This window comes from Callithrix jacchus, chromosome 3 (genome assembly GCF_049354715.1).
Source record: "Callithrix jacchus isolate 240 chromosome 3, calJac240_pri, whole genome shotgun sequence".
Lineage (NCBI taxonomy): Eukaryota > Metazoa > Chordata > Mammalia > Primates > Cebidae > Callithrix > Callithrix jacchus.
In genome coordinates this window covers 177614458-177736353 of record NC_133504.1, presented here as the reverse complement: position 1 = coordinate 177736353, position 121896 = coordinate 177614458, and the positions used below count along the sequence as shown (strand labels likewise).

Sequence of the window (121896 nt, the reverse complement as noted above, 5' to 3'; positions counted from 1 at the left end):
AGGGTTGAAATCCTGGCCCTGTTACTCCCTAGCTGGGTGACTTTGTTGAGAAAAGAACCTCCCAAGCCTCAGTTTCCACATCTGTAAAATGAGGACCTTTCAGGGACATTGTGAAAATTAAATAAGGTAACGAATTTAAAGGGCCTTGTATGATGCTTTGTAGTATATGTTTAATAAGTAGTGGTTTTAGGCCAGGCTCAGTGGCTCACACCTGTAATCCCAGCACTTTGGGAGGCCGAAGCAAGTGGATCACTTGAGGTCAAGCATTCAAGACCAGCCTGGCCAACATGGTGAAACCCTGTCTCTACTAAAAATACAAAAATTAGCTGGGCATAGTGGCATGCACCTATAGTCCCAGCTACTCAGCAGGCTGAGGCAGGAGAATTGCTTGAACTCGGGACGGGGAGGTTGCAGTGAACTGAGATTGTGCCACAGTACTCTGGCCTGGATGACAGAGAGAGATTTCTAAAAAAAAAAAAAAAAAAACTATTGGTTTTAAAATTATTAATACTACAGCACTTATTTCAAGACGAAATTATTCGGTAATGTCTCAGGAGTACAGGACAACCGAGTCCTGGAATGGGGTCAGATGCTTTGTTAGAGCTGCTTTAATGCTGCAATTCCATCATCCTAGGGCCTAAGTCATCTTTGAAAGAGAAATGAGCAGTGCATTTATATCCATAATAACTTCAAGGGAAAGTCAACTTCTTTTCTACTGTGTTTTTAAATAAAGATGGATAAAATCTGAACTTTAAAACAATTTCATCTCGTCAACACCTTCCAGTTTCCAGTTCTCAGTGCAGTTCCCTCAGTGGGGAGAGAGGAACTGTTTCCTGCCGCTGGGCAGGGGGCTCACAGAAGCTTCTCTCTGTTTCTCCCTGGGCATCATTTCAGAGAGGGGCAGAACTGGCAGCCATTCATCACCATGATCATCTAGTGAGAAACACAATTAGATCGAAGTTGACTTTGCCTACTAGGTGGCGTCAGCGCTGAAGCAACAAATGGGCAAAGCTAGGTTCAGAATCCTCTGTCCTGCGTCTCTGTCGCCAAAGGAGGTGTTAAGTTTCCTGCAAGAGGCTGCTGCTGCTTTGCCCTTGTGAGGTGGAAACAGAGCCAGGGCAGGCTGGGAGCTCTCGGCCCTGCCCTGGCATGACTCCAGGCCTTCCTGAGTCCTTCCTTAGCCTCTCTGATTTTATGCTAGTTGCCCGGCAACCTGTTCTTCGGACAGCAGAAGGCAGTAATATCCTAACCCCTTATCTGGTCCTTGGACCAGCAATGTCCTAACTCCTTCGGTCCTGGGGCTTGGATGACCTGGACTTCCACCCCCATCCCATTTCAAGCTGCAACATATCCCCACCCCCATGTCCTCATTCCCCCAGCCCTGATGAACTTCTTTCTGTTCCTAGGATGCACTCTGTTCCCTCTCACTTCGGCAGCTTTGAATTTGAAGGCTTCTGCCGGATGACATTCCTTCCCTTAGTTCAGGTCTCCGTTTGCATGTCGCCTTTCCTTGCTACCTCTATCACCTTACCTTGCTACCTCTATAGCACAGGTCACCCTCTGAAATGCCCCATTCACATTTTTATGATCTGTTTTCTCTACTGGAATATAAGCTTCTAAAGACAGGGGCCGTGCCTGCCTCGCTGGCTGTACCAGCAACTCCTAGATGAGAGGAGCTGCTCCGTGGAAAGAGACTGAATCTCCCACAAAGTGCTTTGGTGCTGAATCACACCACTTAGTGGATTGTATATCCTTTCTCCCTTTCCCAACTCTTGGTGATTCAAGTTTTGGTATCTTGAGTGCTCTACAATTTCTGCAGGACTCGTCTGAAAGGTATTGTTGCCAGGAGATAGGGATGGAGCCCTGAGGATGCAGCAGAAGGAGCGCAGGGGGTTCAGGAACATCTAGAAGCCCCTAGTTGGTCCTAGACTGCTCTGCCTCTGTCTAGCAGCTTGGCCTCGTGTGAGTGACAGCAATCATGGATTTTAAACAGAAAGTAGGCATATGCTGGAGAACTTCTGGCCCCCAAATCCTGTTTTGGTCTCTCCAATATTTACTATGGAAAAAGTAGAGAAAGGTGAGTTTTTGGACCCATCACCCTGAGGTCCAGATCCTAGAGGATGATTTTCCAGGGTTTTCACACTTTAGTGGGCAGACTCGCCTGGGGGCCTGACTCACCTGGGAGCCTGTTAAAACAGATTGTCCTGGCCGGGTGCAGTGCCTCACACCTGTAATCCCAGCACTTTGAGAAGTCTAGGTGGGTGGATCACTTGAGGTCAGGGGTTCAAGACCAGCCTGGCCAACATGGTAAAACCCTGTCTCTACTAAAAATACAAAAATAAGACTGGCATGGTGGTGCACACCTGTAATTCCAGCTGCTTGGGAGGCTGAGGAAGGAAAATCCCTTGAACCTGGGAGGCAGAGGTTGCAGTGAGCCAAGATTTCGCCACTGAACTCTAGCCTGGGTGACACAGGGAGACTCCATCTCAAAAAACAATGACTCCATCTAAACAAACAAACAAAACAGATTGTCCATCTCCACCCCTGAAGTTTCTAATTCAGCTCTGGGCAGGGCCCAAGGATCTGCATTTCTGGTCTGTTCCCAGGTGATGTGAAGCCACTGGCCCGGAGACCACACCGTGGGGATCACTGATATGGGCTGAGTTAGTGTAGCTTAAACATGTGTGTTGCCTTCACAAACAGTTTCTGATGCATTATCTGATTTGCTCTTCACAAGCCTGAGAAGTGGCTATTCTGATCGCTGATTTGCAGATGAGGAGACTGAGGTTTGTTGTGTTGCATAGAGCAAGGTCTTGACTCCAACATCACATGGCAGTCTTAGCTCTCCACAGCATCTCAGAGGGGCAAATATCCCAGAGCACAGTACATCCTACATCCCTGCAGCCCCACAGGCACCTCCCTAAGGGGTTTCCTTGCCTGGCTTCTCCCTTCTCCGTAAATAGCAGAAGGCAGGGAGCTTGAGAGTGCAGGTTTTCCAGTTCAGGAAAGGGGTTTTACTTTCTGCTATGCTCCTTGCTCCCTGTGTGACCCTGAACAAGTTACTTCACCTTTCTAAGCCACAGTTTTCTACTTATAAAATGGGGTAACAGTGTCTACTTTAGAGAGACATAAAGGTTCAATGAGAAGAATGTAGAAAATGAGCTTAGCCCTGCTTTCACATGAACACAACAAAAGCGATTATACAATAATCCTTCACAAGGCCGCCAGCCTGACTTTTCTAAAACATTGATCTGATCATAGCATTTCATAGTTTACAAAGTAGTTTCTTTTTCATTTCTCTTCTCATTTGATAATTACAACAACTTAAAATTCTGCTTAAACTCCTCGACCCTTTGTCTATAGGATTAACAGTCTAAGATTCTTAGCAAGGCATTAAGAGCTGAGATTGAGCCCCTGCCTCCATCCGCCGTCTCTTTTCCCTCTCGTGTTCCCAGCATGACCGCTGGCATTTAACAGGCCCTGATGTTTAACCAGGGAAAGGAAACCTTCACTGCAGTTCTGCTGTGCTCTTTCCTCTTTTGTTCATTCATACCTTATCCTTCTTCTCTCTTCTTATCCATCTGATTTCTACTTTTTCCAAGGTGGCCCAAGTGCACACCTTCTACAATGGCTCCTATGTTTTCTTCATCCAACAGTAAATGTTTATTGCCAGGAACAAGGTGCGAGGGCTACAGTGGTGAATGTGGTTGAAGGTTCTGCTGCAGCCAGAGCCTTGCTTTATGGTAGTACTTTATCACACAGGGCTGTAATTGCCGGGTCAGTTTAACCGTCAGCCCCCCAATCTTTAATGCCTTGCTAAGAATCTTGGACTTTTCACTGTCAGACTACAGATAAGCCCCGTGAGCAGAAAGCATAGCTCCTGCATTTCTGTGCCTTGCCCAGTGACTGTGCAATTAGTATTTGTGAAAGTAAGTCTAACAAGCTTTTTATGCCTTTTCCTTGTTACACGTTTCACTTACCTGGTTAAACTTGACATCATGGCTATTTCTAACCTTCCCAGTATTTACATTCTTATGTTGGCGTATTAAAAACGGAATGAGAGTGTGCTTATTGAAAATAATTGCGGTTTCAAAATTAACTATCCACTTTGCAGGTTATTCACCCTGCAAGAGCCTATTAGTTCCTGAGCTAATACCTTTAAAAAGATGCCAAATGTGCCCTCAAGACCTCCCTTGGTTTCCTTACAAACCAAAAAAAAAAAAAAAAAAAAAAATCATGTATTGTATTGGTACCTACACCTGCCTTCTTTTTCACTACTTTAAATATCAGAAAACCTCAAATACAACTTTACTACACTATGTGTAACTGTGCCTTTTGCCAACTTGCCAATATGTTCATTCTCTTTTCTTAATGAAATTTAGCAGAGCAATGCCTTGTTTGGTCAGCAATGCTAAGCATTAGTTCTTCCTTATAAGCAAACTTTTCAGATCATTCAGGCTCCCTTAGAATACCATTTTTTTTCTGAACAACTTCCCCTCTCAATTGTACAAACCTTAATTTGTATTAAACAAACACAATCTTTAATTGTATGTAATGAACACCACCTAAATCATCCTAGATCTCAGGCACTGAATGCATACCACACATCACACTGAACTGTAATACAGGTTTATCAGTGATCACGTGCATGGCATCATTGACCTCGGATATATTTTTATTGCTCTCTTGATTAAATCCTTTTGCTTCTACTTCTTCTTGCTGTTCAGCTGTACTTACAATTTATTCTTTTACTATATATAGTTTCCTGAGATAAAGGGCAAGAAAGGTCTATTTTGATAGAATATATGGACAAATAGAACTTTGCCACTTATGAGCAAGTTTAATGTTCAGTTCAAGACAGCCAAGGGTGCTGAGAGTCTGACCTGTGAAAAAGTGGGGTGGAGTAATCTTTATCTGTTTCCAGATAAATAATGAGTATCCAGAGAATTTTCCGAATAACGTGTTTTAGCCAGATGGGGTAACAACTTGCTCATTTTATGTAACGATCTCTAAATAGTCCCTCTCAGATTTCCAAGTGTACTAACTAATGTGGGCTTAACTTCATGAACAGAACCTCCAGGTTCGGTGGCTTAGAAACAATGGCATTTCGAAAGTTTTCTCTTATGTATAGTCAAGCGGAATTTTCCAAGTTGACCAGCAACCCTGCTCTACAGTGGCATTCAGGGACCCAGGTTCCTTCTCTCTCATGGCTCTGCCATGATGGGCACTGACTGGGACAAAATCACTACCTTCTCTAGGTTCCATCTGTGGGAAGGGGACAGAACAGAGGTGGTGAGGGGGACTCACCCGCAGTCTTGAGTCCTAGCCCAATAATGGGACATACCCCTTCAACTTACATGCCCTGGGGAGAATGAGTCACTTGGCCACAGGTAACAGCAAGAGGGGCTGAGAAATGCAGTCCCCAGCGGGCAGCACGTACCCAGCTACAGCTCTACACGATGGATTCTGCTGGACAACTAGCAGTCTTCAAGGAAAAGATATTTTCTTATTTCTATTTTATAGAAGCACTGTGAAATTGCTATCAATTATCTTACTTCAACCAAATCCAACAGGAGAAAAATCTGACTTAGATAAAAATTTTACAGAACTATATTTTACAGCTGAAATAAGCCTGAGAGATCATTGGTCAGTGGACACCCTGTGACCAACAGACACTGTTTCATTGACTTGTTCCCATCAGTCTTCTACAGAAGAATGGGGACTTATCTTGCTGATTGCTGATCTCACCACTTAAAACAGTTCCTGACACATAGGAAGTGATTAACAAATCTTTGAGGGTTTTTTGTTGTTTGAGACAGAGTCTCACCCTGTCACCCAGGCTGGAGTGCAGTGGTGCGATCTTGGCTCACTGCAACCTCCACCTCCTCGGTTCAAGTGATTCTCCTGCCTCAGCCTCCCATTAAATTTGAGTATGTTTTGTTTCTTTTTTTTGTATTTTTAGTAGAGACGGGGTTTCACCATGTTGGTCAGGCTGGTCTGGGACTCCCACCCTCACATGATCCACCCGCCTCGGCCTCCCAAAGTGTTGGGATTACAGGTGTGAGCCACCTTGCCCAGCCTAACAAATCTTTGTTGATAAAATATAGTTAAAATGGAGACATATAACAATGTAGAGATACTAAATTATTTTGTGAATTTATCTCTTCCTCTGGTGAGTTACGAGGAGTGGCAGGATATATTTTGATGACCTATTCATAGCAACTTTCTATCACTTTATGTATAATGAATATAAAGTCTAAATACTGGCCAAAGTCCACAAGAAAATCTGGACAAGCGCATCAATGACACTTGGTCTTTACACTTATTCTAAAGGAAAACCTAAGAAGGGTCTGACCTATGCTGTGCCTTAATTAGATTTTTTTAAAAACCAAAACACCATCTTGAACTTGACTCCCAGAGGTGAAAAATATTTTGTGTGACATTTAAAACACTTGTAAAATGCAAATACCATCATTTGCTGAGAAATATTAAATGGTCTATAATCAAGGCCCAACCTATTTTTTCCAAAGACAAAATTAAACATTTTGTCACCATTAAGACCAAAACAATAATTCAAATTAAGATAGTGCTAACACTTATGAATTATAAATAAATTCCTACTACAGAGTAGGAAATCCACTCCACCAAATAGTAAGTATTAAAATAAATTCAGTGACCTTTTTAAAAAAGATTACAAAATTGAATTTATTGAGTTTCACACAAGATGCACTTATAAAATTAGTATTGAATGCCATTATAAGAGAAGAAATGAACATAATCCAGAACTCCCAACAGCATCTGCAAAGGAATGGAAATTTTCCGAAAATGACAGCACAGTAAGAGAATTCAAGTGGAACTGAAGATCTATTCAAACCATATTCCTGCTCTGAAATCAGGGCTGTGTTTAGCAAAGCTTTCCCCAAACTATTCCATTCACTGTGGCGTTGTTCCTTTTATTGGTAAAGGGAGATGGAAAAAATAATAATTCTAAAATGGGGCTCCACTAAAACACACACAAAGCAATTAAAAGCTTTTTTCATTTTTAACATAAAATAGTTCCTGGTTTCACAAAGGCATGTCCATACAATTTCAACTTTCATCTTCAGATTTCTTTAGTTAATGCAAAACATCAAAATTCACTTACTTGTTTTGTATTTCAAATGAACAAGTCAGAACATTAAAGCTTGCTTTATATTTCATCCAAGAAACAAATCACCTAAAATTTGCCTTCTGTATATACATGCCTGAAACATTGGCATGAGAGCTAAACTTTAAAATCAAAACATCAAAGGAAGTAACAGTTAACAGTACCATCTTCTGGACAGTTCTGAAATCAGAAGTTGTAGAAGTTTTACAGAAATGCAAACAGGATTCTCAGGATAAAATGGGATGGGAAATAACCTGACCTATGATGTAGGCCACAAAATAGTAATCAAGTGGAAACAGAATCTTATCTCAAACAAAACCAAAAACACCTTTTGGTTGCTGTTCCCAACAGCCATACACAGATGTCTCCCCACACTGACAGCCACCTATACGCCTCAAATATCCAATTTACCTTCACATAAAATCCTCTCCAGACCGGGGCCTACTCCACCCCCCAGCACAGGCCCACCCTGACAGTAACATCCTCACAGACACCCTCCCACAGAACACACACCCTGCCCCAGCACCGGCACACCCGCTGTTGACTGTCAACGCAAACAGAAGAACTGATGCATTTGACAAGCCCAAGCAACACGATGCTGCCTAATACACTGGGAGCATTTACTTTACAGTTGACAGTTTTGAATTTTGTACATTGACAATTTTTCAGCCTGTTCAACACCAAATCCTTTTAGCTGTAATAATTAATGAAGCAATTAGTTTTAAAGCGAAACCATTAAGTATACCTTAAAGTTAACACTGCTCTGCTTCCTTGGTATAAAAAGTGCCCTTTTGTAAGGAAATTTGTATTTTATCCACTGCAATTCAATGACATACAGTTCACATTTTGCTTTAAAGAATAAATTGAAACATTATGAAGGATTTTTCCCAGTAATGCATAGCCTTCATTAATTATTTTAAAATAAATGAACTGGTTTAACTTTTTTTTTTTTAATCCTACAAAGTGCTACTATTCACCATGTCTTATTAAGGAAGCCTTTTATTCTGAATAATTAAGATACATCTTTAAGGATTATTCTGGTGGTAAAAACATTTATCCTGACTTATGTTTAATATTTTTTTTAATGCTTTGGCAGATGAAGTAAAGTTTGAAAACTGTTTGTGAAATAGTATCAGACTGGAAAGATAACATCATGGTAAAAGCCTCACAGTTTTCCAGGTATTTCCCTATACTGAAGAGGCCTTGAGGCAAATTCAACATTCTGGAAGCCCAGATTGACAAAGCAAAACAGATTTTGATGTTGCCTTGGTTAGGTCCCGGAAGTGACACTGCTGCCTGGCCAAGCAGGAGGAAGTTTTATAATCCATCAAGTTTCCCAGAAAGTCGAGGCCGGGGAGGTTGATCCTGTCCTGTGATCTGACCCTCAGCCAGACCACATTACTGGAAGAAAGATACTAAGATTTGCTTGCCAATAATAATTTAAGTTTTTAAATAAATATTTAAGTGCCACGTTTAGCATCTGTCCATCCTGGCAACACAGCACTTGCTGCCCCAGGACCCAGCTTCTTCAGCACACGGAGCCACAGATTCAGTCAATTCGGTTTCCGCAAATTGTGAACCTGTCTATCTCTAACAAATCTTTCTTTGAGGATCTGTGTTTTAATTCAGAATTGTCCTGCGTTATGTCCTTCTCGTCACCATCTGGAGTTGTCAAAAACTGATCTGAATTGCTTGTAACAAGTAATGGTATGACATTTTCCTTTTGATGAACAGGCTGGTTGGTGACAGAGGCAGACAGGTTTTCTTCTGTGGAAAGGCCTGTGATAAAATAGATCCATTAAATTAGAGAAAATATTTTCCCCAATTCATAATAAATACAAACTTACTAATACAGTGGTGCTGAAAAGAGTGCCCATTATCTATGCTTTTAGATAATGCAAATGATAACCAAACAGCATGTTGTATAAGCAGCCATCTTTTATAATAAAACTTAGAGGCTAATCATCTGTTTAGTTTTACGGAAGGGTATATTACATTGCTTGTATCACACAAATGATGCCATCACCCAACTGTGGAAAGATCACAACTCCTATATCACAGCTCCTCTCTATATAATCAACACCTAACATGACTGTTGCCAGTCCTGAAAAATTAACGTTTGCTCCTATTGAGAACATCAGGGAGTGGGCCAAGAAGACTCTACTACATTCCACTTGTTATCTATAGTCACTTAAGCTACCGTTGGATTAGCATAATTATCTCTGGGGAGTCCAAACCAGAGGTAAAAACAAACAAATAAACAAAACCCCCAATGTTTATTTTAGGCCAGAGATCCTGGAGCCTGGTTTTGGGGACAGCTGGGCTGGGGCCTGGAGTAACTCATCTGAATCACACATTCAATCCTTGTAAGAACAGCTTCTCTGAGGCAAAAAAAGACAGACCATCAGCTGTTCACATTTAAAATGTGTAATCTGATGAGTTCCGACCTCTGCATACACCTGGTCACACCACTACCATGATGGAGGTAATGACACATCCAGCTCTCCTGCAGTAATCTCTCTCTCCTGCATCCAAGCCCAGGACTGCTATCTTTTGTCTCTTTTACATGACAAATCTGATGCAGCCTTGAGAGACAGCCCCTTCCCTCTCTTCAGCTTGACTTCAACACCCTCCTGAATGGTTTCTAGTCTGTGTTCTCCTGACCTCCAAGACATTCTGTGCAAACACTCAGACCCTCGTCCTGAATGCGATTCTCATAACACGTACCCTGAGTCAATGGCCTGGCCCTGCAGTACGTGCTTAAGGCTTTTATCCCCATTAGACTGGATCCTCCTTGAAAGCAAGTCTGATGCTTATTAACCTCTTCTTATATTTTTTGTAGAGACAGGACTCACTAGGTTTCCCAGGCTGGTCTCAAACTCAAGGGCTCAAGCACTGCTTCTGCTTCAGCCTCCCAAAGTACTGATATTATTAAAAGTGGGTGCTACTGTGCGTGGCCTAATTTCTTAACTAACAGAACCCGAACAGGCCCCACTGTGAATTACCTAGTTGGTTGAAAAAAATGCAATCCTTATTACTAATAGTCCTTTTATGTTCTCATAATGAAAATAATTACTTCCCAGTGATTACACACATTGTTTACTTTATTTTTGCTTCCTATTAAGTATACATGATGAGCACAGTCTCCCTTTCAGGTAGGACTCCAGTCCAACTCTCTTCTCCCTCTTTCTGAAGCACACTCCACACCTGCAATATTGAGCTGCTAGTTCTCTAGATGCGTTTCCAGGCCTCCATGATCTAACTTGTGCTGGCCCTTCTGGACTGTCCTTTCTACCAGCCTGCTTTGGGCCAGTTTCATTCTTCAAGCTTTAGTTTAGAAGAGCCCTCTCCTGTCCCTCCAAACCCTCTACTCACCTATGTGGACCCCTATAGTTACATGAAACCTTGAAGAGCATCCTTTACTTATCTTTCTATCTTTAGCATCTCCTCTATTGCCTGGCATGCAGTTGTTCCACACATTTAAAAATAAGCCATTTAAACTAAAAGTCATATGAACAAATACCTTTGTCAACAGGAAACTGTTATCTAACAATAAAAATTAATCAGTGTCCCAGGTCTTCCTCCAAATTTTCCAACCCAGAAACCTTGGAATCATCCTGAACTCCCCTCTTCCTCTCACACTGCATAACTTCCTCATCAACAAACAGTTAATGCAAACCTCCCAGGTCTATTCAGAACCTGGCCAGGACTCCCTGCTCACACCACCTACCTTGCTCCTGGCCAGGCAGCTGTCTCTCTGGCCCCTGCCTCTGGGTCCACCCCTCTGGAGTTTATTTTCCGAAAAGGTTAAGAATAATCCTTTTAAAATGTAAGCTGCACCATGCCACCACTCCGCTCAAAGCCCTGCAACAGCTCCCTTCCCACGTGGATTCAAAGTCAAGGTCCTCATAACAGCCTGCAGCCCTCCATGGCCCCCAAAAACCCTATTCAAGATCTTTTCCCTGGGACTGGGCCACTGCAGCCACCTGGCTTTTACTGTCTTTTGATGTACCAAGCACCTTCCGGCCTTGGTGCCTTCGCTGGGTGTGCTGGGCCTCTGCCTGGAAGTGCTCCTGAGAGGCTGGCTTCGCTATTCTCAGGCTCCAGGACTCTGAGCAGTGCCATCTCCTCACACTTGGGGGAGCATCCAACTCACTGTTGTACTTCCCTTTCCCCGTCCTGCTTTTGTTTTCTCTACAGTACCCCCTGCCACCTGACATAGTGCATATTGACTTCTCTCCACCCTTCTTCCCGACAATCTAAAACAAGCTCCATGGGAGCAGAGAATTGCCTTTCCATCCTACTGCTGTATCCACTGGAGCCGGCATGTCACAGGTGCTTAATAGTGAACAGCGAAATGAGTAAACGGAAAACTCAGGGCACTGGGCCAGGTATATATGGGATGGGATCTAAAAGGCAACCATTAAAAGACCTGAACACTTATGCAAAGTGAAACCAATCTTTAAAGCGTTGCTTAACATTGACCAAAGATTTAACTCTTTGAAAATCATTCAGGGAAGTGAAGAAAGAGACTAAACTTACCTTGAGAGTGTTTACATTTGCTTTGTGATTTACTGGACGGCTTGCCTGGAGTGCTGTTTGGGGGAGGATTTGACAGCTTCTCTTCCATTTTGGCTTCCTTCACATACTGGCACGATTTCCCCAACAGCACGATGCTATTAAGTACTTTCAGGGATATCAACCTAAAAACAGAAACAAAACAAACCACATCCACAGGAATCCATCTAAATCCCTGTGAACGCCATATACTACCACGGCAAAGGAGAAGGCGGGGGGCATGGGACGGGACAGGTCAGGGGTTAGAGGACCTTACGCCAATCTTGAGTTTTCTGAGGCTTCTTTGCCACAAAGAAAAACTTTGGAATTCCTTAGTTCTCTTATAAGAAATTATATCACTTAGAAGTTTTTCCTGGTATTAAATATTTTAACATTTATCCTTTTATTACACAACAAATACATTTAGCACATGCAGATGAACAAAAAAGAAAATAAGAAAATGACATGATTCCACATCCTTATGATAATCACTGTGACATTTAGTATGTTATCTTTCAGTCGCTTTCTCTGAGTACACCTCTATTTCTACTTTTTTGCTTTATAGAAACAGGGTCTGTTTTTTTTTCTTTTTTTTTTTTACTTTATTTTTCTCGGGGAGCCGAAACGGGGTTATTTTACAAGGCAGTAGGCAAGTAGAGTCAGGAGGCAGAGCATGGACCCTGGAGTGAAGTGTGTCTGTGTGCGTCCTGAGTCTGCTGCTTAGAACCTGTGTGCACCTAGGCAAGTTACTCAACCAGCTAATATGGAAAGGAAAGCAGTGAGGCAAGGTGCTTAGAGCAGTGCTTGGCACATAGAACTGGCAAGCAATTTTGTTACTATTGTTGTTATTTATATAACAATGTATCATGAATATTTTTTCTGTATCAGTTAATGTTTCTTAGTGACACTGCTTTAAATGACCTTATAACATTTCACTGTATGGGTTATGAAATAACAAAGCCCCAAAAGACTCCTATTTCTGGATATTTAGATTATTTTCAATATTTTGCTTCTTCTAAAAAGTTTCTGATTAAGAAAACATGTTAAATCTCTATTTCCTTAGGATAAATTCCTAGATACCTATAAGTACAGAAATAAAACTTCCGGGTCAAAGAATATCAATATTTTAAGGGATTAAATATAAAACTGAAAAAAAATTATGGGAAGAAAAAGTCTCACATTAACCTCAATGCCAGTTTTATAGCCAGTGAATAAGTTGTTTTGTTTTGTTTTCAAGAGAGAGTCTTACACTGTTGCCTAGCTGTGGTGCAGAGGCATGATCATGACCCACTGCAGCCTTGAACTCCTGGACTTAAGCAATCTCCCACCTAAGCCTCCTGCATAGCTGGGACCACAGGCTTATGCTACCACACCTAGCTAATTTTCTTTTTTGTAGAGATGGGGTCTTGCTATGTTGTCCAGGCTGGTCTCAAACTCTTGGGCTCAATTACCCACTCCAGCCTCCCATAGAGCTGGGGCTACAGGCATGAGCCACCATGCTATCTTCTGCTCAGCTCCTCTTGTGCTGTCCCTTCCCCAGGCCCTCCTCCTCCACAGCTGCTCATGGACTACTGCAGCTGCCTGAAACCTGCTATTCTTCCATCAGGACTGTGTCCCTGTGCCCTTCTGCTGAGCTTATGCTCTTCCTAGGCGCTGCACAGCTCCCTTCCTTTCTGAAACACCAGCTCACCGGAGAGGCCTAACCTGCCCACCCTCTCTAAGGCTGCTGTGTCTGCCTCTGCCGTTTATCTCCTCACACTGTTATGCTTTTCTTCCTGATTCCTACCAACTGTCAATTTAGAGTGACTTTTCTAGTTGTTGTCTGGGATTTCTGTGACTGACATCAAGGCAGGGCACTTGTCTGGCTTCTTTTTGGACAAGCCCCAGACCAGCCCAGGCCCTGATGCTGAATAGTCGCTCCCTGAGGAGCACTGGACAGAGCAGTAATGGCAGAGGCTGGCAAGTCCTCCCACCTTAGCTGGCAAGAGTGAGTCTGGAGGGAAAGAGAAGCAACTTGGTGTGGGGAAAAAGCTCAGCATTTTATATCAGGAGGTTCAACTGAATTCTATTTTTTTTTTTTTTAACTGAAGACAGGTTCCTTGGTGGAGTTAATTGATAAAGGCATGGAAAAGGTGGTTTTGAGAAAGCTTCTGAAGGAGAAGAGGATAATTTAGCAATCATCCTGAGATGAGTGTTAGAGTAGATGAATGAAGTAGAAAGGTGAATAAGCAGATCTGTCTGGCTATGCTATCTAAGTGGAGAAGTGGAGCAACATGGGAAGGGAGGTGACTCGAGGCTGGGGGGACAGGTCCCCTGAATTCTAAGTAACTCAGATTAAAGCATATCCCCTTTGGTGAACTATGTACAGGCAACTGTAACTAAACAAAGGTTTTCACATATAGCATACACATGCTTCACTTCCTGATTATTACGTAAAAACTACTAGAATAATTAGATTGCCAAACAACTATTCTCATTGCGATTACTGCAACACCCCTTGATAAACACAGCACAATGTTAAGAACTTTGAGGGGCAATGTGACAACCTATATTAGAAAAGGAAGGTCTTAATGTTTTTTAATGTCAAAAAATGGAAAGAGTTACCTTAGTTTAGTAGACCATTTATATACTCATTCAAACAAAAAATAGGCAATGCTGTGCAGAGTGATCAGAACCTTATCCTGCTGTGTGTAACACTGAAATTGGCAGCATGACCTACACACAGCTTTGCAGGTCAAGGGCCTGAGTCAGGCACTGCAGGCGCTGGGAAGCAGGCTCACGACTCAGGATACTTAGTGGAGAGGTGGGAACTGCAGACAGTAAGTGACTATTTCCATGCTACTTCAACAGAAGCTTCCTGAGCATGTGCCTGATGGTATGCTAAGCCCCGGGCAGAAAATGATGTGGTGGAAAACACACTAAGAATAACCACATAACTGGAACACCATGGATGTCTCTGGAAACCAGACCTTGTCCTGGGGGAACACTAAGCAAATCCACTGCTCAAGTTGTGACTGCTATGCTTACCCTCCACCCGTTTTCATCTGGAAGTATTCAAGTCCGACCCCTCTCAGGTCACCCTTCCCTGAGTGAAGCTCCTGACACATCCACCTAAGTGAGGGTGGAACATGTTTCCTGTTTCATTTTTTTTCTTTTTCTTTCTTTTTTTTTTTTGAGACAGAGTTTTACTCTTGTTACACAGGCTGGAGTGCAATGGCACAATCTTGGCTCACCGCAACCTCCGCCTCCTGGGTTCAGGCAATTCTCCTGTCTCAGCCTCCTGAGTAGCTGGTATTACAGGCACGCACCACCATGCCCAGCTAATATTTTGTATTTTTAGTAGAGATGGGGTTTCACCATGTTAACCAGGATGGTCTCGATCTCTTGACCTGGTGATCCACCCGCCTTGGCCTTCCAAAGTGCTGGGATTACAGGCATGAGCCACTGCGCCCGGCCTCATTTTTTCAGTAAGTTAATTGAAAGCCAGATATGGTTACTTTATCATCATTTCACTTCTTGAGAAAAGTAACAAAGGCAAAATCATCATTTTATATTGTTATTTTCTTCATACCATGTATTTTAATTCAGTTAATTTACTGTTTGTCTCCCCCCAACCAGAATATAAGCTCATGAGACCAACAAACCTGCAGATAGATTCAGCTGGCCACAGATAGAAAACCTACACTTGCACATTACCTTTGAGTTTACGTGATGCAGGCTTACAGTGTGCTGAACAATTCAATGTGGCAAATATATTAGAGGGTTAAAAATGTTTCTAAATATGAAAACATGTCTGCAATGGCACACTTTTATTCATCTAAGAAAATGCGAGTGAAACTTAAGTCTCAAGCAAACAGGGCTTTAAGATTTTGCTAAAAATTAAAATAAACTCCAAAGTATTATTAATACTACTACCAAATAGCAGTGTAGTTAATCTAACTGAGTCATAAATACACTTGGAGGTATAGCTGTTGAAAGGAAGCTCCTGGCATAGATTCTGAGTAGTATGATTGGAATGCTATTAACTTCTATTATATCTTGCATTTATGCTTTACTGTATAACCAAAAATATATTCAATAATAATCTTACCCAAAATAGAAGAGTATGACACAGGCATAAGACAGGATTCCTTGCACTTTAATTGAGCTTGTTACAACTCTGATGAGCTAGCCAGAAATAAACCAAAACAACAAAAACACACAAACAGAACACACAACCACAGAGTTATTAGTTAATACTTAAAGATTTCTCCATGCTGACCTTAACATTTTAGGCATACATCTCTGGCCTCTGTCTAAAAATCCAAAAAGGCAGATTTGATGATTTGTATCAAAGTCTGCCTGCTCCTGAAACCTTCTGTGGTACATCTGGGTTTGTTCAGGCAAATATGGGATGCCTGTGGCTAAGGCAACAGTTTGACTCTTGTTGACTCTCAGAGGTTGGCCCTTTATCAAGGTCATGAATGACACATGTACTTGTACCTTATAGATATGCAAATCAGCTGATTTTTATATTATTCTTTAAAGTACCAATGATTTCATCTTGCTATATGCGTTCACACCAGAGCCAGAATCATTTGGTGGGCATTTCCTTATTCCTGTTTCTTCCCCCACCCCATCCTTTTTTCGTTGATTCTTTTAAGAACCCCCAGTAATTCACAGGGAACACAGAGAAAACGAAACCTTAAAAGGTTTGTATTTAGAAAAACGAAACACTATTAAAAAGTTAAACATTGAAGCGTTTCTCTCTTATGGATAGTTACAGTTAAATATCCATTTTCTTACTTCTTTCACAGAAATAAAGGAGTAACAGCATTATCCTTAGAAGTCTGCTGAATAAGTCTGAATTGTTCCTCAGTTAAGGAAAAATTTCCTCACATTACAAGTGCAGCTGTCCCCATATGTTAAAAGAGAAAGAGAATTAGGGAGAAGTGGCCTTATCCAGTAATGTCAAGTTATCAAATGTCTATTAAGGTATCTTAAATAAACATCACAGTAAATTTTAAAATGCTTTACAGTTGGGAGGAGGTGGGGCAATGGATTGTCATATGTTCAATAAACTCTCACTATGAGAAAAGTGAGAATAAAAGCCCTCAACTGTGTCACAGTCTCTAACAGGGACATGTCTACTGTATAGGCATTTGTGACTGAAGTTAACATGACTCTAGGATTTTGTTCATTATGAAAGGCAAACCAATGATCACATTTAAGCCTTAAATAACTTCACTTCTATCTAGCACATCAGGTAACTTTTACCCAAAGTCTAATTTCGATGAGACTTTAATACACAATTTCTCTTCCTTTTTTTGGATTTAAATCATTTTAGGAATGCAACACTAAGAAGAAAAAATTGCCATCCTTGTGCCTTGATTAAAGAATTAACTTGGGCCGGGCACGCTGGCTCACGCCTGTAATTCCAGCACTTTGGGAGGCTGAGGCAGGTGGATCACGAGGCCAAGAGATTAAGACCATCCTGGTCAACATGGTGAAACCCCGTCCCTACTAAAAGTACAAAAAATTAGCTGGGCATGGTGGTGCATGCCTGTAATCCCAGCTACTCATGAGGCTGAGGCAGGAGAATTGCCTGATCCCAGGAGGTGGAGGTTGCAGTGAGCCGAGATCACGCCATTGCACTCCAGCCTGGGTAACAAGAGCGAAACTCTGTCTCAAAAAAAAAAAAAAATTAACTTGTCACAGAGGCCTCGGTATATTTGTCAAGGCTCCTGGATGCCTGCCAGAGCTCTGTGAGCAAAGTGCTGTGGAAGGAACAAACTATATAACCCCCATTTCAGCACATTGGAGGTGTTCCAAAAGTGTTTTGCCAATTATTAATCATTCATAAATCTTTTGGTATAACGGCCATCAAAACTCATTTAAAGAATAAAAGAATAAAGAAAAATTTTTAAATACTAAATCATAAAAGTTCATACTAAGTAGGAGTTTTCTGACAAGTTACTAGACAAATAAGTCTATTATTTGGCAAAGCAGGATCATATTTAAATCCAACCATTTAACCAATCTTTGAAGAAAAAAATCAGCCAATCTAGGTTTATCCTTACACTTGTATGTTTCTGGTTATAATAAACAAATGCAGAAATATTTAATATTCTATTTTATCAATCTCTTAAGCCTTTAAGAAATAATTTTATTATTTAGAAGCCTCCATTTTTCCAAAATTCTAGGAGTTCCTTTTCCCAAGCAAAAGAAAGCTATATTATGATATAATAAGCAAGCTATTAACACATAATTAAAAATGTTTAGGAATGTAGTTATCTGGAAAGTCATACTGAAATTTAAATGGCATTAAGCCTCTTAATCATCTGTCATCTAAAAAAAGTCAAGGAAGCTGGTCTAAAATATCGCTGGTATGAACTTCATTTTCTTTATACATTTCTTAGTTGAGTTGCATGAGACTGCAGCTATAGAAGAAAAGCAGATATCCTTTGGCAAAAAAGCCAGTTGCATTTGTTTTTCCTTTTCATTATTATTATTTTTTCTTTGAGAAGGAGTCTTGCTCTTTTTGCTTAGGCTACAGTGCAGTGGCGTGATCTCAGCTCACTGCAACCTCCCTCTCCCAGGTTCAAGTGATTCTCCTACCACAGCCTCTCATGTAGCTGGAATTAACCACCACGCCCAGCTAATTTTTGTATTTTTAGTAGAGATGGGGTTTCACCATGTTAGCCAGGCTGGTTCTTGAACTCCTGACCTCAGGTAATCTGTCCACCTCAGGTGATCTGTCTGCCTCAGCCTTCAAGTGCTGGAATTACAGGCGTGAGCCACCCCGCCCAGCTGGTTGCATTTGTTTTGATGTTAGAATAGGTAGTCAAGAAGGAACATAATCAAATACAAGTGCAGCCAGCAACTTTTTTTTTTTTTTTTTTGGCCTCAGCCTCCTGAGTAGTTAGGATTACAGGTCCACAACACCACGTCAGGCTAAACAAATCCTCTTAATTAACATTATTATAGTCTAATGTGGCTAGAAACTATTTGCAAGCCTATTCTGAGCAATTCATTAAAATATTCAAAGTTGATGACTTGTTGAGGGTTGATTTAGTAAGTTTTAGTAGTATTTTTTTTTTAAATACATATTTCTTGAATATAAAAGCAGAGATTTTCCTTGCAAAAAGTTTGGACAATTTTTTAAAAGTATTAATTACAATTGATAGAGACTATATCTTCATTTGGGCATACCATAATTTATTTAACCTATTTCTTTTTTTTTCCTAAATTTGTATTACAAATGTCACTGAAATGCATACCCTTGGCCATAAATCACTGTGTGTCTTTTATAACTATCTTCTTAGGGTAATTCCTAGAAATGAAATGACTAAAAGCATGATGTTCTCACATTGCCCTGTAGAAATACTGGATTAATCTATACTTCCACCAATATGTGTTACAGTGGCCACGTTAATGCCCATGCTCAGATATTTCCATTAAAAAAAATTTTTGCTAAGTGAATAATCAAAAAAGAGTATTCTCATTGTTAGAAAGCCATTTACATAAAAGCAGCTTAGCATTACTTATCTATTGGATGGCTCAACCAACAGATATTTGGATATATGATACTGCTATAATTTAAAAAATAATTTTCTTCCAAGTTATTTACCCTTAATTTTTATATCAAGTCCTTTTGAAACAATCTTAATAATCCATTTATGAATATTCTATAATAATGACTACTTCATTACAACAACTATTAAAAAGTATGCACTTACTAAAACAGCCAGTGGGAGAGGAATAAAGCCCATCCTCCGTGCTACAGAGTCGCTGTAATCGGTATATGCCTGAACAGAAAAACAAGCAAAAGATTCAGATTTATGGGATTTAAATAGCACTTTAAAAGTACTACTCACTTATTACCAGCAAATGTTCTAAACAGGTGGGGCTATGGAGCAAGAACAGAACCTGGGACCTATAAAATGATGTAGAAATCTAATTGTTCATAAGTCTTAAAGAAAAAGTTGAATAACTTAAAATGCAGCAAAAATCATACACTAGGTAATGTCTTTTTTTTTTATTTCTTAATTTGTAAATGTTTAGTGTGGAGAACAGAGATAAGTAGGAAGTTTATGTAGCTTTCCTTTAGCCAATATTTCATGCTAAATTAAACATTACTCAGTTAATTACAGACTATGCCTTTGTTAATTTCAGACTATGCCCTTGATAAATGCTCACATTTTTCTGTCGGCTGCTAACAAGGTCAAAAGCAAGACTGGCTCTATATTCACTGTAGACCTAAAGACAAATAAGAATGAAATATTAAGTAACATAGTACAAATATATCGTGTGGAAAGACTTAAGACCTTATAAATAAAAACATTTAATAATTAACCAGGAACAAGTGCTAATAACCAAACAGTCACCTAGCTATAATTTCTCTATTTGTTTTCCTACAGTAAAGGTAGAACATAACCTCAATTCCTCTGAACTGTTAACCTTCATAGATCTTTTAAAGATTTCTTTTTAAAAGAGTAATAAATATCCAATAATTATGATTTGAGAATTTAGAATTTGGAAAAGAGTGACTAGTTTAAGTAGTGTAATGTCTATAAAATAATTTTGACATTTTAAATTAGTTTAAAATATTATTACTATTTATCTAACCATAATAAAGCCTTCTTAGACAAATGAATGCCAAAAAAGATATAAAGCTAAGTTAGGGAACATAGTAAATATGAAGGCACTTGTCACTTGTCATTTCTGCTAAAAATTGCACAAGTGTTTTAATCAAGCCTATTAATTTTGACTTCAGCTGCTAAATAAATGATCCTATGAAAAGAGAGTCATGCTGCATTGAGAAAGTTGATAAAGTAAATGGTGAAATTACTTTATCAGTGTTTTACATAAATAAAAGTGCAAAACTGCATTTAAGTATATTAAAACATTCAAAAACTCATAATCAAATCATAGCTGATGCAACTGTATTTTATTTTAAATAACTGCCTTTTGAAATAAAACAAATATTCGAGTGAGACTGTCATAAGTACCACCCAGTAGAATCTAGAAAACCGCCAAACTACTATTTATTTTGGGACTAAGGTAGGAAAGAGGAATACATTAGGAAACTTTCTTATGCTTTACATGCAAGAAAACTATAGCCACATATCTATTTTGAGAAATTCTCCAGAATACCTGGTTAGAGCATAAAAATTTCTCAAAGTTTCAGCAAACACTTTCACCAGAAAAATATAAGGCTCTTCTCTTCTAAAACTTAGCAGGAACCTATTTGTTATCACGGAAAAATATCAATTAAAAAAAATTTTTAAACCTAGCCAGAAAACAAACAAACAAAAAAACCTAGCCTGAGAGAAAAGTTTTGATGGTCTAAGTTTTAAAATAGAAACAATGTGATTTTAAAGCCTTTAAACAGATTATGACAGTGTTAACTGATAAGAATAATTTTGAGTTAGTGACCTCAGCTATAGGCTGGCCTATACTTCTACCCCAAGATATGGAATGAGCATCGCCTAATATAAAAGAGAATACTTTCAGTAGTGTAATAATTTTTAGAAACTTAAAATTACAATTCTGACTTTAAAGTATTAACAAATCCCTATTATTCTACAACTTTTTAAAATTAAGCAGCAGAAGCAAACTTTAAACATTTAAGTCCATGTCAAAATACATACATCTGCAGTAATGTCATTGAATTTGGTGATAAAGGCATGTTTTACAATATCCACAGCAATTTCTGATGCAATTACCATACAGACATCTGGAAACAACACCCAGAGATGATCTACAAACAGAAAACAGAAAAACAATAAAATATTTTCAGTAAATTTGATATTTTCAGTAAATGATGAACTAGCATTCAATTATAACTTTTATCAAAAGAGCTATACTGTATCAAGTTAAAGGATACTTAATTCAACAAATATTTATGCAGGCCTGTCATTCAATTATAACCTTTATCAAAAGAGCTATACTGTATCAAGTTAAAGGATTCTTCATTCAACAAATATTTATTCAGGCCCAGCATGGTGGCTCACGCCTGTAATCCCAGCATTTTGGATCACCTGAGGTCAGGAGTTTGAGACCAGCCTGGCCAACATGGCAAAACTCCGTCTCTAGTAAAAATACAAAAAAATTAGCTGGGCATGGTGGAGCATGCCCATAATCCCAGCTACTCGGGAGGCTGAGGCAGGAGAATTGCCTGAACCCAGGAGGCGGAGGTTGCCGTGAGCTGAGATCACGCCATTGCACTCCAGCCTGGCTAACAAGAGCAAAACTCTCTCAAAAAATAAAAAAAAAAATACAAAAATTAGCTGGGCATAGAGGTGTGCACTTGTAGTCCCAGCTACTCAGGAGGCTGAGGTAGGAGAACTGCTTGAACCCAGGAGGTGGAGGCTGCAGTGAGCCAAGATCACACCACTGCACTCCAGCCTGGGTGACAGAGTGAGACTCCATCTCAAACAACAACAACAACAAACTCAAATATTTACTCAGTACTTTCTACGTGCCAAGCACTGCTTTACATGCAGGTTCTGGTGGTTTGGCAGAGAGCCTCTGCCTTCATGAAGGCTATGTGCTGACATGCTGATGGGATGATTAGATTAAGCAGATTCCTTCGAAAATTCTTTAATTCCATAGATGCCTCGATGTGACAGAAAATAACTAGCAAAGATGTGCTGTAGTCAACTGAGCAATCTCCTTCTTTGATCAATACAAATTAAAGATATTGATTAATCCTTTGTTTCGCTGTCATACAGATGTTAACCTGTTAAATTTGCTCACCATCATGCCATTTATTAAAATGTCTATTCAAATAAGACCTAGTGTTAGACAGATAAGCAGAGTAACTGTAGTTTACAATAATCTACTGTGTATTTCAAAATAGGAAGAAGAGAAGAATTTGACTGGTTCTAACAAAAAGAAAAGACAAATATTTAAGGTGCTGGATATCCCAATACACTGATTTGATCTTCACAAATTAAATGAATGCATTACATTATCACTTGCACACCCAAACTATGTATGTCTATTATATATCAATAAAAAAAATTTTTTTTAAATGCCAGTTCAGTACCAGATACCTGATAAAACAGATCCACAGACAATCTCCTAAGAACTTGGAAAAGAATATAAGAGTGGGACACAGCAAGAAAAAAACAGGGAGAAATGTTGACAAGGACCCACAGCAACACAAGACCCAGGTAGCCAGAGGGTGGGATGTAGACCACATAGCTGGGCTAACCTTGCTGACAGTACAGACAGCTTCTTTGAGTCTGGCATCGTACTAGGTTTTAGAAATCAAGTGACCTCTTCCACCAATAAGCTCTGCTACTAATGGTATATGACCTTGGGCAAGTTTTTTTTTTTTTTAATCTACATCACTGTCAAAGGGCAAGTTTCTTAATTAGCTAAATTCCAGCTTCCTCAACCACAAGGTAAAGGATAGTAAGTGCCCACACTTAATTATTATGAGAACTAAATGAGACATAATGGTGCACAACAATGTGCCTGGAATACAATATGGTCTAGTACTGTTTATGTTCCTAATTACCCTGAGAACTTAGAGCAAGCTTCCATAAATGGCATTTTGCTTTTTTAAAGAAATTTTAATAAACCTAAAAAAGGGGTGAAAATGGTGAATTTATCATTAAAAGCTAGTGCTCCTTTTATCATACTATCTGCCATAGTACTAATAAAGGAAACAAGATAATGTATTAAAAGTCACAGTATAAATGAAAATATGACTTCAAATATCCAGGTGTCCAGGATATTGGCTTTGGGAATTGCTGATCCTACGTGCACTCCACTGGAACCAGTGACATGTACCCACTCTGTCCTTCATGGACACCGTTAGGTGACTTAGTTATAAAGAAATATAGCACCATGTACTAAAGAAATATGGTACACAAAGAATCTAGCTGTGTGTGGAGGAAGAGGCTTTTCTACCATAGCCAGGGAGCCTTTGGATTAAAACTCAAGCTGCTGTCAGATCTTACTTTTCTCTACGAAAAAGACTTTTGAAAATGTATCTCCAAGAGCATATACCTCATTTTGTATGTTTCTGATTTTTCACAGGTAGTTAAAAATTACCAATGAATTAAAATAAATTAATAAGAAATTTAAAAAATGCTTATAACATATATAATATTGGGAGTAAATGAAATGCAAACATGGTCTCATCCCTTAAGAATGAAATTCCAACAAAAACATCAGACAAATAAAAACTCTATAAATTACTTGAGATACCTGAGAAACTGATCATTTCCCCCCAACTCACTTCAGCATTATAATTACCCATTTTCCCTATTAGCCTGTAAGTTCTACAAATGTCTTATTTTTTTATTCACATTTGTCACAGTACCTGCACTTGTGCCTAGAAACTAGCATATGCTCAGTGAATGTCTGCTAACTGAATGGATGATGAAAATTCATGGAATCTTGACAATTTCCTGTCAGCCTGACTTTAGAGATGCACCTAAGTAGCAAAATTTCCACTTTGTTTTATGTTTAATTTATCCCTATTTAAAATGCGAATTGATGAGTAAAAGATAAACAATAGGGAAGAGCAAAGGTTCTTCTGGTCAATCCCTAAGATGAAAATGATCTTTTTGGATTTAGGTAACTAAAGCACACTAAGGTTAAAAACAGAGAGGCTCAGAGCTGCCAGGCTTAGCAGAGCATACTCACCTACTGAGTATACAGCAACAGAGTCAATGTGAGTTTAAGGGAAACGACAGCATCTCACCACACCACAGAAAACATACTCAATCTATTCTACTGAAACAGTACAGTCATGTGTCGCTCAGCAACAGATACATTCTGAGAAATGTGTTGTTAGGGAATTCTGGCATTGTGTGAACATCGTAGAAGGTACTTACACAAACCTAGATGGTATAACTACATACCCAGACTATATGGCACAAACTATTGCTCCAAGGCTACAAACCTGTACAACATGTTACATACTGAATACTGTAGGCAACTGTAACACAATGGTAAGTGTATCTAAACATGTCTTAACACAGAAAAGAACACTAGGAGATTAGGTGACAGGAATTTTTCAGGTCCATTAGAATTTTATGGGAAGACCGTTGTGTATGTGGTCTGTTGTTGACTGAAAGGTCATTATGTGGCAGACGATTATTTCTCTAACACCCAATCAGTAAAACAGCCAGTCTTTTGGTCTTTTGAAGTTTTCTGCAATATTCATTTTATTCCAGGTAAAGGAATGATTTTGGCTTAGAAGTAAAATTACAAGACACTGTTTTGTTAGGGGTGAATTACCTGGATTCCAAGAAAACTGTTCCATGTTTCTTAGACACACTATCAGTAAAAGCACATAATTTGTGAATCGTTCCTTAATATCTAAAAGAAAAAAAAATCAACATTAAGTACTATAGTGTATGTAAACAACATAATAAAATACATATATCTAACAATTCTTTTAGCCAGAACATGATGAAATTGTTAGATGTATAAATGTCTATAAAATATACGACTTTATATATATATGTGTGTGTGTGTGTGTGTGTGTATATATATATGTGTGTATACATATAGGCAGGTGCTACCTTGGTAAGCCATTGACTTCTTTTGCCAACATAATTCTAGTATGGAAATTCCAGTTTTCTAAACTTCAAAAAGTATTCAAACCATCAAACTGCTCAGACTGGGTCATTAGATTCCTCCAATGGTCTCTGGAGACATATGACAACTGTTTCCATTTTACAGAAGAAAAAAGAGAAGCAAAGAGTAAACTACAAGACTTTGGGTAACAAAATCCCTGTATAAAATCCCAGACTATTTCCAATCTGCTAAATAGTAAGTACACAATTACTGAACTGATGAGTCCTTTAGCTGAGAGAATCCTGCTACTACAATAGCATTTCTTAGGGTGTATGTAGAACTTGAGGGAAAATAACTCCAAATTGGGCTTCATAGTATTTCCCATAAACTAATAACTATGTGCTGAGATTAGGTGGAATGAATTTAATAAAAGCAAATCACTGAATTCCTGCTAAAGGCCAGTGTACACATTTCACTTTTTAAGCTGTTGACTTTCTCACAGTCTAAGATACTGTGTAATCAAGAAAGGGGACACAGTAAATCTGCCTGCAGTAAGAGTGGCACACCCATGTATGTGTCTCTTTGTAATGGTGGTGGGGGGGCTGTGACTAGAAACAATCACTCATATAACAACCCATCTCAAAAGCCTTTTTACACTCTGCTGTCATTTTCCTACTTTCCCACCACCTCAGTAATTGCTTCAAGCCTCACCCATATCCTTCAGCCATGGTACACCTCCTATAAGTGCTCTGAATTTCAGTTTCATCCTGATGTACTTCATGGGACCTTCTTTGCTTCTCTTTTTTTACTTCCACCTTTCCCCATTATTCTCTAGCATGTGATATTAACTTTCATTCCATGGCAAAACCTCCTTTTCTATAAGTGAGTTGGCCTTTATTCTCTGTACTTTCCCTACATCTTTAAGCTCTTCCAGTCAGCTGCTGATACCTTCTTTCCCAGGGTAGCTCAGCTCCTTATTACTGATGGGTTTGAGCTGTGTCTTCACTCCCTCAAAGCCCAGTGGGCACTACTTGCTTCTTATTTACAAAGCTGAAGCACCATTCATTATGCAGTACTGTGTTTTAGAGTGTGAGCTCAGGGCACAGTGAGTCTCAAGGTGCCAAGCACTGAGATGCCTCCTTAGGAGGCCGGGCACATCTGGAGCAAGTCCATGTGAAGTTTTTAGGTGCACCTGTTTTGACTCATTCTAGATCACATTTAATTTATTCTGTGACTTCAAAAGAGGATACAGGTTAAAGGAAATAAGAAAAGTTTGCCCTAGAATAAGTTCCATCAAAGTCTGACCCAAGATATATTATTTGTTACTATAGCTAACTGTGGATCTTAATTCATGGGGTATAAATTTGTTGCCAGTAATTGGAACTCTGTAGAATTATTCACAAAGCTATACCTGTATGTGTGCTAAGTCCTTTCTCATTTCCATAAATGAATTTAACAAAGAAATGTATTTATTTTTTGATGCTTCCCAAATATGAATATATAATATGGACTTGCTTCGTTACAGAATTATCTGAAAATAAATGGCCTTGAGAAATTTAAAACACTATTTGAAATGAGCCAAAGTAACTTTTTTGGTAAACTCTAATATAATAAAGCAAAACCAACGCAGAATTTAAATTGATTATATTTGATTTTTGGACACATGGCAGCTCCAAGTACAGGGAAAATCTGAAATCATTTCATTTCTAAGGATACTGATGAAAGGGGAAAAACCTATTTTATTAAAGGTAATATTTATGGCTAAATATGTTTATTTTATTTTTTATTATTTTGAGACAAGAGTCTTGATCTGTATCCCAGGCTGGAGTGCAGTGGTGCAATCTCAGCTCACTGAAACCGCTACCTCCCGGTTCAAGCAAGTCTCCTGCCTCAGCTTCTGGAGTAGCTAGGATTACAGGGATGCACCACCATGCCAGCTAGTTTTTGTATTTTTAGTAGAGACAGGATTTCACCATGTTGGCCAGGCTGGTCTCTGTGGGAGTTCAGTCAGGGTGGTGTCAAAATTAAAAAAAAAAAAAATTAGAGATAGCTTTAAAGAATAATCACAAACCTTCTTGGAAGGCTGAGAGGTTTTTGCATAGTTTCAGTAGAAGTTTCGGCTGAAGGCAGCCTAAATCCCCTTTACAGTTAGTTAATAAGAAAAGCAAACAGCTAGGATATGTGGGGGAGTTTATCTGAATAACTTGTTTACTAATACGGTCTTAAAACTAACCCTTGATCTGGATGGCCTTCTTGCGGGTAGGTCAATCAGGGAGATTACCTATAATGGTATTTGCTTTGGGCTTGGAACCTGGCCTTTAATCTTTTCCCTTGTTGATTTAGAGCCTCTGTTTTCAAATCTATACTGAATAAATGTGGAGAGAGCCAAGTAGTGTCATATAGCTGCGATCTTTCTCTGTGAGTGGCTCATGGCCCCCTAGCCCATTAGTTCACTGGAAATTTGTGTTTGAGTGCATTTATTCATCTGTTGCGCAGCTGGGGTCTGTGGGAAAGACCCTGGCAGTCTTGAACTCCTGATCTCAGGTGATATGCCTGCCTTGGCCTCCCAAAGTGCTGGGATTACAGGTGTGAGAGACTAAACCTGGTCCAAAACAGATCTTAGAAAAGCGGACTATTTCAAAATATGATAGAGATGAATAGAAATTGATAAACATGGTAAATAAATACAATTTTATAAGATGAAAGATGTGAAGGATGGTAAGCTTAAAGATTAAAAAGTGATACCATAAAAATAACTATATCTTTATTTGATAAGATAAAGCTATAAAACTATATCTAACTATAAAAATGAGGCTGTTATATGAAGACGTTTTAAAAAGTTTTATTCTTACACTTTCACAACTTTTACATTTAAATGTTTTATATAGACATTATAAAATCAAGATTTGACTTTTAAAATTTGAGCTAAAAAATACCCAAATTTTAAGCTTCTCCAAAATAAGATACAAAAAGAAATAAAAGTCTGATACTGATAATCTAACATATATTAAAAAATGCAATCAGCAACATATGTATACCATATCTCATCTTTAGAATAGTCAAAGTTCTGATTAAAACATTAATAAAAGAATTAAAATTTCTAAGAAAATGGGAACATTTTCTCCTAACCGTTTATTAAGAAGCTTAATAACATTGGTATTAATGCTTTTAAAATGTTTCTGATATTCAGATTATTAAGCTTTTTCCTTGCTATATTACCATTAAAAGGGATATACTTTAACGTATTTGCAGTCACATTTTAAACATAAAATTAGTGACTATTTCCAAGAAACATCCACATTTATTGCAGGTATGCTGGCTTCTAAGAGTGTTAAGTGAGCAAGAAGCTTACTTCAGATAACTCAGCTCCTGAAGGACCTTTCTAAATGCACAGTTCACATTACCAATGGGTAAAAAAACTACCTAAAATTCTTCATCTCAAGAATGCAAACCAGAATGGGTGAGGTTCCACACTCAGCTGGTGCTTATGTTAAAATGAAGTGAAGAAAAGGGTAAGTTGTTAAAAGCCTGATTTTATTAACTACATTACTTTTCACATTGCCTCAGGCAATTACTCTAAAGAAAATACACAGCGAGCTGCCACTGAAAGGGGTAAAATTACTCTCAGATTTCTCTATGAAGTCTTCCATATTAAACCAGCATGAAGGATTGAACCTTACACTATGTATCTGGTAACTCAACTTTTGTTGGAGAAAAAATTCCTAGGAAAATTTATGAGAAAAAAATAGCTGATATGAGTATCCCTGCTGACTGGCTCTCATTAAGTAGCTACAACTAAAGCATATGAAGGAGGCAACATATTCTTATCAAGAGTAAAAAGCAGCTCTTGGTGACTTCTGATCTTTCCCTTTTAATAGCTGAATGTTATGTGCAATGTTAGCAAGATTGCCTAGATTTTTTTTTTTTCTTACTTAGGAAGGGTTTTAAAATCTACCTTAGGGTAAAGCTAATTTCTTATAATACTCTTAAAGGATACAGTGCAGACCACCTTGCATTGTAACATGAGCTATTTTGCTTACAGCAAAAAGTAATACTTTTTTTGGTGCTAAGTACTAACCATTTTAAGCCAAAATAAAGTCCTGAATTTCTTGTGAACTGATATACATACTTGATCATATCATTTTTTTTTTTGCAGTGTTCTCTAAAAATTCAACAATTGAATCCCAATCTTTCTAAGCTAAGAGGTTGGAATTCTGGAGGATCCATTTATAGAAATGAAAAGGGGTATTAATTACATTAACACGCTGGCCATTATGTGAAAAATCATTTACAACTTCCTCCTCATAATTTTGAGGTGTTAATAAACAAGAATTGAAAACTCTTAAACTTAAGATCTGCATGTCTAGTTTAAGGCTCTATAAAGAGCACTTACCCCAAGGAGGCTAGTAATATGAATTAATTAAAAAAAAAACATGGTTTCTACAACAAATGAAATTGTTACAGTTGAGTCAATTTACTCTATGGTTAACTACTGAAGCAAAGTATTCTATAATTTAGTCCCTTCCCTCCTTCCTCTTTCATTTCAACTTCAGGACACTTGGCAGTCTGCACTTGAATGGTGAGAAACATTAATAAGCAGCAAGAATATGAACTGCCCTCGGAGCTTTGAGATTCAGGTCCAGCATGGCCTCATACAATCATCTAGGCTTTATGTTCAAGTTTTCCATTTGTCCCCTTGTTCTTTTTGTTCCTTGTTAGTTTTCAAATCTCCTATAATTTGTTTTAATATATTCCTTGTCTAATATACAGGTAAAATTTACATACAGTGAAACGCGCAGATCTTAAGTATATGATGCGATGAGTTCTGATCAATGTATAATTTGTGACACCAAGCCCTTAATTAAAATATAGAAGTTCCGTCATCCAGAAAGCTCCTTTGAATCCCCCTAGTAAATCCACATCCCCAATAAGCAACCTCTCTTATTTCGGTCATTATAAACGAATTTTGTCTGATCATAAACCTCGAGTAAATGAAATCATACATTATGTACATTTTTGTTTCTGGCTTTTCTGCTAAATATAATGCTTTTGAGATCCGCATAGTTGAATATATTAGGAATTCATTCTTTTATCTTTAATTGCTGAGTGGTATTCTATGGTATAGATATCCAATTTGCTTATTTTCCTAATGATAGATTTTGGGTTGTTTCCAGTTTTTGGCTAGTATGAACAAAGCTGCCATAATAATTCTTGCACAAGTTCTACTGAGAAATATGTTCTCAGAGCTGAAACACAGGGCAGGTGAACAGTTAACTGTATAAGAAATGGCCAAAAACTTTTCCAGAGCAGTTGTAATACTTTACACAGACACCAGCGATGCATGAGAGTGCCAGTTACTCCATATCTTCACTAACTTGTGGGACTATCAGGCTACATGAGCAGTCATTCTGGAGGGTGAGCAGTGCTATCTCATTATGGGCTTTACTTTGTATTTCTCCAGTGACATTTTCCCTAATAATGCTGAACAGCTTTTCTTTCTTTTTTTTGACAGAGTTTCGCTCTTGTTACCCAGGCTGGAGTGCAATGGCGCGATCTCGGCTCATCACAACCTCCGCCTCCTGGGTTCAGGCAATTCTCCTGCCTCAGCCTCCTGAGTAGCTGGGTACTCAGGCACGCGCCACTATGCCCAGCTAATTTTTTGTATTTTTAGTTGAGACGGGGTTTCACCATGTTGACCAGGATGGTCTCGATCTCTTGACCTCGTGATCCACCCGCCTCGGCCTCCCAAAGTGCTGGGATTACAGGCTTGAGCCACCGTGCCCGGCCGCTGAACAGCTTTTCATGAGCTTACTGGACATTTACAGATTTTTCTTTTGTGAAATGACTGTTCAAGTCTTTTCCCCATTTAAAACTGGATTATCCTTTCATTACTTATTGGTAGAATTTGTTATATATTCAGAAAAAAAAATCCCTTGTCAAATATATGCACCTCAAATCTTTTCTCTTAGTACTGTGGCTTGCCTTTTCACTTTTTAAATTTTATGAACATACGTTTTAATTTTGAAGAAGTCCAGTTTCTCTCTCTTGTTTTATAGTTAGTACTTTTTGGGTGGTCTCTAAATATGTTTGCCTAGACCCAGATTGTGAATAAATTATCTTGTATTTTGTTCTAGCAGTTTTATAATTTTAGCATTTATGTTTAGGCCTAGGAACCACTATGAATTAATTTTCTCGGGCAGGGGAGGACCCAAAGTTCGTTCTTTTAATCTTTACTCAACTGTTCCAGCATTAGTTGTTGAAAAACTCTGCTCACTAAATTTTAATTTGTTTTAGAAAATATCTTTTTTTATTGAAATGTTATTTTTGTAAGCATGTAGTATTGTTATTAAAACTTCTCAGTTTTAATTTTGAATATGGTGAATAGCAAGAGACATAACCCATACAAATAAACTCCTCTGAGATCATCACTACTTTCTTTTCTTTGTTTTTTTTTTTTAGACATAAATTCACTCTTGTCACTGGCTGGAGTGACAAGAGCGAAATTCTTATCACTATGGTACAATCTCAACTCACTGCAACCTCTGCCTCCCAGGTTCAAGCAATTTTCCTGCCTGTCTCCTGAGTAGCTGGGATTACAGGTGTCCACCACCACATCTGACTAATTTTGGTATTTTTAGTACAGAAGAGGTTTTACCATGTTGGCCAGGCTGGTCTCGAATTCCTGACTCAGGTGATCCACCCGCCTCGGCCTCCCAAAGTGCTGAGACTGCAAGTGTGAGCCACCACACCCAGTTGATCATCATACTTTTTAAAGCATGCAAAAGGGTCCCAAGACCAAAAAGTCTGACAAGTGCTGCTTTGGAGGAGTTATGTGTGCTCTTATCTATGACCAGCCTGCATACCTCCCCTGTGACATACCTCGCCTTCCTCAAGGATGTCGCCAAGCCAGGTTCCTTTATGGGTCCTCTCTATCCTACATCTGCCTAAATTCATGCTAAAACACCATCATGTTTTCATGACTAGTGCAACAGTCACCATGGCAGAAGAGACAAATAATGTCTTCATATTCTTGTGAAAACACTTTGGACTTGGGGCACTCCCTGGCAGAGCCTCTGGGACTGCTCTTGAGGGCTCCATGATCCACCACACTTTGCTGCTCTGGCTTTCAAAACTATGTAAGACAGCGACTCTAGGCACAAATTTTGTGCCTTCACACTTTGTAGGATTAGAACGAAGGCAGTCAACTTAGCCAAAAAAGCTAAGGACCTACAGACAATCTTAGATTTACAGTCATAATTCTCCTAGAAGCTATGCGATTGTGGGGTAGTCAAATTATTTCCTCGTGTTTCAGTTTTCATACCTATAAAATGAATACCACCACCCATTTCAGAGAAATTTCTAGATTACTAAGAAGCTTCTCGAAGTATGGTATCGTGCTACATGAATGTTTCTAATTTTTTATCTCAAACATCTTGTGACTACAGTAACCAATGATGATAATAAAACCTAATCAAGATGTTGATAGCATAAGAGATGGTAAAATTTAAGTTGAAGAAAGAGTGGCCCAGAGAAATTGTGCCATTAGGATTTTGGAATGAACTGCAAAATAATACTGCACAGGACTGCAAGTAGAATCTAAGTGTACATACCGCTATTTGACATTTGAAAGAGATTGTTCTTTTCAAACTTCTTGAAAACACTTCCTTTAATTTCAACAAACTGAAATAGTAAACAGAAATACCATCTTTATCATTATAACAGTTTAAAAACTGGGCTTGTTACCTATAAAACTTGGTACCTATAAAACTATATGGAGAATAACATATAGAACAAAGAATTTTATCCCACCCAGAGTATTGCAGCTGAAATACCCGTGTAACTTCAAAAATATAAAATAAATCTCATACTTACATTATTAGACATCATGATAGTAAGCAAAGACTTGTTGTGTGAGTTAAAAGCTACATTAAGAGTTGTTGCTTGAACCATTATAAGAATCGCATGCAAAACTAACAGAAGGTCAAGGAAAAACTTAAATTTGCCTTCATATTATTACTGATAAACTGTAACATTTTGAAAGTGAATAACAGAGAAAGAAAATGGTGTTTTCTAAATAATCTTACATAAGTATTTTATTATCTTAATAATTTCCCTATTAGCTATAGTTGATAGAAATTTGACAGGATATGGCAATCCACATGAAACAAACCAAAGTGGAAAGTACCTCTATGCATTCATTTATTTAGATCATGAATCCTTTGGAACAGGGTTGATTTGTTCTTTCTGCATCTCTGGCACTTGGCACAGTGCTCAGGAAACAGGCCCTCAGAAAAGTTTGTTAAGTAAATGGAATAAATTATGGTAAATACTGATAAAAGAGACTTAGAAATACACATTCTGAATTAAGATAATGTGCATTCTAAAAAAGAAAGCACAAAATAAAAGTCTGGAGGTGATTTTCTTTCCTAGTTCTTTGGAAAATGTAGAATGTAAGGCAGTAAGAAATATCTGATAATTAAAATGTCACTCTTACAGAGACAGGAATTTAAGGCAGTAAGAAATACCTGATAATTAAGATTCTTCTTTATATGCCATTTTGAAGATATCCATAAACTGCAGAATTCTATTTCTATTACAGACAGCATAGTTAATTTATATCTAAGAGTGGTAACTGCTTTACTCCATTAACACTGGAACAAGCTTTCACCCTCACAGGCATCTTCCTACTTGGTTCTTTAACTTTCTAAGTATTAACCCAATTTCTTTCAAATGTCACTCTTTTACAGGTAGGGAAAAAAAAATGTGGCACATTCTCATAAATGAGTCCTGACTTCACATGGAACTTAAGAGCAGAAATGTGTGTATAAATATGTATGAGTATACACAAACATGTACACTGCTTATATAGTAAAGCATTTACTCTCTAATAGAAAAACTTTAAGCCAGGGATGAATACACAAACACACAAAACCAGCAAAACTCCTTCCAACCAATTTCACATTTTACTTTTAGATAAATTCTATGCATTTTAAGCCCAAGGTTATAAAAAAGAATTGCCGGATTTAAAGATAACTTCAAGAAAAATTCCAATAAGTATGAAAAAGTTATATAGATCTATGTAAATATAAGGCATGTATCAAAAATGCTGCTTTTTTATTAAAAAATTCTGCCTTATAATCAGTTACAATGAAAACAGAACTGTTTTCCAGCAGCTCAAAGAGTAATGCACACGAGGCTCCTTAAATTAATTACAATTATTATGACAACCAATTTATCAAAAGAACGCAGATGTTTCAAATTAATCTTCAGGATAAACACATTATCTATCTATCTTTAAATCTATGAAATGGCGAACCAAATAAAATAAGGTAGACTATGCATTAACTGTTGGAATTTCCAGCAAGTCTATAAGGATACAGACATAGAGAACAGCCATGAAAAAGTGAGGAATCACCCCAATGTGGGCTCTTTTTCTTTCTTTAGGCTCTGTTGCTGTCCAATAGAGAGCATCTAATATATCTTGTCCAAATGATGAAAAAAGACGATCAGCTACCTAAAAAAAAAATACATATAAATTGGTAAGATGTTTCTTAATATTCCATTTGAATACGTAACTAAAATTGAGATACAGCTCAAATCCTGGAGAGCTGATGTTTTAAATCCTAGTTGAAGGTAACCTAAAGAAGAGTGAGGATCTTTGTTTACTATTCATTAACATTTCTTTTTTTTTTTTTAGAGACAGAGTCTTGCTCTGTTGTCAAGCGCCAGGCTGGAGTGCAGTGGCGTGATCTCAGCTCACTGCAACCTCCGCCTCCTGGGTTCAAGCAATTCTCCTGCCTCAGCCTCCTGAGTAGCTGGGACTACAGGCGCATGCCGCTATGCCCAGCTAATTTTTGTATTTTTAGTAGAGACAGGGTTTCACCATGTTGGCTAGGATGGTCTCAATCTCCTGACCTCATGATCCACCTGCCTCGGCCTCCCAAAGTGCTGGGATGACAGGCGTGAGCCACTGTGCCCGGCCACATTTCTTTATTCTTTAACAAACAGTAAGTGCTCAAATAGAATTTGAATTAGAATGTCTAGTTAGCTATGTTGGTAATAAAGAAAGTCTTAAATAGTGGCAAAAATAGGGGTGGGCAAAAATAAAAGGAATCAAAATCGTGGTTCCTCTGGTTTTAGCACTTTGAATTCAAACTCAGGATTCAAACTTAGGACAAATATATCATTTGACTACTCATGTCTAATATTTGTAAACAATGGTAACTGTATTTTTTTGAAGTTTATTATATGGAATAAAACATGCAGATTTACGTACTAACCACATTTTCAGTTATCAATCTCCTTGAATACAGTATAACAAGTAAAAAGTGACACATAAAAGAGAGAAAAGGAGGGGATGACATTCAGGATGCAGTCTGAATGCCACATCCTACAGAAGCCTTTCCCAGACCATCCATTCTCTTGTGGCTTCTATGTTCTCTACTGTCTTAGTCTGTTCTTTTTCATCAGATGATTTATCATTTCTTAATATCTCCTTGTTTATTGCCTAGCTCTCATCTGTAGAATATAAGCTCCATGAGAATAGGCTGGTTCTCCTGTGAGTCTTCAGGGTCTAAGATGCTTGGCATGCAGGAAGTGTCTACTAAAGATCTGAATGAATAACGGCTACCATTTAGGGAGCTCCTAGCATAGGCCTGATGTTGTGCTAAATCCTTTCTATGTGGCATCTATTTAATCCTCATAATCTCCTTCTATCTCCACTTTACAGATAAGAAACTGAGGATTAGAGATATTCAGCAACAGTAACTATGTCCAGGATAACCAGGTAATAAAGGAAGGAGCTAGGATTTGGTCAGAATGATTTGCCTCTAGACTACAGCCTGGACTCCTATGTGGATAGGAGTTTAATATCTGCTTAAACTCCTATGTTTAAGCCACATCATCAATTACAGTCTACAATGTGAAACGTATATAAATCATTTTAATCAGCAATTCACAGATCCTGCTTCTTGGCCTATTTTTTAGTGACAATAATAATACTAGCTTGACAGGGCTTTGTAAGATGGGGCAGGGAGAAGCCCTTACACTCTCCAATCTCCTAAGATGGAGAGCCTACGAAGGAGAGACTAGTAGGGCAGTGGTGCAAAGAGCGAGGCAGAAAGCAGAGGGGAACAGGGAATGAGGTCTAGGGTCTTTCTATGAGAAGGAAGGGAGAACAAGATGAGCTATTCTGTTTCAGAAGAGTTTTGTCCCCATCCACCTTTAGGCAACCTACTTGGTCGGGCAAAGCAAGTGTATGGGCAGCGAGCCTAGAATCAGGAAGCTGGTTTTAAAACATCTTCGTCTTTAATTTAGGAGGTACTCAGACGGCTAGAGCTCTGTGGCTTCTGTGAAGAGATGGGGAGCCCTTGTCTACCACAGCAATGCAGCTTCAGAGTAGACAGGCCAGCAGCCCCCCGCCCATCTGTCCTCTCACTAGGAGAAATCTCTTCATGCCTAATTAAAAAGATAAATAGACCTTATTTGTATCCTTCCCAAAATAAAACAGAAAAATGCAATTTGGAATTTCTTTCTGTTTTTTAAGATGAAGTCTCGCTCTGTTACCGAGGCAGGAGTGCAGTGGGGCAATTTCGGCTCACTATACCCTCCTCCTCCAGGATTCATGCTATTCTCCTGCCTCATCCTCCTGAGTAGCTGGGATTACAGGCACACACTACCATACCAGGCTAATTTTTGTATTTGTAGTAGAGATGGGATTTCACCATATTGGCCAGTCTAGTCTCGAACTCCTGACCTCAGGTGATCTGCCTGCCTCAGCCTCCCAAAGTGCTGGGATTACAGGGGTAAGCCACCATGTCTGGCTTGCAATTTGAATTTCAAAATTTATTATATAACTTAGGGTAGCTTACTATTTTAAAAAAACTTATGAATATTTGGCTTATAAAGCAAAGCTTTTTTTTTTTTTGGTAAAGTGAATGTATATCAGCTCAACTTTATTGTATAAATGCAGATTTTCATAGGCTGAATGCTTTAAAGAGACATATTGTACTAAAAACATTAAGTACTCACAAAAATTGGGAACTTATGTTTGTCTGCTCTATGTAAAAATTTCAAAGCAATTTAAAACATGTATTTGTTATAGCAACCATATACATAATCATAACATTTTACTTCACAATCTTTAAAGTTCTAGCATGGGTTTCTAATGAATTTATGAAACTAATTTCCTAGCACTTGACAATTCGCATACTCAAGGGTTACTGGTCCTAAAATGTCTGGGCAGCAAGAATGTTTCCAGCCTACATAAGGACACGCCATGCCTGCGGCTGGCCAACCAAGGTGTACCCTGGACCAGCAGCATGAGCCCTACCTCCTTAGAAATGTGGATTCTCCAGACCTAGCTCAGATCTCCTAAATCAGAATCCATGTTTAACAACAGCCCCCAAGTGATGGTAGCACAGTAAAGACCAGAAGTGCCATAACTAGAGTTGGTAGAGCGTTCTTGACTCTCAGGTACCTTCAGAATTGGAAGATTTGAACATGAGTGCCCTGGTCAGGCCAGTGCAGGGTAAGTGAGGTCCTTACCTCTAGCATGTTGTAGATGATGTAGAGCTTGATGACAGACTGCCCCCTTATCAGGTGGTACATCATGGAGTAGTCAACATAGTGCATCATAAAATAGCAGATTACCAAAATGACACCCTTCAAAATGTCACACACCTGGGCAGGCTGAAGCAAACGCCTGTCCCTGAAACATACAAGAAGTAATAAAAATGTAAGTTTTACTTTGTATGTTCTCACAAAAACAATAATCTTTACTGGATATACACTGGCATACAAAGGTAAAAATGAGAATTATGTTGATCTTTTAAAAACTTCAAACAAGGGAAATTAAACTAAGTAACTACTCAACAATGTAAACTTTTCTGCCCAAGTACAGAATATAAAGATTTTTAAGTGATAATTACTATTAGAAGTTGGCAATCTTAACAAATGAGCATGGAGGGCAGATCTACCAATACGGTACTTTTGAGCAACAACAGATTTCTACTGTTATGGCATAAGCCTTTAACCTAATCATGAATCCCTGCATGTAGCCTGCTGGATCAGCCCTTTTCACATAATGCTACATTTTACGCATACTGCTCTGCAACTTGTACTTTATTTAACAGCATAATATTCCATGTAAGTTCATCAGGAGCTCCTTTTCATGAGCACAGTGTTCCACTACGTGGATGAACCACAGTTTATTTAACATACCCCTAACAGATTTCTAGTCTTTTGCAATTATAAGCCACAATGCAATGTACATGCCATGTCTCATAAATGAAAGTATATCTGTAGGACGAATTCCTGAAATTGGAATTTCAAAGTTACATTCACTTGAAATTTTGATAGAAACAGCTGAGCTGCCCTCTGCACAGGGTGCAGTTCATAACTCAACTAGCAATGTCATGACAAAGCCTGTAGCCTGGGGCATTGATACAGTGTTTGATCAACTTTTGGATCTTTGCCAGTCTCATTGGTGAAAAATGGTACACAGCGTAGATTCAACATTAATTTCTATCATTAGGAAACGAAACATCTTTCCACATATTTAACAGTTATTTACATTTCAGGTGAACACTCCCTTCCTATCTTTTTTGTACTGGTTTATAGGACAGTTTTTGTATTACACATTAGTCCCCTGTGACTTCAGTTGAAATATTTTTTTCATAACTAATGTGAGCAGAAGAATCACTCCTTACTTCTGAGGTTAGAGTATAAGGAGCTAAACCTAAATTGTGAAAGGAACCATCTTAACAAGATAGTGCAAAAAATACATTAGAAAAAAAGAAATTTAAGATTTAAAATTCATGTGACAAGAATGGGAAAGATATGTTCTCTCTGCCTATCATAGGCTGATTCCTCAGGACAGAAAATGCTGTCTCTTGTTTTGGCAGCTTTTACACATAGTGCAATCAATACAACAGCCTGAGTATTTTCTTTAGGAGCTGTACGATTTCTTCATTTCTACCAGTTGTGACAATGTTCTAAACAACAATACAGGGGTGAGCTCATTTTCTAACTGGCCACTGGCTGTCTGAGCCACCTATGTATTTGATATTCCTTGGCTACATATTCTCCAGAGTTCTTTCCTAATGCTTTTCCTCCAGTGATCTTTGCAGAGTTTAACAAGGAATTTGTAAGTCTTCCAAATTGTTACCTGAGATACTACTTTATAAGGTCACAATGATGCCATACCAATTCTGTGAGCAGTTGTTACAGAACCTCATTCTTGTTTTCTACAATGTGCACTGTACACTGTTTTCAGCTAGATATGAATTTGGCTGATCTGTTTACAGATAGAATCTAAGATATTGCAGAAGTTCTGAAAACAGACAAATTCTGTGAAGACTGTTGAGAGAGGGCTAAAGGTGGCTGGAAATATATTGGACTAGACCAATGAGCCTAAATGAGAGGGAGGTCAGAATTTGTCTAAGTCAAATCACATGACTTAAGATGGGTATGAAAAGACAAGTAAAATTATTCTTAGCAGTTGAAGTTAGGGCTTTGGGAAAAACTGCATCAAGGAAAAAGTTCATCGATCTCTATTATTATTTCTCTTTCACCATGACTTTCTTTTATCCAGTGCTGTTCCTCTCTCCCCCACAGGAGACCTTTTTCTCCCCAGGGAACAAAGAATGCCCTTCATCTCCTAACTCCCAACCAACCAGCCTAGAGCACAGATCTCTGCGAAGGGCTACTTGAATGTCAAGGTAATTTCCTGCCCCCATCCCTACAAGACTGAAGATGGAAGACCTATTATATCTGCCAAGAATTGGATCTGGGTCACTAAAACATATTTCTCATTCAAACACTGAGAAGAGGAGACATTTTGAACACTTGTGAGCTCCTGGCCTTGGTGTGACTGTCTCTACTTGGGTGGCAGGGAACAACTGGTGAGCCGTGAGCCACCAGCCCCCATTCAGAAGTGTGGCACATCTCAGCATATAATCAAAGTCACACATCACCAATAGTCATGAGCTTTAGTGTTTAAAAACTATAAGTTAGTTATGTTTATGAATTAAATAAACTGATAGGAACTAAAAGTAGGGATAGTATTGATTTATATTAATTACCAAAATTAATTTTGTTAACTAATTAAAATTGAAAACTATATTTAGAGCTTTTGGTACTAGATGGCATCTATTTAGTTGAGTGATCTCCGTCAAAACAATTTTATTTAAGAAACAAAGGCTGCTGGGCACGGTGGCTCAAGCCTGTGATCCCAGCACTTTGGGAGGCCAAGGCGGTTGGATCACGAGGTCAAGAAATCGAGACCATCCTGGTCAACATGGTGAAAACCCCTTCTCTACTAAAAATACAAAAAATTAGCTGGGCATGGTGGCGCGTGCCTGTAATCCCAGCTACTCAGGAGGCTGAGGCAGGAGAATTGCCTGATCCCAGGAGGCAGAGGTTGTGGTGAGCCGAGATCCTGCCATTGCACTCCAGCCTGGGTAAAAAGAGCAAAACTCTGTCTCAAAAAAAAAAAAGAAACAAAGGCTTTTAAGTATATATCCAAATGTGTTTCTTTACACACATATTTCAAAACAAAGAACAGTGCGTTGGTATATCAACTAAGGAATAGTATATTTAATAGAAGCCATAGTTAGAAATTAGACCTGTCAAACATTGGAAAGTCATATCCCAAAATAATCTAATACAACAATTTTTGAACCAAGCTGATAAGTTAACAAAGAAAAGTTGTATAAACACCTAATGCTACAATTCAGTTACTATGTGGCAGTTCTAGACACTCCACATATATTCCTTTTAGTGTTCACAATAATCCCATTTGATCATCTCCGTTTTACAAATGAGCCAAGGGACAGTCAAGAACATGCCGGTGGTTGTACAGACTGAGCTCCCACATGGTGCAGCAGGGATGGAAACCTGGCAATCTGGCTACAGAAGGCATGCTCTTCAGAACCAGCTGCATTCTAGACTTTTTAAAACAGAACTTCTAAACTTACAGGAATCAACATCTCTGAACCTATTATCTTTCCATAAAAGTTAATACTGCATAATTTATCACTGTACTGTGATCTCTTCTGAAAAAAATGCTGCATAAAAAAACAAACCTATCTATCATTTGGTCTTTATTTCTAAATATGAATGCAGAAAAAACAAAAACAAAAACAAAAAAACCCCAAAAAACCAGATTATATATGTATATGATATACACATATTGAATTCACTGCTTTTTGTGCACCGCCTGCTCTGGTGAAAATGTTCCATTGCTAACATCATATTTGGTTGCTGCAGGGATGACTGTGATTTTCAAAACTAAGGAATATTATTCAAATAAATAATACAAGCAGCAGAATCTTTAAAAAACAAGGTCTTGTTTTCATATAAATGTCCTTGTTAATAAAAAAGAAAAGCTGCCAAAGAAAAAAGTGTTTCTAAGGTGGCATCTTAAAAGACAGCTGTATGTATACCACAGCCTCTTACCAAGAGAAGACCTAACCTCATAAACAAGTTTACCTGGTTAAAACAACTTGAACCAATCAGTGTATTTGTTCCTTCTCTGCCAGGATATTTTTAGATGACTATCTGATAAGCACTTTAACCTACCTAAGAAGCTTATCCAAGGCCCTGCCATTCAACCCTGAATTGGCTTTTGAAAAATATTTTCTTGCTAAAGTTCTTCTAAATGGCTAAGCGGTGGTTACTGGCAATTCATCTTGCAAATGATGAAAACCCCACATGAAAGCATAAACAAGTGAAACATACTGTTGGGCAAAGTGAGAAATCCACTAAACTAATTTGCAGGTTTGGGTGTATGTTATCACACAAGTCATATTACATCAAATATTTAACAGAACTTAAACATTTTTCAAAATAATACATTTAACAGAATTATTTTAAAATTTTCTAGTAAAACCACCCTTAGAGAAACCAAATTCTCTACATTTCTAAATTTTATTTTTTCTTCATACAAATATTTCCATTTCCATTGTATTTTTAGCAACTGTACAATTTTATACTGTACAATTTAACAATTAGAGTATCTCTAGTTGTTTTGAAGGGCTCACAGATTTATAGAAACTGAATTATACAGTAGAGAAAGATGATCAAGGGTAAGCTTTTTCTCTGACTCTTTAGTGGAAGATAATATACTAACTATGACTAAAGTAAAATCTGGTAGTGGACAGAAAGATCAAGAAGGAAGACACGGCACCAAAAATGAGCAAGATAAATAGGAAAATCCCTGCACAGTTACTTCAAATCAGTGTGGAAACATGCCAGAGTATTAGCATGAGTCATTTCATTACAAAATACATAGACTAGATCTCTCACTCTCTCACTCGATATTTTCAGCCATTTATGGTGTAATTGAAAGAGTGAAGAAACACAAGCACTGATGAAATAAAAATGTAAAATACTTACTATGGTTTTATTTTTGAAAGTGAAGTCCTTTTATAATTTTAAAGTAAACTGGAATAAAGTAGTGAAATCAAGATGTTTCCCTGAATTAGAAAATTAAGTATTTTCGATCTTAGGTTTGACTGACATGTAACAAAAAATAAATACTTAACATAAATGGAATGATTAAAACTATTTCTTAAACTTTAATTTCAAACTACACTAGAAAATAAATGTTTTTTGTTCATTATTTGTAGTAAAGCAAAATAAAACCTGCTTATACGGAAGGAATTAAGCTCAGCCAATTTCTGTGGCATTGGGGATGAAGTATTTGCTAAGTCTAAGTTAACATGGGTAAAGATCATTTTTGAGCGAATTTTCATGTTAGGTGAAATCACAATCAAATCCTTCAAAAAGAAATGTGGACAAAGCTTTAAGACCAAGTAAAGATGCTACTTTAAAAAGGATAAGGATCAACATTTTCTTCAATGTTTCTATCCCCTAATGGCTATGTCTGCCTATCTTGTTTACTTTTGCATTTAATTAATGTCAATTTGGCCAAGAGTATAGAAGGAAAAATCAGGGTTTACTCACCACAAGGAGTCCCTGTGCCACCACATTCCATTCTATAAAGGAAGTGAAAGTGCTCCTCCCTTCGGTCTGATTTACGAGAAAGAAAGAAAGAGAGAAGGTTGTAATGTTGCTACACTACTTAGAGCTCCATGGTGAGGAAACGGGACAACAAAGACTTTCTAATAATAACAAATATATTGCTTTCAACAAATAAGCCACATAGATCAGCCCTGGTAAAAGGAAGTAAAAGGCAATTTGTTTCCCCACAGAAAATTACCAAGAGCTCTCCCTACATGTGCTACAGTGGTGGCATCAATCACTTAGGCCAAAACCAAGGCTTAATTTTGTTTAAAAAGAGAAAAATCTATTATAACAAATAGATGTAGTTAATTTTGGGTAGAACTATTTCAAAAGAGGTAAGGCATATGAAGGAAACTCAAAAGGTTAAGAAACTCCCAAGCATTTAAAATTCTTAATTCTGGGAGACAGGAGGTCTCCCATGGGATAAACTCTCAAAAGAAAATCATACTGTTGCCTCTTAAACAAGAAAAATAAAAGCCTGTGAAGACTCACATGAGAGGTATACCTAAAGCTGGGGCAAGGGGTCAGCACATTTGCTCACACATATTTTACTTGCTCTAATAGTAAAAAACAAAAACCAAAAAACACTCCGGCATTTATTACTTAAGCCTTTTGAACTCACTAATCAGTTTCTAAAATGTTTCAGTAAAATTTTTTCAATAATAACTCAGTTCTTGGTACCCGACTATATAATTTTTCTCTATAATCTTTAACTTTTAACTCACGTGACTAAGAATTCTAAAGCACAAAATAAAGTCTCAAATTTTAGAATAAAGGGTTCACAAAAATGCCAGGTAAATCAAACTTACATAATTAGCTATTTTTCATTTAATTCTACAAGTAAATTTGGAAAAATGATGTTTGGTACCCCTAACACAATATAGAACAGTCTGCTTTTCTAAAAAACAAAATTCTATCATTCCTCCAAGGAAGAGATACTTCATATAATAAATCAAAACCTAGTTCCGTTTTATATGTCATGAATCATTAAAAAGATTATCCTAGTTCAAGAGGTTTCTCAAATGATTTCTAAAATGACACTACTCTTACCTGGGAAAGAGGGAAGATATACATAATGAATCTGCTTTTAAAGAATTTAGATGCATTTTCCTTTTTTTTTTAAGTCTACAACAAAACATTTTGGGGCAAAGACTTTTCAAGATTGTTAATCCATCAGAAACAATTTCAATGAAGTATTCTTGAGATCACTGAGAACAAACATAAACCTATAGGGAGGCAGTACATCCTTGGCAAACAACACACACAAATATGACTCCAGATAATTTCGCTGCCAACATCTCATAATGAACAGTACTTTATCACAGGGTCAAAGCCAGCAAAACACTCTGCTGGATGAACAATCATGATGAAGGCTGAGTTTACTTAAGGTACTGTAGAACCACCTTTGTTCTCAGCCTTAGTGAAGGGACAGGATCTTTATTTACTTAAGTCAAAAACCATGGCAAGTTTGCAGAAGATCTAGAAATAGGTTCAAATATTAAGCTATGAAGCAGAGAACACGGGGGTCTATCTGTAAAAGCCTCTCACAAATGCTGTACAAGAAGTAAATCTGTAAACAGATGAGGTGAGAACACTGATCTCAAATGTAAAAAGAAGGCAATAATATTACCTTGTTATTTGTGTGATATTGAACCAAACAGTTCTAGAGACTGCAAAGAGTTACTGTTTTCACGTCAGCATCATGATTAATTTGACAAACAGACTGTTTCCTCCCTTTTGCGAAAACAATTTCAAAGAACAAAGAAACTAGGAAGACAGTAAGTTTTTTCTGGAAAGATTGAAATACAGGAGAGTGAAAAACGGAAATATTACTTAATATATTGCAATCAACTTCTTTGTCAGTCTATTTCATTTCTTCTTATTCCTTTGAAAAAAATAAAGTCAGACTGAAGGAAAGAGCACTTTTTCCTTGCTGAAAAGAATGGATCATGACATCATTACAGGCGAGACAAATCAAATAATTTTTAATGGAAGTAGAAAACATTGGAAGAAAAGCTATAAGAAGGCAGAATCAAGCTATTTCTAAATAATCATTTGGTAAACCTAAAAAATATTTTTATTTTCCTAAATTATTTGAAAGGTCTTAGACTTAAAATTAGCAATAGCTTTAATATAACTTTGGCCTTATCAAATATTTCAAGTTTTGTGACTTTAAAAATAATGCTCAAAGAAAATAAAATTGCAACCTATCTTACTATAAGCACAAACTACTCAATTTTAACAAAGTATACTTAAGGCACTAAGACATTAAGGCAGTATTTTCATATTCCGTGTAACTTGGCCTATCCTCAAAGCATTTAAAATTGTTGAAACTCTTGTTTCATTTAAACTCCTATCATGTAAAATTGCTGAAACTGTTATATAATTTTAACTGCATTTCATGTTTTTATACATATAAGTATTCATGATAGCATGAAATTAACTTTTCAGTTAATCCAAAGCAGAAATAGTAAGAACTGTTTGCAGAGGAAAGCCTCAATGGAGTCTTAAAAATAGTGTAACAGGCTGCCCTCTAGTGTCATTTTAGCTATAAAACTTTGAAAAAAGAAAACACCTTATTTTCAAATGCTACTCAAACTAATTTAGATTGAAAGTATTTCAAACTAATGTAAGAAAGCAATCATCTGATACGCTACAAAAAAAAATCTTAAAATATCTGAAAAAGGTTGAAGCTAGGGATCATTAACCATTCATAAAAGTAAATAGTGGCAGAGGATTTAAGATTTCCCAGCTCCCTGCAACATCTTTTAGTTTCCAGAACTAAGACTTTTTTTTTTTTTGAGACAGAGTCTTGCTCTGTCAACCAGGATGGAATGCACTGGTACAATTATAGCTCATGGCGGCCTCAAATTCCTGGGCTCAAGGAATCCTCCCACCTCAGCCTCCCAAGTAGCTGGGACTACATGTGTCTGCTACCACACCTGGCTAATTTTATTTTTTTGTAGAGACAGGGTCTCATGTTGCCCAGGCTAGTATTAACTCCTGGACTCAAGCTACCCACCCACCCGACCTCCCAAAGTTCTGGGATGACAGGTGTGTACCACCGTGCTGGTCTAGAAAAGACTCTTCTAATGCTATTTTATGTGCCCTGTTCCCCTATGTAACAGGAGTTACACAGAAATGAACTGAGTGCAGCAAAATTTTAGATGTCTGTACAATATAACAAGATGGATCTTCAAATAAATGTCCCCAAAGAGAGACCCTTAGGATCACTGGCAAATCACCACTGTTACTTAGTATACCTCATATGTGTGCTAACCAATGCCCAAAGAAGGATCCACTCCAGGAAGAAGACAGTCATTAGCTTATCATTTTAATGTTTTATTACATTGTGCCAACAGCCAGTGAGAACATGACATGTCTTTAAAAGCCATCCACATAAAGATGGCTAGAGCATGAACTTGTCCCACATTGCTGATCAAAGAATAACTAAAAAGTAATGTAGCTGTGAAAAGCCCTACACAGTATTAGTTATTCTCTTTCTTTACTTGAGACAGGGTCTCATTCCATTGCCCAGTCTGGAGTGCAGTGGCATAATCATGGCTCACCGCAGTCTTGACTTCTCAGGGTCGATTCTCCAACCTCTCAGCCTCTGGAGTAGCTGGGATCACAGACATGTGCCACCATGTCTGCCTAATTTTTTGTTATTTTTTATAGAGACAAGGTCTTACTATTTTGCCCAGGCTGGTCTTGAACTCCTGGCCTCTAGTGATCTTCCTACCTTGGCCTCCCAAAGTGCTGAGATTACAGGCATGAGGCACCACACACAGCAATATTAGTAATTTATGTAACATATTTTACTTGACTTTATCTAAATGTCCATGTGCCTATTCACTTTATGTAGTTCCAAATAAAGATGTATATTTAGTAATGTTATTTTAATTGTATTTTGGTCTTCTGAAAATGAACTAAAATGCCATGGTATTATGAAGCTCCCAATAGTAATAAAGGAAAAATAGTTCATTGTGGTTAGGCTTTGTTAGTATTAATGTGCCATGCTTTTAAAATACATTTTAAAAGGTTTGTTAGTAATTAGACCTTCTTAAAATTCCTTTATTCTCCTAAAGGAATAAAACATGTACTAGAAATACCTTAAAGCAAATGACTAAATTCCTATAACTATCATCCCATTTGATTAACTTGTGATTAACAAAATATGTAGCATTAATCCACTGTTATCCTGAAAGGCAAGTAAGTTACAGAATAGAACATATAACAATGACAGGAGCTAAATTTTTATAATTGTTTTACCTCATGTAATCTTGCAAAACAAGAATTCTTAATCCCTTCATAATGTGATCATCATAATCGTTAAATTATTCCAATTTACACTAGGAGGAATTTCTATCAAAACGGATTGAGTCTTATTTTTAAAACTACTATATGTGTTTACTAAGTATATGCTCATTTACTACTTTAAAAAAGAATCTCCCATTGCTTTAGTCTTTAAAAAAAAACATATAATTGTGTATATTGGTCACTAACTTTTAACTCAATTGCTATGGCTAAATTATTTTATTATATATTTTATATACCATGGAACAGTCACCATAGTTCAATGAAGTCTCACAAATTATTGTCTATTTTAGAATTTTCCCAGAATGTAATGTATTTAGAAAAGTGATGCAGGTCAGAAATGTAACCTGGACATCTCTGCTAAGATCTAAATAAAAATGTTGTAAAGAGTGACTATATACAGAATGGAGACACACTGGCGTAACTATACAAAGAAAGAAAACTGTAAAAGCCAAACTTCCTTTTAACCTCCAGAACAATAAAGCATAAAGCTTCACGTAAGCTTAACACCTTCACCTTACTATTCTCAGTTTTGGTAGAGAAGAAAAAGAAGAAAACTGATTATCTGCTCTGGTCTACTATGAGCCAGGCACTATGCTGGCTATTATTTTAAGACCTTCCAATCTTTGTGGTAAAAGATGCTGAGCTCTCAATAGTCCCTTTTGGCTGAGGGGGAAGCACACTTAGAGAAGTCAGGCAGTTGCATACAGCTCACAAGCTAGTCAGTGTCAGGTCGGTCGGTCTGATCCTCCCAGTGGGGACAATGATCCCTGAGAGTAGAAAAACTCTCAGGGATCAGAGTCTTATTCACTACCAGTAACTAAGGCTCCATAGACCATTATAACAATGATTCTCAAATGAAATGGAGGAGGAACCCTTGTAGTAAGAGCTCCTGAGGAGATTCCTTTACCACTCCAGCCTAGAACCCTGTCCTTTCTACAAATGATGCCTAAGAGGCCCAAGGACTTCGCAGAAATAAAGGCACAGGCAAGTTAGAAACATGCTAAGTAGGTCTTTGACTTTCAGTCCCAGGTCCTTTCTACACTGCTACACAGTCTCTAGCATTAACATTATTTTACTGGCTACAGCAAAATTTTGGTTCAAAACAATTCTGAAAAAAAAAAAAAAAAAAAGCATATAAAAAGTATAATATTATATAAACATATAATATCCATCAAAAAGATAAATAATTATTTTATGCATGAAGGGCCAAAGTGTGGATGAAACTGTATAAATTATCCTTATTCTGCAACCATCACAAGTATTAAAAATAATGAAATACTATACAATAGTTAATGATTTAAAACTTACCTTAAGCCATAGCAAGGCAAAGTGAGGAGCCTGAATAGTGCCAGGAAAACTCTTAAAGGAAGCAGGGTGAACACATACAAAAACGCATCCAGGCACAGAAAGATTCCAAAAACCATCAGCTAAATTTTAACAAGGAGAGAAGAAAAGAAAAGTATTTTTAAAATACTTGTAAATGAAAATATTGAAAAATCAGAATTTCTAAACATTATAAAAACTTAAGTTCTTAAAACTTAGCCCTGGGAATAACAAATTATTAGTTCTACTATTCAAAGAGTGAGTCTGTACTTTACAGAGCCTTTGGTTTACCGCTCACAGAAGAAATTACTCAAAAACAAGTTGCCCTGGCCCACAGTTAATGGCACATCATCTGATGTGGCTTTCTGTGTACTTCCTCAAGCTCTCAAGATATTATAGAAAATCTTTATTCCTCACAATTTTGCTATTCCCATTTAGAGTGCTTCACTGATGGGAAAGAGTGGAATATATATTGAGTTACAATACTGTTTATGCTAAAAATATGCAAATTCATCACTAACTTTAACACAATTTCATATGCACTGAAACTTGCTGCACTCAGAAGGCATTATTCTTAATCCCAGGACCAGCCTCTCAGTGTTTATTACTTTTCCTTCTTTCTTGAGTACTTGCCATACCCTTTCTTTTTGTGGTAACATTACACACTCTTACTTAAGTTTAGGACTATATTTCACAGAAAGAGAGTGAAATCTTTTGATGACTTGGCCAAGTAGCCACCCCTAGGTTAACAAACTCAGCTATTCATTTTAAGAGTGACTTTCTGTATGTCTGACACATAAATATGGTATGATACATATGCCTTCACCACAGCACTCCATGTATCTTTAATCAAAAAAGTGCCCTACCTTCACAGATTAGTTAAAATTCACACGTTACAGGCTGAACTGTGTCCCCTACCCAGTTTTTATGTTGGTACCTCAGAATACAACCGTGCTGGGACAGTGCCTTTAAAGAGGTAATTTAAGTTTAAAAAGAAAAAAAGGTCATTTAGGGTGGGCCCTAATCCAATATACTGGAGTCCTTATAAAAGAGGAAATTTGGACACAGGCACAGACAAAGGAAAGATGATATGAAGACTGAGGGAGAAGGCGGCCATCTGAAAGCCAAGAAGAAGCCGAAGAAGAAAACTACCCCACTGACACTTGATTGCAGACTTCCAGCTTCCAGAACTGCAAGATAATAAATATCTGTTGTTTAAACCACCCAGTCTATGGTACTTTGTCATGGCAGCCCTAGTAAACTAATACACACGTCTTTAAATGAAAGAATACATTTTTATTAATTTTGGATAAAAATGTCTTAAAAATATGCTATACATATATATGCCACATTTTAAAATCTGAATATATAGGCCCTTTTTTGTTTTCAACGATTTAGACTCATTATAAACAGCAATAAAATTACAATGCTAAACTACTAAGTTACATGTGGTATACTAGCGTAGAGTCCCAGTGTTGAATGTTTTCTGTCTTACACACAAAGCAGTGCAGCAGGAAGCTGAGCAAGGTCCATGTCGAGTTCATGGTCCTCTTCTACCACTCTCCCGTCACTGAGAAGTCTTTCCTTCCTTGTGAGTGAACTGCTGTTTCAGTGCTGAGGGCAGAAACTGCTAGAAACCCAATTCCTCAGAAGGAACGTTAGTGTGTATGCAGGACGCTGAGAGGGAGAGTGTGTGGTTGTCTTTCTCACTCAGGATGAACATATTATTCATTCTACCAACATCTATGAAGCTGGTAATATGGCCAAGTAACATGTTCAGCCCAGTAGGCACAAAGACAAATAGGACACCAGCCAGTAGTTCCTGTCCTCAGTAAGCTTATTCATATTTGAGTACAAGAAACACCAGCAGGGCCAGGTACAGTGACACACATCTGTAACCCCAACACTTTGGGACACCAAGGCAGAAGGATTGCTTGAGTCCAAGAGTTCGAGACCAGCCTGGGCAATATGGTAAAACCCCATCCCTACTAAAAATACAAAAATTAGCTGGATGTGGTGGCAGACACCTGTAGTTCCAGTGAGTCTGGAGACTGAGGTGGGAGGATCGCCAGAGCCTGGGAGGCAGAGGCTGCAGTGAGCTGAGATCATGCCAGTGCACTCCAGCCTGGGTGACAGAGCAAAAAAATAAAAGAAACACCAGCAGATAGGCCAGTGCAGTGTCAAACAGCTGCCATGTCAGACCTAGTACACAGGAAACAGAAGAGGCCCAAAGGCCAAACTAACTTGGAGAGAGTCAGAAAAAGGTCCACAGGAGAGGAGGCCCTTGAAAGACATCTGAGAAGATGAGGATTGTATGCTACGCAGAGAGGGTGGACTGGGCAGAAGCGGGTGCAGAGGCAGGAAGAGGAAGGAAGCTTTCCAGGTAAGGGAAGCATGCATGGGTACGCAGAGGCGGAAGGCAATCACCAAGACAAACACCCTCTCCTAAAAATAAAAAACACAGTCACCTTTCTCTGGCTTGGAGGAATGTGTATTAGTATTGTTTATGGTAAACAACAGCAACACAAGTCTAATAGGCCTTCCCCTTCACATGTTAAAGCAGTCACATAAACTTGGTGGACAAGGCAATGATCTGCTCACACTGTTCTGGCCCTGTGACTGTGTTAGACCTGGCCCATGACTATGTTAGACCGCCACATTCGAATGGAAGAAAACAAATGGCTGCAATCTAAAGAAATTTCAAATGGGTGAAAAGAAATCATTCACGTGTGAGAGAATACACAATACAAAAGAAAAGCCACAGAAATGCTTTTCAGAGTTTGGAAACTTGACTCAATTAAGGTACCTATTGTTCTAATGTTATGCTTTCTCATAAAACACAGTATTCTTTGAAATTCCTTACATATGAAAATAAGAATTTCCTTAAAAAGTAAACAAGGCGTAATCCTAAAAACATTCACCCTGAAGGATATAAAGAAACTCACATTGTGTGTAGTGTGAGCCTGGCTCCATGCAGGAGGATTTTATACTTGGGTAATTCACTGAATTTACACGATGACTCAGGAATTTGAAGGCACTGTGCAAACAAGTCTCTTGTGTTTGAGGTATTCAAGGTGTGGTGGTAAGCACTTACTACTTAGCCCTCCTAACAAGCTCTCTGAGATAGCTATTACCATTACTGCTTGACACAATAGAAAATCAGGCTCTGAAGGGCAAATGTTTGCCCAAGGCCTTGGGATTCAAATCCCACTCCGGCCCTATACACTCCCTCTTTGAAAAAATTTTAGCAAAGCAAAAAGATCTTCCTATTTTTACAAGGCATAAGAGTTCAGGTAGCTTCTTTGTGCTAACTTGTCTTGCCAATTTGCCTAGTATCATTAAAAATGCAGGAATAATAGGAATTTAATGAATCAAACTTATAAAAGACAAACATTTTACATATTTAGATTTATTGCTAGCTCTAAAAATGTTACCAAGAATTAAAAGCTTTGAATATACATTATTAATGAGAATGTGTACTTTTACACCTTCAATTAATCTATACTGTATCTTAGTAAAATAGGTAATTACTATTTCCTTCTTATTTGGACCAAATAACTATAATGTATTGAAGCACTCTTAAATAATGGCTAATAAAAATTTCCCCTTAAACACACAAGGTGTCATAAAAAAAGAATGAGATTCTTCATTTGCAAAAATATGGCTAAACCTGGAGGTCATTATGCTAAGTGAAATAAGCCAAGCAGTGCATGTTCTCACTTATTCCTGTGTTCTAAAGATCAAAACAATTAAACTCATGGAAATAGAGTAAAGAATGGTTACCAGAGGCTGCGAAGGGTGATGGGGGTGGGGATGGTTAATGAGTGCAAAAAAAAAAAGAGTATTTGATGGCATAACACGGCAACTATAGTCAATAATGATTTAATTGCATTTTAAAATAACTAAGAGTAAAAATGGATTGTTTGTGACACAACGAATAAATGCTTAAGGGATGGATACCCCATTTTATATGATGTGATTATTACGCATTGCATATCTGTATCAAAACATCTCATGTAGCCCATAAATACATACACCTACTATGTAATCACAAAAATTAAGATAAAAATTAAAACAAAAAAATATACAAGGTGTGACTATAAAGTAATGAATTGGTACCATATGCTATTCAAAAATTTCCTGCCCTTCTTTAAATGCCATATTTGAAATTTCAAAATAGACACAATGTTGTGATTGAAATGAAAGCAGCACAGTAATTCTGGACTATGACAGTTTAAATCAGAGGTAACAATCTTTCCCATTAGCTGACACCCACACCTTGCACATCAGCTCCTCATCACTCTCTCTTCCCATTTTCCCATTTTTCTTTCCGCAGTCCTGCCATTCCAGTCTCTCACCTTATCTAACTTGACACGTATCAAACCTTTATAGGGAAAACTTATAATGAATATCTCATCTCCTTAAACTGGTAATTACACATATAACACAAATCAGAAAAGCAAAATATGGCAAAGTACCAAAACATAATGAAAATACTTCAAGAAGAAATTATACACTAGAGTATGAGACTTTTAGCTGTTTTCCACTCTGTGATTGACAAGCATTTCCCAGGGATGGAAGATAAAATGCTACACAAAGCCTTCCATGAAAACCTTTCCAGGGCTTATTCTTGGATTTGTACCTTTATCCGTCCCTCAATCATTTTACTGAACAACTCTTATGTGGCAGAGACTGTGACAGATGAATAAAATATATGTTCCCTTCTTTAAAAAGGTAAAAGTCTTGTAAAGAAGCTCATTGTCCAAACAAGAGGATCAAATTTTGACCAAAATCCAGTTAGAAACATACTTTACAATGCAATTCACTATGCACACTAAAAAAAAGAAAAGCTTCATGAAAGTAATACCTCCCTTCTATGAAATACAGGCTATTTTCTATTTTCCTTTTAAAAAGAAACAATGCTGCTGCTCTCACTAAATTTGTGATCCACTAAAAAGTGGCAACTCAGCCTGAAAATCAGGTCCCAGATAGGCAGCCATGTTGAAATTCAGTTCCTTCCTAGGCAGCTTCCAAGGCAGTGAAGACAGTTCAGTTCAAATTGACTACAGAAAGCTTTGCACAAGAGTTTATGGGTGAGAACACACTGGGAAGTTCTTTGTACAAAATGAATTAAAGTACTGAGTTACAAACCACAGATATACAATTTTAAAATATTCTCTAAAATTCATTCTCAGCAGACTTACCAAAATGTACATGTTTCAATATAATCTTCTGCTTAATTATTAATCTTCAGAGACCTCTTTAAAATAAAAAATTATAAGTGAAAACAATCAAAGGACAGAAATGTTCCAACTTCTCTGTCTCTGAGAGATCTTGTCTGGAAGGACTTAAGAAGCCTTCTACAGGTTCCGGGCAATGCAACCAGACACCGGCCAGGTTGGGGCCTGCCTGTGCATGGCCGCAGTCCAGTACCACCCACATGCTGCAGTGAGACAAGAAGTTGGCCTGGGTTATTGAGTGGTAGAGGCAGAGCCAGAACTTCACTCAGTTTGCAGAAAACTGAAACACTATTTCTACTAATGACACTTTCATTCATCCTTCTAGTCTCACTCACCACTGAATTTACCATTATAGATATTTTAAAATAAGGTTTAACATAAGTTTTTAACATCTGAACTTTAATATTAAGGAAATTACAAAATCAAAATTATCCTGTGACATTGTAAGTAAATAAAATGCTCACTTGTGAAAATTTACAACCTGCTCTTATCATATTTATTTTGAACCTACTAGCACTGCTCTTAGCATTTGAAAAATACCTGTCTCAAAACAAACAAATAAAAATGCCAGCCTCTTTCTGTGGGGAATGAGGCAGGGTTTCTTCACCTTTAAAAAAACACCTATGTTTCCCTTTGACAAAAATCTCCTGCCCTTCTTTTAGCACCATTTGAAATTTCAAAATGAATGAAATGTTATGGCTAAAATGAAAGAAGCATAACAATTCTGCAATACACCTCCTTGAATTACACTAACCATCTTCTGGAAATTCTGAATGCCATCTCCTCCACCAAAACCATCAAAAATCACCTGCTAGTAGAGGATCGCTGGTCTGAAGTGTAGAAAGTAGGAGTAAAGAGGCCTAGTTTTCCGTTTTATAAAGGTTTTGCTAAAGCTCTGGATCTACTCCTGTAAAAGCAGAGACCATATCTTGCTTAACACTGCACTGGGAGGAAAGACATCTTCTCTTGGGAAGTCACAACCCAGCAAGCTTGACACAAACTGTGCAGTAAGTGCCAGATGAATGATGTGCTCTGGAAACACAGGTGATGAGGTTAGGTCTGTAAAGTATGTGTGTTTTGGGGTGGGGGAAAAGAGGCATGCACACCACAGGGAAGGAGGAGCAAGAGATAGCAGGGATGTCCCACAGAGGCAAGAAGATGGGCACTAGATTTTGCCAGGTAGTGTAAAGAGGAAAGAATTCCAAACAAAGGGAAGAGTGCACAGGTGCAACGTGAGTAGCCTCCTTGCGGTAAGGCTCAGATATAACCATTACACAAGAGGCAGAAAAATCATGTTCAGTTCATTGCTAAGGAGCTCAAATTGTATTATTCTTAGGTTCCAAGGTATCCTTGTACTTTGATTGTTTTCATTTATAGCTTTTTGTTTTAAAGAGGTACCTGAAGATGATTAATTGAACAGAAGATTATTTTAAAACAAGTACTTTTGATAAATCTCTGCTGAGAATGAAGAAGTTCTCAATAAACCTACATGTAGGGATCAATTAGGAGTAGAATGTCAAGGGGAACAGGATATCAACAAGAATACAAATGACTGACTTTGAAAGTAATTATTGCAGATTCAAGGTCATCTCTACAATAAAATCATTTTAATCATCTAACTTAAAAAATTAATGCCCCAGCAAGTCTATAGTCTAGTAGATGGCTAACAAAGGGATTACCATGAGCCAGGTTCTCTTATGATAAGCAAGGTTAGGTAAGCGTATGTAGCCATGGAAAAGAAATAAATTGAAGATTTTAATTTGTAAGACTATGCACAGAGAACGATCGTGAGACTTTCTTGCTTCTCATATTTGCAATCCATGTTGAATATTGTTATATTTTAAGCACATGACCAACATTAACTTACTTAATCCTCACAACAACCCACCAGGTTGGAACTATTATTTTGCTTGCTATAGACAGGGCTTAGACAGGGTTGTGGCACTCCTGCTGAGGGGCTGGAATGATGCAGTAAGGCAGGAGTGCCCTCAGGGTCCCAGGGCAAGGCTGAGCATCACCTAAGGAACAGAGGTCTTAGCGGCTGCTCTAGGCTCTGATCCTACACCTTTTATATAGGATCAGATCAACTTTCTCGGGAGTGGTCAGCACACAGCACCACAGCAGGCTGTACTAAGCAGAGAGGACAGCTCAGAAGGAGAAGAGCCATCACTGAATGATCACAGCAGCTTGATACAGGACAATGGAAAGACACAAAAGAGAGATTTAAGACTGTTTCCAAAGCTGAAATGAGAGAAATAAGTGATTGATTCACAAAGATAAACATGGTCCCACGGTGCCAAGTTCAAAGATTATCTTTTAAATACATCAATAAATGTGGTAGAGACCTAAAGGCTTTGCTCTCACATGTCCAACCTCCCCTGAGAAAATTAAGAATGATAAGACAGTTCCAGAAAGACCGTGGAAGCTGTGGTCATCACCACCACAAGCAGGGTGTGACAAGCCTCGGAGAGAAGCACCAGCCAAGGCTGCTGAGATTCTGAGACGTGTGGATCCCCACTGGCTTTGCTGCTTCTCAGCAGCCACGCTGGGGCTGGGGGTGGGATGGGGTAGGGAATCTGCACAAGGGTGTGTCACCAGCAAGAGCTGTGTCATGAGAAGAATTTAGAGGGATGATTCTCTAAACATGTTTTCATGAACTTAGAAACTGAGTAGGATGGTAAGAAAACACTGCCACAAATACCAGTCTGAGTAAGTACTCTTTATTAGTTTCACAATGAAAGCCCAGGAATGTTTTACTGAAATAAAGAAAAAACAACAGTTGTTATTTTTCCTAACATATACCTCAAACTGACATACAACAAAATGGCTTTATATGACATTTTAAGTCCATTCATTTGAAATGAAGATTATTTTTTCCTAAATTTTAACCCTGTCACTACTCTCAAAAAGGCAAAACTAAGTTACTCTATTAGACATTTAAATCTTCCCATCTGCCCTCACCATTCCTCATAGGCAAACTCTTCAATGAATAATGCACTATTAGACCTCTTGAGATTACCTAGGTCCAACCTTCTAATCATAGATGAAGAAAGTAAAACTCAAGAGAGGTTTGATGCCTTGATCAGGCTTCAGCTATTACAAACAGACCCAAGATAAGAAGCTAAAGTTATTGATGCTTGATCACAAATAATTCCCCTGTATGACAGTAACCCTTCTCCCTTCAACAGTAATAGACCATGCCTAGTAATAATAATATATCAATACTTACACTTTCAATCTGACAAATTGAAGGCTTATAAAAATTTGCTACATTCATAAGAACACTAAGTAGTTCCATTTAAGACTAAGTAGTTGAATTTAATTTTTAGAAAAATGTATTAAATAAACATAATGTACAAGGTATGGTAATAATAAAATAATGAACTGCCAAAAAGCACAGAATTACAAAAGAAAAGTCAGGCTTCATGATAATCACAACATACATCTGACATATTTAACACAAGGAATAAATATTTTGAAGGGGAATAAATCAAAGATTTTAATCTGTAGAATTAAATTATATAATTGTAGAATTAAATTAGAATTTTAATTGTAGAATTAAATTATATATTAACTATATTTATAGAAAGATCTTGAGCTCTCCTTGCTTGTTTCATTTCCAGTCTATGTTGAATATGACTATACGAATTTTCCAAAAGGAAAGTTGTGAGGGATGGTTAACCCTATAACCACTCTCAGTTCTTAGTTCTCTGTTTGTTGGAAAAGCATAATATTCATGGTCCTAGCCTCCTCTGCAGCTGGAGATGGCTATATAACTCAGTTTGGACAGTAAGACAGAAATGGAAGTCTTACAGGCTACATCTGGGAAAACTTTCAATTCTTTATAAAAGGCATAGTCAAAAAGGTGACAAAGCTCACCAAATTTCTTTCTGTTTATAATGCAGATGTAATGCTGAGGTTGCAGCTATAGTCTTTCTACTAGAAGACAACAAGCAAGAGGACCCAAAGCCAATTTGCCAAGGACAGTAAAATAGAAAGATGAAAGAACTTGGGTCCATGACAGCTTCATAAATGTGCTGGAACAATTGAGACCTCTTTTTTCTAGACTTGTTAAAAAAAAAATAGTTTCCTACTTGTTTAAACCACTGTTAGCCAGCTTTTCTGGTCTATATAGTTAAGCATTCCTAAGAAAAACATATTTAATAATCTCCTTCCACAGACTCAACTCTAAACTCTCTAGCCTGATCATTCAACCTAACTGGATCCAGTCTATCTCTTTTTTTTTGAGACAGGGTCTCACTCTGTTAAGTGATCTTAGCTCACAGCACCCTCTGCATCTGGGGCTCAAGGGATCCTTTCTCCTCAGCCTCTCAAGTAACTAGGACCACAGGCGTGCACTATACCACTCCTGGCTAATTTTTGTATTTTTTGTAAAGACAGCATTTTGTCACATTGCCTAGGTTGGCCAATCTATCTTTCCAGAATGTGCTAGTGGTTTCCTGCCCACACCTAACAATTTTCCACCTCTGGATCTTCCTAGCATACCTACCCCAACCTACAAGGCCCATACAACAAAATCTCCTCCTTTTTCCTTCCTGGATCCTTGTCCCAGGTCTGTCATCTAAGCACACTTTCCCTTCTCTAAATTCTTCACATTTTACTTATACTACTTAAAAGGATTTGCCACTTTGCATCCTGTATTTTAATAACTTATGGATTTGATATCTTCTAAGCTAGGTGTGAGTCCTGTTTAATCTCCGTACTCTGCACTGCAAAAATGCCTTCTTGGAACATAGAAAGTACTCAAAACAGATGGAATAAATTAACAATTAAGTGTATAAGTGATCTTTATCTTTCTAAATTAGAATTTAAATATGCCAGGGAATTTCAGAAGATCCTATAATGCGTATTTCTTTACTATTTACTGTAGCTTTAGATTCACAAAGATGACAAAATTAGTCCTTAGAAAAGGGAAAATTTGGTACCTGATACATGGTAAACTGTTCCTTGGGGATCTAAATGGAGAGCATATACTACTATCACATACCACCACCAAACAACAGTGGAGAGAGAGATCTGTCTGGAAGTCGATGTAGAACTGTCACATGGGGTGGGCAAAGGACAGTATATATATCTTGTGAGGCTGTTGAAGGGACTGAACACAAACACATGTAAAGTGCCTAGGACAGTACCTAGCACCTAATCCTTATATAACAAAAGTTATTTATTTATTCACACAGAAATGGATACAACAGATGAGATGTTCAGTGTCCAAGTCAAGGTGGGGTATGGGACACTGAGAAACCACTCAGCAGGAACTTCCTCTTTAGGAAACTGATGCTCCCTATCTCTGATTTCACCAAGCCTCTGGTTAAAGCACTCTGTTTCTGTTATAACCGTAGGCTTCAGGCATGTGCCCACTGAGGCCAGACTCTATAGGGCCTAGCAGAAAACGGTAAGGTGTGCTATCTCTCATGGCCATTGTCTTTGGCCATTTCATGAAGGCTATGTCCTTCATGAAAGAGATCAGCTTTAGTCCCAGAGAGCCTGACTAAAAGGAACGAGGAAAGAAGACAGCTTTCCCTAGAAGTTTTTTCGCTTATGGTCAGCCACCCAAGAAGGCCAAGAGTCAGAAAATCATGCCCTTGCAGGGTTAGCAAAGTCAAGTTAGTGGCAAGCAAAGCAGGGAGATTAAAAGTATAATGCGAGATAAAACTGGGACTCACGGAAATCGTAAAAAACACACCTCTCCCAATCACCTCTTGCTGTGCACATCCCAAAGATGAAAGCTACCCCAACTGCAAAGAAAAATATTACATCCACCAGAAGGTAATCTAGGGACAAGAAACCTTTAAATTCCTCGCACTCTAGCAGAGTAATGCATTCACCCCGAGTTGCTGATGTGAAGGCTGTGAAAAAATTTTACCTGCTTACCATATAATTAATACATAGATGAGAAAACTTAGGCACAAAACGATTAAGCGAAGTACTCAAGGACTCACAGCTAACAAATTACGAAGCCAAGATTCAGAGTTGGGAAGTCTGACTTTAGAGATCATCCCCTTAAACACTTTGCTATCTTGCCTCTCAATTTAGAATGCAGAAAAAGTATAGTTTAATATCCTTGGTTGTATGGAAAAGAAAAAAAAGTTCCCAAAGTGGACAATGTAAGTAGTTAGTAAAAGATCTGGTACATAGAACCCAAGGGTTCTGAGGACAGGGGAGAACATTCATGGTGGAGGAGAAGAAATGTCTCTCAAAGCCAATCAAACACTCCAAAATTATATACCCCTACATTAAAATAAGGAGTTCAAGATGAAAATAATGCGCTAATAATTGGAAATACTATTTAAAATATATAAGCAATTCATCTTTACTAAATGTCAAGTATAAGGTACTTATCCAATGACCATGTAACACAAAAATTGGGGGATTTGTTTTCACATTAGTAAACAGGTTCAATAAGAGATAAGTTGACCTTTATCTTAAAGTATAAAAATTAATTACATGTTTTGTGGTGTTTGCAGCCTTTGTAGAGGCAAAGTGCTCCTTAATTTTCAAGTTTCTTTTCCTGAAAAGATTAGATGAAAGTATCATAGCATTTATCAAAAACAAGAAAATGAGTAAGGTTTTATATATTAGAATAGACAATGTAAACAAAAAAAAGCCAATAAAAAATAATTTAGGTTATCTTGAATGTCTAGATAGGCTCTCGACTCACAATAAAAACTAACTGAAATCCTACTTATAAAAAATAAAGGCCTTAAAGATATCAGAGTGAATTCATGCAGTTATGAGAGACATTTAAGCCAAGAATTAAAGTGAAACTTAAATCTGCTTTCCTCTACATCCCACTTGGTTTTAGAAGTTAAGAAGAAATGCTTTAAACACAAAACCATGATGTTCTTTTGTATATTTAGGCTACAAAGCTTCTTTTTTTTTTTTTCCCAGGACTACAGGCCGTTATTTATTCACAGGAATGGTATAAATTGGTTGAATAACCTCCTTTATATTTTTGAAATCATTTATACCTTATACAACTGATATAGCACAATGTGAAGTGATCCTCATCACAACAAATCCCCTATCCATGGTTCATTTCCTGGATTGTATTTCCTTTCTTCTGCTATTCTACTGAGAGAGATGAAGACAACGTTACTACTATACAGGGAGACATAAACGAATTTGGGCCTGTACCTACTTAGAAAACAGGCTTTAGGACATATAAGAATAAGGGAGAAAACAAATGTACAATTATGGTCTTCAAGTGGTATGAAGTATGTTACAAACTAAATTGTTTTTTAGTGCAGGTGTTCAATAAACTCATTTTAAAAACACAAAATAATATTAGCTACAATGCTATAAAGCTTCTTAAGTATTGTTCTAAGAGACTACATCAAATTTTCCCAAAAGGCCCTAAAGCCTTTTTCAGGGAAAACAAAAATCATTACAATTGTGTATGTGCAGTGTTCATGCAACTTTTCTGACATTATACATTTACATTCATACAAATGAAACCAAAGTTTCATGAAACAATACTTAGTATAGGCCATGTTCTCTGATACTTCTTCTATTTTCTAAAAAAAAAAAATTTTGATGGCAACTTATCATATTGATTACTTGACCCATTAGTGGTTCTATAATGGACCAGACAATACAAACATGAACTGCTTATGAGTTCCTGTGAGAAATCTACCCTAAAACATTGCTTGTTATTTCAGTGTTGCTTTAAGAAGAGAAAGAAAGAAGGAAGCGTGAAACAAGCCAGTCTCTGCTGAGGTATCAGAATCAGAAGTGGATGTTGCCACTGCTCATTTGTGTTTTGCCACAGGCGGGGTAATAAAAGGGGTCAGACAGACACCAACCCACTTTGAAGCAGTCCCCTGGTTGTGTTCATAAAGTTTGGTGGGGGTTACGGGTAAATCCCTGGGTCTTCCCCGGAGAAAAATGGGAGTTCATAACTACTCAGACCGGCAGGAACCAAATTCCCCTGTAGAGGGCTCAGGCCAGGTGGGTGAAAGCTGACCATGGCTGGCACTGTCCTGTTCACATATAGGCCCTGGCAGGCTGTCCCACCCACTTCCCCTGCACTGTGTCCTCAAACTTCCATCTCATGGCTTATTACTAGAAAAAAGCTGAAAAGCAAGCTAATAGTCTTTTAAGACACAAGAACTAGTTTAATTTTTTTCCAAGTAAAAGAAACATCTGCCTATCCCATTCCTTTCTTCAGACAAAATCTTCAATAAATCCCAATATTTATGACAGAGCTATTGCTGTGCTGAAGAGAAGTGCTGTGGAGAGTCCTGCCCAATCCTCCTCCCTCCTTATTGGTCAGCCCATCAGGCTCCTCCATGGAACCCTAGTCCTCTAGAAATGCAGCAATACGGTAATAGCTAAGCATATTTAATGATCCTTGCCAAAGGCAATCAAACCAGTGCCATATTTGCTCTCTCTCTAATGTTTGCTTGCTCATCAGCTCTCTAAATCCCACCCTAATACAGAACTCCTTAAAACTTCAGTAAGTGATGCATCACCAAGAACCTACATAAAGCAACATTTCTGAAACTGTCACTCTACATTTGGCTCTTTTTCTTCTATCAAATTGATAGATTGTCAGAAACAGAGTATCAGCCAAACCAGTTGGGTCCTTACTTCTCATTTGCCTGTATTGTAATAGCTCTTGTTATTACAAAGTACCAATGAATCCAACCAAACTCTTCTGATAGCCACTCCAATAGAAAGTATGATTCTAAGAAGATGACTGGACTATCCTAAGATTTATGTTACTATAGAAGTATGAAAACATGTTTCGATATAGCTGAAGCTGAATTATTTCTTCTTTTCTTTTACAAAGAAATGTTAGAATTGCTTAGATTCATCAAATCTAGCATCACCTAGGGGAGAAAGGGCTGCTTTCTCAGCCCACTTTATTAGTCTTGATAGGATAAGGCACAGCCAAGGGAACAGGATATGTGAAGACGTAGTGCTGATGTTACTACACTCACCCGGTAATGTGATGCTTCCTGTGATAGAGATTAAACAAACCATCTTTTTCTTTCAAGAGACTGTCCTGTATCTTTATATGTGTGCTTTCTGAGAAACTGTAAGCTTTAAAAAGGCTGAAAATTAAATAATTTATCATGCTGAATGGGGGGGAAAAAACCTGTTTCTAGTAAAACAGAACTGAGAGGAACTAAAAGAGTACAGAAGGAGAGATTAATTCCTTAAAAGAGTTACTTGGATATAGCACACAATGACAATAATAGGCAGAAAAGTTAAGATTTGGATAGATCTATTCATATCCTATCATTGGGTCTTGCATTAAAAATTGTAACTTTAAAGCTTCTTCCTGTAAGGAAATTTCCACTCCCCCAATACATTTACTTATTACATTATTTCAATTATTTAAAAGACTCAACTCTAGCTGTCCACCATTTTTTTTGCATAGTTAATACTTTGACCTAACTTTCAAAACGATGTCTGGTAATGAAATAAAATAGTACCTTTTCCAATTCTCTTGGTATTCGCAAACAAGTGTATACTCTTTCTCTTCTTTCTGTATACTTGGCCTCATTATGTTCAAGGAAGTACCCTCTTGTTAGTTCAGCACTGAGGAACCTCAATAATGAAAGCTCTACAGAAAAAGAAAATGACAGAAAACAAAAAGAACAGTTTTATCAAGGAACTTACATGCTCGCTAGGGCCATAGGTAATATACACACAAAACAAAAAGACCAAAATAAATGTAATCTATAATTCTATGCCTAGAACTGAACAACTACACACAATGATCAGCAAGCATTTTTGAAAAAAGTATTTTTCTGTGTGGTATAAACTGAAAATGCCACAGGAATATGGAAGGGGATGATTACTAAGGACTAGAATAGTCAGAAAAGTATTTTTTCAAGAGCTCAGTCTTGAGTCTTACAGGTGATACAGGAACTGGACTGGCAGAGATGAGAGATGGAAAATCAGTAGCCATCAAAAATATATAAAATAGAGTGATATATAGAGTCGAAAGGGAGCCAAGTCACACAACTGGCACTGCTTTAGTCCAACAACCATCATGGGTGAACTACATGGATACTGGTACCCCAGCTCCCTTCTTAGTTCAACCTCAGAGATCCTGCACAAATGTCTAAATAATGCCAAATGAAGACTTACCAACATGATACTAACAATCGTTAAACAAAGTGGAATCTCAACTAGATCGAAAAAACCTCCCTGTCCTTGGATCTTTCCATTCACCCATCTTTCCTTTGTTTCTCTAAAGCAAATTAGTCTGTAATCATCTCATTTCAGATGAGAAAATCAAGGTCAAAGGAAGTTAAATACCATCCACTCACTACAATTGGCAGCTTGAGGTGAGAAGCTAAGGCTCTGGATGTTCCACACCACCTCTTCTCAGTGCATTACACTTCCCTGACAGCCATCCCCTCAATGACCCTCAGTACCCCTTACTTCATCTACACCTTCCTACTTTTACTCTGCAGGAGGTAAAGTCTCTTCCAGAATGCAGGTTACCAAAAGGTTTCCAACTGTCCACTGTTCTCTTTGCTCTGAGCTGGCCTTATGGTCCCTTTTACCAAATATGATATTAATGTTCCCTCCAAAAAAATGACAAAGGAGGAAGGCTGATTTCATTTATGTGGATCTACTTAAGGAGTTGCCCCTTCTGAGTGCTATGATCTAAAGCCTATACGTGAGGGGGAAAGAATTTATAGTAAAAAATATCCTTGGCAGGGTGCGGTGGCTCATGCCTATAATCCCAGCACTTTGGGAGGCCAAGGTGGGTGAATCACAAGGTCAGGAGTTCAAGATCAGCCTGGCTAACATAGCGAAATCCTGTCTCTACTAAAAATACAAAAAAAATTAGCCAGGCATGGTGGCAGATGCCTGTAGTCCCAGCTACTTGGGAGGCTGAGGCAGGAGAATCACTTGAACTCAGGAAGCAGGGCTTGCAGTGAGTTGAAATTGCACCACTGCAGTCCAGCCTGGGCGACACAGTGAGACTCTGCTAAAAGAAAAATCTTAAAAGCCCTTGGAAAGACTTAGAAGCCAACTTGATTATGGCTCTAGACAACAGGTCTACAACAGCTTACCTCCTCCAGCACTTAAACAGATGCCTAATTCTTTGAGTATCATGTCAAGTGGCTTGCTTATGTTAGGGTTTATTCCATAGACATGTGTGCATACACACACACATACACAAACACACACACATATACACACACTCTTCTTTAAATACCAGATTCATAATCTGTCTGGGGAGTCAGTGTTCCCATGAGAGATATATAGAGATGAAACAGCAGGAGAGAAAAGCAGACTTCTTTCTAACTATGTCAGCCTCAGGCAACAGGAAGTGGAATCTGTCTATGTGTGTTGTACTTTCTCTCTTCGGTACATTTACAGTTGAAGTCATGTGGGTCACAAGTACGCAACATGTAAACTCTACTGTACATATTAACAGATGTTTGGATTTAAACGATTTAGTCTTATCAAATGCATGTAGAGTAGAACTTCTGGTTAGCAACTTTCCAATATGTTCTATGCTGGCTAGAACCAGAAGGAGATCTGTTCTCTCAAGTGGAGAAAAAGCAAGGCTTTTGAGCTGCAAACAAAAGCAGCCAAGACTAATGAAAGATAAAAAAATCATACTCAGTTCAGTCAGTTTTCCAATTAGGAAGAAAAGTATGTTTCGATTAGCTGGTATCTACAAATACCAGTTGTTTCAGGCAAAAATCAAAAAGCACAGGACTTTCAGAAGCAGAGGAGATTCTACATATATAATTTTTCACTGACCGTGGTGAACTCGAATTTTGAACTCCAGAGGTCACTTCACCACACTCTCCAGACAGCAGCCAACCCTGCAGCTTCCCTATCCCTAACTCCTACCCAAACCTGATTCACTGGTGCTCTTCTCTCTTGAATGGCTAATTTTTCCCATCTAAGTCTCTTTGGTAGCTCTTCCACCTCTACCTGACTCTGAAGTGTTTGCTGGTTCAGTGCTCTATTCAGTACAGTAAAATGTCAGCCCTCCTCTAATGCTGGTTTTCTCCAACATGTCTTCATCATTTTTTCTAGTAATTTCCTATACATACTTTGTTTCCTATATATTCCTAACTAAAAACCACATCAAAATCCTAAAGTCATCACATCTTCAGCCCTGGCTCATATTTCCAACAGCCTCCTCTATCTGGATATCTCATAGACACTGAATCACCTACAAAATGAAAGCAGTATCTTGCCTGCTGATTCTGCACCCCTCCTGAAGTCCAGACTTTAGTTCCTGGCTTTACCAGTGACACACAGTTGCTGCACTAGAAGCCCAGGGCCAATCTTGACAATCTCCTCACTCTTCTTACCAAAGCCTACCAATTCTTCCTTTAAAACACTAACTTTTTCCCCTTTTTCCTATTCTCCATCCTAGTTTAATCCTCCCTATCGCTCTCAAGGTTATTGCAAAAGCTTCTTGACTGAGCACCATTCTTCCCATCTTTCCTTCAATGCTAATGCAAACTGGCAGCTAGTCAGCACCTCACACAGATCAGATATGGCTCTGAAACCCTTCAGTGGTTCTTCATTACCTACAGAAGAAAGTCCTATCTCCTCAGTGCAGGCCATCCTAGATCCTTTACGACTGGCGACAGACCATCTTTTTAGTCATGCTTCACGCCTGCCTCGCCTGAGTCTCTAGGTCACAATTTTCTGCTTATCCTATTTTTCATTTCTCCCAAACATGTCAATGGATTCACACTGTTCCTTGGTCCGAGAATTCTCTATCAGTTTTCTAGGAGTGACCATGCCCAGATGTCACCTTCTCTGTGAAGACTTCCCCAAGTTTCTCAGGCAGAGTCTGTTCTTTCCCCTGCTTGGCTTCCACAGTACCTGCACTTGCATGTGATTTTCCACAGCTTACTACATTCATTTTCTTGTCTGGTTTTCTCATTCACTTTTGCATCACTAGGACCCAGCACATAATAGGTACTCAACAAATGTTTGCTAAAACAAAATATGGGTCAGAGAAGAAGAAAAATCACAGAGAACAAAAACTATCACATAGTGAAAATCTAAAAACGAAATAGAAAGGGAAGTGACTAAGAAAAGAAAGAATTATAGACATAAAATGAAGTGGCCACATTAGTCTCTTTAGGAGGCAGGCCCCAAAGAACAGAACTGACACAGAATTGAGGAAGCGATGCAATCCGCAAACTGGGCTACACTTTCATGTGGGTGATTTATCCCTTCTGATAATTTCTGGAATTTTCCCATTTTTCTTTATTGCTAAATTTCTCTACTGAAAGATGATTTATATGAATACAAAAGTGGAATTAGTCAAAACGTTCAATAGTAATGGAATTGCTTAATAAATATCAATGTACCAATATAAAAAAAATCAAGTGGCAAAAGAAGAGCATACCAGACACTTGAGAAAAGAACTTGGGATTATGACAGAATTGTTCTGAGACTCAGGGAGTTAGCAGGGAAGGAGTGAAAAGCTTCACTCAATGCAGCAGCTACTGAGGATACAGGAGCCTCTACTCTGTATGTGTAGCTAAGTGACTATAAAGGTAACCCAACAGGTACCTGAACCTCATCTCTCTGAGGAAACAAGGTACCATGATGCAGTCACAGCCAGTGAGTGCCCTGGCTTCAGGAATGAGGAGACCCTCACTGTCAACACTAAGTGCAAGGAAAGAAGTCAGGCAGCCCACAAGAATGCCATCTAGGTTAAAGAGATCAGAAACACATTATTGCACAATCATTTAAAATTTTAAAAAGCAAAGTAAATAAAAAGGTTTATTTGGGGCCAGCCGTGGTGGCTCATGCCTGTAATCATAGCACTTTGGGAGGCCAAGGAGAGCAGATCACCTGAGCTCAGGAGTTCGAAACCAGCCTGCCCAAAATAGTGAAACCCCATCTCTACTAAAAATAGAGAGGCAGGAGAATCGATTGAATCCAGAAGGCAGAGGTTGCAGTGAGCTGAGATCACCCCAGTGTACTTCAGCTTGGACAATAAGAGCAAAATTCCATCTCAAAAAAAAAAAAAAGGTTTATTTAAATTCTCCACAATGGTGTCTTCTCTGGTGACTGCAGATAGATGACAGCTTTGACCATAATGAGAGTTGTGTTGTGACCTACAGAAGAGCATGGGATTAGCAATCAGAGGAAGGGAGTCCTGGTACTAGCTCTCTACACATTAGTCCTGGGACCCTGGTGCAGTCAGAGATGTCAATTTCATTGAAGAGAAAATGGAAGCTTAGAGCAGTTTTTTAATACCTGTCCACTGTTTGCCCTTATCCACAGAATCATCAAAGGACTAAGAGAGTATTTGTATGAAAGTACATAAAATCTGCAAAGCATGACGCAGTGTCTTCAACTACTTTCTATTAACTTCACAAGTGCTGTAGTATGAATCAATTCTGGTTTGGTGGTTATCTTCTTGTTCTATGGTTAAAAGGTAATATAACAAATAAGTATATTTAATGAACTATATCACCTAAGTAATTTTCTGAAACAGGTTGTCATTACAATATAAACACATGAGTATTTTAATTACAAGTACAAAACAATGCTGTGTCAGGATTCTACCTCTAGATATATGAGAATTTTAATTATAAATACCAGTTTAGATTCTACAATGAAGAATTTAAAAAGTCAAATGATAAAAACATAACCTATTTTGAGTGTACAGCTATCACAACTATGAAACAGGTTCTACTGTTATACCCATTTTGCAGCTGAAGAAACCAAGGCCCTGAGAGGCTAAGGAGATCTCCAGGGTCACAAAGGAAGCAAGCAGAAAAGCCAGAATTCAAAGTCAAGCAGTCTATGGGTAGAGTGTGTGTGCTTTTCACCATTAGATAGCTCTGCCTATCATTGCCTCAAGTGCTTTTGTAAACATGTCATGTGTTATTTCTGGAAAGTTAGGAGCCCTCTGTCCCTACCCTTCCTCTGCACTCCCACTGCACCTTGAGCTAACTTCTTGAAGCTACACTCTTTACTCGTTGCTCCCTTACAAGACCATGAACCTTCTGAGAGCAGGCCCCATGTACCCCTATATTCTCGAAGTCCAGCCCCGGGTGAGTTCTGAAAGTAAGAGTAGTCTTTGTGTACAATTAGCACCATGCTAATGGGCTGGGAACTGTTTTAAATGATACGTTAAAGAAATGCTAACCACAACAACAAAGTTTCATAAGCTTAAATATTTTGAAATATTTAACCTTATGAAATATTTATCTTACCTCCTTCTCACCTATTCCTGGAGAAGTGGGTGTATTTTAGGGATTAGGATCCTTCTACTTACAGTATAAGGCAGTTTACAGAGGTCTTGCACACACTACTACATAAAATTCTCGCTACAATCATGACAGTTAAAGAAAGTAATTAATGGTGTCCATATTTTGCAATGAAAAAACTGAAGTTCACAGAAGTTGAGAGACTTGTCCAAAGTCACTGAAAGCTAAGGGGTAAACTGGGAAGAGCACCTAGTTCAGCATGCTCTCTCCCCTATTTCAAAATGATCATCCATCTCTCTGACCATTATAATTTGGCTGTGATTCACAGTGAAGGAGGTAGGAGGGTGCACTGCCTTGCTGCTGGAGCCATCGAGTTAGCCTTGCTGCTTCTGCTCTACCAGGACCACTCCCACCTTTCCTAGGAAAGGCTGTATTTCCCAGTGCGCCACTCAATCCTCGGTGCTGAGGTATACCTGCGTTTCAGTGTTTCGCTTACTTTTATTTTGTTAAAAGTTGCTCTCTAGCATTCTATAGACCTATCTGAACTTACCTGTCCTATGATTTTGGGTATAGTTGCCAGGGTAATTATTTAGGAAAGCCACTGTTCTTTACCTATGGGTATCATCTAGAACTCTGATAGCTAAGTACGTCTTAACTTCTGTCAGACATTCATGGTATTTCAGTCCTTCTAAGCAAAACAGTCACTCTTATGCCAAATAGCTACCTTTACGTTTTGAGAATAAGTATTTTTCAAAATAAAATAATCCAAATACTTTCTGAACACTGATTTAAGTTTTTAAGATGTCAATTAATTTTAGTTCATTTATCTCAATCTTACCAGGAAGAAATATCACTCTGTAAAAGTCTTTTAAAAATAGACACCTTGGGAGGCTGAGGTGGGCAGATCATGAGGTCAAGAGATCGAGCCCATTCTGGCCAATGTGGTGAAACCCCATCTCTACTAAAAATACAAAAATTAGCTGGGCATGGTGGCAAGTACCTATAGCCCCAGCTACTTAGAAGGCTGAGGCAGGAGAATGCTTGAACTTGGGAGGCAAAGGTTGCAGTGAGCCGAGATTGCACCACTGCACTCCAGCCTGACAACAGAGCAAGACTCTGTCTCAAAAAAAAAAAGAAAAGAAACATTTACCATTTAATTATAACATAAACAAATGCTTCTATATTAGAAGAACTGTTTTGTCAACTGTGAATTTTCTTTTTTTTTTTTTGAGACAGGGTCTCACTCTGTTGCCTAGGCTGCAGTGCAGTAGCAGCACAGTCCTGGCTCACTACAACCTCTGTCTCTGGGCCTCAAGTGATCCTTTTACCTCAGCCTCTCTAGCAGCTGGGACTACAGGTACATGCTACCATGCCCAGCTAAGTTTTCTATTTTTTATAGAGATGGGGTTTTGCTATGTTGTCTAGGCTGGTCTTGAACTCCTGGGCTCAAGCAATCTACCCGCCTTAGCTTCCCCAAGTGCTACAATTACAAATGTGAGCCACCATGCTTGGCTGTCAACTGTGAGTATTTAATATGAGGAAAATAATACCAATCGTCAATCCAAATCAATTCCTCCAGCATATTTTTACATGATATCACCTCCTACCACAGAACTGCTCTTTGATCCAGTACCTTAAATTGAGAAAAAGAAAAAGGATAGTATAAATTGCTTTTTCCTCAAACCTAAAAGAAAAAACACAATGTTTAATTATCTTCTAAGAAGGCTTATTTTAGAAATAAGAACCTAATATTAAAAAGTATTAATTAAAAGTAATGAGTAATCATATTTATATGTTCAGTAATATGCCTAAATATATCTTTCTTAAAATAGCACTGAGCATTTAAAAAGTTGGAAAGTAATATTGGTTAACTGTTAGGAAAATATGAAACATGCAAATCTCCATAGTCTTAATATAAAACTTCAGTAAACTTTATTAAGTTTTCACTAAAATATTAAATAAGATTATTAAACAAATATAGAGATACACTCTTGTACAAGGCCAGTTAGTAATCAACTTTACTGGGAATCAATAATAAAACAGCAATTTTGCCTTCCTAAGTCAAACATTAAGTAAAAGAACCATTTTACACAGTATATTCAAGTTTTTAAGATCTTCGAAAAAATGTTTATGGTCTCATTTAGGGAAGTGAAGAGTGGAATATTTATAAAGGAATAGATGGAAAACACGTATATAAAAAAAGTGACCTTTTTTCCAAGGACATAAAGTTCTAAAGCAAAGGATTACAAATGAGAACAAAATATCATTAATTTGACAGTCAACGCTACATAGTCTTTCTAGAGACATCTTTTATGCTAGTAGTACCCACACTGGAGCACAAATGAGCTGCTGGGATTGAATTTTGAAGAGTAAACTAAGTTAAAGTTAAAAATTGTAAAAAACACTGATCAAAAACCTAAATCAGTAACTTTTCATTGTTCGTTTAGTTTATATATACTAATTAAGTAAAGTAAGTGAGAATTTTAAAAGCAAAGCAATAGTTTGTCAGAAGAAGTTAATTTTACTTTGTATCTGGTTTGTTGTTACTCTAAGTCATTTCCCAGTTTGATAATTATTTTTCTTTGTAAATAAGTTAATTTACTCTAGATCATAATTTTAGAATCAGCCACCCTTTAATATTCCATTAGGTTAAGTTTGGGGCCACTGAAGTAACTATGTGATATAGGCTATGGATGGTGGAAACTGATTAAATGAAAACATATTTTTATAAAAATGTGGTATTTTTAAGAAGAAACTGACAAATTTTCAACTACACAAAGAAAAGAACATATGTAATATGAATAGTTAAAACCTTTGTCCCACTCCAAATCTTTTGAAGGTATTACCAAAAATTCAGTTGACTTTTCTGGGTTTCAATCTTCCTGCCTCTGCTCAATCTCTAACATACATGAAACAAGAAGAGGTCTAACCATGGTTAAAGGGAGAAGGGAAAGGCAAAAGAGATGGATAAGAAGTTGAAGTAAGTCCAGAGTCACTTTTAAAGGAGGAAAGAAATATAGGTCCACAGCACTGTTACCAGTAGAAACAATATATTCACCTATACCTGACTTCAAGCTTTCTTGTTTTACAAGCAATACCAATCCTTATGCATCTCCAACATCTGCATTACACAGGTATTCTTTCATCCACACAGGTAGGTGCTACCCTTATTTGCACCAAGCCTTCTGTTAAGTCTCCATGGTGACTAGAACCAACCTAGATGCTTCAGATACTGAACTATCTAGTAGTGGCGCTATGAAACAGAGCCAAATGGATTAGGCAGGCAGTCTAAGTAAGCGCAGAGTTTACAAAGCAATTCAACAACCCAACCAAGCCAAAAACACAGATTTCCTAATGCTTAGTCCAAAGTTGGTTTGCTGGATTTAGATTCCTAAAAAAAATATGGCTACATAGAAACTCTCCTTCCTAGGACTTCTGCAGATGAATCAAGTGAAGTACAAGCAGAAAAACATAGTATGTGTTTATTATTTGGTTTTATGTCAAAAGGGACAACAGAAGTTGGTATATTTTTAAGGACAGGAAAAAAAGACAAAAGAGATCAATCTGCAGTTCTTGATAACCACTATAACAAAAGTCCAAGGCCAGTAACCACATATGCAACAAGGGAATACACAACGACCATTCTGAGAGAGCAAATGAAAATAGGAATGATGAGTGTGACAGCCAATTCTAACTATGTTAAAAGGTGGAAGTACTTGCATCCGAGACAAGCTTCAGCCTACTGCCAGGCTAAATACAAGTCAGAATGGGAGTTCTAAGAACGATGGGATAAGGAAAAGGAAGCTTGCACTTTTTTGCATCATCTCCATAAGATGATGGAGACACATATATAATACAACATATGGCATATACAGCTGTTCATCCAAATGAATATACATATTTAATTTCTAAACATGTAAATCAAGGAGAGATATAAAACAAAATGAATCTCGGATACCACATTTTGATTTATTTTATTCAGATGGAAAAGGTTTGGATAAGTACCTAATAAGTTCATTTATTTAGGGAGTTCTAGGCTGTTGGGACTGATCAACAAATGTCTTATTTGTAGGAGCCCTAAATTCCTTGTGAGAAAAGATAATGAGGACTTTGCAACTAACTGATGGTTTGGCCACCAAGACACTAAGATTATGACTTTCAAAAAGGAAAGCCAAAGGCTGCCTTAACTTGCAGGGGGATCTAGAGCTCAAGAGCAGGGGTGCTAGACTCTTAGAGGCACCACCAGAATATAAAAAATTGACAATACCTTAAGTCCAAGTGTCTAGCCTTGGAGGACTAGTTTGATTCAGGGATAAATGCTAACCAAATGACACTAGCTGCTGCCACTCAAAGGCCCTCTGACCCAGGCCAGCTCCTAGGGAATCATTTTTCTAAATTCTTAAAAGGAGGGGAAGCAAGGATTACAGAGCAGTGGAAGAGACCAGCTCTAGACTTAGCAGTCTGGGCAATGAAGGACTTAAAGCAGTCTCTAGTGGGGAAACATCTAACAAATGTGGTTATTAGAGCTACAGACTGGGTGCTAGCAGTGGTAGGAGCTATGTGACTAACAGAGCAGGGACACCAGGAGAAATGAAGGAGGGGTTCAAATGGAGGCCCAGAGAGAACACTGGCCAGTGGCTCCAGCTGAAATATTCCTGGAATTTGGAATTCTCACCTAAATCGCCAAGGCTAGTGTGACTTGGTAAAGCAAGAGTGCCACTGACATCTCACACAAAACCAATGGAACTGGGGAAAGAATAAGGACTACTCCAACAGGTAAACCTGGAGGCATCTCCCTGATAATGACTTCCTGCAACTATGGCTTACAAAAATCCAGCCTTAAACATGGTGAACCATATTGGTGAAGAATGGATATGTGGTACAATGAAGCCCATGGAAGTCCAGGTATCCAGATGCATCCCAGGTATACAGTCTTAGAAAGAGCCAGGGAAGAAGTGTTAAGTGATACTGCAAGCTCAAGATCTATGTTCATCAGTAGGCTCCAGACAACTTCATTTCCTCTCCATGCAAACAAGAAAAAATGGCTTTTAAATGGTGGCTTTCCTGCAACTGAGAAAGATTTTAAAGAAAATATAGTGAAGCCTGGCCCCATCTATTTCTATTTACAACAGAGTGCTTTTAATATTCGAGTCTAAGTAAGTAAACAGGGAGTTAAGAGATTTGATATTTTGTCTTACTTAGATCCTGCCAATTCAGAAAGTAAATACTCTTGCAAGCAAATGTTTAACTTAGAACTAAACCAAATAAAGTATGGTTGAGAATTCTTAAGTGGTTAATTGAAAAAGACCAAACAAGACAGTTTGTAATTTTCCAAAGTCATGGACCGCTTCAAATCCTATGTCCAGTTCTGGGAATTAGCAAGTCAATTAGAATCTCATGGGATCAATTTTATGGCCCTTTAAGTACTCTTAAAATTTCAGTACTCAAGTACAATAAATGATGTAATCAGCTGTACAACTTAAACAGTTATTTACATGAACTGCAGGAAATAACGGCTAACACAGCCCCTTTTGGACAACAGAATAATTTTTTAGTTGGAAGAAATTTAATGGAGTTATGGTTCAGTTGCTGTTTAAAGTTTAGACCGGAATTAAAACGTTGGGTTCACTCTATATTCAACAAGACATCCATCTCAAAATCTTTTTTTCATTTAAAACTAATTTGCAACTGTAATATGAATACAAATGCAATTTTAAAAATTCTTTAAAAACGAGAAAAAAACTTACAGCTTACAGGAACTGTAACATTTTAACAATATGTTTAAAACCGGTCATTGAATGTTGTCTTAATAAGTACACATTTTCTCATCCAGCAATTTTTTTTTTTTTTTTTTTTGACATTAAGTTTCAGTTTAGAAAAAGTTCAGGTGCAACATTTTATGGAGTGCTAAATAGTTCTGTCCCGGGCAAAACTACTGAACCATGGTCACTACCACACCGTTAGCTGTCTGAGAAAAATCTACTCGGAGGGCAAGTTAACAGGTTTTTACAGCTCAAGTTCGCTTAAAATACAGAACAAAAAAAGTCACCCTGGCATTAATATAATTAAGAAATCAGCCGTGTGCTTCTCACGTTTCGGCTCCCTGAGACGTGTGAAATGCCCACCAACCTAAGACCTTCCGAGGACGGTGCAGGGACCGGGACAGAACATCCCCGGCCGCAGACCCCCTCCAGTGCACACCTGCCCTGGCGCGGCAGCTGGGGCCTCCGGGCTGCGCGCGGAACCCGCCCGAGGAGCTGTCAGCGACCGCTGAGCCTCGGCGGCTCCGCGCGCCCACAGCCTGGGCGGCCTCGGGTGACAGCGGCGGTCGCGTGGCTCGGGGGCCAGGGTCCCAAGGCGCCCCCGCCGCCCTCGGTCCCCAGTCCGCCCCTCGGCGCCCGCCGCGGCCTAGCGCCACCAGCCTCACCTGCGCAGCCGCGGCGCCTCTCCCGCCGCCGGTCGCTCTCATAGAAGCCCAGCGTCTCCGTGTGCTGAAGCGCCGGCTGGGGCCCCTGTCCGCCGCTGCCGCCCGGCTGCTCTGCCTCGCCGCGGCCGTCCAGCTGCGGGCGGTCCACGCCGCCACCGCCGCCTTCTCCCAGGGCGGCCGCGTCGCCGACGCCCGCCATGTTCCGAGCACAACAAACCGTCCCCGCCGCCTCTCTCCAGGCTCTGGCTCGGCCTCCGCCTCTGGCCAGCCCCCTCCCCGCCTCGCCCCGCCCCTCGCTGGAGCCCGGGCCGCCGCCGCCGCCGCCGCTGCCGCCGCCATCCGCGGCCCGCCGACCGGCGCGCACCATTGGCGTCAGCGATGCGTGTGAGGCGGCAGTAGTCGCTGCTGCCGCTGCCGCCGCCGCCACGGCCGCCGCCATCTTCTTTTTGCCCTCGCCGTGGCGGGCGGCTTCTTCCCGCGCTGTGGCGGGCTCGGCCGGCCGGGGTACCGCACCGGGCTCCATGCAGCCAGGCTGCGCGGCCGGGCAGAGCGGACGCCTCCGGGGCTCGGGTCGGGGACCAGGGAGTAACGGGCCGGGGATGGCGGGCGGTGGGTCGGCCGTGGAGCCCCAGGGAGGCTGCCGCAACGACCGCTGCCCGCAGTCTGCGAGGTGTCCGGTCGCCCGCCCTGGGCCCCTTTTGCAGACTCGGTGCCCGGAGTGCGCCGGCGCCGCCCGCCGGGTCTTGGCACTGCTGGCGTGGCCGCGGCGGCGGGAGCCAGGCTCCAGATCCGCGACCTCCGCGAGCGCCGGCCCTGCGTGCCCACTATTTTGGTTCCATCTCTTCTGCATATTTATGCTTTCCCGTCACATTCCCTGGCCTCTGAGTGTCCTTTGGCAAATTCCAATGCACTTGGGCAAGAAGGAGATTGGGGAGCTTCACAACAGGTGGGGGCGCGAAGGGGAGGGGCCGCGGCCGGACTAGCAGAGCGCTTCATGGGCTGGAGCGCCCGCGGAGTTTCCACTCTGTTTCGGGACTGGGGCTAGGAAACAGCCCTTGGCCGCCCCTGTGTCTTTACTCTGTCGCTTTACTTGGGGCTGGACCTCCCCTTTCCAGCTCTGGCGTGTGACCCCGCACCAGTGTGGTGTCGAGATCACCACCCGCTGGGGCCGTGGAAGCGAAGGTGCCCCAGGCTCGGGCAAGGCGGGGACCTTTTCCCCGCTCCCCAAGTGATGCGGCCTCCAGTGAGGGGACAGTAGTACCTCCATTTCCCTTGTGCCAGCTTCGGGATTCAGCTGCGCTGTTGTGTCTCTGATTAGCAAAGCAAAACCAGTACCTCCCCGAACATTAAGCTTCCTGGAAACTTCCCTATCCTTAAACTTGAGAACCACATATAAATAGGCCCTGAGGGTTACCTGATTGCAAACCGAGCAAGTTTAAAACGGACTGGGCTGCTTTGGGCAGCACAGCCGCCTGGCATTCCGACAGCCGAGCAGGAGGCAGAGGTGAGAGACCAAGATGGACTAAAAATGTCAGCAACAGCTTGGAGCCCACCCTCGGCCCAGGCTCGCTGAAAGCAGGAACATTCTGTGTCCTTTATGAAATGGGACAGCTCACAGGATTACGTTTCTAAGCCAATCCTGTGACCATCCTCCATCAAATTCTGTTTTGATTGTATGTGATCAAAACTGAGTCTCTCTGAAACAATTGAAAACATACTCTCTTCAAATCATAAAAATCGTTTTGAAAATCAAAAGGTATGGGAAGTGTGGCTTCTAAGCTTTCTTCAGCCCAAATTCTATTGTTCTTTGATCTTGCATGGTGTAAAATCATACCCATTCCATTATGTATATTGATTGTCAAGAAGAAAGTAGGCTTTTATTGCTATGTTTATGTGAGTTTCCATTTATTGTCTCACCACATTTATTGGGTTGGTGCCTCTACCTTTAACTTAACAGAGCTGGAAGGGAAAGAATCCCAGATTCTGTTTCCTAAAGTAGCCAGTCGTCAGAATGGACGTTCCTCATTTTCTATTATGAGACCTGGGGAAAAGAGAAAGCAGCCGTGCCAAGGCTAGATACTGACTGAAGCAGGAGGAGCAAATTGGAAATGTGGAAATGGGAATGTGGGGAAGTTGAGGGACTTGTAGCTTCTCTGAGTCGTTTCATTGAACTGCTTTATTGTATCTGACATGTGAAAATGCACAATTTCAAACAAACCCATATCGAAGTGAGCATACAAGAAAGCATTTAAAAAACAACCATTAATAAAAGTAATTTTTCAGTTAATGCTATTCTTCCCTTATATAGGTGTTGATAATCAGACAGATAGCTTATTGCATATGAAAAGTTGTTTTCTTTGAGTTAATTCAACATATGGCAACTTTTTTAGAATCCAGGAAAAGAGCATTTTCAAATATGTATTTGGAATTTTCAAAATATTCGGTTACAAATTACCTTAAAATAAGAAATATTTAGGCAGCATAGAAGAACCAGCAGTTCTCTGAGGAAGATAAATAGCCGTTAAAATATCATAATGCACTTTATATCAGTTGTAAAAAGAAAGATACAGGCTTATATTTACTATATTACCATTAGAAAACAATATGAGTATTGAAGAAACATAGCAACCCTAGCCATTCAATAGGCATCAAATAACATTCTGAGTTAAGTTATAAGATAAAACCAGGATTTGGATGACAATGCCAATATTGACCGTCATTGTTATCCAAATCCTGGTTTTGTCTTATAACTGGCTTTAGGGGCAATTCTAGTGTATTGTCCCTTAAAGATGTTTGAAATTAGTTTCATACACTTTTCCTGAATCAATTTAAGTATTGATTTCACAAACAATAAGATGGTGTGCTGTAGCATGTCATTGTGTTAGTAAGAAAAATATACTCCACTAGTGGGGAACAGTTTCAGTAGAGGAAAGTGATGAGTATTGAATGTGAGTGTAGAAATCAGACATTGATAAAGTCTTATGATTGCTATACGCACTGTGAGGCTACTGTATTTTGAAAATTGCAAAACAGTATTTTTTAAAGAACAAAATTGGGGAAGTAGCATACACAACTTTCAAAAATAAATTGTATAACTTCATATTTCAGTAACTAAAGATTTAACAATTGTGATTTTGTGGCTAAAGAAAATATACTGAACCCATTATGTATAAACTATGGATTCAGAACTCCAGAAAATTATCTTAATGAGGTGTATAAACTCCTTTTGCTTAATGTCCACACCAAATTATTATGGTCTGCCATTTCATGAAATAAGAATTTTAAAATAAGCGATGGTTTTTTTGTTTGTATATCTGTATTCTTTCCTACCAGGTATAGTACAGTAGTACAAGGGCCAACAGTTAAAAGCCTTGGGAAAGATACTGTTTTGGCCATATATTTCGGCTGTGTGACCCTGGAAAGAGGGTTGCAGAGGGCCACTGTGGCCCTCGGTGTCTTTTATTGGTAAATGAGGGCAACATCTCTTGTATAATGAGAGCTGGAAGAAAATTGATTTTCCTTTTATTCTCCCTTCCTTTCATTTAGACTGGACTGCAGTTTTCGCTTTTTAACTACAAAGCAATTTATCTCTTGATAGCACTTCTAGTGTATTGTCCTTAAAATATTTTTGAAATTAGTTCCATACAGTTTTCCTGAGTAATGAAAACATTACATATTTGTTAACTTGAAATAATCCCGAATCATAAGAAGGCCTGGATTCTGTTTGGCCCTTCAACTAAAGTCTTTGACCAAAGGAACACAGGTGACCCCTCTCTGCTTCATTTTCTGACCTGTAGAGTAGTGGACTCAATGACCTATCCTCTCTTCTAGCTCCAAAATACTGGGCTAAACTCCACGCAACTCCCTTTGTAGATTCTTGGACTTCTAAGTTTAAAATAGCAGACAGGCTTGGTACTATCAACATTTGTAGAAAAAAAATGAATGCTTGGAGTCACTTTGTAATTGAGTCTAAGGTGTGAATGCACAGAGTTCAAATACTGTAATTGTGTTGATTACATATCAGACGTAAGTTTTTAATGTATCTTTATATTCTATGCATTAGTCCTTCATTCCTTGGCATGAGGAGAAGTGATGGTTTCTCAGTGACCTTCCATAACTCTAAGACTATGTTTCTTATACCATGCCTCAGGGTTTCTACATTTTAAACAAATTTCCAGTATTGTACCCATGCCCACGTAAGTCTAAGAACTCTGCTTTAAAGTAACATTAAACCGCACCTGAAGTTACATTTGAGATGATTACTCAGTAATCATTGTACAGTTGATTTTCGTAGTATGGATTCAAACACTGACTAGAGCACAGTTTTAATTAAATCTGTATTTCTCAGTTGAAACTTTATTTTTAGCAGTACATGACTTCTATTTTGTGAATCCTAAATGCCATGTGCTTCACAAACTGCAGTTCTGATTTAATTCATTCACCATTTTGTCATCAAAAAGAAGAGTTGATGTTTTTGAAAGTTCTAAACAGCTTTGCAACTGCTGTTCTAAAGAAATAAAATATACCGCTGAGCACAGAACAAGCCTTTGAACTAAGTTTACGTGAGTTTGTGGAATTTCTGGGTTTCAGAAATAATATTTTCTATCTTTGGCAATCAATTTTTGACTGATGCTCATTATGTTTTATCCTCTTTGGGCTTTATTCCATGGATTTCTAAAGGACATCAGCTCACTTTATTTCTGGAGGATGTAACACAAATTAAGTAATGTGCCATTGACGCTAATGTACCTGTTGCACCTTAACTAAAACTGTCATGAGCAAAATCATTTTTAAAAGCATTTCTTTGACTTGAGAATATATGACAGAAACCATTGTAAATAGAATTCCTTGAAAACAATACTTTGCTAAAAGGGGTGTTTTATAAAGGATATTCTGTTCTAAAGACCTAAAGGTAGGTTCTATTTATGTCATATAAGTGTGTGTACCTATATAATTTCGTGGCTTATTGGCTTATATGGCCTTTTATTCATGATCAAATATAAAATTTATTTTGTGCTGGATTTTAAATTTCTGGAAAATTCCAAAATAACGATGGAAGGACTCTGGTAATGACTCAGCAGGCTTTCCATTGCAGGTTTATCACTTTGAGAAAAAAAGAACAGTCTTTCTCATTATCATGATGAAAATAAATAGATGTTGTTTCAAACCATATTAGTCATTTAGTCGGTTAATTAACAAGAATCCTTTTGCAGAATAAATTCAGACCTTTAGTAAATGTGTTGATAACTGTCAAAAATCCTTCTGTATAATTCTAGCTAGCAAAGGCTTTCATTTTGGAATTCAGGAAGCAGGAGAGATTTTATTTACCACTCAGCTCATGTTGCTAGTCCTTTTGAATTTTGCCTTGCAGAGGATATTTTTTTTTAATTATTATTTTTGTTATTCTTCAGTAGCAAGTTATTTATTGCTTCTTTTGGCCACACATCAGATAGTGGTTGGTAATTGGAAGATTTTTATGTGATATTTAGGATAATTTTTGCTTTTTTTCTGGTATTCTAGTTGAACTATGATGGATTAAAGTAACTGAGTAATTTTGCTCTTCACATCTATGCTCTTTAATTTCTTTTGGGCTGTGATCCTGCTCTTGTAATTGGCTTTCATTCTGTTCATTAATCAGTGTTTCCATTCTAACAGTTTTTCCATTTCTTTGTTCTTCTTGTTTCAGAGATATTAAAAGGTGAAAGTAGTCTCCTACAAGGATCTATTTATTGTTTGTTATCTCTTAGGCAAACCTCTTTCTTTTGCCTTCATACCAAAATTTATTGCAAATGCACGATAAACTTTCAGATTCTCAAAAATCTCAGGGTTTCTGCTTTCCAGGTTTTAGAAATTAGTTTAATCTTGATTTCAAGGCCTTAGGTTTTCAAATTGCTCTTTTATATGCATCTATTCTATTCCCTTTTCAGTTCTAAGCCTACGTTTATGTGAAAAATGCTTCTCTTGTTTCTGACATTTTCCAATTTAGTATCAATTTCTAATGATGAACCAAATTTACCTGCTTGTCTTCCATGTGGATGCTTAATAAATACTATAACTTAGGTGTGCAGTTTCATGGAGGAGAATAGGAGAATGTGGTTATTTTGAAACAGCAATAAAAAGAAAACATATTATGGCTTTAGCAAGCATTATTTTTTTATGACAGTTTTATCCTTCTAATTACACTCTGCCTAAGCTGATAATAACATTAATTCACATTCTCCTAAGCATATGCCCACTCTTGACAGATATACACTGGGGTTACAAATTTGGCATGTATAATTTACACATAAATATTAGATTGCAAAGAAAACTGAGACTAAATCAGATGCTGGTCATTATTTGTCATCTTTTGAGTTACACTCTGACTTTTCATCCATCTACTTAGCAATGTAATAACACAATTGTGTTAATATAAGAATTCATTTCTAGTGCTGCAACCCATTTTAAATATTTGATTTTAATATTATAGTTTTGATATTTATTATCTGATGTGGTTGGCTATTTTTTTTCTGAGCAATACTTAGTTTCATGTAATTTGATTTTATTTTTACTAGCTGTATAAATACAGTTTCTACTTTATCTTAATGCAGCCAACACAATCATTCTTGTATTAAGTAATTAAAGGTCCAAAAACCATTTGGTTCTATTGACTTTGGCAATGTGATGTCCACTCCAAATCTGTCATTTTTCTCCCTCTAACATTTAAATAGTGTTCCACAGAGAATGCCTAATTTGTGTGATTAGCCCTCTTCACTGGTGTTTTATGGACGGTATAACTGGCTTCTCCCTTGAAAGCAAATAATTTTCTTTATGTTAGGAGTATTTTTTAAAAATAGCTTATCAGCAAAGGTTTTTCTTCTGAGTATGTGTGTATGTGTGTGTGTGTGTGTGTGTGTGTGTGTTTTTAAGCTAAATCTTTTAGAAAGGCAGCAACTGTTAATCCTTCGGGGACATGTATAAACACACAGGTGGATTCACCCATGCGAGCATTTGTTTTAGCTAATGGATAGTTTTCTCAAAACAATCTGTTCTACACCTGTGTGCCAAAGTGGGTGAAATAATTGTTTGGGACTAGACCATAAAAAGTAATCTTGAATGATGACAGTAGGCTATAAAAGTTCATCATATAGAAAGTAGCAGAATATAATGGAGAAAGGTATAAACTTGGAATCAGCAGGCCTGCCACTTACTAGTTGTGGAACATGGTTGTGCTCTGGGCCATCATTACTTAATTCATGTAGCAGAGGGTGGGCTAGATTGTCTCGAAGTCCCCTTTAAGCTCTACAGTTACATGATTTTTAAGTACCTTGGGTTATTTGAGGCTAGCATTAAATATGGACTTGACAGTCATTTGTAATATTTTCCTTCTGGTGAGCTCAAATACCCTCTTGTAAATTATAATGTTTATTTTAAATTACTTACCTTCAATCAGCAGTCTTTAGTATTTCTTACTCAGCATACATCTGTTGAGTGGATTCTATGTGCCAGGTACTGGTACAAAGCCTTTGAGTAACAAGGTTAAATAAGATGAATTTTCCACCCATGAGTTTACATTGCTGTACAATAAGTACCACAATGGAAGACTGAAGGAAGTACCGTGGTAGTTCAAAGGAGAAGTTAATTAATTCTTCTTTGAGATGACCAGGAGAGTAGAGAAGGAAATGGCATTTGGATGGATCTGGAAAGATATGTTTGCCAGATGGAAAACAGATAACTGGAGGGCCTGACAGGTGGGCACTACGGTATGGGCAGAGTGAGAGAGTTAGGAAGATACGTGGTATTTGAGTAGAACTTCAAGATTGAGTTTCTGTTTCCAAGGCTAAATAGTAGGCCATAAATGGGGGTGGGGTAGGGCATTTTGACTTGAGAGTGTGCAAGAACGGCCTGGAAGTGAAATGAGGAATTAGGGCATTAATAGGTTGCCAACACTTCCTCTTGGCCATCTCCACATGTTGAAGAATAATTCGGTTTTTTAAAATTTTTTATTTTTTAGCTGATGTATATTGTGATCTGCTTGCATTTCTACCCCAAATTTTTACAAGAACAATTAGAACAATAATCTGTGTTTATTGAACATTTACTATGTATTAAGTCTTATTCTCAATGTCCAAGTCCAATATCTGGTTAAGACATTTTACCATCATTTTTTCCGTAAAAGTTATTTCAGCACATTTATAAGAACTTTTTAAAAAAAATTTTTGTTTTGCTTGGCTGGAAGACAATAGATCATGCATTAAGGGTTAACATTGCAACAACTCACAGATACACTTTAATGATAGGTAATGTATTCTTCATATATAAAATATCATATTTAGCCTGAAAACCTCAAATCAAATCATTTCTGTCTATTGAAAGAGTGAAATGGGATGTTGATGGCTTGGAAGTGGTCTGTTGTAAACTTTAAAGTTCTAGATTATTGTGAGTAATTATAAATAGGAAGAAGACATTATGTATTCAAATTTGTGTCTGGGTCTCAGCCTAATCCCTCAGTAGTTATGGAGTAGGGTGAGAACTGTATGTCAACCTGGAATCAGACTCTGTTTTGAGCCATTTAATTTAGACACTTTATTTTAATGTAAGTGCTTTTGCTTTTTCTTTGGCAGTCAGTGTGCAATTTTAATTAGCACTTGGAACCCAGTAGAATACATTGATGAGCACAAGACATGAAGAAATACGTTCATAATGGCCTGCCCGAGGTCTCCGGCAGCATCCAAGAAAGACACTTTCAGTATAATGCTTGATGCTTCTGAGAAGTCCTTCTTGCTGATGATTTATACTCTGGTACATTTAATCATTTTAGAGTTTCAAAATATTGGCATTAGCCACTTTGTCATCTATACTACACTCAGAAGGAATATTAATTTCCTAAGCTTATTCTGATGCAGTAAATAATGTATAAGAAAACAACTTATTTTCTACATCTGCCCAGGACTCTCTTCCCAACTTTACCTATCAAGCTCTTCCACATCCTTTAAGCCCCAGCTCTAATATTCTCCCTCACAGTATTTTTAACTGCCCATTCCCCCATGGCCCTTCTTTTATTTTTATTTATTTATTTATTTATTTTTTGAGATGGAGTTTCTCTCTTGTTACCCAGGCTGGAGTGCAATGGCGCGACCTCCGCTCACCGCAACCTCCGCCTCCTGGGTTTGGGCAATTCTCCTGCCTCAGCCTCCTGAGTAGCTGGGATTACAGGCATGCGCCACCATGCCCAGCTAATTTTTTGTATTTTTAGTAGAGACGGGGTTTCACCATGTTGACCAGGATGGTCTCGATCTCTTGACCTCGTGATCCACCTGCCTTGGCCTCCCAAAGTGCTGGGATTACAGGCGTGAGCCACCGCACCCAGCTGGCCATTCTTTTCAATGTACAACCATGGTTCATGCATCTACAACTGCACACCATACTGCGTTGTAACTATTTTTTAATGCATTACTCACCCTGTCAGCTATCAATCCCATATTTGTAGGAACTGTGTTTCCATATCTGTATTTTAGTTGCATCCAGTTTGAAAGACAGAGCATGGTAAAATAGAAATAACATGCACCTTATAAACTGATACAGGTTAAATCCAAACTGCTCCTTACTTGCTGTGGGGACTGGGGCAAATTACTTAACTTATTTGAGCTTCTCTAAATAACGATAGTAATACTTGCTATGCAGGATTGCTGTGAAGATTAAATAAGCTCCATTCATTAGTTCAACAAATATATGGAGAGGTCCTATTACATGTCAGTAATTGTGAGTGTACCTGTTCCTGGTGTTAAGGATATAAAGGTGAATAAGTCATGATTTTGTCCTAAGAACTTTATAATGTGGTGGTAGAGACAGACTAGGAAATAGACAATTGCAACATAATTCTTAAAGGATAAGCAAGAATTCATTAGCACAGGGTTATAGGGTTTAGTTGAAAGCAACAGGATTTGAGGTAGAGGGAGAACCATGGGCCTTTAAGCCAGGGAGAGGATGGGAAGTCCAAGGCACAGAGGGAGGTAATGTGGCTGTGATGGTGGGGTTGGACTGGAGATGTAAATATTGCAAGGGGCCTTGCAAGCCAGGCAAAGGGCAGAGGGAACCTGTGAAGAGTGGATGATTAGATTTGCGTTTTAGGAAGATCTCTTTCCTTACTGGCATGTGGAATGGTTTGAAGGAGTCAAGAGAATCAGTATGACCAGTGAAGAGGCTGTAGCCCAGAGTGTTAATAGCTTCAACAGCAGGAGTTACAGTGGAAATGGGGTGGAGAGAATACATTGAGAGAGAGTTCAGAGCCAGAAAAGGCAGGAGGTGATAAAAAGTATAGGTAGGGAAAAAGTACGTAAGGAAGGAGAGGAAATTTCAGGGGAAATGTACAGAATTTTGACTTGGGGATGACGGTGCTATTCTCAGAGATGGGAAATGCAAAAGAAGCAGTTTAGGGTATAGTTAGGGAAAGGAAATTGTGGGATTTGAAGTACCCATAGGAAGTGCAGGACATCTTGACATCATCATTTTGAGCTCTTGTATGTTTTGACCCTGCTGTTGTTTTGTTCTTGAATATAAACATATATATCAAGATGTTATCAACACCGATGAATTTTGTGGCCAAGATTTTATTCCAGGGTTAACTTCATTAAGCCAGTTTAATTTCTTGAACTAATTTCCATATGGCAAATTTAATCTTTTCCCATTTGTATTTTTATTTTATTAGCACTGTTTCCATCAGGACAGAATCTTTCTTGTGTACATTTTACAATGAATACCTGATTTATCAACTTCTTTATCATCTTTATCAAATTTTTACAGATACAACTTTTTCATAGTAAATGTCGTTTTAGCTCTACTATTTTTACCATGGCAAATATTGTACATCTACTCTTTTTGATTTTTCATTAATTTGTAGCAGTAATTTTTTTTACCATTTTCTGTTTTTGCTATTTTCAGTGTATTTTATATTTTATTTTGTAACCAGCTTAATAGTTTTATTTAGTTTTATTTATGAGACAATTTTGTTGCAACTTTAAAAATTACCAGTGATCTGTAATTCTCAAGTCAGGTTTTCATCTATAACAAATTTTGCTGTGTATCATTTTGGCCCTTGTCGGTTTCGTTTTGGTTCTTAAGACCAAAAGTACCTCAGAATCTAAATGGCATTCTTTTGTCTATTGAAGAGCCAAGGGGAGAAGTCCAAAACATAGGTACATGTATGTAGGTATGGTGATTTGGACAGAAATCTAGGATGAAACGTAAATTTGTAAGTATTTGCATCTTGGTATGGTGGCAAGAGAGTGGATGACGTCTCACCAGACGGTGCATAGCATGAGAGAAGGGCACCCCAGAAAACTAGGAGAAGGAATCCAGGAAGGAGCAGTAGAAGGTGGGGAGAAACCCACATGATGGCATTCTATGGAAATCAAGTCAAGAAAGAGGAAGTGGTCAACAGTGTTGGATGCTGCAAAGAGACTGCATGCTGAAATGTGTGGATTTTGCAACAATAATATCCTGTCATCACTGAAAGCAACCTCATGAATGAAGATATGCAGCTGGGTATACAGAAGAGGAGCAAGAAGGAAGCGAAGATGTGGAGACAATTACAAGGACAACACTGGGCTATAAGAAGGAAAATTTGCTTATCAATTGTCTGGTTCATTTTCTTTTAATATGGGAGAAACTTAAGCATGGTTAGGTGCTGATGGGCTGGAGAGAGAGGATGCATGTACAGGAGAGCTGGAACAGGATGCCCAAGAAGAACATTAAGATCCCAGTCCTTTCTGGGGGTAGAATTTGGCACTGCTGCCTAAATCTCCATGTCTAATGATTCCTCTGCAGCCGTGTGCCCAAGACAGAACCATCCTCAATCTGGTCCAGGCATTTGGGCTTTTACTTTGGGTTCCAGTTAATCCTCTGATTTCTTCCTGGGCCCAGAACTTTCTCCAGAGCTGCTATCACTTGCTTATCACATCTTAGTCAAGGGGATCTCAACTGCCCTTAACCCCACAATGCTATCACTTGCCATGACCCTTGAATAGTATTGCTTTTGAGGAAGTCTTGCTACCATGTGTTGGCCACAACTTCAGGTAAGCTTTCATACTCTTGCTCTCCAGCTGTGAGCTGGGTCTTACCCCATCTACTAGATCTACCACTCACAGGTCAGATGAAACAAAACACTCTGTGGTGACCCTGATCATTCCCTGCTCCTACCATTTGTCCTGCGACTGAACAAGTTACTGCAAAACTTGGGTTGCCTCATGAATAACAGGGTAATGGCCAATGCATACATCCTTCCTCTCTTCATCCACTGAGGGCTTATCTAAACATCCCCTGGTGTCCTCACTGCATGTTTGTGGGGCACTTCCTAGCACTAGGCACTGCAATAAGAAATAGAAGTTAAACCGTGAAGAAACATGGCTCCAGCCCTTAGGGAGCTCCTGGTCCCGCAGGTAAGTTCATCCTTATTGCAATACTGTGTACTACATGGGCAAAGTGAAGAACCAGTTAGTTTAGATAAGCAGAGAGTGGTAGATTGCCCTCAAATTTTTTTTTGGTAGGATCTATAACAATCTCATGATTTCAGTTGAACATATGAAATGCACTCTTCTTATCCTAATGTAATTGTTTCCCCTGCCAGTCTACACAGCTCCAAAGGGTGAGTATTTTATGAAGTTGGATAGATTGCAGGACTGCGATTTATTTTAAAGAAGACTCATCTGCTTATGTAGCAGCCAAGATTAGCTACTAAATCTTCAGAATATTGAAAAAAGGGCATTCTTTTCAAATGCCTCTATATTTTTAGCTAGCATCCCTTTGCACCCTGACCCCATTCTGATCTTTTTGTTTGTTTTGCCTTCAAAACAAAGCGCAGGACAATTTTGTGTCTGTTCTTGAGTCAAATGTATTTGTTTGAGCTCTGTGGAATTTAGTTCTGAGCATAGGAATGAATTAAAGGTAAACCGAGAGGTCATAATCTGTATCTTTCTCTGATACGTTCTCCAAGCCTCTGCCTCTGCTTACCTTGCTGTTTCTTGATTCCTTCGCTGTGCTGCAGTCTCTGGGTTCCAGCACTGGCACCCCATGTGAGTAGGGCACTGTGGGGGACAGCATGGGTTTGAGAGAGCCTGGGGAAAGCTGGAGATGCCCTATTTTTGTTTTCCTGCACCAGGCCTCTATACCCCTTGAGGTCAAAGCATGTCTAATTAGGTTGAGAATGAGTCAGAGATATTGGACATAAATGTGCAGTGAACAATTTTAATCCTAAAAATTAAAATGTGCAGTGAACACTACATTAAAATTATCTGTAAACCACTTTAATATTAACTTTGAACTCTACATTATGGCAGGCTATTGAGAAAAGAAAAGGTTTCCCAGCACACACTCTCTCTCTGACATTGTGTCCACCAGTTCCTGATTTTGTCCCTTGCATGGAATGGGTGGGACTCCACAAGTCCCTGACTGCATAGCTTTTTCAAATCCAATGGGTCTTTCTCTGTTTCCCTCCAAACTCACTTGCTTGGAGCACAGATGTGTGCAAGGCTGCTTATGATGCCCTCTGCATAGAGTGTGGCAGCCACTTGGCCATGCCCAGCACAAATCTTCCCCTCCCTGCATGAACGGTGCTCATGAAAGACCCATCCCTATGGGTCTTCCTTCTATGGAAGAAAGGATGAAACCGGTGGCTGCTTTCTTCCTCTTCCTCCCCACTTCCCTAGGGCAGGAGGTGAGAAGAGCAGTGAATGTTAGACAGAAGGGCTTTTATTTTGTACCCTCCACATTTGCTCCCTGAGGCAGTGAACAGGTAGGTGCCTACCTGCTCAGAGAGGAGATAGAGGAGCAGGGAGGGAAAGGATGAACACATGTGGAGACAAAATTGCACAGCTTTGTATCTTAAAATAGTACCGTGCCACACAACGTGCTAGTAGAGAAGCCCCTTTAAATAACTAGGGCTGTTAGAAAAGTGTATTTCTAACTTATTTTAAAAGCCAATATTAGCTAATAATAGAGATCTCTGACAAGATTGAGGGAGAAGGCTTTGCAGACCGGCAGTGGTCTGGAGAAACAGTGTCTTGTCGGTGCTGCTATTCACTTCCTGTTGTCACTGTCTCTTGGCCACACTCTTCTTGACATTGTCTCCCCTTCTCTATCCAATCTTATCTTTTCCCTGCTACTTTCCTCCACTCGCATTTCATGCCCATCCTTGGCAGGCCATCTGGAGGGTTAAGAGGGCACTAAGGGCCATAAACCATGGTGAGGCCTTGGTTTGACTTCTCCCAGCAAGTTTGCTTTTGTAAAATATCTCCTATGAATGTCTACATGAGATGGGTTTATTCCTTTTAAAAATTTAATTTCACTTTTTGAATATGTGTGACGCACAATTCCAAAGTCAACACTATTTAGTTATAGGCAACATTATATAGTTAGACCTAGGTGATATGGTTTGGCTATGTGTCCCCATCGAAATCTCATCTTGTAACTCCCATAATTCCCACACGTTGTGGAAGGGACCCAGTGGGAGGTAACTGAATCATGGGGATGGGTCTTTCCCATGCTGTTCTTATGATAGTGAGTGGATCTCACGAGATCTTCTGGTTTTATAAAATAGGAGTTTCTCTGCACAAGCTCTTTTTTTTTTGCCTGCCACTATCTACATAAGATGTGACTTGCTTTTCCTTGCCTTCCCTGGTTGTGTGGCCTCCCCAGCCATCTGGAACTTTAAGATCATTTAAACCTGTTTCTTTTGTAAATTGCCCAGTCCTGGGTATGTCATTATCAGCAGCATGAAAATGGACTAATACATCAGGGTACTCTTACTTCAGGCCTTGTACCTCAAACCCTGTTTGCCTCAGTTACCTACTTTTGTTTCTGGCTTATTCTTCCAGTATTTCTTTTTGCAAATATAAGCATATAATATATATATATATCTATATATATATCTATCTATATTATATGCTTATATTTAATATAAACTTTGATTATATATTAACTTGGATTAATATATATGCTTACATTTGCAAAAATATGTATGCTTATATTTGCAAAAAGAAATATTGGAAGAATTGCATATGCATATATATAAAAGTGGCATACTACTTAACTTGGTTTGCACCTTGATATTTGCACTTAACAATTTATCTTGGAGATCACTTCATATTAGTAAATGGGGCTTTTTCTTATTTTTCTTCTTTAAAGCTGAATATACAGCCTTGTGGGGACATGTCATAGTTTATAGATCCCCTATTAGTAGCTATTTGGATTGTTTTCAATCTTCTGCTATTATAAATAATGATAAAATGAATAGTCCTTTGCATCTATGATACAAGTTTACTGGCACTATGATAAAAATGCTGTATCTTTATCAATAGCTTTATTAGGCTTTACTAACATTTATTGCAAACACGCCTTGGTAGATATTGTATAAAAAATAGCATCTATAACTAATTGGTCACAATGCTGGATTTGCGTCCATACAGTATATGAAGAACCTGATATATTTTCACAGTTGCATCCAGCCAATAAAACAGTCTGGTGCCAACCTACTGGGATATGGACACATCTCCCAAGCCTAACTAGTCTTACTCAACTATATTCCCTATCTATCCTCAAATGAAAGAAAATTCTCTGTCTATACTTTTAGTAATCACACTTATTTCTCTCTAGAATTTATTACTCCTCAATTACATGTTGAAACTGTTTGGATTCGCCTTTTTCAATGCAACCACACAAAATCCTCCTCTGCCTATACCCATTATTAATACTATAATCCAACTAGATTTTCTTTACTAGCTACTTCTCAAATCTATATCCAACAGCAAACTCTTCTTATTATCTAAAGTCATTACTTGGAAGTCTGCTTACCCCTTACTTCGTAAAGAAACTGAGGGGGATAGAACTGAGCGCCTAAAATTTTAGGATTACTCACAAAAGAAATGGGACACTATTTCCAGTGCAGCACATTTGTGCAAGAATTGCCCCCAAATTGAATGAACATTTTGGATTAAAGTGGTTCAAAAATGGTCAGAGGCAAAAAAACAAAAAACAAAAAGCTCTCTGCAATGAAACCATTAATCTTGGCTCATTTGTCCATAAAATATCTTCTCATAAGAGAAATTCATGCAGTGCTAACTTTCTCACTACATGCAGTTCTAGGTTTCACTCATTTGTCAGAGCATGGATTCCTTCCATTGATGCTTCTGAATTAGAAAAGGCTATTATAAATGTTCCCAGGACTTTAGAAAAAAGCTTCAATGACATTGCCCCTTTTGTCTTGGCTTTACAAATGAGGTCTCTCCAACCTTGCTTCATTAGTTTGCAAAATAGAGAAGTTCTATATACCCTAACCATTCACTAGAGTGGTACATGTGCTGTTAGTGGTGAGAAATGTAGCTTCTATGTTAATATATCAGGAATTCTTGCCCCAAATCTAAAAGATCTTAAAAAACAGATACAGGTTTTTCATCACATAGGTAAAGCTACATCTTCTAATTTGTTTAGATGATTAAATCTTGGTTCCTGAGAATCTCTGCTCTGGGAGTTTTTTTTTTTTTGTCTTTGGTGATTATTCTCTTAGAGTCATTGTATTATCTCCCAAGTGCATGGTTTCCTGTCAGGGATTTTAAATGCTTTCCAACAGCTATTCACATGTCAAATGATTGCCATCAGGATCAGACAACTTGAGGAGCTCAACCACCTGACCATTGATGGCTACAGAGGTGCTGGTAACAGTGACACCACCACTCACTATGGACGATGTCTCCATGACTCTGTCCCAGTGACTACGTCAATTCCCTCAATGGTGATAACCAAGAGGAATGCTATACCATTTAATCACACTCTCAGCTTGCTGAGAGGATAACCAAAAAGGGGCAGTTGTTAAAACAAACTAAAATGGAGACTAGACCTGAAAAATCCCTCAGCAGTTAAAGTGAGTTAGGCCTTGAAAATGATCTTGACCTTGCTTAAATTGCAAACATAAGGAAAACTTAACTTGGGCCATTATATGTAAATGCTTATATCAGAGGAAAACAAAACTTACACACAATCAGAAGCAGCCAACTAACTTATGTAACTAGAGACTTTCTAGTTGGACAAATCAAATAAGGGAATTAAATATTCCTAATCAATCAAATATTTTATTTTTAATTTTAAGAGACAAGGTCTCACTCTTGTTGCTCAGGTTGGAATGCAGTGGTGTGAGTGTAGCTCAATGCAGCCTCAACCTCCTGGGCTCAGGTGATCCTCTTGCCTGAGCTCCCAAGTAGCTAGGATTAAAGGCTGTGTCACCATACCTGGCTAATTGTTAATATTTTATAGAAAAGGGGGCTGACAGGGAGACAGAATGGGGAGGACTTGCCATGTTGTGCAGGCCAGTCTCAAATTCTTGGCCTTAAGTGTTCCCCTCATCTCGACATCTCCAGGTGCTGAGCAGATATTTTCTTTATTTCTGCATTCACTCAGTCCTTTATGCCTCTTTAACGGAGCCCAAACCTCTTTTGGTTTGGTGCTTCCCAACGCATGACTTGTTGTTTGTTCAGATAAACTCTTTAAGACTTGTATTGTGCCTTAGTTTTTCTTTTAATCCTTTCTTTTAACAAAAACAACTGGGGGTAAGGGTGGAAGGAAAGAAGAGAGAGACAGAGAGGTGGGTGTGGTGGGGGGGGGAGGAAGATGCTTGATTTTTAAAAAGATAATCTTTTGAACAAGAACTCTTCTTTTGTTTTTTAAGACAGGGTCTCATTCTGTCACCAAGGCTGGAGTGCAGTGGCTTGATCATAGCTTACTGCAGCCTTGATCTCCCATGCTCCAGTGATCCTCCCACCTCAGCCTTCTGAGTAGCTGGGAACACAGGCATGCATCATCATATCAGGCTCATTTCTTATGTTTTGTAGAGATGGATCTCCCTACACTGCCCAGGCTGGTCTTAAACGCCTGTGTTTAAGTGATCTTCTTGCCTTGGCTTCCCAGGATGTTGAGATTACAGGTGTGAGCTACTGCACCCTGCCAAAGAACATTTTTGAAAGAAGGTCTGGATACTCTAGGGAATTAGCTGACATTCCAAAGTGTTCTTTATTCCTTGTGGCGTTTGTGCCTTGTGAGAGGACTCTGAGAACTCCCCAAATCCATTCCATAGCTGTTGAATTAATGGGAGAACCTGATAGGTTTGAATGTCTGATTTTGTCTTGGGAAGAGGGGCTGAGTCATACACTTAGGCAGAATAGGTTCTCCGGAAATGCCTCTCCATCATATTCTATTAATTTTTACTGATTAATAAGAGATAAAGCTTTCATTTAATATCAGGCCTGACTAGGAAGAGAGAATTTGTTGACATTCATGTGTGAATGGAATCTATACTGGACACTGTCTTAAGAACAGACTGAGCAAAGGAGAGAGCATATGTGATGATACCAAGTTATGGAAGATGGGTGTATTAATCATGGTTCTTTAGAGGGACAGAACTGATAGGAGATACATATAAATATATATATATATATGCATGCATGTGTGTGTATGTATGAGTTAGTATTGATTAATGCAGTCACAAGGTCCCACAATAGGCTGTCTGCAAGCTGAGGGGCAAGTAGAGCCAGTCCATGTCCCAACAATGAAGAACTTGGAGTCTGATGTTCGAAAGCAGGAAGCATCCAGTACAGGAGAAAGATGTAGGCTCGGGGGCTAAGCCAGTCTAGGCTTTTCACATTTTTCTGCCTGCTTTATATTCTAGCCATGCTATCAGCTGATTAGATGGTGCCCACCCAGGTTAAGGGTGGGTCTGCCTTTCCCAGCCCACTGACACAAATGTTAATTTCCATTGGCGACACCTTCACAGACATACCCAGGATCAATACTTTGCATCCTTCAATCCAATCAAGTTGACACTCAGTATTAACCATCTGTTGGGATTTGCTTGGGGTGGCTAGCAAAATATTAGGGAAATATCAGGGAAAATTATAGATTATAATCTCAAACCTTTTGGAAGGCCAAAAGCTTTCAGTGAGACTGGCTGAAGGCAACCAGTTCTTACATTAGAGCATTAAGTCACAGAATAAAGATTAGGGTAATTAAACTTCCCCAGTTAAGTCTGTTTACCCACATTCCTTTGTCCTTCCTCTGTTTACTCATGTAAACTTTGTGCTGGATGGTCCTCTCTGGTGGAGATTTAAAGGGAATTACCCGTTAATGGTGTTTATTCTGGGTCCCACAACCAAAAGCTTTTATCATTCATAAACCACTCTTTTAACCATGCTAATTATCCACAAGCATGTTGATTTAGAATCCCTGTTATTAAATCTATACTGAATAAATGGGAGAAGGAATAGGGAGTCGTGGTGTTGGTTAGCTGCAATCACCCTCTGAGAGCAGCTGATGACCTCCCTAGCCCACTCGAATTCACTGTACGCTGGTGTGTGAGTGTATTTCATTCATTTATTGCTGGGTCAGGATCTACAGGACAGACATTGCAGTTGGTGATCAACGTCTCCGGTGGTGACTCACACGTGACACTGATCATAACCATCACAATGGGAAAGGATATCTTAAGAAAAGCCTGGGAGTAAGACAAACATTTTCATTTTCAGGCATCTTACTGGAATGTTTCCAAATCTCTGCAAACTTAGCATGCTTCAAATCTTGGTACTCTTTTCACCTGCTGAATGGAGCAGGTGAAAAGAGAGCTGCTGCTCCATCTCTTATTAATCCTAATTCTCTTCTCCTGGGTCACTGAAACTGGAAACCTCAGTTCTTTTTATTTATCTCTTTGCCTCACCTATGTTCACCCTCAAATGTCATTTGTTTTGTCCTCTGTTTTCTATTTTAGTCATTACTGCCCTAGAATAGTCCCTCAGCATTTCTCCTTAATGATTTCAGAATGGAGGACAGAAAAGTGTGCAGACTCAAGAGCCAGACCTTCTCGGTTTAATTCATTGCCCTGTACTTACTAGCTTTGACTCTCTGGGTAACTTAACCTTCTGTGCCTGTTTCCTCATGTCATTTGAGATGCCAAAGAGTATTTGTCACATGCAGTCAGAGTGAGGATAAAATGTGCAAAATGCTAGGAATAGTGCCTGGCACATAATATGTATATAATGAGCACTAGATATCGTTTCGAAAGCCTGCTATCTGGTTTTGCTGCCTTCTCATCTTGCTAATCTATTCCCCAGAAGGTGGGCAGATTGGTCTTAACAATACACATGAACAAAGAACTTCCTGCTGGAACAATTTCCATCATCCTCTGAACCTTCTCAAGTGGGTTTCAGGCTGTCTTCCCAGCCTCACCCACTGCCACACCCTAGCAGGTAGTCTGTGCACTGCCATCCACATCTCTGTGCTGTCCAGCCTCTTTGCCTGGGACTTTTTTCTTCTCCTTTTCTGCTTGGCCATCTATTTATCCTCTCAGGCACAGATCAGACATTCTATACTCAGTGGAAACTTTGCTGACCTTTCCCACCCGCTCACCAAGTGATGTTGGTTGTTTTTTTTCTTCTGTAGTCTTGTGGCAATTTGTATATCCCTCAAATTTAGCCTACCCACCTGAATGAATCATGTAGCAACCTGAATGGACATTAACTCGATGGCACCCACACCCTGTAGGTGGGGAAGCTGTGCCATTCCTGCCCATCTCGGGTTGCACAGACTTTCTTGTGATCACATTGCCTATACCCTCCCTTCTGGAATCACAGTACTCTACTGGTAGCCCTTGGCACAACCTCTAAATGAATTGTGGGAAGCATTTTTCAGTTTGTAGATAAGCATGGGTGAGAAAGAAAGTGAGAGGAATGAGTATGGGGAAGGATGCATCTATAAGAGTTGAATTATCTGGTTCCTATGCCGTGTGTCTCTTCCAACAGCTTTCAGAAACCATTTGTTTGTTTGAGATGGAGTCCCACTCTGTCACCCAGGCTGGAGTGCAGTGGTACGATCTCGGCTCACTGCAATCTTCACTTCCTGGGTTCAAGTGGTTCTCCTACATCAGCCTCTTAAGTAGCTGGGACTACAGGCACACATCATCACACCCAGCTAAGTTCTGTATTTTTAGTAAAGAATGGGTTTATTTAGTAGGGACAAGATATATTGTTAAGACCAATGTGGTAAAATCTCACCATGTTGGTCATGCTGGTCTTGAACTCCTGACCTCAGGTAATCCATCCACCTTGGCCTTTCAAAGAGCTAGAATTACAGGCACGAGCCACTGTGCCCCACCAGCTTTCAAAAACTTTTTAATATGAGTGTCAAACTCTAGAAGGTTCCTATGCCAAGGATTTGCTTTTTTCTTTTTGTGCTCACTTCCCTCCCTGGGAAGCAGTCAAGAGATAGGACAGAATAAAAGCTTCTGAGACATGAAAATAGAGATGATGTTCTCACCGTGGGCTACAAACCTTATTCAGGGGAGAGGACTGTGGACTCTGCAGTCATTCACTGTTGCTCCTTATTTTAGCAATGTAGCATGGATCCTCACATCTAAATTGTTACTGTTTCATGTTGAGTTATTATTGCCCTTCAGGAAAAATCTACTGAATCCAACTGTGTCAGGAAGGGTTCCCAGGAAGCAGAGCCTGAGGCAGGGGTTGTTGTGAAAGTGACTTATTGAGGGAGTGCTCTCAGGACAAGGGGAGTGAGAGAAGAATAGGGTAGGGAAGAAGCCCAAGTGTGGATGTTGTTTTGGCTGGGAATCAAATTAGTCTAGATCCCATGGAGAGCTCTCTGGAGCATGAATTGCAGGACAGAGTTGGACTCCTCTTAGGGTAAAGAGTATGGTCTTTAAATCCTTGTGCTGGTCAGTCATTTGCCCAAGTCTTCTCTGAAGAGGTTGAGGTGGAAGCATGATTTAGACGAGGCAGCTCCCTTTTGGTTGAGACAATTCTCTGAGGAAGGGAGCACCAGTGGCATCCACTGTACCAACCATCTTGGAGCAAAAAAGTGGGGAAAGAAGACAGATTGGAGGATGTGCCAACTGCTTGAAACACAATCTCACTGGGGTAACTTGGAGATGTTGACATGCGGATGGGACAAGTCTGTGTGCGTGTGGTATCTGTCTGTGGGAGTCTGTGATGGGAGAAAGTAGCCACAGAATTTTCCAAGATATATGGAAGGGGCCTAGGCCCTCTTGGTAGGACATAAGGGACGATGACTTCAGAAGACATGAGGGCTTGGCAAAAGAGAAGCCTTGGACATTCGATTTTTGATAATCTAGAGTCTACTTAATAAGCCATAGCCATACTATGTCTGTACCTAGGTCTAGCTATAATTGACTGTGATGATATTATGCTTTCTATTTAATTTGTTTATTTAGAATTTGTATTTTTGTCTTTTAAAAGTTTAACTTATCTAAACAAGGTGATTTCAAAAGGAAGGTGATATGTTCAGCCCTTTAATTGGGGAGCTCCTGCCAGAAGTTCTGAATTGGGCTCTGTGTTCCCTGAGAGTAAGGCAAAAAGGGGCTAAGCCATGGGTTATAAGGTTCTCCTTCTTCTCATTATTTTTTGAAAGGTGCTGTAATGTGAAGAAGGACCCAAAGCTTTCTTAATCTCTTCCAATAATCTCAAACCAAATAGATGGAACTCCTTACATAAGCTGATGTAAAAGTGCCTCTCTAGATGGCTTTCAACAGCAATTCTTAGGCCCTTTCAGAGATTTTAGAGCTGCTAATGTCCTTGAATTAGTTTCTTGTCTGCTTTAACTTGGACTTTTAAGAATGGATGACCTCAGAAAGCTGAAGGAGTTGAAAACATATCTGGGACCCATTTCTATATTTTTATATATTTAACGATCTTTAAAAAGATTGTAGCTTACTAGTTGATTATATGACCGTAGGACCTGTAGATATTTTATTGCTGTCACAGCGTCCAACATTTTACTCCTGAAGTTTTGTTCCAACTGTTCTTCATTGGAAATTCCCATCTCTGCAGTCATCATTTTCTACACACCTGAGTACGATCTTCCAGAGGTAAGCTTATATGTGGTGAAAGGGCTTGAATGGGACAAGCTTGAAGACTTTGTCCTCCAAAATGTCAATAGACCCTAAGAAGTGTAGGTGTATGTGTGTGTGTGTGTTTATGAATGAAGTCTGTAGATAAAAGCATTGTTTCAACAGCCTGAAAACGGTCTCTGACATATCTGTATTTATTAGCTTCTTTCTTTCTTTTAGAAGTCTGGTGTAGAAGAAATAATAATCAGTTAATTGAGAGGGTTCATTCATCTGAGTCCTGATTAAAGTCACAGAAAGCTCTGATCTTAGTCCTAGGGACCCCTATAAAACAGCAATAATATTATTAAAGGATGTTATCAGAAAAGTAATTTTCTAAGCTGAGGTATAAAGCTTTAAGATATGTGTATGTGTTAACAGTGAGTTGAATTTTATGCACATCTAATTATATGTGTGTAATAGTGTAACTGGTGAGGTGGAATTTTTTATTTGGAGGTGAACATAGAAAGTTATGTTGGAATAGAGTCTTTATGTGAAGAATTGAGGCACGTTTTGACTTTGGAAAATTGTATACAATTACTTTTTTTTTTTTTTTTTGAGACAGAGTTTCACTTTTGTTACCCAGGCTGGAGGGCAATGGCGCGATCTCAGCTCACTGCAACCTCCGCCTCCTGGGTTCAGGCAATTCTCCTGCCTCAGCCTCTTGAGTAGCTGGGATTACAGGTACGCGCCACCATGCCCAGCTAATTTTTTGTATTTTTAGTAGAGATGGGGTTTCATCATGTTGACCAGGATGATCTCGATCTCTTGACCTCGTAATCCACCCACCTCGGCCTCCCAAAGTGCTGGGATTACAGGCATGAGCCACCGTACAATTACTTTTTTAAAAATCCTGTGTCTCAGCAAAGTCTTCTTCTCAGTTTGCAGAGGTTTGGGGAAGGAGTGGACATATTTGAATAAGGATCCTAAAAGCCTTCTGAAAGAGAAGGAAGGGAAGCACCAATTCTTACTACCAAATGTTAAAATTAGGAAACCCTGTCACAGTGGACTGTGATGGTCTTGACCAAGGGGCAATGAAAGAAGAGAATAGTAAAGTCCCAAAGGACAACTCACCACAAGAAGTAGAGTCTGGCAGTGATCCGAACTCCACACAACAGCACTAACTCTAGGTTAAAGAGCTCAGTCTGGTGCACTCTGAGTCTAGTGCAGAATATTCACAGGAAGAAACCAGGAGACCCATCAAGTTTGCATATTACAATAAGGAGTTTAGACATTCCATGATGCTTTCAGAGCCATCAATGGGTTTTAAGCAAGGATAGCTTGATTTTTACATTAAAGAGCTCATTTCGGTGACCTATATGAAGCATATTTTTAAGAAAAACAAGAACAGAGGCTGGGAAGCCATTGTCATGATCCAAGAGAGAGGAAAAGACAGATGGGATGAGTCAGTGGTGAAGGAAAAGATTCAAGAAGTAGGAGGTAAAGTTATCGTAACTTGGTAATTGATTGGCTCAGGGGAGCACTCATTAATTTGTTTGCTATTTGTGCTATTTGTTATTATTACAAATGGCAAGGATTAGAATAAGTGGCCAATTATTCTCTTCCTGGTCTACTTGTTTTTAGCTATTGGTCTCTAAAATGACAATTATGAAGATGGGACTTTGATTAGCTTCTCTTACTTTCATAATGACTGTGGTTATCATTCCCAGCTTATTAAGTGAAGTCATTGTTTTAATTTGCATAAATGGCTTTTTGATATGTGAAGATCCAATTACATTAAAAGCTAGATATCAATTGATGTAGAAGAACAATTATCTAGATATGTCCATGACATTAAAAAGAACAAAGACTGACTGAAGAATTTGCCAACATTTCCATTGAGTTAATTCTTACTGCCAAAGAACTATGGGAGGAGAAAATGAAGAAAAGAAGAAGAAATACAGACAATCTTAGCTAAATGGTACCTCTGCACACTAGAAGAATGGAGGGCATGCTTTAAAAAAAAACCACACCCAAAATATTTAAAATTTGAAAACCAACACATTATTTTTGTTGTAAAACAACAACAATCACAACAACCTAAAACAATAAAGTGAGGTATATGGTAAAAATAAAAAGGTACCCCTGACCACAACCTCCTACTGGCTAAAACCCTGGGGATAACTTCTGTAAACAGACAGGTGGGGATTCTTTCAGTTCAAAATGTCCTTAAAGAGATTTCATTTATTGTACAGAATCTATGACAGCACGTGTTTTACCAAGGTAACCTTTGATCTGTTTTCTTGTCTGTTAAAATCTACTTGATGATTCAGTTCATAGCTTGCTAGTTGGCTGAATGCTAGAATTGTTGCTGGCAAGAGACACCATTACAGCGGGCCGGTAGACAGTGGAAGTAAGAGACAGGACAAAATGCCAGGAGAAAAAGGTCAAGTCAAGGTGGAGCACCAAAGGCAGATGCCAGGCAGGAAAATGGGACAGCGTTGGAAAAGAAGGCTTAGTGGTTCACCTTCCCTGTTTTTACTTTTCATAACCTCATTACTCCAACATCTTTGCTGCTGACTTTTATTCTCTGCTTTCTTCTAAAGGTCACCCAAGGACGATGTGGTCATCACATTTGATGACCATCTCTCCATTTTTACCCTCCTTAACCTCTCTGTGTTTGATATTGTCAACCACTGTCCCTTTCATGAGTCCCTGTTTCCATGGCGATGGCGACAATGTACTCTTCCAGCTCTTAAATGCTCCTGAAGCTTCTTTCCCTAAGCTCCATAATGACTCTCCTTCCTCTTCTCTAGTCTTCTAGTTGTGGGCTCTGCCTACAGATCTGTCCTTTTCTGTCTTCTCTTTTCTCTGTATTTTCTATTTGTTAGATATTTAATTCACTCCTATGGCTTCAATGATTTCTATGACAGAAGTTTTGAAATATTACAGATACAGACATAAGTAGAAATATAAATCTGGTCCTGACCTCCCCTGGAGTTCTAATCTCCCATTTTCTGTTACCTTCTAGGCAAGTCCCATTTGTATTTTATTTTATTTTTATAGAAAGAAATGAGATAATCATGTGTATTGTAAAAATATAAATGCATACACATATATACTACATATACGTAATACATAACATATGTATTGAATATATATGAATACATGTACATGTATATTGTGTATATACACACAAACACATCTTAATGAGACTAATGGCAGGTCTCTTTCCCAGAACAATTTGATCAGAATACGTAGGGTATGGCTGCAGCACTTGTGCCTATTAAAAGCCCCCAGAGAGATTAAAAAAAATTATTTCCATAGGTTTTTGGGAGAACAGGTGGTATTTGGTTACATGAATAAGATCTTTAGTTGTGATTTGTGAGATTTTGGTGTACCTATCACCTGAGTAGCATACATTTGTATTTTAAACTTAGCATTTCTAAAATGAAACTTTTCTTCTTCGCCTTTGAACTCCTCAGTGTGGGCTAAAGAGAACTTTCTGGTCTATCCCCTGCTCACTTTTCCAGTATCATCTCTTACCACTCTTCTACAAGCACCTGCTTTTCTGGGCATATAAATAACTGCAGTTGCATGAATGTGTCGTGTTCCACATGCCTCTATGCTATTGAATACTATGATCTCTCCCTTGAAACATCCTTTTCCTTGGGCCTGAATTTTTTGTCCCCAGGCAATCCTTCCTCAATTCTCGAAATTTTTCTTGAAGGCTTCCTTCAAGAAAGGCTTAGGAAGTCTTCCTGAATGCCTGCATCTGGTGCCCTTCTGCTGTCTCTTATAGCACCCCTTAGAAACTTCTGTTATAGATCGTATCACACTGAAGCGTAGCACTGTTTGTATTCCCAGGTGAACTGTGAGCCCTTGGGAGTGAAGAAGTGTGTTTTTGATGTTTTTACCCCCAGGGCCTAAAAAAGTGCTTAACACATAGTAAGTGGATTTACACACTTATTCAATACTTAATACATATTTCAGCACAAATATGTGAATCCGATTCTCTCGCCTGGCTTCTCTATTTGTGATGGTGGTGAAGCCATCTCAGATTTATATCTCTAACCCTGACAGTCCTCCTAACTCCATGATCACATCCTTTTTTCAAAACATCTCCACCTGAATGTTCGATAGGTTTATTAAATCTAACAGGGACTAAGCAAAGCCCTTGCTGTCTTTGCCCACCATCTCAATAAGGGCACCACGATGGTAAAGGTTATTCCAGGGTTTGTAGTCAAAACAGCTGAGAACCATCCATAGGTTATCTTTTTCTTCTACTCTACATCAAATCTAATAATAATAATAAAAAATCCTGTAAGCATTGCTTTATCATAGATCTAGAATCTGGACATTTTTCATGTCCTCCAGTAATGCCACATCAATTCAAGCCCCCATCGGCTCTTCCCTGGGCTCCTATGGTGCCTTCTCACTGGTCTCTGTCTGTTCACTCTTGCTTTTTACAAATGATTCCTCCAAACAAAGCCAGGGGTCCTTACCCTGGCTTACAAGACCTTTCAGGATATGGCCTGTGGCTATTTTTCTGGGCTCCTGACCTGTCACCTCCTCATTGTTGACTCTGCTGCCTACACAGGCCCCCTTGTTACTTTCTGAACACACAAGATGGGAATCCATTTCAGGGCTTTTTTTATACTACTCTCTCTGCCCCAGATACTTCTATTCTAGAACTTCGCGTGGCTCACTGCCTCGCTTCCTTCTGGTCTCTGCCCAGTAGTCACTTCTGGAAAGAGGCCTTCTCTGACCGTGATATCTAAAAAAGCAGCCCCAAAGACCCTATCCTCTCACCCTGATTTGTTTTTCCTTTGCCATATGGTTTTTTATATTTCTTTATATGTCTATTGATTATCTCTTTCATTAGTACATTAGCTCCCTGAGAATAGGGTCTTTGTCTACCATGTTCTTTGCTGTAATCCTGGCATCTGAAACCTTTCCTGGCATATAACAAAAGCTCAACAAATACTTGATGAAAGAATGAATGATTCCAATTATTCAAGGCTATGAGTCATATTGACTCCTCACTTGCATTCCCGCCTGTGTATAGTCGTCCAGCCCTTTAGAGTCTTCCTTATGTTTATTCATTTCACATTTATTGACTGTAAACTGTCTTACAATGTGTTTATCTTCAAGCTAACTTACTTCCCATAAGTGCCATATCAAATGAAATAACTTTTTAAAGTCTAAAGCACCATACAAATGTCATTTGCCTTCCAGTCCCACAATGGTGACATTAATTAATGTTATTTCCTCTTCCAATCTATACAGAAGCCTCTAACTGATCTTTCTGCTTCCCAAATTCTCCCCAAATACCATATTTTGCAACCTGCTGCCCACTTAATCTTCTTAAAGCCTTGCTATAATTATGCTCCTCTTCTAAAAAACGTCAACTGCCTTCCAATTCTTGACCAAATAATATACAAAATCCTTGACTTATAACCAAGACCCTCCCTGAAGTGGCTCCAGACTGCCTTTTCACTGCCTCCCACTGTTCTCCCACCCAAACCCGGGATTTTCAAGTCAGTTTAGCCCACTGACTGTTTCCTGAGCCCACTGCCTTCCCCCACCTGCCTTTCACTCATGCTTCTCCTTCTCCTCTGAATGGAAAGCTTCCTGCATACCTTCTCCTTAAAAAAAAAAAAATCACCTTGCAAGTTCAGAACAAGTAAGCATCCATGGATTCTGCCATCCCTGGGTTTTACTACTTCAAGGTGATCTTTCTGTACTTTCTATTCTTACAGTATCTTATTCTTCCTGTTGAGGCGTACCCTTAGCCTCCAATGATCACTCTTAGCATCTGCCTCCATGTTCATTATTCTGATTTGGAAGGCAAGGAAAGTCTGACCTTTCCTTGTCCAAGTTTCTCAGATTGTTTGTCCCTCCTTTCTCCCTCTGAGATCTGCCTGCTACAATAAGCATGCTTTCATGGCTTCCACTTCCATGTGGGAGAGTTTCAAGAATGGGCTTTCATCTTGGCAAATATGACGGCTTGCGTTTCTGAGCCGGTAGTGGTGGAAAGTAGTGGGAAACCTATGTTTTACTACAGGATAAGCTGCCTTCTCCAGTGTAGCCTTTCTATATTATAAGGCCAATGATTTGGCTTCCTTGAATCTGACTCCATTTCTTAATTAATTTTGAACTCTGGAGAGAAAAATCGGCTAATTATCACCTTCCCTTAAACTCAAACATCACCCAGATGACTTTTTTTGGCAAACTTCTCTATAATACAGATTTTTATAAGGCCTTATTTGTGTTTGTAACCCAATACATAAGTATATAGAAAGAAGAGGCATTATTATATACCATCATTTGTCCTAAATTTCTTTAGACTTCAGTTATGAACCATGCTAATTCTATAATCTTGAAAGTAACGGTTTTTAGGGTGGTGGTAAGAACTAATTATTTCATTAATTCTTACAACCACTGTAAAAAGCGTTACTTTCATTCCCATTTTTCAGATGAGAAAATGGAAGTGAGGTAGTTATTTTCTCAAGATTATAGAATTAGCATGGTTCATAACTGGTGTTTAAATAGCAGATCCTTGTGGTTGATACCCAGATTTACTACTTCCAGCTTTGATTTCATTCCCTCCTGAACTCAAGACTTGTATGTCCAACTGCTTACTCGATATTTCCATTTGGGTATTTAAGAGCCAGTGGAAAACACTGGGTAATATATGAAGAAAAGAGGTTTAGTTGACTCACAGGTCCACAGGCTGTACAGGAAGCATGGAAGGGAGGCCTCAGGAAACTTAAAATCATGGCAGAAGGTGAAGGGAAAACACTTGCTCTTGGGACTAGAAGAAAGTTCTTGACTGCAACTTACCACTCCCTGGCTTTCACATCCTGGTTGCTTAAGTCATGTCCTTTCCCTTACCTTCTCCCTTTATCTGACATACCCAGTTCCTGTAGAACTTGAATCCATTGACTTTTCTCCATTTCCACTGTGTCTTGTGAGAACACCCACATCACTCCCCTGATTTTATTCTTTCCTCTCAGCCTACTCTCCACAGTAGAGAGACAGTTATTTTCATCTCCCTTTACTGGCTTGTCATTTGTCTGAGAATAAAATCCAAACTGCACCACGGAGCCCTGTGAGGCCTGGCTGCTTCTCCCCTCTCCATTCCCCATGGCTCACTGGACTTCAGCAGCTGTGGCCTCCCTTCTGTTCCCAAGGAACCCTGGCCTTTGCACTTTCTCTCCTCTCTGCCTAGAGGGCTGTTTTCTCTTTGCATGACTGGGTCACCCTCATTCTTTAGGTCTCAACTGAAAGGTCACCTTCTCACTGCTACTCCCAGCTACTCCATCTCTTTCCCATGTTTATCTTGGTAGTAGTCCTTCAAACAATTTATAATTAATTTGCTTATTTTAAAAAACTTGTTTGTTAGATGTATTTATCCTGTTTCTTCCTCCCGACCAGTATCTAAGCTCCCTGAGAAGGGGCCTGACCTTTATGCTCATCATGGTAGTCCCAGAATCTAGCACACTGCCTGGCGTATAGAGGTGTTCAGCAAATATTTGTTAAATAAATGAATGATTTTTAAAGTAAATGTTTGTCGTATAGAAGAATGAAGAGAGAACCAAGTGCCAGATGTCATACACTACCTATAGTGGATTTTAACCTGGTTGGAGTGCACAGAATGTTGTGGCAGCTAAAATATATAATTATCATACTTATGACAATTGTATCTCCTATACATTTTTTAAAGGCACTACCTGGGCGGGTGCAGTGGCTCATGCCTGTAATTCCAATACTTTGGGAGGCCGAGGCAGGCAGGTCACCTGAGGTCAGGAGTTCGAGACCAGCCTGGCCAACATGGCGAAACCCCATCTCTACTAAAAATGCGAAAATTAGCCAGGCGAAGTGGCAGGTGCTTGTAATCCCAGCTATTCAGGATTTTGAGGCAGGAAAATCACTTGAACCTGGGAGTCAGAGGTTGCAGTGAGCTGAGATTATGCCCTTGGATTCCAGCCTGGGGGACAAGAGAGAGACTTAATCTCAAAAACAACAAAAAAGCACCACCCATATTTATTCCAGTATTCAAACAGTATTTATTTTTTCCTTATGTTCTAGACACTAGGTTGGTGGCTGGAGATACGATGAAAGAGACATAGTCCCTCTCCTCAAAGCTTACGATCTAGCATTCCTCCCTGGACAAGAGAAGGAAAAATGGGGAGAAGAGATAGAATCAGGTAAAGCATTTCCTTCTTTTCTATAATATCCCTAGGAAGATATATCAACATAAAAATAAATACAATTTATAAGAAAAACACAGAGTCTCTGAAGGCTAGCAAAATGCCCACCCTTTAAACAGAATACTTAGCAAAGAAGAATTGGAGCAGAGCTTCATTTAGGAAACGGTTGTTGTTATGAATTTGTCACTTTTCTCATGTGAAAAATATAAAATGCCAATGCCGAAACTGAAAGTCAGAACCCAAGAAACTTGTATCCATTAAGAAATTACAATAACCCTGTTATTCAGTACTTCTGCCAATATCAACTTCTAATGCAAGGAAACATGGAACAATGGAGAAAACAGTGGAAAAGCTGGAATTGGATAACCTGGATCAGAGTCCTTGTGCTGGTCCTACAGCTCTTTAGCCTTCCATAAGGCTAACCATTTTTCAGTCCCAGTTGACTCATCCATCGAATGGGGATGAAAAAAGAATATATCTCAAAACATTTTTATAGCTCAAATTGGCAAATCCATGTTACATGTTCAGGATAGTGCCTGCCATCTAGCATACAGAATAATATATAATAAGTATAATATATATTATGATTTTTGGTAAAATTTATTATAGTGCCATCCAAGTGAGGGGACTGTCATGAGGAATAAATGATGTGTGCATACACATGTGTGTGTAAACACCTATCACAGTGATTGGAACATGATAGGGCTGAATGAGTAGTTGTTGAATAGCTAATGTATTGGGAAAGCTACAAAGGATAGAGATTGTTATAAAAATGCTTCTACGTCTTATATTATTTTTAACAAAAATAGATTGAGCAATCAGAATCTCTCTGTAAGCAAACAAAGGAGGTAAAAAGATACTCAAAAATGTCCCTGCCAATCAAGTATGTTATTGGAATATTTAGCAATCAGTAGGGCATGGATGCTGCCAGACTGGAATGAATGCTGGCAGTAGCTCCAGGGGAGGGTTCTAAGGGTCCCAACTCTGCCATGCATTATCCCTTTCACCAGAAATTGTGGAAAGGTCTTGGAGGGGTCCTAAGAATGTACCAGAGAAGAGGAAGTGATAGTATGGGGTGAAGCTGTTTGCATAGCCGTGTTCCAACCAAGCAATTTCACTATCTTAAAATCTGGTTTGGCTGTGCTGGTGCTCCTAATCTAAAGTAGCTCTACCCAACAAACAAAATCCTACATAACTAGAGTTGAAAAGAGAGACAATATATCCTATGTAAACTATGATCCCCAATTCACTTCCCCCCCTAAACACAGGGACAAGGGTTTGTTGGCTTGAAAGTAATGATCTGTCAGCAAACTGGCCAAAGAAAAGACCCTGACAGGTTAGCATGAGGAGAAGGTTGCTAGTGTCCTATCACACATATTTAAAGGTGGGCTGCTTTTGGAAATATGTGGGTGAGTTGCCAACTGCATCAGCCTAGCTGTTGCTGTTCTTGATAATAATTATTAGTCATCTTTATTCCAGCAAATTAGTCATCATTCTCAATAGATTAGAAGCTAAATCTCAAATCCACTTTAGTAAAAATCCTTACAGTTGGACTGTTAGAAACCCTGCATTATTTGAACAAAAGCAAGGTATTTGAAGATCAGTGGGAAAGTTGGAAAATAAACAAATTCCTGCCCACTAATTATTATTTTTAAATGCTATGAATGAATTGAAGCTTGGTTTCACTCAATATGCCTTTAAAGATTTTTAAGTGTTTTATAACCAGTCCAGTTGAGATTTGTAAGAACATTTTTAATTTGTAATAAAAGTTTATAAATTTATTTTTTTCCAAAAAGTTAAAACCTGCAAACACTTGTTAATAAAGGCCTTAAATAATTTTAAAAATGAACATACCACTGTGTAACCAACTCTTTTAAGATCTATTGATAGACTAAATATCACACAAAATTTGGTGGTCTCTGTGGGGTTTGGAATTTGGAAATTACTGTTAGTGAGAAGAAATGGAGGAGCAATCTTATATGTTATGTTCTTTCTAAGTGAATGAAATTTGCATACATGAGTTGATTAGCACAATGGCTTCCATGATCCAACTACTAGAAAGCTTATGTGAAGGCATTTGAAAAAATAAGGTGTATTTGCAAGGGTTCTCCAGAGAAATAGAACCAACGGAATTATATATTGCTATCTTTATATGTCTGTGTTTGTGTCTATGTCTATGTTTATTACATCTTTGTTGCTATATCTATGTCTGTGTATCTGTCTATCTGTCTAGGTTTGTTTTAAGGAATTGGCTCATGTGATTGTGGAGGGTTAGTGAGTACAAAACCAGTTCATGCAGGCCACCAGACTGGCAACTCACAGGAGAGTATTGCACTTGAAATCCAAGGTCAGTGCACCTGCAGAATTCTTTGCTCAGGGAGAAGGTCAGTTTTTGTTCTGTTAAAGCCTTCAATTGATTGGATGGGGCCCACCCACATTATGGAGGGCAGACTGCTTTGCCCCAAATCAGCCAATTTAAATATAAATCTCATCCAAAACTCATCTTCACAGAAATATCTAGAATAAAGTTTGATGAAATATTGGGATTGTGGCCCAGCCAAGCTGACACATAAAGTTAACCATCACATAAACTAATGTGAAGAATTATTAACTTTTTGTTGTTGTTTGCCTTTTTTCAAGAGAAAACTGCCAAGATGGCAAAATGACTGAGGAATGATTGTGGGTTGAGATATTAAACTGGAAAGGAGAAGACGTAGGGACATTTATAGTAGGTTGGTGCAAAAATAATTGCAGTTTTCACCATTGAAAGTAATGATGAAAACCACAATTACTTTTGACCAACCTAATGGTAACACAAAGTAACACCTCTGTATTCTCACTACCCAGAGATGTGTAGTCACACACACACACACACACACACACACACACACTCTTCTGCATTTTCAAAATGCTAAAATGTCTACATATGAAAAAAAGAACAGACCCAGGACTCTCAGAAGAGGCAACTTTGCCTGGAGACTGACTGATACCATCATAAACTGAGGACTTCTCATCACACCTGGCACTTGGCAGTGTCAGTACCGCTATTCTGTGGTGAACTTGTTTCCAGTTCCTCACAGTGGCTGTTGCAAACTTTTCTCATATCCCTCAAGCCCCAACCCCACCCTATCCACTTTTTCTTCCACAATGCAAAGACAAAAGGCTGCCAATTCTGCAGCATCCCCCTCACAACACCTCTATTTTCAGCCCTTCTTCTTTCCTGTCTCAATGACAAGGTTCCTGGATTTTTCCTAAGGCCGATTCCCCTGCTTATCTCTTGGCCCTGTCCTTTCCACCTTCCTTGGAGCCTTATTCCTTTGGTGAAGTGTGACTCCTTAGAAATAAATATGTGATGGTCTCTGCACTTACTATTTTATGGCAAGTAGGCTTTATATTCTCAGTGTCTGCTATGCTGGGTTAGGACTGTTGGGATTTTATATAAGGCAGAAGATACACACACACACACACACTACTCTTCATTGCTATATTTGAACTAGTGCAGCAATCAGGATGACTGAAAGAAAAGCAGATGTACAAAAATGCAGAAAAATAAAGCATAAAGTGTTTGTAGGTGGATAGACTGAGAATTCTTTTCTATTTGTATTGAATTCTTAATATATTCTAGTGCAGAAAGCATGAAGCATGGCAACCGGAAGCACACATGTGTCACGCATCAATGGCAAGCTGCAGAAAACAGCGATGTTGGTGTGATCACTCTTTCTTATATTTCCTCTCCCCACACTGCTGGGCCCACTGATTTGGTTATCTTTATTGTGGGATAATTTATATACTTTCCCCTCCTTCTAAATGCACAGTTCAATAAGTTTCAAAAATATGTGTATATTTTCACTTATGCAATCGCCAGCCCAATCAAGATATAATTTTGATTCTGTCACCCTGAAAAGTTATCTCATGCTCCTTTGCATTCAAAGTCCCCCATCTCCAATCTCAGGAAACCATAGATCTGCTTGCTCTTGGTGTAGACTAGTACAGTGCTTGTTCTAATGTAGAAAGCCACTATATGTATATATATACACATATATATTTGTACACACACACACACACGTGTATATATATTTATATATATATTTTTGAGACAGAGTCTTGGTCTGTCTTCCAGGTTGCAGTGCAGTGGTGCAGTCTCAAGCAATTCTCCCGCCTTAGCCTCCTGAGTAGCTAGGATTACAGGTGCCTGCCACCATGCCAGGCTAATTTTTGTATTTTTGGTAGAGACAGGGTTTCACCATGTTGGCCAGGCTGGTCTCAAATTCCTGAACTCAAGTAATTCACCCACCTTGGCCTCCCAGAGTGCTGGGATTACAGGTGTGAACCACCATGTCTGGCTGGCACATTACTTTTGACTCTTTATATGAATGATATCAGATAGTATATACGCTTTTGTGTCTGGACTCTTTTCTTCAACAAAGCATTTTTGAGATTCATTCATGGTTTTGTATATATCAGTAATTTGTTCCTTTTTATTTCCGGGTGGTATGCTATTATATAAATGTACCACATTCTGTTTATCCAATCAAACCACACATTTGGGTTGTTTCCAATGGTTGGCTATTATAAATAAAGCTGCTATGGAGATTCATGTGCATATACATACACTTCTATTTCTTCTGGGTATATACTGAATAGTGAGATACTAAATATACATTTAAATTTACAAGAAATTGTCAGATGGTTTTTCACCAGCAGTGTTGCTTCTTACCTTCATTAATACTTGATATTGCCAGTCTTTTAAATTGTATCCATTCTAATAGGTGTGCAGTTGATTTTATTTTGGTTTAAATTTGCATTGTTCTAAAGACTAATGATGTTGCCTGTCTTTTCATGAGTTTATTGGCTATTCGTATATCTTCTTTTGTGAAGCACCCAAATCTTTTGTCTATTTTTTATTAGGTGTTTGTCTTTTTGTTATTGAGTTGGAATAATTTTTATGGATTCTGAATACAAGTGTTTTGTCGTATATATGAATTATGAACACTTTCTCCCAATCTGTGGCTTGTCTTTGCATTTTCGTAATAGTGTCTTTTAAAAAGGACAAGTTTTGATAAAGTCAAATCTATAGATTTTTCTTTTATGGTGTGTCATTTCTATTCTATCTACGATATCTTTGCCTATTTCAAGGCTGTGCGTATTTTCTTTCATGCTTTTTCATGTGAATCGTTTTCTACCTTATAGTAGTTTTGTAGTTATGGCTTTGTCACAGGTCTCATCCACTTTAAATGAATATTTAATGTGTGGTGTGAATTAAAAATTGAGGGCTTCTTTTGTATGTGGATAGTTTTTCAACACCATTTACTGAAAAGACTACTGTGTTTCCGTTCATTTAGTTTGGAATTTTCAGCAAAAATTAAGGGCCATATATGTTTGCATGTTTCTAAACTCTTCATTGTCTTGTCTTCAGCTGACGTGTATGTCTCTCTTTGTGTCTCTATCATACTGTCTTGTCTTCAGCTGGCGCGTATGTCTCTCTTTGTGTCTCTATCATACTGTCTTGTCTTCAGTTGACGCGTATGTCTCTCTTTGTGTCTCTATCATACTGTCTTGTCTTCAGTTGACGCGTATGTCTCTCTTTGTGTCTCTATCATACTGTCTTGTCTTCAGTTGACGCGTATGACTCTCTTTGTATCTCTATCATACTGTCTTGGTTACTGAAGCTTTACAGTACGTTTTGAAATTAGGTAGTTTAAATTCTTAAACTTTGCTTTTTTTTTCAGAATAGTTTTGGCAATTCTGTGTCATTTGGATTTTCAAATTATGGAATTAACTTAATCTTTACCAAAAATGCTTGCTGGAAATTTGATTGGGTAACATTGACATCTTAATATTATTGAGTCTTCCAATCCATGAATGCAACTCTCTATTAACTTAGCTCTTCCTTAATTTCTCTCAGTTTTCTATGAAAGAGTTCAAATTTGAATATAGGCAATTCTACACACACACACACACACACCATGTTCATCCCCTGAATTTGTAGAATGCTACCTATGGCCTTAAGTTGCATTGGTATTTTTTTTCTATATCTAAAATTTTGGTACTCTATTCTAGACCACTAATTGCCAAATAAAATCCTGACCATGAGAAAGACTTAATTGTAACTGATTGTTGGTATCTTTTAAAACTTCTTTTGGCTTAGAGGTGAGTTTTCATTTCCTTGATCTAATTATGAATGAAGAAAAGATGTCAAAGAGAATCCCAACCCCTCTACCCATTAGGCTTTAATCACAAATTTTTACTTAAAATAGAACGGGCGAATGTGTGGAGAAAAAAGTCCTCCAAAGGACTTTAAAGTTATGCTGAAAAAGGACTAGGACACTTTCTATTACTTTAGAATCTTTGTGAGGCTGACATTGGCTCTTGAAGTATATGGAAGTCATAGTTTTATTATTTATAACCTTGTAATGTCATTATTTGTTATTACATGCTGCCACCTAGTGAAATTCATAGGCTTGACGCAAAGGAAGCAAGAGAGCTGTGCCGAGGATTTCAAATTTGTGCTTTTGGTGTCTGAATTTTGGTAAGGACTGTGATTTTTCCAAATTATATATCACTTTAGAGTGAAAACACTGGTATAGATAAGATTTCCTAGAAAAAGGTTCCTATAATATGTAAGTGTTTAGTCTTTTTTCCTTAGCAGAAAATTACTTTCTTAGATTTTTGGAGGACCAAGATACAATTCAAAAGCATATTATGTATAAAACATTTCTTAGCCTTACTATAGCTGCTTTGTTTTGAAAATTGTCATTTTCCTCAGAGATATGAAAGTTTAAGAAAAAGGAGAATTTTCTGGAAAAAAATTTTTTTAAAGAAAGTTTCTCCTGCTCTACCAGGCTGCACTCTAATAAATATTTCCTATTATCTGTGGCTTTTCCTGCCATTCCCCATCACCAAGCCTTCTTGTACTAATTCTGAGGATTAGTCTAATTTCTCAGCAAAGCACTTAGGATTTGAAATTTATAATATTTTAAAAACAAGATCACTTACTACAATTAGATAGATTCATAGCATTTCCCTCAGCTAGCAATGACCTCAAACTTAAAAAAAAAATGTATCTCCCTTACTCCATAGAAGAAACATGCATCCAAACAGACCAAGTGGTTTTTTCTGGTCTCTGAGCTTCTTCATGGTAGAGCTGAGCTTAGACTGAGGTTTCTTGATTGTTATCAAATGCCCTAGGCACTGGGATGTGCTCCTTGCCCCGGGTGAGAGCTGGATTAAGACTTACCTGGGGTGGAGAGGAGCTGCAATACATTAGGAGGAGTGGGATGAGCTGCTCAGAACAGGGCAGTTCTGCTTAGCAGCATCTGCAGATATCAGCAGCCCATGAAGAAGGGCTCATCAGCAAAGTCTTGGCTCCCCATCCCTGATCAGCACATGCAGGGCAAGGAGAGCCAAGGCAGAGCTTACAGGGCATGCTTCTGCTTTCTCTTGCTGAGGGCTGGCCTAAGCAAATAGGTACTGAGCTTGCAGGCTGGAAGCCCAAGCCATGCTCACTGCCTCCATTAAGCAAGAAGTTTTCTATTTAAGCCCTCCTCCTCCAAAAGCTGTGATAGCAATATTAAAATTATTGGCCTGGAGCGGTGGCTCATGACTGTAATTGCAGCCCTTTGGGAGGCCAAGGCGGCAGATCACCTGAGGTCAGGTGTTCGAGACGAGCCTGGTCAACATGACCAAACCCCGTCTCTACTAAAAATACAAAAAAATTTAGCCAGGTGTGGTGGCGTATGCCTATACTCCCAGTTACTTGGGAGGCTGAGGCAGGAGAATCGCTTGAACTCAAGAGGGGAAGATTGTACTGAGCGGAGATTGCACCACTGCACTCCAGCCTGGGTGACAGAGCCAGACACCCTCTAAAAAAAGGTAACATTGTTATTGATATTAATTATCAATATTAGCTTGATACTACATTTTTCATAGCAATAAAACCAATGTTAGGGATAAGAGAGTGACTATATAACAATAAAATAAACAGGAAGCTAAAATAGTTTGACCCCATCTGCACCTAATACCATTGTCTTTCAAAGGGCTGAAGTAAGCACCTAGAGAATTTCAAGGGTATATTCTTTCTAAATATGGGAGAAGTTAACACGTGTTTTCAAAATTTGATAAATAAAACAAAATTTTTAAAGGCTTTAGAAAATTTGAGCAATACAACAAAATGAACATAATAGAGCCCTAATCCCATTAGTTAGAGAATACACTTATTAGAGTGACACACAGAAAAATCTGAGCCACAAAAATGTTATATTACGTAAAAATTAATATGCTGTAGGCCCCATTGTTTGATTGAAATGCAATTAAACTAGCACTTGATACTAAAAGCAATCCCCATTGTTTTGGAAATTAAACAATTCATAGTTATCAATTAATAATATATATCTTAAGAAGAAATTACAGTCAAAATTACAAAATATTAAGAACAGAATAACAACAAAACACTACATGTAACATATAATGAGATTTAGCTATTGTAATACTTTAAATTTATGGCTTTAATACATTAGACAAAAGAAGATATAAAATTATAAAAGAAATTTTATAGTCTGAGAAGTTAGAAAAAGAATGGCAGAGTAAGCTTAAAGCAAGAGAAAAAGGCAATAATGAAGATAAAAGCAGAAATTATTTAAACAGGAAGCAAACAATAGACCATCAGTGAACATTAAAACTAGTTCTTTGAAAAGACTAACAAAATAGACCATCTTAGAGCAATAATAATTTATATTAAGCATTTGTCACTGGCAAATGATCACATTAGAAATGAGAAAGGAATCACAACCACAGATACAGAAAATGTTACAGGTATTTACAAGAAAGTATGATAAACAACTTTATGCTAAGAAGTTTGCAAATAGTTCATTAAACTTGTGGAAAAACATAGAGAACCAAAAATGGTTTAAGAGGATACGGAAAATCTGAAGGGTCCTGTTAACACTAGAGAAATTGAATCAGTCTTCAAAAACAGACACACACAAACACACATGCTGTCATTTACCTGGATCAGACAGTTTTCAAGACTAGGCCCATCAAACTGTGAAGGATTCTTCACTAGCTTATGCAGACTGTTCCAGTGACTAGGGAAAGACAGAAATTTCTTAAGTTCATTTCATAAGGCTGATCTCCCCTTGAAAACAAAACAAGGACAATATGAGAAATGAAAACAGACGAATCTTCCTTAAGAATATGTATTTTTAAATTTCAAAATAAAGCATTAATACATGCAGTCAGCAATTTATGTATGTGAACAAGATTTAGTAGTTGAGGAAGGAGAAAATATAAAAAAATTGGGTGTTAATTTGTACTAGCTTAAATTTAGCAACAGTGCTGAAGAAGTGGTCACTGAGATGGCCAAGATGATGTTAGGAGCTTGGTGTCAAAATTGTGGCAGGAGACCTATAGCAACCTGTTGTCATTGAAACCCACTAGGCTCGGCCTTGTAAGTGCTGCAGATGCCTTCATGGAACCTCACGCTGTGGGTCAATACCCCAGGAGTACCTTGAGAATGGGCCTCGTCCATTGTTTTCTGCCCTCTTTTCAAGGACTGTTTCCCCTGCACAGGCAGAGAATGACCTCCCTGGAGCCTGTGTCTTCGCGGTAAAGTCCCAACTGTATCCCTGTTTCTGAATAGCCCTGGCTTTTATTGTAACAGGGAAACAGCAAAAGAACTAACGTTACTAACTCCATCTTTGTTTAAGGAGCATTTACCCATTCCTGCACTGAGGCTAGGATAATTTTAGAGCACTGAGATAATATGCAAAAACAGCACTCACGAAGTTCTATAACTAACTCTGGGAATAAACAACAAACTGTGCTTTGTTAAAGATATATAGGTGCACTGTGACCTGACGAAGGACAAAGAAGTTCCTAGTCTCCTCGAACCCTCACTGGCGCTCAGATGTCTGTAGTCATTGGTACCCTCTTGATCGCCACTCTCCCTTTTCCCCCCTGCTTTTAACATAAGACGAGGCAGAAGTTTGTACCAACTTAAGGTGGTACTTTAGGGTGCTAGTCCACCATCTTCTTGGTTTGCTGGCTCTCCAAATAAACCTGCTTTTCCTCCCACCAACCGTTGTCTCTGGAGTTTAGGCATTCCAGCAGTGATCAGCAGAACCAGTTGTCTATTCCCATGCCTCTTCTCACTCATCAAGCTGCACTTTGTATCCATATTGGCTTCAGAGACAATCATCTGCCTCTGTTTCCAAGGCTGTAAGAACTGAAGCTGCTTTCATCTAAGAGCCTGAATAATTAGGCTCAGGGACCTCCTAGGCTGCATCACTGGTGAGCCAGTAACCCTAAAAAGCCACCACTTGTGTTCACCATAGGACTTGGTCACTTGGACCATCTTTTGGGATCATAAAAGGATCAGCAAGGCCAGCTTCTACTCAAACACTTTCTTTGATTCACACATACGTTGAAATACACCTGTGCCTTGATGATATCTCCTACCACTATGCCTCAACCGAGACATCTGAAGGCACTGGAGAGTCCTGAATAAAAAGCACAGCTTAAGTTGGCACTTGGATGGGAGATCGTGGGTTTTTTGATTTCCCGATCTTATTGGCAGCTGGGAGCCAAAGTATCTCACTCTCAACTGTCTTCAAATCCTGAACCGTGCAGAGGGTTAAACCTTAATAAAGCATTGGTTGGACCTTCAATTACCCCATAGATTCAGTTTGCTGGGAACTGATTCGAGTTAACATGCGTCAGGGACTATGATGAATGGACTGACTCCGGATACCTTTGGAGAACTTAAGAAAGCAGTCCGGTAGGACTGGGGAGCAACCCACCCAAGCCTTGGCAAGGGATCAAGAGGTGGCGGCGGCAGCAGGACCACTTATTGATCAAGACCTTTAAGAGAAGCGAGATGGGACATAGGTTCGGGAAAATTTTCTGGGACTGAGGTTTCCTTGGAAGCCCTCTGATACCTTGTGAAGGCCACTGAGGAGACTTAGTCTTTCCAGGCAAGCACTTGAAGTAGTTCCACAGCACTTGGTTTCCCCAAGCCAGTGAGGCTCACAGGAGCAAAGATTCACAGTTCCTCACCTCTGTGGTTACCTGTAGCACAAGGCTTGAGTGACCAGAAGGAGGAATGGTCATGCACTTAGCATAGATAGTCTAAGAATTATCTTCATTGGCATTTTGTAACTAAATGTTTTTCTTGCTTGAACAAGGGTAATCAAATCTATGTATAGCAGATTCTAAATAAAATTCTAAAGGAGAAATTCTGAGAAAAAAAAAAAAATAAGAACCTTGAATAATGGCAATATCATGAGAATATTTGTAGCCCCAGGGTGACTACTTTGGATGCTATGCAATTACTTGTATATGGATATCAGGTAAGTTTATTGAATCATTATTTTAAAAATCTTATTGGCTTACTCACAGAGCCTGTTTTTCAGAAGTCTTAATAATCACACTTTACATGCTTACAAATGCTTGCTGGTGTCAGGCTCTGCTCTATGAATTCCACATGGATAACTCATTCATTCTCGTAGCAGTTAGTCTCCGGAGGAAGGGCTTCTTGCTTTCTCCATTTCACTTTTAAGCAACTTGCCCAAGGTCATACAACTGTTCAGTGGAGGAAGTGAGGTTTAATCTCACACAGCCTGGCTCTGGAGCTTAGTTCTTAACCACTACCTCCACTGTGTCTGATTATGTCATCTACTCACAGGATATTTTCCAATTTAAAATGACAGCAAGCAATCCTTAGAAACAGCCTGACTTTGCCAGATCATTATGATTGTCTTCTCTCTTACCCCTCAGTGGAAGCCATCTGGATATGGCTTAAATTTCTTGGCAGAGGTGTATCCGTTAGGGTTCTGAAAGCCACAAAAATGGCCATGATCTTATAAAAGGGGAATTTGTTAGAGGGATGTGTGGATCAGGGAATGGGAGGGAAACTGGAGAATCAAGCTTAAAAATAGGATGGGAGGAGTCACGAACAGGAACTATGTCTACTGTGGAAGTATAAGCAGCAGTAACTCCACAATATTTAGGGCACTGCTGCTGGAGCAAAAAAAAAAAACCCCAATTCACCTGAGTCTTGGGAGCCTTGGAGGAATGAATATAAATGGCCAAGTTGGGCTATGCGCTTTCTAGGGACTGTACAGATGGCGAGAGGAAGGTTCTGGGGGAAGGAGCCTCTGGGTACTTCAGAACAGGAGTAGAAAGTATTGGGACTTCAGTAGTGGGAGGAAAGAACTTTATGTTTTACTACTGATATTGCACAGAATGGGGAAGAGGTAAGTATGAATGGGGAAGAGGAGGGAGTGAGCAGGAGACTGACATGAGAACTATTATAGCAGACCAAGTTGGTGGTCATGTAAGATTAAAACTTCAATAATAGAAGAAAGAATGGGAGGGAAAATGGGATTTAAGAGGGTGACTTAACAGCAGTTTTCTTTTTCTTTGTTCTTCCCTAGTTTCAGAGTTCTCAACCATCATCTCCTGTCCCCAGTATGTTGGGCAACTCTGGAAATTAGAGGTTGTCTATTCCCATGTCTGAATTCTTGTCTAAAGGTCTTCTGTTACTGACCTCTCTTCTCAAATTTTCAGTCTCATCTCAGTATCATTTTGCTTCCCAGTGTTTTCGATCCAAATCATTTTACTTATGCTAGAAACCAAAGCAAGTATGGTCTGTCTTTGTAATATAAACGTAATTTCAGTAGACCATTCCCCTTGATGATAAGCAAAGTCAAACCTGATATTAGTTTGGATTTATATTACTGTTAATATTATTTACTCTCTGAAAACAGACTAACCCCAATTAACATTGTGAATCGTCTGCCCTGTAATGACCAGATATTCCATTCTATTACATTATTGAAATTATTTGCATGGTAATTATGGTATAGCTCTGTCGGTAATTGGAATTGTTTGCCTTCTGGTAATGTTGTACAATGGTGGCTCATCAGTCACATAGAAAACCTTTTCCCGTGGCAGAATTAAGGAAGTATAGTAATACACTCCCACTAAACTTGTAGCACTAAACCAGCATTTCAGTTTGTTCTGGTGTAGGTTTCTGTTTGTTTAGCTTCTAAGCCACTCATGACAGAAAAACAATATAAACTGCAAATGTGAAAATGTGGTTGATCTAGGAAAATTTTATTTAAAAATTCCACAGCACAAATTACTCATCTCATCTTTCTCATCACTCCACTTTCTCCTTCCTCCAATCTGGTAAATGAAGCAAATATCATAGGCTCTCAAGGGAATTGAAATATGTGTGTGTGTGTGTGTGTGTGTGTGTGTGCAATTTAAGTAAATAAAATACATAGGACAAATCTGAGTGTGCATTCAAAACAAAACAAACCATTGGGGACTTAACCTCTACTTTACAAAAGCACTCTTAAAAACTATCTTTAAATCCCAAAGTACCCCTGGTGCAGTGAAAATACTATTTAATCTCTAAAATTTCTACTGTTTTCAGAAAGTTTAATAGAATAAAATTATCCAAAAACCCATGTACACACACATGTGGATGCAATTAGAATATGGTCATCTTCTTGTCTGATGTGCTAGATCAGTGCCTGACATGTCAAGGGCGCTCAGAGATGATTTCTTCAATGGTGGTGGGGCATTCTGGCAGGTGATCGCCCCTCAGAGCAACACATCTAAGTGAGGCAAGTGGCCTCTTCCCTTGGCCTCCTGTAACTTCTTGGATGTGCCCTCCCCTTTCCCAGCCAGAGCCCAGAGCAGGGAAACAAGGACAGACTGTCTCTTTGGCTGCTGGTCTACTTGTACTTCCCCACTATCCCCTGGGGACCAGAAGTGGGGACAGCTTTCATATTCTTGTCTTTTCCTCTCTCCCAGGATCCACAGGATCTGGTATCCACAGTCTAGAGGAGGCAAGGACTGGTCGTCTGAAACCCCTAAATCACATTCTCTTTTTTCTTAATTCAGCTCCATTGTTAAGTTTAAATAATGGGAAGAGTGGATTACAAGTGTTTCAGTTTTTTGATATATAAAATTTGGGGTGACTGAATACTTAATCTGAAATGGGATTGTTTTAACCTGGAAAAGAGTTAGAAAATTCAGATTTTTTCTACCTATTGTGTGTAGACAGGTATTAGATGGAATAAAATTATTCATTTTCTGCACATCTGAGTCCAGAGGACAAGTTTTCAGCTGTCACTTCACAGCTCTAAGAGTTCATCTTGGGCATCTGCAGAAAGATTGGGTGAATGTTTGAATGTGGAATGAAAATGACTGTGAACTTGGGGCTCCTTCAATGAGCCCAGCCTTTGGGGGTACACTTCAGGACCATACTATAGCCTAGTTACTCAAACTAGGGATGCATAAGGGAGGGAGAAAAGACTTTGGAGTCAAATAGCTTCAGTTTTCTTTTTTCTTGTCAGATAGGGACAATTATTTCTATCAGAATGTGGTAATATGTGTGGGGCACACAGTGTGGTATCTAGTAAGTTCTCAATATGCACCAGCGGCTGTCTTTCATGTTGTTACTAATGGGCCTCAGGGCTTTCTGCAACGTTGGCCACATCAGAGCCATAGTCATGTCATCCTTGAGTAACCCATCTTTGGCAGGAACCCAACAGAAGACTTTAGAGAGTTGCCAATTTTGAAAAGATGTGTTAGTCATCTAGGGCTGCCATGACAATATACCCCAGACTGGGTGACTTAGACAACAGAAGTTTACTTTCTCATCATTCTGGAGGCTGGAAGTTCAAGATTAAGCTACCAGAAGGGTCGGTTTCTGGTGAGGTTTCTCTTCCTGGCTTGCCACCTTCTTACTGTGCCCCACATGGTCTTTCTTCTGTTCGTGCTCATGGAGAGAGAGAAAGTTCTGGTGTTTCTTCCTCTTATGAGGACACTGGCCCTTTTCAGACTAGGGTAACATCCTCATGACCTCACTTAACTTTAATTACTCTATCTCTAAATATAGTCACATTGGAGGATGGGGCTCAACATATAAATTTTGGGCAAGGGGAACAAAATTCGGTCTAGAACATAAAGCCTAATTGGACTTCCAGGTATATTTTCTTCTTGTTCAAAGCAGTCTGAGTTTGGATTTACAGTTAAATG

General features: G+C 38.7%; 1 protein-coding gene across 2 annotated transcripts; it reads right to left on the bottom strand.

Moving 5' to 3' along the window:
* Nucleotides 1-6678: 6678 nt before the first annotated feature.
* Nucleotides 6679-76674, bottom strand: TAPT1 (transmembrane anterior posterior transformation 1). Of its 2 annotated transcripts, XM_002745961.6 has the most exons (14): nt 75766-76674; nt 63603-63733; nt 48884-49002; nt 37775-37937; nt 34607-34742; nt 33101-33198; nt 32839-32908; nt 24947-25027; nt 21337-21446; nt 19883-19942; nt 19423-19491; nt 15795-15871; nt 11690-11850; nt 6679-8926 (listed from the first exon to the last, which is right to left on the bottom strand). In XM_002745961.6, the coding sequence occupies exons 1-14, from the start codon at nt 76613-76615 to the stop codon at nt 8697-8699; spliced, it is 2355 nt and encodes a 784-aa protein (XP_002746007.3). In that variant the 5' UTR covers nt 76616-76674; the 3' UTR covers nt 6679-8696. The 2 variants fall into 2 exon arrangements, with proteins under 2 accessions (XP_002746007.3, XP_035149892.2); XM_035294001.3 differs by lacking the exon at nt 33101-33198 and having other exon boundaries at nt 34644-34742.
* Between the last annotated feature and the right edge of the window lie 45222 nt (nt 76675-121896).

Coding starts and splice junctions, on each gene's coding strand:
- TAPT1 (XM_002745961.6), bottom strand. CDS start 76,615: ATGCAGAAGAGATGGAACCAAAATAGTGGGCACGCAGGGCCGGCGCTC. Junction 63,734..75,765: donor GAGGCGCCGCGGCTGCGCAG/GTGAGGCTGGTG, acceptor CTTTTTCTGTAG/AGCTTTCATTATTGAGGTTC. Junction 34,743..37,774: donor TCATCTACAACATGCTAGAG/GTAAGGACCTCA, acceptor TTTTTTTTTTAG/GTAGCTGATCGTCTTTTTTC.